Source organism: Tauraco erythrolophus, chromosome 6, assembly GCF_009769465.1.
Source record: "Tauraco erythrolophus isolate bTauEry1 chromosome 6, bTauEry1.pri, whole genome shotgun sequence".
In the NCBI taxonomy this organism is placed as follows: domain Eukaryota; kingdom Metazoa; phylum Chordata; class Aves; order Musophagiformes; family Musophagidae; genus Tauraco; species Tauraco erythrolophus.
Genome location: NC_141470.1, coordinates 26,446,511 through 26,590,238, shown reverse-complemented (window position 1 = coordinate 26,590,238; position 143,728 = coordinate 26,446,511). Strand labels below are relative to the sequence as shown.

The 143,728-nt window shown below is 40.2% G+C and overlaps 4 protein-coding genes and 1 non-coding gene across 7 annotated transcripts in view; 4 read left to right on the top strand and 1 right to left on the bottom strand.

Annotated features, from left to right (window-relative positions):
* The window catches only part of TMEM41B (transmembrane protein 41B), a 10,573-nt gene extending 1,773 nt beyond the window's left edge, over positions 1 to 8,800 (bottom strand). The window contains exons 1-7 of the mRNA XM_086613057.1: positions 8,719 to 8,800; positions 6,648 to 6,765; positions 5,431 to 5,559; positions 3,579 to 3,672; positions 2,583 to 2,687; positions 885 to 1,023; positions 1 to 13 (exon numbers count right to left, since the gene is read on the bottom strand). The exon at positions 1 to 13 is cut by the window's left edge and continues 1,773 nt beyond it. Coding sequence (XP_086469183.1) covers positions 1 to 13; positions 885 to 1,023; positions 2,583 to 2,687; positions 3,579 to 3,672; positions 5,431 to 5,559; positions 6,648 to 6,765; positions 8,719 to 8,800 — 680 coding nt within the window. The remainder of the gene's footprint in view (positions 14 to 884; positions 1,024 to 2,582; positions 2,688 to 3,578; positions 3,673 to 5,430; positions 5,560 to 6,647; positions 6,766 to 8,718) is intronic.
* A 21,786-nt stretch (positions 8,801 to 30,586) lies between these two features.
* On the top strand, positions 30,587 to 75,861 carry IPO7 (importin 7). The gene is made up of 25 exons (XM_086614157.1): positions 30,587 to 30,704; positions 39,760 to 39,841; positions 41,495 to 41,648; positions 41,990 to 42,148; positions 45,522 to 45,678; positions 46,318 to 46,407; positions 46,839 to 46,933; positions 47,033 to 47,117; positions 54,757 to 54,891; positions 55,431 to 55,530; positions 56,621 to 56,697; positions 57,078 to 57,194; positions 58,679 to 58,768; positions 59,299 to 59,464; positions 60,140 to 60,300; positions 61,188 to 61,316; positions 62,942 to 63,008; positions 63,087 to 63,212; positions 63,524 to 63,621; positions 64,984 to 65,079; positions 66,077 to 66,297; positions 66,407 to 66,612; positions 67,769 to 67,975; positions 68,339 to 68,455; positions 72,542 to 75,861. Exons 1-25 carry the CDS (start codon positions 30,621 to 30,623, stop codon positions 72,637 to 72,639), a joined length of 3,117 nt encoding a protein of 1,038 aa, XP_086470283.1. The 5' UTR covers positions 30,587 to 30,620; the 3' UTR covers positions 72,640 to 75,861.
* On the top strand, positions 58,968 to 59,149 carry LOC147528550 (small nucleolar RNA SNORA23). The gene has a single exon (XR_015222236.1). It is a non-coding gene; the product is annotated as a small nucleolar RNA SNORA23 (small nucleolar RNA).
* A 2,441-nt stretch (positions 75,862 to 78,302) lies between the features above and the next one.
* ZNF143 (zinc finger protein 143) lies at positions 78,303 to 125,028 on the top strand. Of its 3 annotated transcripts, XR_015222229.1 has the most exons (17): positions 78,303 to 78,395; positions 95,425 to 95,543; positions 96,205 to 96,297; positions 96,769 to 96,852; positions 97,065 to 97,145; positions 98,239 to 98,435; positions 102,497 to 102,571; positions 106,532 to 106,651; positions 107,696 to 107,771; positions 109,680 to 109,805; positions 112,843 to 113,022; positions 114,170 to 114,397; positions 115,662 to 115,810; positions 117,557 to 117,718; positions 119,608 to 119,754; positions 122,922 to 124,197; positions 124,977 to 125,028. XR_015222229.1 is itself a non-coding variant. In XM_086614203.1 (16 exons), exons 2-16 carry the CDS (start codon positions 95,432 to 95,434, stop codon positions 123,003 to 123,005), a joined length of 1,914 nt encoding a protein of 637 aa, XP_086470329.1. In that variant the 5' UTR covers positions 78,303 to 78,395; positions 95,425 to 95,431; the 3' UTR covers positions 123,006 to 124,913. The 3 variants fall into 3 exon arrangements, 2 of the variants coding, with proteins under 2 accessions (XP_086470329.1, XP_086470330.1); XM_086614203.1 differs by lacking the exon at positions 124,977 to 125,028 and having other exon boundaries at positions 122,922 to 124,913; XM_086614204.1 differs by lacking the exon at positions 124,977 to 125,028 and having other exon boundaries at positions 95,425 to 95,555; positions 122,922 to 124,913.
* Positions 125,029 to 133,303: 8,275 nt separating this feature from the next.
* Positions 133,304 to 143,354, top strand: WEE1 (WEE1 G2 checkpoint kinase). Its single transcript, XM_086613333.1, has 11 exons — positions 133,304 to 133,840; positions 136,110 to 136,318; positions 136,794 to 136,860; positions 136,944 to 137,116; positions 138,034 to 138,155; positions 138,815 to 138,961; positions 139,357 to 139,452; positions 139,534 to 139,619; positions 139,876 to 140,046; positions 140,138 to 140,283; positions 142,763 to 143,354. The coding sequence occupies exons 1-11, from the start codon at positions 133,304 to 133,306 to the stop codon at positions 142,911 to 142,913; spliced, it is 1,905 nt and encodes a 634-aa protein (XP_086469459.1). The 3' UTR covers positions 142,914 to 143,354.
* The last annotated feature ends 374 nt before the right edge of the window (positions 143,355 to 143,728 follow it).

The window sequence follows — 143,728 nt, the reverse complement described above, 5'->3', positions numbered from 1 at the left end:
GGCGGGGCCACACCTGGAGCACGGAATTAGCAAGGTAGGAGGATAAAGGAAGAAAAAAATCTTGTTAGGGTGAAAAAATTGAAAAAAAAAATCATAAACCAGTCATTCAGCTTTTAACACCAAAAATTTCGGACTTCGTTGCTTTGTATTTTTATTTTTTTAAAGAGGTGAGTAAATACAAAATTCAAAGACAAAAGAACCTTATCAGAAGAACTGTTTTAATGGCATTTTTAGTATTTTTAACAACTCAAACACAGAAGACTAAAAAAATAATCTCTGCTCTTTAGACTCTGCAGATTTCAAGTTATGTCTCTACAAACTGATTTTTTTTTTTAAAGTTCATAAAGGAAAAATATGGATTGTTTCCTAACCAGATTAAAAAGTATTTGCAAAAATATGCCAGTTGCAAACTAAAGCGTTCAGCACTACATTAGTTAAATTACTAATTCACTCCTAGGAAGATATATTATGATGAACAAAAGGGAGTGGGAAGGGGAGAAACAATCCTTCAAATCAAAGTCCCATACATCTTCACATAACTATGCTCAGCTCAAAATAGGAGCATATGGAAGTTCACAGAAGTATTACAGTCATGAAGTGGAACAAAAAGTTACCAACAGAGTGTTCACGTAACATATGTTTCCTTAAGCAAGTAATTAAGCCTGGGTTCATTACCTCTCATCCAGTACATCAGAATACTCCTGACTACTAAAATCTTTTGATGCTATAAGCGCCACACATCGAAAAGTAAAAAAAACATATTCTTGTGCAATCGTTCATCTGTCCACTAAGCGGCAATCTCTGCTGAACACACATACAGAGAGCAGCAAACAACAACCCTTCTGGCTACCCCCAAACTGCAGTTCACTACCCAGAATTCTTACCTAGAAAAGTACCAATGAAAAATACTTTCAATGGCACATTAATTACAGGAGATGCGATATTGATAAACCAATTGGGAAGAAAAGGTGTTATTCTCAAAAATATTATGTAGTTAATGAGGTGTTCTCTGTGTCGTTCAACCTGCCAAAAACAAAACCAGAAATAAATTCAGAAAAAAAAGAAAAATCACTGCCTTGAAAACACACAATTATTTTACTACTAGATGTTTGTTACGGTTTCCCTGTGTATCTTTTGTAGAAACTTACAAGTTCCAAGCATAAAAATTAGTTAAACAATGAGTGACTCAAGGAAGAGTCACCAGTGAATCACCTGTCAAACAGTACTGAAGTTAGTCTGGAAATACCAGTCTGTGGTAGAGCATGTGTTGATGTGTCTGAATCAACCAACTTAAACAGCAAACATGTAATTCAGAGCAGCAGCTCCCTAAACTTTAGCACAGCAACCTCTGCTTGTCTAACTGTAGTCCATTCAACACGGCCAGCTTATCCTATTCCTAAAGCTTTTGCAGGAACTAGCAATGAAGTTTGTTTCTCAACCCATTCTGTCCAACTCAGGATCAAACGTGAAATCACAGCTGTATTCCACACTTGGAAACTTACTCCAGTCACGGCTCTAAAGTTCATCAGGTGGCTGCTACCAACACAGTTGCAAAACCTATCTACCCATACATTAGAATGCCTAGCATTACCATTGACCCAGGAGCAGTAATACCACTATGGAGTTCTTTAATCTCCAGGACAAATACATAAACATTGATTAATCCTGCATATAAAATGTTTTAGCCCTCAAAATGCAAGCATGATATAGTCCAATTAACCTGTAAACAGTGAGACATGAGCTGCACGTGTTAATTACATAATTTTAAATCACACATCCAGTTCTACTAATGGCAATAGTAACCCTTGGCTACACAGAATAGCCTCAAGATTATACTGCAATATTAAGATCTACTTGGGTCAAGAGTTAAAATATTGCTATATTATTTAATAAGGTCAGTTGTGCTGGACACAAGTCCACATCTTATCTAATGAGGAACAAGTTTAAAATATTTTTACTTGATTCAAAAATCTTGGACAGAGTACAATAGTAAGTTGTGCTTCATACTTGCCAAAAAAACCCAAACTGTTTGAACATGTTTCAGAGTATCAAAGCAAGAGACATGAGGTCAAATAGTAATCACACTATGATTTTTGTACGGCAAAAGTCTTTACCTTCATCTGACAACTAACACTTGCTGAAACTAATGTTACCAGATATTGTTAAGAGAAAGTTTCTAAATGCTCCAACCACAATAACATCTTAAAATTGTTTTGCAATCAGACATACAGCTACAGGTTTTCTTCCTCTATAAAAACCACAAACCTGGCTTTCGTTAGTTCTGATGCTTAGAGAGCTATTACTTGAAATTGAAACTGGAGAGGTTTCCTATTGACATTAGCTAACCAGAGGGGTTATCAGTTGCACACTCTTCCTAGGTAGAAACAACTTCCTCACAGGAAACACCATAAAATCAGAAATACTGCCCACTGTTTAAAAACACTCGGAGAATGTAACAGTGCGAGAAAGGAATCAGGATCCTTTCTTTGTAACTAGATACATGGGCATGAGACCCTCTAGTTTTCCATGCCATTCCACCATATGCTTTTTATCATAAATTTTAGCATCTCTAGAAACTTTACCTGTTCTGACCATTTTACTGCTTTTTCTGTTAAATATCTGTATACAACAGGACGTCCCACTAGGTATGAAAGCATATAGCAGAATGAGGCTCCAAGTCCTGAGCACTGGGGAAAAAAACAAAACAAAACAACAACAACAAATGAACAAACAAGCAGAAACCATAATTAATCTTTGCCTCATATCCCTATCAATTACACTGGCTGGATAAAGCCTGCTTCTATGCAGCCCTCCACTGAGGCTGAAAGGCTCTCCTTCAGCAGTACGCACACACCTCCCCAAGAATGTGGCTGACCCAAGACAGCTTCTTTATTTCCAAGGTATTTAGGTCAATCTTAAGTAATCAACATTGTCTATTTTGAATGTTATCAGTTAACACTGAGTGCTTCGGCAGTTTCATTTTAAGGTGTTGAACAGTGAAAGCTTTGCAAGTAAGGGGCACGATGGCATTAAAGAGATTCAAACTTGAAAATCCATCAACTTGGTCCTCCATACCTACTCAATTATCTTATTCTTACATTCTAAGGATCACTGTGCATGTTTTGTATATGACATTTTTTGAAACTTGTCAGTAACATACATTTCATACCTTAAATTAAGCTTCTTGGGTATTTAAGCCATTTAAAAACATGTGTTTTACAGTTCAACAATAAAAATGCAGAAATCGTGTTCTGACGTTACAATCAGGTTCTGGTGGATGCTAGACAAATTTAAAGTACAGGAAACTCTGGCTGATTAACACTCAGGTGCCTCCATTATTGAGAAAACTTGGAGAAACATTTTAGTGTTTCGGATCATCACCTGATGCTACAGTGAATTTTGTAGGTAATTTGCCATTCTCACAACAGAGTTGAATGAGAACTCATTAATCCTCAGAAACTAAAGTATACCTCTACTTCACTCAGACCCTGATAATTTCAAAGAGGAAGCTGTCCAGATTCTTGGTTGCATTCCAACTAAATAGAAATATATGCCCTCAAACTATTTTCCATGCTTACCAGACAAACAAGAAATAAAGCCAGCGGAAAGGGATAAAGAAACCCTGACAGGATACTGAGAAATATAGACCCAGGAATAGCAAACGTTTGCAAGCTGGATGCATCTAAGTTAAGAAAATAAGCATTTTTTAAAAGCTACCCAATTCTTAATTTTGTAAACAATCAGGATACCTATTGCAATTAGAAAAAGCATAAATATAAATAAGCATCGCCTCTAAAGATTTTTACTTGAAAATACATTTGCAGAGTAGAACAAGAAGCCCAAGCACAGAGAAAACAAGGGGTAGATTGATCATTAACACATACAAAAATAAGTCACTAAAAAATAAAAGCTGTACTACATTTTTCTCTTTATCTGTTCTATAATTGACAATGGGGATTTATTGCGACATTACAGGAAAACATATACTTCTGATTTTACATTGTTGACTAGAGATACGCAGATTTCAGATATTCTCTCTGAAAAGTTCACAGAACTGTCCGAGCCATAACTACTATGAGTTTGGTGGAAGACTAACATGCATGAAGGCAACTACTACTTCTTTACAAACAGGCATGGTGCAATCACTAGATAACTATGAAATATTATCACCAATTTCAGTTAGAATTTTTCAAAAAGGCAAAAATTAAGTTTCTGCAGCAAAAGCTAACAGGCTGTTGAGCTTAAGGCTTGCTAGACATACTTGAGACTATGATATATTGCCCACTTTGGACAGAAATCTTACAAAGCAAAAAAAAATCTGCACACTATTTTATCTTCTAAGTTGAATTGACTGAAATATCAAAAAGCCAAATAATCTTCCTTAAGTCCATTTCAACCAGTACAGCTTTTTCTAAGCAAGCGTCAAAGTTCTGTAATAACTGTAACATTCTTGTCAGCTGATCACAGTCTGCTGCTGAGACAGTAATTGTCATCACATCAGGGGCTATAGAGCAGTTCAACAACCAGCCAACTCTGTTCTACATCTCGTTAATATATAAACTAACACTTTATTTTTCTTCATAAACCTATTATTTGTGAACTACAATTAAAAAGAAGGAGCTAGAGGATAATTACTAATGGCACATACAGCACTGATTTTTCTCCAAGTTACGAAAGCCTCCTGCATTAAACTATGAAACAGATCTCTCATACAGCTTTTAAAAGTTATTAACCTTTAGTTAAGTGTTCCAGTCAAGAGTGTGTTTAATGATTACTTAATATATTCAACACTCAGGAAAAAGAAATTAACACAGAACACAAGTAGCCTTTGTGTCTCCCTAGGCAGAAAGTACTTCAGAAATTTAGAGCTCCCTAAAAGGAAACAGAGATTTGGTTTTTGACTGTTGGCACAGCAGAGACAAAAGAAGGCTCGAAACGCTTTCCTTTAGAAATGCCGTTAAATATTCTGTAAATTACCCTTATACGGCACTTTTGAACGTCTCAGTGAAGAGCAGTACAGTAGTCTGTTTTCCTTTAGAATCAACACCAATTTCTAACCGGCAACTCAGTTTGCCAGTAAAAAAGTTGGCGCAACACTAAAACGAGAGCAAGTCTAGTATCAAAGCCAGAATATTGTCGGTAACAGACACAGTCGAGGTGAAGCTGCATGCAAACCCCCAACAGCAGTTACAACTATACGTGCATGCATCAGTTTCCTTCTACTCCTGTAATACAGCCCAAAAAGCATACTGAAACACAGATGAAATGTTTTTAAGTTGAAAGATTTTGGAATATTTGTGCCTATTTATAAACACATCTAGGTATGTTAGCCTTCTTCACCCATGATTAAGAATTTCTAAGTTTGTATTTTTCATTTTTCAGACAAACATGACTGCATCAAAACTGCTTTTTGTAACAGAAAAAGGATACAAAACATATGTGGCAAAATAAGCCACTAACACTTGAACGTAAAACGTGTCCTTGTATTTGGACAGGACTTTTCCCAAGGCCTTTGCATCATCCATATCTCTAGGAACTTTTATACATTCTCTTTCTTCTCTGGAGAGGGGAAAAAAAAAAAACAAACAGGAACAGTGGTAAATATCATCAGACAGTATAGTAAAATTACTTACTGAATAGCTAGATAGATACACTACATCACTAAACTACAAACTCAGCAAACAAACCACATAATTGTTGTGACGTTCTCAGATGAACACTTCAGATTTACAGTGCGTTTCGTATTAGAAAATCCTCAATTTTAGATATTAGCAAAACATTTTTTAACTGATTACAATAATCTGCTTCGTTACTAGGATATTATTTTTTTTCTTACCAAGTACCAATCAAAAAGAAATAATTACTCAAACCAAACCTTGGCAAATGAACAACAGCCAACGTTTCAGCCAAACCCAACTGTAGCTACCTCAACTCCAGGGTCATAACATTTGAAGTGCAGCAAAGAGTGGCAGAGCTTTACCTCACAAACAAACAAAGCTTTAAGAGCAAAATCTCATGTGACACCTTAATCTGGTGCAACCCTGGGCAGCACAGCTGAGTGTCCTCTCTTCCTCTGTATCAGACTTAGTGATTGGACTGTTGCAAACTGAACTTGTTGAGCAAGTTAATCAGACAGAAAATTAACTACTAAAAGAAAAAAAGAAAATTGTCAGACAAGCAGACTTCCATCTTGTCAAACTATCTACCTTCCCAAAAAGAGTACTAGATGCAACAAAAAGGAGAAAAGGAGAAGACGAAGCTAAGATATGAAGGAAGAAGGATGCACAAGGAATTTTAAAATAAACCTAGCATGTTTTGGCTCTCAACTGAAGCAGGTTAAGAAAGTAGTGAGCCACCATTGCTAATGTGACAGGAAGTAACTTCTCAAAACATGGTATCTCAACTGCACAACAGAAACCCTAGGTCAAGTACAACTCTGTTTACACAGATCTGACGAGTTAATATTTCAGTGTTAAGCTTTGTATCCTGACATTCTGGGTTATAAACTCAAATTCCCATTTAAAAAAATAAGGTTATGTCTATAATAAACTCATGGCAGTTTAAAGATCACTTAACCTCATGTAGGCTCCTCTACAACTCAATACTGAATGAAAAGCAAATAAATTAGTCTTTTCTGACATACTTACTCACTAAGTTGTGGGAAATTTTTATATACCAGGAACATAAGGAAAGCAGCTGATAAGAAGATGGACACTAAAATAAGTAGCGATGTCCGAGCTGATCCACCTTCTGTCTGAGCTTTCCCTGAAATGGAACAAAAACAAAGTTAAAAAGAAAACAAAACAACAACAAGAAAACAACATCTTACAACAGATTTCAAACTCGTATTTTCAGGAAACATTAAGGTAAGCTCTCTATGGACATGATCTTCCCATCAATGCTTTCATTAAGAACATATACAACAGATTGCTCACATTCCCTGAAAGTTTTCAAACAAATTTGAAGTTCTTACACTGGCAAACATCCCACAGAAGTCAACTTCTATTATCTGTAAAAATTTAAGCCTCAATGATTCTAATTAATAAATAAATTTGTAAAGAGAAAAACAGTGCAAAACAAAGTAAGCCAAACGTACTTTTTCCATTTGCAGAAACTTTCTGCCAGTCTAGTTAACTAGACATTTAATTTAAAGTTAAATCTTCAGTATGTACAATACAACTTTGAAACATGCTCATTAACAGATTTTTTTTTTTTCTTTTTTTTCTCCTGAGAAAGAACACCAGGCACAGCCACTAGCCAGTTAGGTGAGACACACTCATCAGGAGAAAACATACGTGCACACGCACACACATCAGCCTGGGATTAGTTCTCAGACTTCGGAATTATGCATATTTCACACTCACATAAAAAGGCTTCTCTTGAAATATGTCTATGTAAGTTTTTATTAGCTTTTAAATTCTTCTGTAAAGGAAGTAATGGGAGTACAATAAGTGAAGCAATTCCATTTTAAGCCTCTTCTGGAGAGGGACTTTTTCCAAGGGCATGTAGTGATAGGACAAAGGACAATGGATTTAAACTGAAAGAGGGGAGATTTAGATTAGATAGAAGGAAGAAATTTTTCACTCAGAGGGTGGTGAGGCACTGGAACAGGTTGCCCAGAGAAATTGTGGATGCCCCATCCCTGGAAGTGTTCAAGGCCAGGTTGGATGAGGCTTTGGGCAACCTGGTGTAGTGGAGGGTTTCCCCGCCCATGGCAGGGGGATTGGAACTAGATGATCTTTGAGGTCCCTTCCAACTCTAACCATTCTATGATTCTATACTTCGGATTTTTACCACCACCATATATATGCAACACACCGATTAGCACAGAGGCAGCTACACAGACGAAGAATTTTAAACAGAGAAACAAACAGCAAGAACTCTCTGCCTCCACGCTGGGGTCCGTACGTGCGCACGAATTAACACGCTCCCCTCCGACGCTGCGAGGCGAGCACGGCTCTGCATCGAGCGGCGCTCCCGGCCACCTGCAGAACACACGGACGCCGGGGCTGCACTTCCATTCGCAGGCGGCGGTGGCCTGACCGCAATGCCAAGGCGCGCCACTCCAGCGGGTCGCGCTGCCACCTCGCTGTTGTGAAACACAGCGAAAGGATGATGAAACCCACAGACGAAGCGGAGCCGGCCAGACCAGCTGGCAGTTTTACTCGCTTTCATGTTGTTTGGTTTTTTTTGGGTTTTTTTTTTGGTTTTTTTTTTTGCTTCGAGGTCAGCATGATCCCACAGGTGTGCACTGGCTCTGCTACGGCTGAAGGCGGCATCCACGCAGCAATTGCAAGCACGACTACCTCACCCGTGATTCTAACATCTTCCCCAAAAGGAAAACAGATAAACCAACACACAAAAACAATAAAACCCCGAAAAACGAAAACTGCGCTTTCTGCCACCGACACTTTTGGAATTACGGCTATGCCGGTAGTGGAATAACACACACACACGAACCCACGCGTGTTTCCTCACTAGCGCGTGTGCGGGGTGGGCTCCTGCCCCATTTCGGCCCCCGGCCCCCGCGACGGGAGTTCGCTCCCCCCCCCTCAGTCCCCCCCCCAACCACCCGCCCGCGCGCGCGCCCCGGGGACGTTGCCCGCTGCGCCCGGACGGGCGCAGCGGGCAACGTCCCCGGGGCACGCGCTCCCGACCGTTGGCAGGACGAGGTCGCGCGCTCCCACCGCCCCCAACCCCCCCCCTCCCCCCCGGCACCTTCTAGAAGCTGCCGCTGGTGCCTGGCGCTCTCCGCCGCCCCTTGGCAAGGCCCGCGCTCCGCCGCCCTCCGCTGCGCCATGGCTCCACGTTACCGGAAAGGCCCGCCGGCCGGCGAATCGGGCCCCGGGCAGGCCTCGCCGGCACCGAGAAGCCGCGGGGAAGAGGCGGGACCGACCGCTCCTCCTCACCCCCACCGGGTCGCGGTCACGCTCCCGCCCCCATGGCCGCACGGCGCATGCGCCGCTCCGAGGTGGCGCTTTTATGAGGGGCATTACGGCTTTGCGCTTCTGCGGCGTGCTATACGGGACCACGTTTGGACTTTCACCTCATCAAATGCGGCGGTGCGTTAGTGACGGCAAATACGGTAACACCTCCTCCCGGGCGGCTCTGGGACGGGGCGGCGCTGGAGCAATGGTGGGCTTTCAGGACAAGGAGAAACCTTATTTAATTTCTGCAGGTAGGGATTTAGGTTTTTCGAGACGGTTTGCCCTCTCTTTTGAAAGGAAAGCTTCAGTGCGCCGTTTCAAATGAGCCGGATTGCTCTTTCCCGGGAAGAAAGAGCACTCCAGCCGCCTCGAGGTTTTCTTCAGGTCTCGTCCTGTCAGTGAGAAGGTTTGGAATCCCTCAGGAAAGCTAGAGCGTCATGTCTCAGCGTTCACAAATTCCTTGGCATTCAAGCCGAGTCTGACCTCGAAGCACCTATTTCCTCATGCGATCTTTTGGCAATAGGGCATCTTTGAACCTTTCGGCTCTCCCCGCCAGCGAGAAGTGTTCGAGTGAAGTGTTCCCCGGGGAGAGCACTCGGAAACTGTGCGGGCAGCACACGTTGCATGAGCTCTGGGCAGACTTGTTGGCTCCGGAGATAGTGTGTGCCACCCTCTCCCCTTTTCCGGCTGTATCTGCTTGTAAATCTCTAGCCCTTCTTCGGGGACTCTGTCTAGAAAGGCAGCTTTCATGACAGAGCTGGACACCATTCTAAGATTGAACTTCAGCCTCATTTATCTGAATACTCTGGCTGCAAGTATATACCGTGGTTAAACATGTCTTTTAAAATTGCTTGTGCAGCATACAACAGATAAGTAATTTTATAGCAGTGGAATTTTACAGATTGTGTTTCCTGAGATCATAGATCTTTATAAAGCAGTGAGGAAGATGCAGTTCAGCACACAGCAGACCTCTTAAAAGTGCTGCTTTGTTGCTACACTGTGTTACACTTGTGTTACAGTGTAAGTGTCTACAGGAAGTTGATGATTCATGTAAGATCTAAATAGTCTAATATGCAATTACACAAGTACAGCTTCTACCAAATCCAGTGGGAGGAAATAATCCAAATTATAAATTGTGACCAGATTCCAAATAAAGCTTCAACTCATGAGCAAATTCCTCATGAAGCTTTAATTTACTCAGAATTTCTTACGTTTAGAGACAAATTATTTAAAAGTATTTCATTAAATCATGTAATTCACTGTTTTAATACTTTTAATTGATATTTCAGAAAGCCTAGTGCCCTGAGGAGCCAGTCAGGTCTATGAACTTGTTGCTCTGGGCATTGGTGCCAGATGACAGAGCCCTTTGTTTTTTTCAAGCCCTTTCACTAGAAAATTGTACATACTAGCAAGATGGGAATTGCTGACACAGTAGCAGATAGCATTTTTTCCCCTATTGTGAACGCACATCATGTTTGTCATCTCTCTTTGATATCTCATTGCTTCTGGTACTCCAGGTAAAATGATGCAAGCACTGAGGCTTCTTTCTTGTCTGGATGACTTCTGACAAACATCAAATAGATACTAAACTGAAGAATGTGGAAGTAAAATTGTCCATCAAATTATCATGCAAAATATGATGCAGAAAAGTGTTTACCAAGTCATCCTGAAACAGAGGAGAAAAAGCACATACTGAAAGATGTAAATAAAATACATACCACGATTAAAAGCTGCAGATTCTAATTGCTGCCAGGGCTCTCTTTTTACTTTAGTGTAGTGGTTTGTATGGTTTGGCATGTTTGTTGTTCAGTAATCACTCAGAGCAAAGGAGTCAGGCAGAGCCTGCTTCAGTGGGTGTCTGACTTGTCTCTCACCGGCTTTACGTTGCGTCGCCCTCTGTGCTACCCAAGTGCAGGTAACCTGACAGCACAGGTTAGGCTAACATCTGACGCTTGCTAAATTCTCTACCAGTCCCCACTGTCCAAGACACCACAGTAAGGCATACAACGAACAATTAGCGCAATACAAATTCGCTCCATGATTCCCCTTCTGTTCAGTACTATGTGGCCTGCGGATGGCTCCAGGACGCTGACTCTGCAGTAAGCTCCCAGTGTTAGTATATGTCTCATTAAAAATAGAAAAGATTAATCAACTCAGTGTTACAGAGCTCCAGCTTTCTGAATTGCAGCCAGAGTGAAATTTAAGGATTCATTAACTGGATCACTTTGAAGTTGAAATATACTGCATTAGTGATGTTTGTTAGACTAGATTATCAGAAGACTCAGACTCTGTGTTTTATGCTGTTCTTCATTACCCTTGGGGGAGGATACTGCTGTTGTGAATGTGTTGGCTATTTTACTAAACTTTGAAAGTGGTGTTTAGTGTCTGCTGACAATTTAAATAGTCACCTCCAAACACCTCCACACCTAACAAATATCAGCAGAACCTCTGCGTTTACTCAGGAAAAAAAAGAGACATGTCTGGGAATGTTCCTTAGGACTCACAGTGTAAATAAAATAACTCAGAACTCTATTTAAAACATTAAATTAGATTCATTTACTAGAAAGAAAGCAAAGAATGAAAAATTACCACCGTAAGCCACATCCCTTATGTGTTCAGAAGAGAAAGTTTTGTTAACTGCAACTCAGAATCACTCAGAGTGATCAAGGAAACTTTTGACACATGGTTGAGATCAGCACTGCCAGAAACAGCTTGACTCAACAGTGTACTGAGAACAATAGCTGTGGACTGAAAATAGATTTACTCTCTTCACGTATAAAGTATTCCTTATACATAATGTATAACTCTATAAACAACATAAAATCTCCTCTGTTTTTGGATTTTCTTTCTAAGCCCCTCCTGACACGGAACATCTGCTGCACAATACTTTCTTCAGCAGAGAAAGAATGATAGAAGTGCTCTGGTCTCCAGTTGGAGTTTGCTCAGTGGCTTTACCAGAGGGAGCAGCACTTTCTATATTCAGAGGCTACAGACTGAATGAGGCAATTACTCACGAGCTTATATGAATTTTTTTTTTGGAAAATATACCTTGAACCCAGAATATGAGTTCTTTCAAATTATATGTGAACCAAAAGGAAAAATGCTTTTTGACCTGCTGGAAAGAAACAAAGTATATTGACAATACTAGGGCGGCAGCTAAGTGGTCAGCTATAGGAAGTCACTTTCTTCTGTGGGTGGTTGGATGGAATGTTTTATTTTTATCAAATTGAAAGAGCTGCCTTCCCACAGTACGAAAACTTGTATTTGCGTCTTTTTTAAATCACACCGAGATGGTCTGATAGAGCACGAGTCACATGGCTGAGTCACTGACACTGCCGATGCTTTGTAGACTGAGTCATGCTAATTGTCAGCAAGAGGAAGAAGGAAGAGAGACTGAGAGTGATCCTACTCCTGAGAGCTTCTAGCTGAAAATACCAAAAATGGGAGCATTAATCAATAAGTAAATCATACATATAATCTCTTGAGGAGGGGAAGTGCAGATTTAGAACCCTTTTCTTCTGCTTTCCTCTATTACTGTCTTCTTTCTGACCACCATAAAGAAAAGTGCATTGTTTTAACGTTGTTATTATGTATAAATATGGCAGAAATTATTGTGTTCCAACTAACTGTTTAAACTTTAGAATAAGCAGCTCATTTTACTTTACACAGAACCGGAGAGAAGCAGTAGCTTGTGAAATGAAGTTGTAACAACCTGAAAGGCAGATGACAACAGAGCTCACCTCGCTGCCTGAGACCACTCCCAGGAAAGCAACGGAAGGCTCAGCAGTTACATTTAGCTGGACAACCTACCAGGTTCAGAGTGCCCACTATTGCCCATGCCCCCTCGTCAGCCGTGGCTGGGATCCCTGGTGGGATGGGGGAGAGAATCAGATGGGTAAAGGTAAGGAGACTCATGGGTCGAGATAAGAACAATTTAATAATTGAATAAAATTAAAATAATAATCATGATTGTAATAATAATCGAATATAAAAAAGAGAGATGCACAGTGCAATTGCTTACCACCAGCTGGCTGCTGCCCAACCTGTCACCAGCTAGCGATTGCAGAGGAGAGAAATCCCAAACTGCAATCCTGGAAGAGAGAGAGAGAACTTCCTGGCCAATCCACATTTATATGTTGAGCAGAACGTCATAGGATATGGAATATCCCCTTCACCAGTTTGGGTCCATTGCTCTGGCTATGCTCCCTCCCAGCTTCTTGTGCACTTGCACACAAGCAAAGCATGGGAAGTTGAAAAGTCCTTGATATCTCAGAAACAACTAAAATGTCAGTATGTTATCAACATTCTTCTCATACTAAATCCAAACGCAGCACTATTCTAGCTACTAAGAAGAAAATTAACTCTATCTCAGCTGAAACTAGGACAATAAGCATCTACGCAGAAGGCAAGTCAGGATGGAATGCACTGATTCAAATTAATAGAAAATGTCACCAACAAGTGAGATAATAGAAGTAAGCCCGTATCTGTAGCTGGATAGCTCTGTTTGTGCCAATGAATGATTAGAATATTTTGGTGCCAGAAGGAGAGTTAATGAAAGCTTTTATTTATAAAAGTCAGTGCTCAAGGACAGAAGCTGAAAAATGATTAAATGACAAGAGAAAGCAAAACTTGTAAGCATTAAAATCAGTTGAATCTGAACTCAGGAATCATAAATGTTCAGATTAGTTTCTCTCCTGGTATTTTTTTTTAATAGAAGGTATGTTTCTTAACTCCTGTTGTTCATTTTATGTAAAATAGTACATTTTATATACATACTGTACATATGTACATACTGTATGTACATATTGTACATATGTACCTACAATATATTGTACACAGATTTATGTGTGAATGTACAAAATGCAGATTTTTAATAGTGTGTACCTATTTTCATTAGTGCCTAATTAATTAGAAACACAGTAAAACAGATAGGTGTGTTTCTATCCTAAAGGTAAAAATAAAAGCCAGATTCTCAGTTCTGATGCAACTTTTGTTCATAATTAATAGTTCGTAGATAACCTTAAATAGCCAGCTACGTTTTTTTGTTCTATTGCTTGTGCCAATGGTGTGCATGAAATGGGGAAAGAAACTTTTCTGGTTAGTCTGCTCATATCCTATATTTGAATGCAAGAAGACAGAAATTAAAGGTTATTTTGTCTTGCTGCAAAGTAAGTGTGAAACGTACCCTATAATAATCTATGCCATCCCAACTAAGGGTCATGAAAGCTCCGTCAGGTTCCCTAAATGTAGTACCAATCTTTAGAGACCTTACTTCTGATTCTCTTTTTTTCCCTTGGACTCAGAAAACACTTTCTCTAAAAAGTCAAAGCTCTTATTAAAAAATACCAGGAAAAGAGGGAGTTCTCATCACAGTACAGGGAATCTCAAATGTCCTCCTGACAGAAATAACTAACTTGCTGTTTGTAACAGGAAGAGGGCTGAACAACTCCACCTCACTCTGTCAGTTACCTCATCCTAACTCGGTCTAGCCTACAGCATCTGAGTTCTGGGAACAAGCACAGGCAGAAAATATGTTAGAGTTCAGCCAACGTCAGCTCTTTAAGATAGGTAGCAAGGGAAATGAAAATATTTCCAAAGCAAGAAATCTTCCTGGCACCTTATGCTTGCTCAGTGTCTTCTTCTTCAAAGCTCTCTGCAGGCACCTGTGGAGCACAACACAACCCACCCGTAACGGAGCACGGCGCTGCGGGGGGAGGCCGACGTGAGCAGCCGTCCAGATCACGGGCAGGTAGGTAAAAGGCAGGCAGCGCAAGAGGAGAGAGAGCCTGAGGAGCTGCAAGGAGAGTCCTTGTTTGACTCCAAAACAGCTGCGCAAGGCTTCAGCCAGGCAGTGCTTGTCCGCAGGTGAGGTATTTACAACCCGGCATTTATGACTTGTGATAGCTATCGCATTGGTAAATTTCCATGGCGAGAATATATGTGCCCTTATTCTGGGATACACCCATTACTTGTGATTTATATTTAATACTAGGTTAGGATTAAAAGTAATGACCAAATTTAAACTCTGTCTACAGCTGAATTTATACTAACATAGCTGAAAATTCAAATATTCCTTCTAAGGAGGACTATGTTCCTTCAAGGATTCCTTCTAATTTATAACAATAAGGTAGCTGAACATACTTGTCTGCAGGGCAAAAGTTCCCAAATCTGTTATTCCATGCTGATAAAAACACTATATTGATCTGATCAAAGACTCATTTTAATTTCTCTTTAGGTGCCATTACATGCTTTTCAGACTGTTTTTGCAGATTCTGCCTCTACAAACGCGGAATTGGAGTTCCAGCTCAGTTAAACTGAGGCTTAGGATAAGGCTTGGGGTGTTGCAGAAGTTTCTGTCTTTTGATTCTTGTTCTTGGGCACACAAATTCAAGAGGAAGGGAGTGAATAGTGAACTTGAGCAGGGACCTTTGATCTTACTGATCTTACTCTGTGTTCTTTTTGCTGGTTTATCCTTTGTTGGACTAATTCCTGAACTGCCTCCCTGTATGGCATAGAGGTGTTCAAAAGTAAGAGTGGGAAGAGTGTACTGGCAGAAATAAACAGTCAGAAGTGGAGATTTCCGGTGCCCATTTAAACAGCCTGTGTCTGAGACTTTTCTATCCAGTTTTAACCCCATCATTTACTGTCCCCTTTTGTGGGCCAGGTCCTGTTCCTGATGTAACTGCATTGCACTGTCCAGCCATATGGGCCCGTAACATGCCTTATCTGGAAAGCTGGGGGTCAACATGAAGGTATCTCACAAAGATCATTGGTCTGGACAGCCAGCTTCAAGGCCACCTCCCACTATTGAACATCTACTGGGGTGTGTAGCCTTTGACAGTGTCTAATCTGCTGGAGTAATGACAGGAATTAATGCTGCAAAGTGCAATCAGGCGGTTTTAAGCTGCTTTTTCCACTATCCTCACAAAGTCCCAAGTGAGGGACCTGCTGGAACTCACTGAGACCTGAGTGACCTCCTTTTGCTGCCAGGTTCTTACAGAGTAGGCAAGGGGTCAGATCATTGTAACTGCCTATTGATGTTTCCTTTCCACATTTTGCGTTCTCACTGTAAGCAGGCTCAGCAGGTTATGCTGTCATCAAGAAAGCTTCCTTTTATCCTAGTTGCCCTGAATTGAAGTCCTAGCTCTGTCCCCTAATGCTAAGAAAGAAGCCAGAGCAGAAAATGTGTTTATAAAAAATAATTGAAACTAATAAGATACAAAGTGAAAGATAAAAAATGAGAACTTGTTGAGGTCTGAACAGAAACCAGTTCAGCTTCCTCGTTTACTCTACAGCTCTCTTGGAATGTGGTCTTTACACAACACACCACTTGGTTACCTGAACTGGGTTACCAGTCAATTGCCTAATGGTATTACAGAGTCAAGTGGTTAAATTATCAGCGATCATCTTTCATGTCGCGCTCTGAGTGCAGTTTTAATCATCTTTGGAGTTAAGTAGTAAATGCATTTGGCTGGAAAAGGAGGAGCAAATCAGCAGTATGGGCACATAGTTTTGAAAAACAGACCAATAAGCGTAAATTAACACTTGCTTGTTAATTGCATGTCTTCTCATTAATTACCTAAATAACAGAACGACCTTAAGCAGTGTGACCCAGATTATGGTAACCACGCCTGGCAAAGGAGAAATCATAAGTCGGAGCTTTTCAGAAATGCTGAGTATCTGACTTCTGACCTCAGCTTCTCTGAAATTTGGTCTTAGAATGTCTCAGTGTAGCACTATGTCATGTGACCTGTGTTCCTAGGGTTTTATGTTCCAGGAATACATTTCTCTCTTACCTACATAACTTGGTAAACAATGTTTTGTCACACAGAGGGAACATGGTTCTGGTCTGACGGCAGAAGCAGCCTGTTTTCTGTGACACAAGCCTTACACACCATACTGGGTAGTGCTATGAGTGACAGGGCTGCTAGTTTACTCATCCTTCTTCCAACTCCTATGAAATCATCAGCTTGAAGTTCTCCTGCTTTTAGTGTTTCTTTTGAACCTATTCTTATCACCAGTGTACCTGCAACTCATAGCAGGTTGGGTGATGAAAGCCATTCACTGCTCATGCTCTGAGAGCCAGGATCATTGCAGAGACATTACCTAGAAAGTACGCGCGTACCTGTGTGTGGGGAAGAATAGGTAGTTCATCACACAGTCATACAAATGCAGAGGCTCTTTCTCCTGCTCACAAGGGCCATTTCTCACAGCATTGATGCACAGCATACAGGGCCATCAAAAATAGCTGGCACTAGAGGCAGTGGCCCTGCTCAGGAGAGAAAGCGGGTGATGGCAGAGCCTGTCAGAAAGCGCCTGCTGTACAAAATACTGCAGGAGAACGGTATGCTCAGGTAGCGGAAGGTTTGTTTCTGCAGTTTTTCCCAATTTGCACTGGAAGCCTGAATGAGCATTTTCAAAATTAAATGCACCTTACTTTTCAGGATTAATAATTTTCAGATTTAAATCTGAAAGGGTTTCTGAGGGTGGAAGCGGAGACAGATAGCCTGGGAGGAATACAGAGAAGCTGTAAGAGTGACCAGGGATCAAGTGAGGAAGGCTAAAGCCCTGAAGGAATTGAATTGGCAAGGGATATAAAAAGCAACAAGAAATGCTTCTATAGGTATGTAGGGGACAAAAGGAAGTCCAAAGAGAATGTAGGCCCCCTCCGGAAGGATACTGGTGCTCTAGTTACCCGGGACATAGAGAAGGCTGAGGTACTTAATGAATTTTTTGCCTCAGTCTTCAATGGTAAAGCCTCTTGTCTTACCACCCAAGCTGTGGAAAGAACTAACAGGGACTGTGAGGATGAACCACCGCCCACTGTACTTGAAGACCAGGTTCGAGAACATCTGAGGAACTTGAGGTGCACAAGTCCATGGACTTGATGAGATCCATCCGCGGGTCCTGAAGGAACTGGCGGATGAAGTTGCCAAGCCACTGGCTATTGTATTCGAGAAGTCGTGGCGGTCTGGCGAGGTCCCCGATGACTGGAAGAGAGGGAACATAACCCCCATTTTTAAAAAGGGGAACAAGGAGGACCCGGGCAACTACAGACCGGTCAGCCTCACCTCTGTGCCTGGCAAGGTCATGGAGCAGATTCTCCTGGGAACCATGCTAAGGCACATGGAGAGCAAGGAGGTGGTGGGTGACAGCCAACATGGCTTCACCAAAGGCAGATCGTGCCTGACCAACTTGGTGGCCTTTTACGATGGGGTGACAGCATCGGTGGACAAGGGTCGACCAATGGATGTCATCTACCTGGACTTGTGCAAAGCTTTTGACACTGTCCCGCACGACATTCTTCTCTCTAAATTAGAGAGTCATGGGTTTGATGGATGGACCACTCGGTGGATAAGGAATTGGCTCAATGGCCGCACTCAGAGAGTAGTGGTCAACGGCTCAATGTCCAAGTGGAGACCGGTCACGAGTGGCGTCCCTCAGGGGTCCGTGTTGGGCCCGGCCCTCTTCAACATCTTTGTCGGTGACGTGGACAGTGGCATGGAGTGCACCCTCAGCAAGTTCGCCGATGACACCAAGCTGTGTGGTGCCGTTGACACACTGGAAGGGAGGGATGCCATCCAGAGGGACCTTGACAGGCTGGAGAGGTGGGCCCGTACCAACCTCATGAAGTTTAACCAGGCCAAATGCAAGGTCCTACATCTGGGTCGTGGCAATCCCAGGCATAAATACAGACTGGGTGGTGATTGGATCGAGAGCAGCCCTGAGGAGAAGGACTTGGGAGTACTGGTGGACGAGAAGCTCAATATGAGCCGGCAATGTGCTCTTGCGGCCCAGAAGGCCAACCGCGTCCTGGGCTGCATCAAGAGGAGTGTGGCCAGCAGGTCGAGGGAGGTGATTCTCCCCTCTACTCTGTCCCTTGTGAGACCTCACTTGGAGTACTGCGTCCAGTTCTGGAGCCCCCAACATAAGAAGGACATGGACCAGTTGGAGAGGGTCCAGAGGAGGGCCACGAAGATGATAAGAGGGCTGGAGCACCTTTCCTATGAGGACAGGCTGAAAGAGTTGGGGCTGTTCAGCCTGGAGAAGAGGAGGCTCCGGGGTGACCTTATAGCGGTCTTCCAGTACCTCAAGGGGGCCTACAGGAAAGATGGGGAGAGGCTGTTCAGGAGGGCCAGTTATGATAGGACAAGGGGTAATGGTTTTAAAATAGAGGGAGGTAGGTTCAGGTTGGATATTAGGAAAAAATTTTTACTATGAGAGTGGTAGAACACTGGAACAGGTTGCCCAGAGAGGTGGTGGATGCTCCATCCCTGGAGACGTTCAAGGCCAGGTTGGACAAGGCCCTGAGCAACCTGATCTAGTTGGAGATATCCCTGTTCCTTGCAGGGGGGTTGGACTAGATGACCTTCGAAGGTCCCTTCCAGCCCTAACCATTCTATGATTCTATGATTCTAAATAGCCTGACCAGCAGTTATTTACAATGTCGTCAATGAACCGTTGGTTGGGCCGCAGGCAAAAGACTTCAGGTTGGTTGATCCTTTGCTTTATTTCCAGGTGTCACTCAAGGTTTCAGAAGGTCTGAAGAGAGAGGTCAGAGTTTCTACTTTGGTTGAAAATTTCTTCTATCTTGGGGAGGAGGAAGAGAGGAAAAATCAAGGATCTTTGGAATAGAGACCAGAAAGAGAAAGATTGGAAAAAAATGACATAGTGTTAGACACATGATTGAGGAAGAAAATGTGTAACAATTCTGATGGGGAAAGGAAGATGGAGAACAGTGTTCAGGTATATGAGAGTGTAAACGAGACTGTAGAAGAAAGAAGGATAAGAAAAAAGGAAAAGTAGGAAACCTAGTATTACTTTTTCAAAAAAAGCGCAAAACTTTCAATGAAAAAGTTTAGAACATCTAAATATTTCCCATATTGTAAAGAGTCCCTGCAACTTGCAGATAAATTGCATGCATTACATTTGAGATTAGGAGGGGAAAAGTTAATAGGATGATTGTTTTTTTCCTGTTATGATGTGTTTCACAATTCACGAATGGTGGTCTAATCAGAGTGTGTGCAAATGTCATGCTATATTTTCTTCTGGTTGCTTTTCTGTGAAATACAAAATTTTCTGCAGTGAGAGTGACCAGTATTTCTCTTCATCTAAGGTCTAAATTCTTCCAGAACCTAAACGCTCATAACGAGTGAGCCAATAACCAATCCACAAAATACAAACCTTTCACCCTTGCTATATGAAACCACACACATAGTTTTTAAGAAATACATTCAGGTCATGATTAAACTAGTATTCTACAATGGAAAATAATTAAAATTCAGAGCAACATCAAAGGGGTCAGAATGTGTTTAATTGAAACATTTTAGAAAAGCTGCCAACATTATGAGAAATGAATTGCTGTACATGTATTCCTATGGGAAATTATTAAATTAATTGAAAAAGCTATAATATGACTGACAGCACTTACTATTCGTAGTAAATGAGCATCACAGAGTCAGTTGTTATCAGGATTAGAGATTAAATGAGGACAGTCTGATAAATATAGACTGTTTTCACCTAAGGCAGTTCTGTGAAGGGAACCATTTCCATCTTGAACATTATGCACTCAGTCCTAGACAAGTTTCCTGTCTAATAGCTTGGCTGAATGCAGAAATCCAGATCTACAAATATCTGTGATAAGGAAATTCACACATGTTTTTCTACTGCACACAATACTAGTTCCTTTTTGCCTGTGGACAGACTACGGATCAGCTTTTTGGCCCGCTTCCCACAACAAAATAAGCTAAAGCCAATGACTGCAGAAAAGACATGTCAGGTGCTTGGTAAGACATTATTATTTAATACAATGTAATAATTTCTGAATAGGCAGGCTAGTACAGAGAAATACAAGGAATCCACAGGAAGACTGATAAGTGGTTTTATAAGAACTAAAAAAAGCTGGGATGCTATTATTCTGTAGAAACCCTTGTTGTAGCTGAACCAGCATGTTTGCTTTTTTGTGTGGAATTACTTGCTATACTGGTGATACAATTTCATGCAAATACTTGAATAAACTTTCAGCTTGATTTAGCTGCAGCAATTCATTATTTTATCTTGTCAACACAGCAGAAACATGAATGAAAATTCATTTCACATTCTGAAGCAAGGAATCCTGCTCAGGAAAGGCCAGAAGTAGAGAACAGCAGAAAGCTGGCAAGCAAGAACCAAGGTGTTTGAGGAGCGCCGAGGAAGGAAGCTGACACAGCTCTTTGTTATCCTGAGAACATGATGTTGCCCTGCATGCATCGTTCACGTGCCTTCAAAAGGTGAATGAGGGCAAGTGTTTTCCACTTTGTTACTTCACAAAACACATGGAAAAGACACGGAGTCTTGTTCAGCCCAAAGACGGGGCATGTCAATATGGTTCTCAGTGTTTCCACACACAATCCCTGCCTTGCGGTTGCAGCTACTGGAATTAGCATGCAGCAATCATCAGGTGTGTTTGTCCCACAGGCCAGGCTAACTGAGCTAATTTTAATCTAGCTATTGGCTACCAAGAGCCTGGAAGCCACAGGATTATGAATTTCTGGGCCAGCTCTGTACTAACTGAGCTAGCCTCACTTGAAGATAATCCTAATACATCTGCGGCTGCTGCTCATGCCGGAGCTAACTAAGATAAAGCTGTGTCCTGTGTCTTTGTGTGTCAGGGGCAGATACCCAGCTGTAGCAACTTACACACCCCAGCTCACCCACCTATGATTCCACACAAACAGTTAGTGGTGCACCAACGGCCGTCAAGAAACACATGCATGCACCCACAGGTAAAGTTGAATAATATCAATTTCATCACTTGTTTTAATACCTATATTTCTTCAGCAGCTTACACACAGGTCACAAGGGGTCCTATGGTTTACCCTTCTCAGCATTCTAACCGCTTTGTTGAATAGGAAAATACGAATATTTACAACAATGTAACCCAATAGAAAACACATTCATCCCATTTGGACAGCCAATACAGATTTGTACAAGACTTGCCAAAGAATAAACAACTATGCATCACCTAATAAAAGTGCTAATCAAGTAACATCCAAATGCAAGTAAAAGAAGGAAATTAAAAGAATTTGGTCTCTATAACAAAAAATGTATTTTTAATACACTCAAATTCTAATAGTTATCTTTCCTCTATCTAGCAAACACACCATCTCCACACTTTCAACCCTAATTTTGTTATTTTTGTCTCTTTTAACATAAGCAGCTATCTAAGGCTTATGATCTATAGAGTACTTCTAATAGAAAAGTAATGTGGTGAAGGAGTCAAGGTACTTCTGTGAAATCCTGTTTATTTTAAAAATAGTATCAAAAGTTGTGCTGCACTTAGTTGTAGCAGCAATCAAACAGAAAGGGGTAATATGTTTGGGTTTTTTAGTACTTGTAAGTAAATTTTCCAGCTATTTGCCACTCACAAACTCTGTATCTAATCTAGTTTTTCTCCCAGTCAGCTACAGGCACTTCCCTGCCTGCCTCTGGTGTTTCTTTGATGCCTTTATTATGCTTCCTCTTAAGCAGACGGAATTCACCAAGCGACAGTCAGTCTCCTTTATTTGCAGTCAGACCCAAAGAAACGCACTTGGCCACGTAGCTCTGATTCTTCACCTGCCCTGTGTGGCACCTCTCCTCTTTAACACAGTTCTGACTATTTCAGCTATATATTCCATTAAAGGAACTGAACTGGTTTTACATTTTTCCTCCATAGAAGGGCTTCTTTCCTATCTACCTGCTTCCCCTGTATTATGCAGAAATCTGGTAACTATACCCTTTCCATATACTGTACTCTTCTGAAAGAAAAAATGTTTACATGTCAAATGGGGTTGGGAGTAGAGAGGATATGCCTAATTGCCTGGCCTAAATTTTTAGTCTTAAATTTGGCCATAGAATGGATTTTAAGGGTATCTGTTTGGCATTGGACAACTGTCATCTTGAACTTGCTATTTATGAAAATTGAACAGGAAAGTTTTAGAGGTTCAATTTTTTAATTTAAAGATGAACTGTTATTCATATATTGACTTAATAGTACTATATAACTGTCTCCTCAAATTTAGAAAGGACAGAGGGAAAGGTAGATCTGAAAAGCTGGAAAAGTAAGACAAAGAAATATTGTACCATGCCAGCAAAAACAAAACATGTTTTCTTTTTTATAATAAATTCCTAATAAATTCCAAATGTGCAATTAAGACTGTGGTCATCTCCAGAGGTCAATGTATTTATCTGATTTCTTAGCCTTGGATGAATGTTACCACAGCCATTTGATGTCATTCATATTGCATAAGTCATGATAGACTTCGTTGATCACTTCATCCCCTTACCTCTTTCTATACCTTCTTTTCCTCTATCACTTTCTTCTTTTTCCACCTCTGATATTCTTTCTCTCTCTTTTCTCCTTTTGCTGCCTCCAAATTCGTGCCTTCTCTCCTCTCATACAACATCCTCACTGCTACCGATGACATCAATGCTGCTAACCATCTGTGGAAAACTGCATAGTCTAAATACCTACTGGCAATTTAGGGAAACGGAACTTCCCAACGCACTAGCTTGTGGTGTCACCTCACAGTAGCATTGGAACTGGTGGCCAAGGGTGTGGGCAGCCCCGAGCACACCAGAGGCTCCTCACCATGGCCTTGACTCCCCTGGCTGCCTCACAGCTTCCCTGGCTGCCAGGACTCTAGAAATGCTTCATAGGCAATCACGTCTGCTGCTGAGGAGCCATGCTGGCACACTTTCTAAACACAGATGTGTTACGGAGGGAACCTGCCTAGAATTGTACAACTGGAATGCTATGTTACTAGATTACTAAAATTTTTAATGTATGTATGTAGTTCCTCACAAATGAAAAGCTTTTCCTCAGTGCTGAGAATTATTCTGAGTGGAATTTTAATATAATAAAATCCTAGTCCTGTTCTACTGTGCTCATTGTTATTTAATCAATTTAAATGGAACAGGATTATAAAGACTGAAATAATTCTAAACAGGACTAGCTTGAACTCTCTGTCTTACTAAATGGAAAGAAATACTATACTTTGATAAATGTACATATAGGTTGCATAAGGCCTCACTTGAACACATATTTAATAATACAGCTAAAGTTATAGCTTAAATGTACTTTTTTACTCTTAGGAAGTTTCAGAAATTTTTTGTCTGTTTGCCAGCTTGAATGTTTTCCACAGCTATTTCTGAACAATTTCAGTTACTGCTATGCCTTGGCTGTAAAAACCGCATTAGAAAGCTTGTGGGTTAAAAATCAGTATCCGCTTGAACACTACTAAATCATGGATGCACATCCCTTGCTTAGATTTTCTACAAATTTACTTCCTCAAAATTTCAAGTCCACATTTCATTTGGTCCACAGGTGTCTGTTTTAGGAACAATCATAAAAATGAGCTAGGGGTTCTTCTTAAGGAATGGTAAGGACATACTTGTTTTCTTGCGAAAATAAAACAAAACCATGCCCATGAGCCATAAAGAGAAAACATTCTTGGAGAACACAGTGATCACAGTCATTATTTTGAGGACATGTTGTATTCACTTGCAGCAATTCTGTGATCTTCAGCATGAGTTTTTGTTTCACAATAATACAACACATTCCATCCAAGGCGTTTCTAACTTCTGTGGTTGTGCAACTGAATTGAAAACATAAACTGCTAGTGCCATCTTAGTGCCACAAGTACTCTTACTACCTCCTGCTTATCTCTCCAGGGTGTCACAGATCCACCCATTCTGTAGCTTTGTAAGTTTGGCATTTCCCCTAAGGGCCATGAAATTCAATGTTTTTCTGCACGGAATTCACCACTTTCTAGTTTCTGACATTCATTGTTCATGTCTATGTGCCACTGAGGCTATTTGAAACTGCCTCTTTCTGTTTAATTTTCCCTGCATGAAGTGAAGAACGTTTTTTGCAGTTTGGCAGGGGGTAGAGTTACAGAGCTGGAGAGGACTCCGTATTGCAATAAGGAAAAGCTAAAAGCGTAGGTGCGTATAAAAATATAATATATAGGCTGGAAAAACAGTGCGCAAGGTAGGAGGAGACAAAACTGCTGTAGCTACAGACACTTGTTCTCCACTGCCTGTCGCACAGAGCCTGAAGCAGGTTCTGGGCTGCGTTAGCTGGACTTCCACATTGTGGAAACCGACCCTTCAGAAGCAGATCTAACTTGAAAGCGAACAGTAAAAACCAGACTGTCATGCAGTTTATGATCGCATCATCTAGTCCAACATCCTGTATAGAACTGACAATTCAAGTTTTATGCACGTATTTTTATTAAAGCCCTAATCTGGTCGGTTTGACTAAAGCACAGCTTGTGTTTTTTACTAAAACGTATCCTCCAGAACAGCATCCAGTCTCTATTAGAAGACATTAAGAGACAGACTACTGATTATTGCACTGGAAATTCGTTTTGGTGATTCCCTAGATTCATCTATTAGATATTTGATCCTATTACATCTTTCTTCGCTGAAGACCTGTTCAGTACCCAGTATTTTCTTCTCAAGGAGATACTGTCGCTCTTTTTCCCCAGCTTGCTGCCCAGAGTTAACTGTTAAAAGTAAGAGTTGATGAGGGAGTCTTTTATCTTTGAAGAGATGTTTATTTTTTAAAAAAGTCCAGTTTTCTGAACTCACAAGTATTGTACATCAGTTTTTTCTTTTTTTCCCCACTGCTCAAGCTTTTTTTTTTTTCTTTTTAAAGAAGCGTTTGGCCTAAAAGATCTATAAAAGCTCCATCTCCTTGGCACTTACTCAGGACCTTAATATCACTATTCTATTACAGTGACTGTTTCTTTGCTGCTTCGTCTCAGCATTTCTTCTCCTGCTGTTACTCTTGCATACACTTCCACCAGCTAATGACCAAATCATGGTTTCAGCCTCTGTCCCCTGGGAAAACTGTTTGAATATGGTTTCAGCACCTGCTCAAGCCTTGCCATCTGGCTGGAGGGGATGGGGGTGGCTTGTGCTTGTTTTTGGTGGGGTGGAACAACTATCAAGCTCATGGCTACGTAAAGGAGCTTAGTGGCTTCTTAATATCCATCCTGAACAAAATTTCAGCAAAGTTTACCTTAGGGGTGAAGACAACTCCCAACTGACTAAGGGGTGTTAAAGGGAGCTGTGCAACCACAGGATGGGCATGCTATGGCATCCTGCTCTCCTGGCTAGAGCCAACCTCAGAGCAGGGACTCTGTAAGGAACCTCCCTTACACTGCCCGCTAAATCTGTGCTTTATCTCATCCTTATAGTAGAGACATACAGTAATCAAGACTCCTCACAACTTTTGTCTTAAACCTAACTTGGACATTTCAAATAGGTCTCTTCATCCTCTTCAGCTCAAATAATTTTGCGGCTATTTTATACATCCCAGTTCATAAATACTTGAAGAACATAAATGCTAGAGATACTCTCTGGCAATGTAGCATCTGTCTCTCCAGCACCAGAGGAAAGGACAAATCACTTCCCCCGCTCCTGCTTTTCAGGCCTCTGCTTTCAGCTCGAAGATTGTGCTAAGTCTTTTGACACAATGTCCTGCTGGAAGCTCATGTCAACCTGCATGCCCACGGTGTCCCTGACAATCCTTTCAGTCTGCAGAAACCTGCATGCATTTTCTGTTCTTAAATGTATAACTTTACATTTGGCTGCATTAAAGTGCATTTCTGTTTGTTATTCACGTTACTGGCTTGTCCCATCCATATAGGATCATTTTGTTAATCTTAAATCATCCTCATACATGATCTGTGGTGATTGTATATTTATTTCAAAACTGCTTGAATTATCAAATAGCAAAGAGTCAGGCAGTGGTACCAGTAGAAATCCAATAGAAACTGGACCTTTAAATAATCGCTCTTCACTTACCATCTTTTTACCAAGAACTGTAATTTAGCCAGTTCTCAGTCCCTTCACTCTGTGCTCAGGGTTATAGCCTGCTATGATATTTTAAAGCAAAGAAGTCTATTTGTTCTGCACCATTTTCCCAGCCAAACTAGAGAACCCCTCAAACAATCACCTTTGTTTGACTATTTTACACCAAATCATGTTGACTATCCTCAGTTTTGTTCTATAGCTTCATATCTGAATCCTGTTTCAGCTTTTAAGACTAATATAAATAGTTATTTGCAAACTTTGCATATTGGCATGATATTTCTGTGCAGACTTTTTTCCTTCCTATTGCCATCTTTGATTTAGCAGAAGTAGCTCCAGGATAGCTTTGTGTGCTGGTGATTCATCTGCTCACTCCATGTCCAAGCTCTCTTTGGATTTGTAGGATTGATAGGTACCTTCACATACAAGTATTTTTTTTCCAGATTCTGGGTTGATATTTTGATTGCTGTTGATGCAGGAATACACTGTCTTTGCATAGCTGGAGTCAATTTGGGTGCTGTCAAATCTGTTCTGGCACGGAACAGCCAATAGCAGCGTTTATCAGTTACTACCTTTTGGAACATGTAGGTGGCATGAAAATTTCTGCAAAATGGTTTGGAAAGATCTGGTGAAAGCACCCAAACTTGCTGAGGCTCAAGAAAGACCTTTGATAGTTGTGCTTCCTTTATACACAATTTTTGGCTTCTAGCTTTCATTTACCATAAAGAGAATGGTCCCCCGGAAAGGCACACATGCTAAGCAGTGCACTGCAGTCAGCTCCAAGGGAGTATATTACTTTATTAAAGCTGAAAAATATTGGGTTTTTTATTGTTCCAACTTTCCAGGGAAATTATACATGGCTGCTACACCCAAGACAGTCTATGAGAGTGTGTTTATCTTCAGGAGTAATTGCGACTGATTGGTATCCGATGTTTGAGGCCTGTGCAATACCACATCTGCCTTTTATGAGATAATTTGAGAAGTTCAGTTCTCCCACAGTGGCCTGAGGTTGTCTACAAGTGTTCATATACAACAGAGAACGTTATCAGGCAGTTAATCTCTGCAGCATGTATACATTTTTTTCTGTTCTAAGACCAAGAATTTGATGAGGCTTGTCTGGCTAAGGATGCATTTCTCTCCAACTTTAACTCTAGTGACTTGAAATTTGATAAATTTGATTTAAAAAATAATTCGTATATTAGCTCATTTGCTCCATCTTGCAAGTTACTTATTTATGATTTGGTAGGACATTTTTTGCTTCCTTTGTTTGCTAAACAGCTTTGGCCAGAGCCCTCACTAATTGCTGTGCTGTGATGGCTATGCTTAAGTCTCTTTTGTCCTGCTAACACTACACAAATAAAGTATCTGACAGAAGTGGGTATTTCATCCTGATAAACTTTCATTGTTCCTTACACATTCTTCTGCATAATTTTTTTTTGTCCTCCTCACTTTCGTATAGAAATGTGAAGAGCTCTGGCAATAAGCTTCTCTAGCCACAGCACCTCTGCTGACAAAGGTTCGCATCCCATCGTGCTTTTCTTTACAGTATTTCGCGTCTGTATATCTGACAAAGAGTATTATGTACAACCAACACATCACGAGCCCTTTGTCCTTTGAAGTACTTATTTTTCTTTTTAGAAAAGATATATGCTGTTTCGTAAGTTGTTGGATCAGCTTAGCATCTACATTCTCTCTGGTTAGCGGCGTTATTACTTTGCTCCTTTGATACAAAGAGCATTGAAACTTGATCGTGTTATCTCTGCTGTGACACAAAAGCTACTTTGTTGCAGAATTTTTAAATGGTATTGACTCTGCAGTATTTCACCTTCTTTTATGTTTTGGGCAACATCTAGAATTGGAGTGTGACTGCAGATCTAAGCAACTTATCTAAGAACATCCTATGACATCATGTCCTGAAGTTATGCTACATTGCCACTTGTGTCTTCTGGGTCCATATGTCTCCTGGGCTTATTTAGAAAGCCAGCCATTCATTGCTGCTTTGCTGTTTAGTTTTATAAATGAGGCACTCATTTTCATACTTGCAATAGAAAAAAAACCACCACCTATGTAGTGTAAATCACAGGTTTTAGCGCTATGTAAAAAAATAACCGCCAACAAAACAGTAGCAAGAGAAACTGAGAAATGTGGGTTTTAGTCCAGCGACAATCATGGAAAAGTTACTCATTTGGAAAATTGATATACAAAAGCAAATCTGTTAAGCTGTTTCATGTATGAAAAGACACTCCAGATAAACCTGACCAGTGAAAATTTTGCCAGCTGAGATGGTACCGCTTAGCCTGCCTTAGGCCATTCTCTGGGACAGTGGCCAACTGAGAGAGGACAGCCTTCAAAACCAAGCTGGCTCCATCCAGGAGACGTGTTGGGAATGGCTTGTGGCCCACGCTAAACCCATGTATGGGAAATGTTTGCAAAACCAGTAACTAGCACAGCAGGGTGGTAAAGGCAATCAAGGTTGAATGTGGCAGTTGCTGAAACTGTTTGACTAAACAGGGTGTCCTTTACCAATTTTCTAAATTGTATCACTTTTAATTATAATTTTCTGTATGTATCTGCATTTCTGCTTTTGTATTGGGTACGCAGCTTCGTTGTTTAATGTGTCTTCATTTCAGAGCTGTTCCAGGATGGGCTGTTTGTGAAACTTTTTTTTCTTGATTGTATTATCTGACCGTTCAATAAACTCCTCTCACAAAAACAACTCTCAAAATGTCAAGTGTGTCGCTGCATATCATCCCCCAAAGAAAGAACGATAGTGACTGAGTGCATACTACCGATTAAATTTTACAAATCGCTGTGCACCTAACTTACAAATACCGTTGCTTATTTTATTGTGACTACTCATGTAAGCGAAATTATTTCCACGCCTAAATGCGCGTAGGGTAAAGCCCGCGGAAGCGACTTATGGAGGACCAACTTAGAGCAGCCTAATTCCAATCTTGTGACTTGAGTCAACCCTCCAGAAATGACGGCTTTACTTATATTCATTTTGTGACAAATTGCTGACACATCTTCATAACTTTTTGGTTTGTTGGTTTTTTTTTTTTTTTTTTCGCTAAATCTAGCAGAACAAAACTCTGGCTTTTCCCAAATGCTTCGGAACTGTTTGCATCCCGCGCCCGTTATAAGGCATCTTTAAAGGAAACCCATGCCTCCATGCACCTGTCCTCCTTCACCAACCATTCAAGTCGTTCCGAAAACGGGATGCGCACGCGGTAAAGGCAGGGACTTTGAAAAAAACAACGGATTCCACTCAGTCCTAACGCGGCCGAGGAGCTGGCCGCAGCGCGCTGCCCAACGCGGCAGCCGGCGGCGCCTCCCGCACGGCCGCGGCCGCCCTCAGGCCCTCCCCACCAGCCGGCGCCGCTCCCCGGGCGGCCCCGAACGCAGCGCACCCTCCGAAGCGGCGGGCCGAGCACACGGAAGGGCAACAGGACGGCGGGCCCCGCTCCGCTCCGTTCCGTTCCGTCCCGCCCCATCCCTCCCCTCCTCTTCCCTCAGCGTGCGGGGGCGGCGGCGCGGCCCCCCTACGAGTGCGCCCGCCGCTCCGCTCCACGCCGTTCCGGCTTGGCGTGCGGCGGCCGCTGTGGCGGCTCTTCGACTACAGGTCCCGTGGTGCCGCGCGGCGCGGGCGGCGGAAGGGGCGGTGGCAAGAAGAGGCGGCGGAAGGGGCTCCGCTCCCTGGTGGCGGCGGGGGGCAGCTCTATCCGGGCCTTTGGCGCTTTCCCTTCCTTTCGCGCCGGCGGCCGCTGCGAGGCGGCGGGTCCATGTGCGCGCGGCGCGGCGCGGCCCGGCCCCTGCCCTTCGCCTCCTCCTCTTCCCCCCGCCGCCGCCACCATGGACCCCGCGACCATCATCGAGGCCCTGCGGGGTACCATGGATCCGGCGCTGCGGGAAGCCGCCGAGAGGCAGCTTAACGAGGTGAGGGCGCCGGCGGGGCCTGGGCCGGAGCCGCGGCTGCCGCGGTACTGGAAAGCAGGGAGGGGGACGGCGCGGGCGGCGGGGTCGGGGAAGGCCTGCGGGAGGGGGAAGCGGGGCGAGGGCGGCGGGAAGGAGCCGAGGGCGCGGGGAGACGGGGCCGAAGGAGCGGAGGGGGCGCGCGGGACGTGTAATTTCCCCCCTCCGCTCCCTCGGCCCCCTCTCCCCGCGCCCTCGGCCCCTTCCCGCCGCCGGGCCCCGCCTGGTGTCACGGTGGCTGCAGGCCGGGCCCGGCCGCCCGACCCGCATTGTCCCCGGCACATGGCAGCGGGGCCTCCGGCCGGGGCCGGGCCGTGCCGTGCCGGGCGGGGCTGCTCAAGGCGGGGGGTTAGCGGCAGAAAGCGGTCGGCGTTGGGGAGGAGGCCCCCGTTGCCTTTCTGTCGGTAGCAAATTATCTCCATTGTCTTCCTGCTCAGCCGGGGAAAGGGTAATCTGTAGCGGGATGGTTAAAGTCGCCGGTGGCGCAGGCTCCCGGTGGCCCAGCGGCTGGACCCGGTCCCGCCTGGGACTATGGGCAGTCTTCGGATGTGGAAGGCGGTAATTCGTCAGCGGGAAAGGAGGGGGCGAGACCTCCACCACGTTGGAAGTAGTGCAGCCTGTTAGGGTAAGAGTGACCTAGGCCGAATTCAGAAATAAGTCGGATAGCCCGGCGTTATTTGGGCTTCGGGCAAATCCTCTGGACTCCGGGTTCCGCAGCGCCGTCGAGGTGGGTGTGCTTTCCGGGCGCAGTATCCACACGTGCCCGAGAGACGGGGGAAGACAGGGTTCCCAACCCAGACGTGTCATCCGCTTAGACTACGTTCGTGTGCCGGATCTTGATATAGCAAAACCAGCAGGTTCTAGTTCCACAGGTTTCAGTTTTGGAAGAAGGTTGTATTTTTGTTCCACTTAATTCCACCGGGTAGGTGAAAACTTTCTTTATCATGGAAACACAGCCATGGGACTTTTAGGCATTTTGAAAAAAAAAGTCTTATAGTGTTTGACTCAGAGAAAAGGTGATTGCTTGATGGAGGAGGTGAAGTCTAAGCATCTCTGGCAGTGCCTTTAGTTGGCCTTTTCCACAAATGTTTTTCTTTGTTGCTCTTAAGCAGACTTTAGGCCTGACAAATACATGTAATGCAACAGATGTTCAGCAGAGAATAGGTAAAGGAGGGACAAATGTTCTGCTGATGGTAGAGAAACTTTCAAAAACTTAGCTTCTCGTATTAGAAAAAAGTGTAATTAAGCTGAATTCCTGTGCGTCTTTTAATAAGTGAACGGCAAACAAGTATTAGGTACATTTGAAATAGCTGTAGAACTGCTGAATGTTTAATTGGGGTTTATATGAAGTAATTGACCGTCTTTTCCATATACTTTAGTAAAAGTACTTCAGTGTTTCTTATTTAAACCAAAAGTGAAAATAATGTAATTGCCTATAAAGACAATAATATATATGAAATCTTAAGGTGGCTCCAAAATGCATTTTTTTTTTTTGTGTTCTATGCATGTCAATATCTATGTCTATTAACTTACTTGGAATCTATTTTAGCTATTTTCTGCAGGTATTGAGTTGCTGAACATGCAGGAAATTACGTTCTCTGCCAGTCGGGGTCTTCAGCAAATGGCTAACTCTGTTGCATGAAGGATCGTGCTCACCAGCAACTGGCTTTTGTTCACACTTACGATTCAAAACATCATGGTCTATGATGTACTACACAAGTATTAAATTGGTATAAAATCCAAATATCTGTGCCCTTTTAAAAATACCAGACATTATTGAAGCAGTGCGTTGGAACTAACTGTATCTTCATTGATGTTTTGTGAGAAATCTGCAAGCACTTGTACGTATATGTAGTTTTAGTCATATGCATGGTCTTGATTTTTGATAGGTTTATTGAAGTCAAGATGTGCATTTGCTTGCAGGGTACTGGTCTAAATTTATTAACTGTTAGGGCAGTTGTGTTACCAGTTAATATTTTATTTCAGGTGTGGGGTCTCTTTGTCTCTAAAGATGAAATCTTACAGCAGTGAACACTATTCTTGCACATGGCTGGGCACACATAAGTGTTTTTATAATGTAATAGTTGTCCTTGGTTGACCTTTTTGTTTACCTTTAATTTGTCTGAAGTGCCTCCGTTGAGCTGATGAGACTGGCTTTCATTAGAATGGTCGTTTTACCTTATCAGAAAAGAACATGCTTCAGACAGTAATTGATATTCCTAGTTAATGGAAGAGTTAAGTATCTAGATCTGTCTTCATACCCTATCAATCAACAAAGTTTCCACTGACTGGAGAAGGGAGCTGGGGTGTATGATTCTTGATTTGTCCAAGTTTTGTTATTTTTCCTTTGACCTTGGCTAAGTCATGAATGACTCTATGCTTTATTTCTTTAACTAAGTTTTACCAGGTTATGTTGCCTGCACATAAAATGTTATGATAACTTTTTAGAGTTGAGATATGCTAAAAAAAAAAAAGCAGGTATTTCAGTCTCTCTGACTCTACTGTTCTCACTGTGAAAATAAGTTATAGGGAATGATACCACTAGCTCTTGTGTCTGACAGCTGCTCATGTAATTTCTAGATGGTGATGTACCCTGAGGTGTTTGCCCATCTCTGTCCCTGTCTTACAGGGGAAAGCTGTGTTTTACAGGGACTTAGAACCAGACTCTTCAAGTAAGCTAATGGAAAGCAGCAAGAAGACGTTGCCTTTTGAAACAGTCTTTGTACTGTGTGTATAAAGGGTTATCAGAAATGATGATGAAAATAGGTATTTTTAACTATGCAGCTATGGAATGACGCTCTGAAAATAATAGTGTTGTTTCATCTTTTAATATCAACATATTTATAAAGGCACAGTTGCTAGATAATAGTTTCCTTGCAGGTTTCTTTGTAATTCCAGGGAATTATGTATGTCTTGTAAGTATCTGAGATTAACCCCAGTGCATGTGAGACATCTTTTTGGACCAACAACTCAATTTTTGTGTCTGAGAATGTTTGGGGTTTTTTTTTAAAAGCAATCCCCAATAACTTGCAATTTTTTTAAGTCAAAGCTTAACAGAGTTTGTTTAGGAAAACGTTATCCTGTTGCTCTGCTGAAAAAGTGCCTTTCTAAAAGTTACATTTAAGGTTTTTCATGTTCTAATATAAGTGACAGGAGAAGGAAAAATGCTTTAGCTCATTAACTAGTCACCAAGCACACTATGGGTTTAACAGAATGCAGTAGGGCCTGGTTCAGTGTCTTTCATTGCCTGCTTAATAGATACAAATGTCAGAATGATGGCATGATTGAAAAAATGTTTGGACATTAACTACTGGGAGCTTTGGAGTGGAAGGTTGTCAAAGGGGAAGAAGCAAGCTGATTATTACGCGGTGCCTTTCACCCAGGAATTTCCAAATGCTATGTTTTAGATACTTTGAGGTAGGTATTTATAGTGTTGCCCTGATCTTTAATTTTTTTTTTTAACCTTTTATGACACGGTCTTCATGTTTAACACCTATGGCTATATATTGAAGTGTGAGTAAGAACAAGAACAGAGCGTGAGTTTCCTGGCTCTGGTTATCAGATCATGGGTTCTGTTTTAAAGTTGTTACTATGACATTTTACCGAAAGTACTTGAATTTTCACTTCCCTTATCTTCCGTCTATGTATTTTGATGTGTGCCAGATGAGAGATACTTCGGGAAGGGATGGTTTTAAGCTGTGTGTGTCAAGGCTGGTCCAACACCAGCAATCCCCTTGGGGGCAGCAGGGAACCAAGGGAGCTTTGTCTTCTTAGGAAGAAGTTACTTTCTTGATGCATGTTAGCCAGTACAAGGTAAAATCCTAGCAGACAGGGCGACTTGCCACTTTCTCATGACTTAGCAAATACTTACTGTGTGTGCTTAGCTAGTCTTTGCTAAGTGCACATTCCTTTTTCTGCTGCGAGCAGAAGAGCAAATAGACTTCAGAACTTGCGACAGTATTCTGATGAGATGAGCATCAAGGATGTTTGAAAGATCTGATAAGCATGTATGTATTTTTTGTGGACCTTAAACTGGATTTACATACACAATATAGCTGTATGAGAGGTGGCAGAACTAGCTTGCAAAAACCTGAGGTCAGAATGACTTCCACACCTGCTGAGTTCTTAAAAAAGAACTGAAAGAGTGCTACAGGGCAGTTTGCTGATTCAGCATGGCTTTACAGTTCCTGACCTTACCTTGCCATAAAAAAACAAACTGTTTCATCTCAGTGTAGTGGTTTTGTTCACCTAGTCTTGCTATGGTCTAGATCAAAAATTGCATGTAGATTTTTTTCAAAATCAGAATGGGGGAGATGCGTTAAATTAGGGTGGTTTTTTTTTTCCAGCTCCTTTCAAAATAAATTGTTACCTTTATTTGAGTGTGTGCTACTTTGAATAACTATGTAAATAACCTAGGGTTCTAGTTCAGCAACATATACTAAGTATTACCCTTCTGGTTTGCTTTTTTGTTAACTGTAAAGGAGGTACGTATAGTTGTGTGTCTGTTATAGTAAGTTAAATTTTTAACATCCAAGAAGAGGTCTTTTTAACTGAGATGAAGCTTTATCATTTAGTGGCATGTAGGCTTTATGTGAGATGTGGATAATTCTGTATTAAAGATGAATGTAACTGACTTAGTTGAGTATCGTTGCTGGGGAAAAAGTACTTTTCCGTGGCATAATTAACTGTTGATGGTTCCTATGCCATGGACTGGCCTCTTTAATGTTCGCTTCAAACGTCATTTGTATTTCAGATTATATAGCTGACATGACACTTTTCTCAAAAGTGTGTTTTAGCACATGGCTAATAAACCAACTCTGCCAGGGAAAACTGCCATGAAATATGCAAAAAGATTGTATGTTCTGGAACAGTGATTGATATTAACAGACAGTGGTGCAATGTTTGTGGTCTGATAGGACACATTCCTCAGCTAGTGAGGCTGCATAGCGAAGATTGCTCTCGGGAAAAGTCCCTGGATTCTTTGGCTCTTAGACAACAAAGTCATACCAGTGACACGACGTATCGGGGGATTTGTAAAGGGGAAGGACTTGAGATGAGTTTTGGTTTTGTTTTTCTAAAATGTTGAGTTATGTGTTCGGAAACGGACTTTGACTGTGACAGAACTTTTTTTTTTTTTTTTTCAGTTATCACTGTCGTTCTCTAAATTTAATGCTTATTTTGAAAGTATATTTGTGGACAAGGAGCAAGAAAATAAAAGACAATGTTTTACTGATGCCAAATCTTTATGAAGTCATAGAAATTGTTTCTATTCTCCATGCAGTTTAGAGTATGTGATAGTAGCCATTGTGAAACCTGGTTTTAATTCTCACATGCTGGAGCCATAGAACTTCCGTGTGGAATGACACTACTTGCCAGTGGCTTTCACTAAATGGCATCAGTGCATCCGATTCTTCTGGAGACTGGGATGAACACGGGCCAGCAGAATCTCATCTACATTCAGCTGGGTCCCTGATAGATCTTTAATGAATCTTCATTTGCAGCTCACCTTTTGTAGAGTGAAGTATTCCGGCTAATTGCATGCACTAAAAGCAAAAATCAGTATTTGTAGAGAATATGTACCTAAAATAGGTGTGTTTTGTATTTGGTTAGTTTTTTTTAGCAGTGCTGTCAGTGAAGAGGAACATGATGTCCTGAGAGGCAGCCATCTTTGAAAAGTAAAAATACTAACGATTAAAATAGCTCATATGGATGTGTGTTCAGTATTTTTTAATGCCACAGATACAAAATTGGCACCTATGTGATGTCTTGTTTTAAGTTCAGTTGTTTTTTTCCGGGTGCCAATAAACCATTGAATGTTCTTTTTAATAGTAAAGCAAAACAAGAGAGCAAGTGACAGGTTATTGTAGCACCTGGAGGTTTATTATGACCATTCATTACACACATGCCTTCATGTAGCTGTCCTTACTCCACCTCACGTTCCAGTTTCTCTGGAATCACCTTTCTTTCAGTGGCATGGGAAGGGAGTTGTTGTAAAGAGTTTGGAAGTCCTTTATATTCCATATAATACGCATAGAAGTGTTTATGTCGCTCTGAGAATTATGAACTGAGTGGATTGAGGGGAGGCTTGGTTTGGAAAGATACAAGGTATTTTGCTTATGCTGCCTTGTATCAAAAGCAGAATTTATTTCCAGTCTGAATCTCTGCTTCGAACCACTAAAGGTGATCAAGTAGCTCATCCTCATGGTTGATTGGTGTCTGATGCTTGAGATGTTAATAAGGATGATACTTGTAAGATTTTAAAAGACCAAGATAATGGTATAGATGTTGTGGTCCTATCCTTTAAAATTTGTTATAGTTCAAAGAATCCAGTGAAAATATTTTAATCCTACATACTAATATAATTTACACTTCTAGGGAGCTTTTGTAGTTTGCTACAGTCATGGGCTCAGTCCTGATTTTTTAATGAAGGAAAGACAGTTATTTTATTAAACTTCAGTGTGTGCCAGTTTTGTACACTGCTGTTTTTTGTTGCTTTTTGCCTTCAAGACACAACATTTTTGTGTTCAACCTGTTTTGTTATTCCCATTAGTTCCTTGATAGTTCTTAAGCAATTTCCATATTTTTTTTATTGAAACGTCCCTGTTAAAGCTGCTTCCCTTTAAAGGATAGTTACCATTTATCATGAGAAAGGGAAACTAATCCTTCATTTTTAAAATTTTAGGATTAAATGCTTTGCAGTTTCCAAACACGAAATACATTGCAAATATTCACTATCGAAAGGGTAGCTGTTAAGCTCATTATCGTAGTCATTGTGGAGAGACATCAGTTTGCACTTCCAAGTCCATTTTATGCAGACTGTAATATGACCTTATTTGTAGGTGAGTTAAAGGTTATTGAAACGGAAAGCTTTCTTCAGCACGTTCATAACACGTTTAAGTACAGGAGTACTTCCACTGACATTAATGTTAGGCATTATAAGTCAATACTGTGCTGAATTAGGGTCTAATGTCATTTGGTATGTGTTGCAGAAGTGTGTCTATTGATGTCACTTAAGAAAAGAAGGAGTTTAACAGACCTGGAGCTGTAGTAGAAATTAATACCAACAAATACATTTTATTTTAAATGTATTTATTCAACCGTTACTTGACAGTTGAAAAAAGAAACCCACATTTTTTTTATTTGAAAGTGTATTTGTCTCCTCGGGATTTCAGGGACATGGGTCAGAAAGATGCATGCTGATATTGCAGCGTCAGTTACTCCCAGTTCATCAAAACGCACTCCACAAACCTAACATTTCAGTTGGACCAGATGCGAGTGGTGCTTCTCTGGGTTTTCTGCACCCTGTAGGTTTTTCTTGCACCTGAAGTTAAGTCAAGTTTGTTGTTCATTTAAAGTCAAGAGCTAGAAAACAAGCTGCACTAATCAAATCTGTGTACAAATGCATGAACAAATGTCGTGTCCCAGGCTGTCCCTTTTACAGTTGTTTATACTGGAACGTACAGGAGATACTTACTAGGGAAAGTTTAAGGTTGGAGAGGAGAACCTGGTGCTGTAGGAGTGAGCTGGGCAGCATTGTGTGCTTAGATGGAATGTTGACTACACTTCATACCATCAAAAGAGCTCTTGGTCCTACTAAAAGAATAGAAAGATAATTTTAGATTGTTTCACTGGTACTAATTTGCTCTGCTGCAGTAACTGAGACAAATGTTTGGTTTTGATAAATGGATAGGGCATTTTCAATTGTTTTCAAAGAATTAATTTATTTGCTTTATGTAGGGAGTAATACACTGAGTACCAAGTAGGTAAGAAGTGTTTTCCTAAGAGTTTAACGGATTAAGTTATGTAGATCTATGCAGTTGTCTTTGATAGAAGTGCTGCAAAGAATGTATGAAGCAATATTGACATGCCAGTGAAGATAAAGCAGAAATGTATCTTGGCAATTTGAATAATGGAGTAATTGGGTTAGAAGGGACCTCCACAGATCACCTGGTCCAGCCCCATGAAGCAAAGCTCTTTCAAAGTTAGGCGAGGTAGATCGGGACTTGTCCAATTGAGTTCTGAGTATCTCCAAGGATGAGGTTCCACAGCCTCTGTGGACAAACTGTTCCAGACCTTGGCTGCCCTTGTGAATTTTTTTTTCCTGTTTGTAAAATAGGAATTTCCCTCATTGTAGCTCATGTCCATTGGCTTGACCTTGAGGAAAATTATGTTGTTTTCCCGTTATAAAAGGTAGAGTTAGTTTTTAAGGATTACAATTCACTTCTCCCTGGGAAATTAATTTGATGTCTGGAGTTTTCAATGCTTAGGAAAGGTGGGCAAAGGATCCTGTAATAATGTTAAGGTTAGTTTCCTCATATTGAAAATACAGTACAGCATTTAGTGTACCAATGACATTTCTCATTATTGTAAGAAAAAGCACGTTTTGTTTTCTTTCTAAGTGAACTCTTGCAAAGTTGTTACTCTGCGGATGTCACTCCATGTAGGGCTCCGTTCTGTTGGTTTGCTGTTGTATAGTTAATGCCGATAGTTGCTGCAGTAATGCATAAATGGTCACTTGAAGCTGTTTTTATCAGAAAGATAAACTGTGAGTTGGACGGGCTTACTTCAGGCTGGGTTTAGTTTTAAAACATAGTTGCCATCTGTTTCTTAGGTGATTGTAGAATGAATTGGTACCTGGTTAAAGGTCACTGTAAACTTGCTGTGCTTGGGTTTTTCTGACTATTTAGATATTCTTCTTTCAAGTAAGTAAGTGTTCTGAATGAAGAGCATGTTTGGTGACTGTAAATGGCTGATTCTTGAAGCCTGTTTAATGATTTCTTCGACTCTGTTGCCTTAAACAGTAGGGTTTTTCCTCCCCTGTGCTGTCTTCAGAATACGAAGAGCATGAAACTTTGGAATGCTTTGGTTGATTATCTGACTACTGTAAAACTGTCTGAATTGCTGGTATTCTACTGATTGCATTACATCATTATAAAGATATTGTAAAACCTAATGGGAGTATTCTAAAACTTAACAAACTATGACTAAATAATATCTTTTTTTTTCCTTCTCTCTACAGGCTCATAAATCAGTGAACTTTGTTTCAACTCTGCTTCAGATCACTATGTCTGAGCAACTGGATTTACCAGTGAGACAGGCAGGCAAGTTTTAAAATCTTTTTTCTTTGTGTCTACTTTAATGGTCCATTGTATCTACTTTAATAGTGGATGCACACAAGTACACGTGCAGATGCTGTTAAAGAATTCTAATGATTTTAGTCTCAAATACTCAAAAGCTGGGAGTCACTTGAATTAGTCATCATGAACTATTAACTGGCACCATACATTAAATAGGGAAGACAAAGAAAGGGTGGCTGGCTTTCAGTGATTGCTCCCCTTTATCTCTAGTGGATAATGGTCTTAGGGGAAACAGAATGGTTTGTGATGTTAGTGCACTCGGTCCAAGGAGGTAATTTAACTTTGTATTAGTAATGCTAATATTTCTAAACATTTTAAGTGGAAGAAAACAAATTATGTCTTCTGGAACCCTGCTGATTTGCAGATGAGCCATCAGTAAAACTGGATATTGAATATTAGCAGCACCAAACATCACCTTAAAGCTGCTATGATTACTTGATAGAGGTTTCTAATACGATACTTCAGTGTTTTTTCTACACAGGTCAGGAAGCGTTATCTTGATCACTTATTTGGATCTTCCATATAGTAGATTATTCGAAGTTGTAGCATAAGCCTTACTTGCATTTTTATTTTATTGCTTGGGGCTACCATTCAGATGATGACTCAAAAAAGTTACTGATTAACATGTATAACCTGAAAATAGGAGGTTTGAAAACACCTCTGAAAATTCACCCTTAGTGTAAGCCAATTAAAAACCAAAGCAGTCTGTAGAGAGTGGAGACGACTCATACAACATATAGCTTACAAACAGTGCATGTTTTGCAAAACAGTTAATAGCATGATAAATCCCACTGAGGACAGATTGAAGTCTGCATCACTTCAGTCTTGTAATAGCACATATCTGATGAGTGTTCCTTACATTTGCAGACCTTTTCAGAAACCCTTTGGTTTCTGAATCTTCAGAAGGTGCATATGAAATGGGAAGAGAATTTGCTTTATGGATTTGTTCATAGAATTAGATTAATAGTAACTTTGTTATTAGTTTTTAATTCAAGATTTCTTATTGCATTTTTCAAGTCCTTTTCTCTGCAAGTGCTGTAATCTGTATTCTGCCACATAAGCAGTTTGGATTTGGTTGTCAAATGGTAAATGCAGCCATTTGTGCCAGCAGCCTGATTGCTACAAAGTGCTGTGGCCCATAACCTTGATATAAGGGAGATCTGTTTCTCTTTAGCATTCATTCCTGTATCACAATCTTAATTAGATTTTTTTTGCTTACAAGGGATGTTTTAGATAGTCATTAGTATTGATTAACTTTGTTTTAATGAAAATACTGAGAAAATAATTATAAAGGATTTTCAGAAGTGTGTTGCTAAAATGTTCCACAACTATCTGTAGCACAGAAAAAAGCAATACGTTTAGTGTTTTTATATGAAAATGCATTCTTTACAGAGCTAAAAATACACACGTCACAGTAAAAGGGTAAAAGAGTATCAACCTATTAAATTATTAGGTTAAAAATTTGCATGGTTTATGTATTTTGATTCTCCTACTCAGAAAAACAGTCAACGAATTAGTCATTTTAATCAGTTTTGTTCTAAAATGGGTTTGTTTGCCAGACGTGTTTGTTTTGTACTTTGAATGGCTATCAGCTGATTTACCACTTTTGTCTCATAGGGGTTATCTACTTGAAAAATATGATAACCCAGTATTGGCCAGACCGTGAAACTGCTCCAGGAGAGATTCCACCTTACTCCATCCCAGAAGAAGATAGACATTGTATTCGTGAAAATATTGTAGAAGCCATTATTCACTCTCCTGAGCTGATTAGGTATGCAATTTTAACCTGTTTATGAGTTGGCTGTGGTTTCTGGCTGTTGGGGGCACTTTTTTTTTTTTTAACAGCTAAGATCACCTATGTTCTAAGCATCAGTTGTCATACACTGTGTATCCTAAGCATAGAATTAAAGTAGATGGGAAAACAGTTTTCAGCTTGTGCAGCATGTAGAAATTTAAAGTTTCTCAAATTGAGAATATTAAGCAGAAAGTACAGAACCTGAACCTTATAAACAAAACTTTATAAGTTTAAATTTGAGCATTATTGACAGTTTCAACGCCATTAGAATATTAAGATAAGAATAGTAACTTAATTATTGTGCATTTGATTTCTAGAGTACAGCTGACTACTTGCATTCACCATATTATCAAGCATGATTATCCTAGTCGCTGGACTGCAGTTGTGGAAAAAATTGGATTTTATCTTCAGTCTGACAACAGTGCTTGTTGGCTTGGAATTCTCCTTTGTCTTTATCAACTTGTGAAAAACTATGAGTAAGTTTTTTCTACCATATAAACCAGCAGAATTAATATATTTGAGTGTATTTTTTGTATTCTGTATGTATATTGTAACCGTGTAGAATTGTGTGTGGGATTGTGCAAAGGTGATAGAAATCCAATTTTAGAAAATATTCTTGAATACTCACTATGCAGATGTTGGCTCATGTATCTTTTCCAATAAGGAATTGCAGCAAAACTGCCTTTAGTGAAGGTTTGAGATCAGGAAAAAGACGATATTTTAAAGTCTTAATTTGGTAGTTGTTTTTTTATGGATTGATAGCAGTAAGAAAGTCTGTTTAAAATCAATACTTTTGCAGAAAATGATTATTTAAACCAAGTTTAGACTCTTAAACACGTACTCCAGGTATCAGTGACATTAAACATAGAAAGGTTTCAAAGTGTGAAATCTTGGATGTTAGGAAGTTCAGAATTAGTTGACTGGCTTTGGTATGACCCTTCTGAAAATTTTGATAGCCTCATCCAGCCCATCATGGAAAATCTTTATCAAAGCCCACCGTTCTCCTATATGCAAGGCATTGAGCTAGGATACAGGTGAATATTCTTTGCTCTGTGACTGGTATTATGCTCGGAGCTTTAGAGTTGAGGTTGCACTTTGAGAAGTTATGTGGAGCTTAGCTGCTGCTACTGAGTTGGATTAGAGAAAAGTGCAATCCTGGAGTCAGGGAATTGTAGTAGTGGAACTGAAGGAATCGACAACTTTTGCAAAGCACTGTCATGGATAACATTTTTGTTTCAGGTACTTGATTTAAAATGTTGCATTGAAAAATGTCATTGTCTAATTCCATGAATTTTATGTAAATTAATGTAAAACAGGTGAATATCAGTTTCTCAAAAAACTTTTACAGGAATACTATAAAGACCTTTGTAACCCTATGTTGGAGTTTTTTCTGTGGCTGAAAATTGCAAGTCCTTCTAGGAAAGGAAAATAAACTAATTTCTCGCTTGATTTTCAAATTAAACATCTTTAACCAAATATACACAGCGGAGATGGGTGAGATACAAAGCATGAAGTGTTTGCTGGTAGTGTATTATGATTATAGCGATCCTTGTTTAGGGAAGAATTTTGATACGAGCACAGTCATTGCGTGATTAACTAAGGTAACAGGTGTGTTCATAATCTCAGTTGATGAAACAGTTTAGCTGGGGCCAGCAACTGCTCATACTTGTTTAGTTTTCTGGGTGAAGTCAACAAGGGCTGGTTTCACAAATAGTGTAGGAATACACACATTTCATTGTGTAACAATATGAGTGCATGCAGGTCTCTGTAAAATTTGTTAAATTATTTACGTCAGTTTTGGCGGCTTTTTTTTTTTTCTTAATGTGGGAGGTAAATATCTTGGGACTTTTCAACGTTATTTCTTTTTCTCCAAATCCAGCCAGCAAGATCAAATGGCTGCTCTTTGCATAGTAATTTTTTCTGGTCTTTTTCAATTGTCTCTCTTGTGGAAATTAGAAACTGAATTTTCCTGAGCAACATTTGGTTCTTATGTTTAGGTTTCTATTTCAGAAAATACATGGAAACTATATTATTGAACAGGATTTTGGAGCTCAGTGTTCTGTAGTAGTTTTTACAGAACATGTCATCTGGTAGCAGATTGAGTTGACTTTGTCTTATATTTCTGCAAATTGACACTGTTTAAGAGGCTAAGCATTGATATTTAGTATTAGTGAAAAGTCTACCAAAAACGTATTTTGAAAAAAACCACAAAACCAAACCGAAACCCAATCTCCCAACCTGAAAATCTCCCACAGGAGTCCAGGAGTATTATGGTATTAATTACTTAATCTAAAAACCAAAGCTGTGAAGTCTTAAAGTGATATTTTACTCTGTTATTATTGTCATCACCAGTATAGACAAGATCCTATTCTGCTAACTCTTGAGTCAATAAGGACTTTCTTCTTTGTAAGTTAAAAGTTGGGGGCAATATTTCAAAATGCAGCTTCGCTTCCTTTCAGGAATTTTGAAATGTTTTGAGGGAAGGGAAATGGAGCTTTGTTTTCAGCACAGGCAAACTGGTGGACTGTCACCAGCATGGGAAGGTCTGAGGCACTATTTCAAGGAGGGTTGCAATTGAAGCCTACTCAGAGTTTGCCACATAGCGCCAAAGCCTACGTTCTCTATAAAATTGTTAGATGTGTTAACTAAAATAATTATACACAAAAAATATAAAAAATAAGTTAAATAGTAAGATGTGAGAGGCATCAGTAGTAAACTGTGAGAGATTCACAGTTTACTTTAATCGTAGAATCATAGAATGGTTAGAGTTGGAAGGGACCTCAAAGATCATCTAGTTCCAACCCCCCTGCCATGGGCAGGGAAATCCTCCACTACACCAGGTTGCCCAGAGCCTCATCCAACCTGACCTTGTACACTTGCAGGGATGGGGCATCCACAACTTCTCCGGGCAACCTGTTCCAGTGCCTCACCACCCTCTGAGTGAAAAATTTCTTCCTTAGATCTAATTTAAATCTCCCCTCTTTCAATTTAAAGCCGTTTCCCCTTGTCCTATCACTACACGCCCTTGTAAAAAGTCCCTCTCCAGCTTTCCTGTAGGCCCCCTTTAAGTACTGGAAGGCTGCAGTAAGATCACCGCGGAGCCTTCTCTTCTCCAGGCTGAACAGCCCCAACTCTCTCAGCCTGTCTTCATAGCAGAGATGCTCCAGCCCTTGGATCATCTTCGTGGCCCTCCTCTGGACCCGTTCCAGCAGCTCCATGCCCTTCTTGTGTTGGGGACTTCAGAGCTTAACGCAGTATTCCAGGTGGGGTCTCACGAGGGCAGAGTAGAGGGGCAGAATAACCTCCCTCGACCTGCTGGCCACGCTTCTTTTGATGCAGCCCAGAATACTTTCTTCAGTGTCAGTGAAGTAATTTAGGTTCTGGAAATATTTTGATAAATTTTGAACTCTGATAGATGTCTTTCTGGAATTTTACTGACTGGCCTAGCATCTGCCGTTCTTGGCAATAAATGTGTACCTTTTGCTTGCAGTTTTTGTAGTGCTCCGATTGCTTTTCACTATAGTAATGGTGTGGCTGAACATGATGTAGTATTCAAAGTGAGTAAGTTGGCAGGAGTGCATTACCAGCAGAAAACTAATGTGGGTATGTAGTGGATGCTACAGAGTAATGGATGCTCAGCGGTTTTCTCGCCTGCCTTTTAACTGTAATGTTTTCTGGCTATAGCTTTATTTCAAATTCTGTAACAAGAAATGGCTCGGGGTTTTTTTAAATCATATGTTGTTATGAACTGTAGTATAACCTACTTGTGTCTGCACTGGGGAATGGTGAACTTTTAAAATTCAAAAGCTACCTGAAAGATCTACAAAACTAGTTTGTTCTTATCTAAAGGTACAAGAAACCAGAGGAGCGGAGTCCTTTGATAGCTGCAATGCAACATTTTCTACCAGTTCTGAAGGAAAGTTTCATTCAGCTCTTGAGTGATCCATCTGATCAGTCTGTCCTCATTCAGAAACAGATCTTCAAAATATTTTATGCCCTTGTTCAGGTAAAAAATAAACTTTGTATGTACTTGATCAGTAATTTAATTTAAAGCATTATACTTTTCCTTAAAATAGTAAATGATAGAAATATTAACAATATTAGATTACATCTGAATAATTTTCCCTGCTACTGAACTGTGATATGAATCACAGGTTTTTGGTATGCATATTGTGCTGTACTTTTACTTTTGTACAGTGCTATTCCTGTTTGGCGTTAGATAGAACTTATGCATGCCATCCTCTAAGTTAGAGCATTTACTAGAAAACCGATTAGAAAATTTTCTAATGACAGACTGTAGAGACCAGCCTGCGTAGAATTACCAGTGTAAATGCAGTGGTTTGGAATGAAACAGTTAATATGCTGTTAATTGCCTCAGAAATTAGGGTAACATCATTTAAGTAGCATCTTAGCATTGCATAAGCAGAATGAATTGGAAAGACCTCTAGCACCTTTGAGGATATTGAGGATATAGGCTAGGTTGTGTTAAGTTCTTTAGCCTGGTTTTCTGAGTTATTTAATAGTCTTCATGGTAGCTAGGTGTAGACAAAGATTTGAAAGAGCTAAAATTCAAACTGTGAAAGTAATGTTATTTTCAAATTGCTTTATAATAAATGTATTTTGCCTTTTTCTTTTATTAAATAAGTACACATTACCTTTGGAGTTGATAAATCAGCAAAACCTGACTGAATGGATAGAAATCTTGAAGACTGTTGTCGATAGGGATGTACCAGCTGTAAGTGGCTTTTGGCTATTTGTCTTTAACCTTAAATATTTTTCATTCATGCAAACGTTAAAAAGTTTTAACTTTTTATTTCTGCTTTCTTTTATCTCAGTAGCTGCCAAGAAAATAAATTTGTAAGCTAAATAGGGTGTTTTAAACAGACTAGACAGGTTTTGAAAATATGTAGCTTGTATGAGAGTTCTGTTGCTTTCAAATTATAAATTATTTTGGCATCTTGTTTCAAGAATTTGTTGACTTTATGCAGCATATATCATGGTATTTATTTGTAGATATGCTGTACATTATACTTCTGTTAATCTAGAAGTGCAAACGGCAGGTTAAAAGCAAAATATGCTGTATAGTTCTTCAAAATACATATAATTTGAATTCTTTATGAATAGTTAGTAAATAATCTTCTTTTTTCTTCTTTTTCTTTTCTAAAGGAAACCCTTCAAGTTGATGAAGATGATAGACCTGAGTTGCCTTGGTGGAAATGCAAGAAGTGGGCTTTGCATATCTTAGCTAGACTTTTCGAGAGGTATTTTCTCTTCCAGCATTATTTTCAAAAAACAAAACAAATACTCAAGATAATAATATTGTTGCACCCTTGAATTTGCATGCCTGCTTCTAATTGTAGGTACGGAAGCCCTGGTAATGTTTCCAAGGAGTACAATGAGTTTGCTGAAGTGTTCCTGAAGGCATTCGCTGTTGGTGTTCAGCAAGTAAGAAACACTGAATGCGGGGCGGTATTAGGATAAATTTAGAGTTAGCAGTGATTTGTTGTTTCTGAAGAGGCTTCTTGATCTTCTTCACAATAATTTTTTTTTTAAGCACATTGATATGAAAAGCACTGACATCTGTGGGTTAAAAGAAAAGAATGATTAAAAAAGTTATTAATTTACCACATAAGACAATCCACTGAAAATAGCGTATGCAGCGTTGATAATCTGTAAAAATAGAGTAAATGCTTTCATATAACAAGACATCAGATGGACTTCAGATAAACGCTATCAGTTTTTCTAGAAGAGATAGGTATAATATAATTTTGTTGTTTCAGGTAGGCAGTGAGGAATTAGTAAGAACCACTCCAAGGACAGTGAAGAAGGACTTCAGAGCCTTGGGGCGCCTGGTCAAGGGACCAGGAGCACAGGTTGTGTTCTTTATCCTTCCAGCTGTGGGAAATGATGAGGGATTAGGCAGGAAGTACCAGCAGATTAATACCTGGCTCCGAGCCTGGTGTGTCCGGCAGGGGTTTGGGTTTTTTGACAGCGGCTGGATCTGCAAGAGGCCAGATCTGTTAGAAAGGCATGGTAATAGCCTGTCCCACAGAGGGAGAAGAGTTTTGGGAAGGGAATTGGCAGGGCTCATAGACAGAGCTTTAAACTAGGTATGAAAGGGGGTGGGGGTGAAATCAGGATCACTGGAAGGGAGCCGAAATGCAGTATGCCAGTGCTTGTGGGGGAGGAATGCACTAGCAAGATCGTGCGGTCTTGTGAATTAGCAAGGGATCAAGGTGTCATGCCAGGTTGCAGACAGAGCACAGGGGTTGTTGAGGGGTTAGTTACTGTGGAAACATCTGAGCATCATCAGGGGGCTCCAGGTACCTCATCAGGGACCCAACTCAAATGTCTCTATATGAATGCCTGCAGCTTGGGCAATAAACAAGAGGAGCTGGAGATGCTTGTGAGTCTGCAGTGCTATGACCTGATCGGCATCACAGAGACATGGTGGAATGACTCCTGCGATTGGTGTGTTGGACTAGAGGGGTATAAACTGTTCAGGAAGGACAGGCAGGGGAGACGAGGAGGGGGTGTTGCCCTCTATGTCAACGAACAGCTAGAATGCATGGAGCTCCACCTGGCAAGTGATGACGATAGAACCGAGTGCCTGTGGGCCAGGGTGAAAGGAAGGGTAGGAGACTTTACAGTGGGAGTGTGCTACAGACCACCCAATCAGGAGGACCAAATGGATGAGGCCCTACATAGGCAGATAGGAGTTGCCGCTTGTTCACAAGCCCTGGTCCTCATGGGGGATTTTAACCACCCTGATATCAGTTGGAAAAACAACACGGCGGGGAACAAGCAATCCAGGGGATTCCTGGAATGCATTAATGATAACTTCCTTATCCAAGTGATAGAGGAACCAACGAGGAGAGATGCCATGTTAGACCTCGTTTTTGTCAGTAGGTAATGTTGAACTCATGGGTAGCCTTGACTGCAGTGACCATGAGATGGTGGAGTTTGAGATCCTAAGGGCAGCTAAGAGGGGGAAACTCAGCAAGCTTGAAACCCTCGATTTCAGAAGAGCTGACTTTCGCCCCTTCAGGAACCTCCTTGGTAGTGTGCCATGGGATAAAGCCCTGGAAGGACTGGGAGCCCAAGATTGCTGGTTGACTTGCAAGGATCATCTCCTCCAAGCTCAAAGGCATTGCATCCCTAAAAGGAAGAAATCAGGCAAAAACACCAGGAGACCTATATGGATAAACAAAGAACTCCTGGCTAAATTCAAATACAAAAGGGGATTACACAAAGCATGGAAGCAGGGACTGGTAACCTGGGATGATTACGGGGAAGTTGCTCGTGTACTCAGAGACCAGGTTAGAAAAGCTAAGGCCCTGACAGAGTCAAATCTGGCCAGCGATATTAGAAATAACAGAAAAGGATTTTATAGGTATGTGAGAGAAAAAAGAAAAACGAGAGAGAATGTGGGGCCCCTCCGGAAAGATGCAGGTGACCTGGTTGTTGAGGACGTGGAGAAGGCTGAAATATTCAACAACTTTTTTGCCTCAGTCTTCACTGGCAACCACTCGAACCATACCACCCAAATCACAGAGGATGTTGGCTGGGTCTGGGAGAGTGAAGAACCACCCAGGGTAGGAGTAGATCAGGTCCCGGAACACCTGGAGAACCTGAAGGTGCACAAGTTCATGCGATCTGATGAGATACATCCATGGGTCCTGAAGGAACTGGCAGCTGAAGTTGCTAGGCCACTAGCCATCATATTTGAGAGGTCCTGGCAGTCTGGTGAGATTCCTACAGATTGGAAAAGGGCAAACATAACCCCCATCTTTAAAAAAGGGACCAAGGACAACCTGGGAAACTACAGACCAGTCAGCCTTACCTCTGTGCCAGGTAAAATCATGGAACAGATTCTCCTGGTAGCTGTACTAAGGCATATAAAAGATAACAAAGTGGTTGGTGACAGCCAACATGGCTTCACTAGGGGCAAGTTGTGCCTGACTAATTTAGTGGCCTTCTACGACAAAGCTACAGTGCTGGTTGACGTGGGTAAAGCAATGGATGTTGTTTTCCTGGACTTGTGCAAGGCGTTTGACACTGTCCCACATGACATCCTTGTCTCTAAAATGGTGAGACGCGGATTTGACAGATGGACCACTCGGTGGATAAAGAACTGGCTGGATGGTCGCACTCAGAGTTGTGGTCAATGGTGCGATGTCTACATGGAGACCAGTGTCAAGCGGTGTCCCTCAGGGGTCTGTTCTGGGTCCGGTGCTGTTCAACATGTTTGTCAGCGACATGGATGACAGCATTGAGTGTACCCTCAGCAAGTTTGCCGATGACACCAAGTTTTGTGGTGCCGTGGACTCACTTGAGGGAAGAGATGCCATCCAGAGGGACCTTGATAGGCTTGAGAATTGGGCCAGTGCAAACTGCATGAGCTTCAACAAGTCAAAATGCAAGGTCCTTCACCTAGGTCGGGCCAATCCTAGGCACAAATACAAACTGGGCACAGAGTGGGTTGAGAGTAGCCCTGAAGAGAAGGATTTGGGGGTGTTTATAGATGAGAAGCTCAACATGAGCCGGCAGTGCACTCATGTGGCCCAGAAGGCCAACCGCATCCTGGGATGTATCAAGAGAAGCGTGGTCAGCAGGTCAAGAGAGGTGATTCTCCCCCTCTATTCTGCTCTCGTGAGACCCCACCTCAAACTACTGTGTCCAGTTCTGGTGTCCCCACCATAAGAGCGACATAGATTTGTTGAAGCGTCTTCAGAGGAGGGCCACAAAGATGATCCAGGGGCTGGAGCACCTCTGCTACGAGGACAGGTTGCGGGAGCTGGGATTGTTCATCCTTGGAAAGAGAAGACTTCGGGGGGACCTAATAGCTGCCTTCCAATACCTGAAGGGAACCTACAGGAAGGCTGGGGAGGGACTTTTTACAAGAGTGTCCACTGATAGGACAAGGGGAAATGGGTTTAAGTTGAAGGAGAACAGATTTAGATTAGATCTTAGGAAGAAATTCTTCAGTACGAGGGTGGTAAGACTTTGGAATAAATTGCGCAGAGAAGTTGTGGATGCCCCCTCCCTGGAGGTGTTCAAGGCCAGGTTGGACGGAGCCTTGAGTAGCCTGATATAGTTGAGAGGTGTCCCTGCCCATGACAGGGAGGTTGGATTAGATGATCTCTGAGGTCCCTTCCAGCCTATGCCATTCTATGATTCTATGAATATTTATGTGATGTAGTTGATCATCTTACCCTTTTGACTCTGATGTAGTTCTTTTGACTCAAAGTTAGTAAATAGTAAGCTTTCTAGCCTTCTGCAAAAGCCTAATCAAGCAGAGGCTCACTTACAAACAGGTGAGTCTGATGATCACTTTCTACTCATCTCTCTGTCTGGGGCTTGGCACTTCTACAGGGTCTGTTAAGCATTGTCGTGGTTTTTTTTTGGACTGAGGGTCGAGACAAGAACCGAAAAGGGAGCACCCACCAACCATGGTCTCGGGCAAAACATGACTCAGGCTTTCTTCATAAAAAAAACAAAACAATTTATTAACAGTTACTAAACAAAAGACAAAAGGGAACAAAACCGGTTACTTGAGAGGAGAAAGAGAAAACAAGGCCCGATCTTAAAACAACACCTCCCCACCCCCTATTTTCCTTTCGTTCGTGGCTCTGCCTTCCCCCCAGCGGCGCAGGGAGACAGGGAATGGGGGAGTACAGGTCAGTTCATCCATGTTGTTCACTGCCGCTCCTTTCTTAAAGGAGGAGGAGTCTTTACACCATTTTTCCCTTGCTTCGGTGGATCCCCTACTCACAAAGAAAAAGTCCCCAAACTTTTCCAAAGTAAGTCCTGCCCGCAGGATTGCAATCCTCCCCATGGATCGCACCAGTTCGGGCTTTACCAGTCTCGGCCTCTTAGGGAGCTGCTGCCACTCGCGTCGGCGTGGGTCGTCCCACGGTCTCCAGATGCCTCCACGACCTCGTCGTGCATTCCATGCCCCATTATCAACAGTACCTGGTCGCGCATCCCCTGCTCCACGACCTCTCCTGGGCTCAGGCATCTCCTTCCCGACGTGGGTTTCTCCACAGGCCGCGAGTGGGTCGCTGCTCCGCCGAGTACACCCTGGCTGCAGGGGGGCCGCCTGCCATCTCACACCGATTTGCAAGGGAAGCCTCAGCTCCAGCACACCTCCTCCTGCTCCATCTTTGCTGACCCGGTCGTTGTGGTTGTCTTCTCTTAGATATTAATCCTCTCCCCACACATCAAACTATCACAAGCATCTTCTGGACTATAGCTGCTTCTGGCCTGATGTATTAATACTATGCCAAGCTATCCTTGATTTACCTGTAGTGGCGTAACTTCATGATTCAAATAGTCCTGCCATATGGCAGCAACCTACAGGTTTTCCTGAAGGGACAGAATGGATTGGTGGGGCAGTAATTGTCATCTGCCTCTCTTACAGTGTGTGTGTGTGTGTTTCAAGTCGGTAATTTGAATTTTTTGAACTAGGAAGAAAATTCCCATGAATATTGGGAAATTTTTTGATCTGATTCTCAGCTCCTGGCTGTACTGCTGACTTCTGTTCTTTTGAAACAAGTTTCTTTATAAAAAAGCTTAAAGTAGGTTTTGGTAAAATTTTGTTGTATTGGCTCATAAATCTGTTTATATTAAAGCAATTAGTTTGTAAACGTAAGTAGACTTCATTTATGAAAACGTCAGGGAGTGGAATGTTTTCTTCAAAGCCTTTATTTTCATCAGGAGAAAAACAGTTCATAAGTTCATATTTCAGTTTAAGTTTTCTTAGTTTTCATTTCTAATGAAAGTATAATGACTTACAGGACCCTAAAAGAGGAAAAGTAGGGAAGGTATCTCCTGAATATATGTTTTTTTGGAAGGTCATCCAAGGTATTGAAAGGGAAAAGAACATTTGTCACATAGAGTTTTAGGAAATATGTCCCAACGTTCTACTCAGACAAGTGGAGTCAGTGTCACCTTCTGAGGTGCTCATCTGTCATAGAATCATAGAATGGTTTGGGTTGGAAGGGACCTCAAAGATCATCTAGTTCCAACCCCCTGCCGTGGGCAGGGAAACGCTCCACTACACCAAGTTGCCCAAAGCCTCATCCAACCTGACCTTGAACACTTGCAGGGATGGGGCATCTACAACTTCTCTGAGCAACCTGTTCCAGTGCCTCACCACCCTCTGAGTGAAAAAATTCTTCCTTATATCCAATCTAAATCTGCCCTCTTTCAGTTTAAATCCATTTCCCCATGTCCTATCACTACATGCCCTTCAGACAGATAATTATTACATGTTCTTTAAGATGTTACTGGTTGCTTTGCACTTCAAAGATAAAATGAAGTTCTGACAAAAGACTGTATGGGCAAAATAAGTCTTTGAAAAGATAAATTTCAACAGTTCAGCAAAATACTTTGTGTTTTTTCTTTATATTTTCTTTGAATCAAATTTCATCCTTACTGACTTAGGTCATGGAGCCTATCTTATCTCAGATTCATGTATTATGAAAGTTCAGTATATAACGTTAATACAGTGATGGTCATTTCGTTGTTGCTTGTGTTGGAATTTATAAAGGAAGCCAATCTTAGAATGTCATGTAGTCTGTAAAACCGTGAGAAATCCCAGTCTTCATTAGTTTTCCAGTTACTTCTGGAAAGACTGTATTTAAGGCATACCGTCAAGGAAGTAAAATATGTTGCAGAATTGCTTACATGTTTAATCAATTTTGTTATCAGTTTGTTAGACTCTTTTTAATGACTAACAGTCGCCTTAATTGTTCTAACTTCAAAAAGCATGTTAGTCTTCCCATGCACTATGTTTTACTGATTTTGGAACTTACAAACATCTGTCACTCTTTTCGTTAGTTCAAAAGAGACTAAAAAGGAATTTTGACCGACGTGTTTTTTGATAATCCTCGAAACAGCTGCAAGTCTGAGCATTTGCTCTCTTTTTCCTTTCCTAAGTCAATATCTAATGCCACTAAAGCCTTGTACTCAAGCGAGGGGGGCAACCACTAATTTCTTTCTTGAGTCCAGGAGGCTTTTAAACATGAACAGTTAAACTTTGAGACTGATAATGTATCTAGAGCATAAAACCGTTTGTGAAGCTATGAATTTCCTGGTGAAGGAATGCATCCTCTTTAAACTCAAGTGCAACGCATCTCCCTTGGGAGAAATGCTTCAGTGGTTGTGTAGTAAATGTTATCAATGTAATTAATTTTCAAAATAACGAATCTCATTTTCCCACACTGTTTCCTTGGTGGTATTACATATTGATAGATATCTTTTCAGTTCCTTCAGTTTTAGGCTTTTTTCAACATTGTTTTATGTGAAGAATTAAATGAAACCCTGGAAATGGAATTTGTCATTTCTCTCCAATTGGTGCTGCTGCTCCTGAAGGTGTAGTGTTGCCACTGACCTGGATTGGGCTACAAGGAAACATCCCCTTGCATTACCAATACCAAATTTCCCAGTGAGCTGGAATTTAAGTACTAATAATGGTCCCATGACCATTTCATGTCCTTATTTGTGGAGAGCCATGGATAACAAACATAAATCTCTGTGAATAGTTCTGAATGCCACCTCAAGAGAAGAATTGAGGCCAGAATGCAAAGGGGAGAGAGGCTAGTTCATCCTTCTTCATACACATACATTCCTCATGCAGCATCATTGCTGTAAGGCTGCACATAGGCAAGAATCAGAAGACTTCCTGAGTGTAGAGCATTGTACCAATCCAGTGTTTAGGCATCAATTTCCACCTCCAAAAAGTGGCAAAATGGAATAATAAACCTAATAAATCACATAGGGAAAGGTCCCCTGGGCGATGTTTGTGATGAATTAGCATGCATGTTTTGTTTTTTTAAAGGATTGTGTGTTTAAAAGATGTGCAGCACCTGATATAAGTTGCAAATTGCCTTATAAAATTAACAATGACATTTAGTAGAAGGATTAGTCAGTACCCATTTTAATCTGAGTCAACAGATTTTTTTTTTTGTTGTGGAGTTTAGATGGGGGTTTTATGTAGGATTGTGAGAGAGGGTGGAATTCTTCAGGTTAAAATGATCTGTGCTCAATATAAGCTATTTACGAGATCTCGTTTTTCTAGGTGTTGCTGAAGGTGTTGTATCAATACAAGGAAAAGCAGTACATGGCTCCTAGAGTTCTTCAGCAAACACTGAATTACATCAATCAAGGAGTGTCACATGCAGTCACCTGGAAGAATCTGAAGCCTCATATTCAAGTAAACCATTTTCTGGGTTTGATACTTAGATGACTCAGTAATACGTTAGTCAATCTGTTACACAGAGTTTCTGGCCTTGCTAGAATTAAAGTTTTAGGGACCTCTGTTACAAATTGCTGCTGGAAAGAGTTTGGGCTTGTCTGGTGAAGCAAAACACCTTGATACAAGAGCAGAGCTAGCTAATTGCTTTTTTTGCTGTCAGTGGTTTGAGCTTTAATATATGAAGGACTACGGTGTAACACAGCAACGCAACAAATTCGGAGGTGATGAAAACTACTGAATTTACGGCATTGACTCATCTCCACATACCGTTATCCAAAGCAAATCTAATAGCTTGTGCTGTATCATAGCTCTACCTGAAGTTAAAAGATCCCTTTTATGTAAGGTAGCGCATAAAATCCACTGTGTCCAAATAGTTATAGAATGTTACCATTTTGTATGGGAAGTGACAGGATGGACAAAATCTGTGAAATACAGGACAGAATATAGAGATTGATTTAGTAATACTAGCCTGTTTTCAACTTTTTTTTTTATTACAGGGAATTATCCAAGATGTTATTTTTCCATTGATGTGCTATACAGATGCTGATGAAGAGCTTTGGCAAGAAGATCCATATGAATACATTCGCATGAAATTTGGTGAGAATTTGAAATCTACTCGTATTAAAATACGTCTTCACACAAAGATGGGATTTTTATATTTTGTTATGAAAATAGAGATGGCTTTAATCTTTGAAAGAAAAGAGAAAAACAGTTTGTATTTTTTAAATAATACAACGTCATATAGTTAACTTTTGGATATACTGGTGGAAATGACAGATAACATACAACAGTCAACAATGACACAGGTGTTTCTGCACTTGAAAGGATAGCTAATTTTGACAGTTACAAGATTTTTGTTAGAAAAGTCAAACAGTCCAGGTCTTGCCAACAATAATTGCGTAAGTTCAATGTTATTAAAAGTTTATGCTTTACAACAGCTAATATTTCAGGCCCTGGAGTTTTTATGATCTTAAGGAATTTCACGTATGGCACAGCTCAGAACAGATTTACCGTAATGGTAAATGAAACATTACGAATTAAGCCTAGCATTGCAGACTTGTCTAATTTCACCTCCTGTGGCTTGCTACTTTGCTGTTGGGGTTTACTATAAGTCTATGCAGTCCTTTCAGGCTGGAGAAGAAAGAAGATACTTCAGGCTTCTTGAACAAATTCTTCCTACCACTAGGGCTTTTATGCAGCTAGAACAAGGCATCTTGATGGGTTTGGGAATTCCTTATCCCTCAAGTCAGAGGCAGACCTGTAAACAGTACAGGTATTACACAAGGTTCTGATAATCCTCTTTAGCAGAGAAATAAGAAACGAAGCATTTTTAACTCAATGATATGTGCTTGCATGTACAGCAAATAACATGTCAGAAATTGACCACTGTGTCTGCTTCTACCCTTACAAAAGATTTACCTTAAAAATAAGAAAGACATACGATTTCAAATTAGTCATGTAGAGCTAGTGATCATGAAAAAGGCGAAACGTGTATCAAGAATCTCCAGCCATCTGTTACTGTTGTTTGGTCTTGCAATATCTGTAGTAAGAAATCATGATTAACCACCTGGAAAAAAAAAAGGAAAATTGTTGCTCTTTTGTTTCATATTAAATCATTAGGTTACATTACAATTGTGAACTATAGTAAAGGACCAAAATTTGTAGCTGTTACATGTTTATTTAATAGATGTATTTGAAGACTTCATTTCTCCAACAACTGCTGCTCAGACGTTATTGTTTACATCATGTAGTAAAAGGAAAGAGGTAAGCTATTTAAGGATTTAATTTGAATACTTTAGCTAAATTTAGCTTATAGTCTCTGTTTGCTGAAAGAACTACTAATAAAAGTTTTACTTTTATTAGTTCTCTGTGTTTATATGTTCTCGGTTATATCATAGTATACTAAAATTTATCATTTATCTCAAATTTATTTTTCAGTGATCTATTTGTGGGTTTTTTTGTATTTGCCAATTCCCCTAGGACCTAGCTATCAAAAATGTTGTGTGTTTATATCAAAGATAAAAAACACTGTCCAAATTCCAGACTCGAAGCAGGTTATTAGAGATTTAAGCATTTCAGAGCACTGATCATGGTATCTGAGACGATTGATTGAAATACTTTGACTAACCTTACATGTAATCTAGGTCTTGCAGAAGACGATGGGCTTTTGTTATCAGATCCTTACGGAGCCAAATGCTGACCCTCGTAAGAAAGATGGTGCTTTACATATGATCGGCTCTTTGGCTGAAATTCTTCTAAAAGTAAGCATAATAAATGTGGTGGTTCTTTTGATTTCTCCACCCCTCCCACCCTCCCCTCTTAGAAGACATGAGAATAGCTCTTTGAGTTTACAAATTTTGGAATCACTGCCGTTTTTTTTAAAGCTGTTGAACTTAATTGTTTTGGGGTTTTTTTTGTCTGCTTAATTGCACAAGTTGTATTAGGTCATGTTCAAGTTCAGATTATTGTTTTAAGTTCCTTTAAGTTCTCTGCTTCTAGTAAGAATTACTACACTATTTCCTGCGCTACACTTAACTACATTCCTTTTTTTTATGAAAGGAAGGAAAAAAAATCCATTCAGTGAGAAGCTGTTGATTTAATGAGGTCTTTTCTGTGTATAGAACAGAGGAAATAAAGTGAAATTAGCAACCTTCCTCAGTTAGAACGGTAGCAAAAAAGGTGCAGGGCATGAACTCATACTTACACCTTGGCTCTGTAAAGTTTCCCTGACTACTTTTGCTTTTGATATCAGAGTAATGTACTGCCAAGCAAAAGATGTCTCTAGGAGTCAAAAAATAACAGGAAAAAAGTGTCACTATTTTGACTGAAAATTATAAAAGTCCATGTAGGATTGTCATGGGTTAGGCCGCTCCGGCAACCAAACCCTACACAGTCGCTCGCTCACCCTTCCCCAGCCCCAGGGATGAGGGAGAGAATCAAAGAAGAAAAAGAAAAGAGACCCGTGGGTTGAGATAAGAACAATTTACTACTACCGCTACCAATATATATGTATACGGATATGTACAAGGATAAATATATACAGACGAGTGATGTACGGTGCAATTGCTCACCACCCCTTGACCAAGGCCCGTCTCTTCCCAAAGCTGCAATCCCGAAACAGATAAATCCCGATACCGCAATCCCGGATGAACGGGAGGCCCGAAATAGAGAGCGAGAGAGAGAGAGAGAGCACTCTGAGAGTCCAAAAGTGAGAGTCCCGGAAGGGCAAAAGGCCCTTCTTTCCGGCTGACCCTCACTTTTATACTGGGCGTGACGCTGCATGATATGGAATACTAATTGGCCAGTTTGGCCTCAATCCTAAATCCAAGTACAAATCGTAAGGAGAGTCATGGACTCCCCGTCCTGGCCATGCTCCCCCCTATCCTGTTGTGCTCCTGCACACTGGCAAGAACACGGCAGCTGAAAAGTCCTTGAGACCTCAGTGCCAACTACAAACATCAGCTTGCTATCAGCATTCTTCTCAGAGCGAGCCTCTGGGTAAAACCAAAACACGGAGCTCTTCTAGCTGCTAAAAAGAAGAGCTAACTCTGTCCCAGCTAAAACCAGGACAAGGATCTAAGTTGAATTACTAATATGGGATTTCATTGTTTCTTAACAGACTTTAATAGGGTAAAAGTCTGAGGGTTTTGTTATGCTATCCACACTTTCATATGTGACACTTTTTTACTGGATTAGAAATGCATTTTTATATAAATTTTAAACTGATGTGTTCATGTTCTGACAGAAGAAGATATATAAAGACCAGATGGAATATATGTTGCAGAATCACGTGTTCCCTCTTTTCAGCAGTGAGCTGGGTTACATGAGAGCACGGGTAAGAAAGTGTAACATTTACTGTTAAGATACACTGTCTGTTCCAACTGAAAAGTGCAGGAATATTCTTTAAGTTTTTCACTCTAACAAATCCGCTCCTTTCTGCACCTTTTCTGTAATCAGCTCTATGCTTATTTCAGAGATTGGTACCAGTCTTTGTGTGCGGTTATAGATAGGTGCTGTGTAGTTTTAAAATGGCTGCAGAATTGTGTGCATAGTTTTCCATCTGTGTCTGGTAGTATGGTCTATTTGTGTTTTGCATTTGGACTGTACTGCTCACACAAAACCTGTGGCCAAAGATGAACTTGAGATCATAGTACTGGTCTAGTGATGTCTGAAAGACAAGCCTCCCACTGGCCAGCCTCCACACTCTCAAACACCTTCATCTGTTAAGTTTCACAGCGCCTTTATTCAACAGTAGTTGTACTTCAGATTTAGTAAGTTGTGTAGGTTATAGGTATACAAGTAGTTGATAATCCTGTTTTGTTTCAGGCTTTGTAACTCTGAATTTGTTCAATGTCTTTTTTTCAGGCTTGTTGGGTTCTTCACTATTTTTGTGAAGTCAAATTTAAGAGTGACCAGAATCTCCAGACAGCCTTAGAACTCACAAGACGATGTCTGATAGATGATAGGGAAATGCCTGTGAAAGTGGAAGCTGCAATAGCCCTTCAAGTTCTGATCAGTAATCAAGAGAAAGGTAGCCCTCTTTTTTTCTTTAGTGCTACAGCAAGCTTTAATGGAATAGGCATTGATATTCAGGGAGACTTGTTCTCTTCTTTCCTGATGTTAATTTACTTCTTGCAATCATAATTTTTAATTGCTTATTCTAATTTTCCACCTGGAAAATTTTACTTTTTTTTTTTATAAATAACATTACCACAATTTCATGATACAATAAATAGAGTTTTACAGCACCTAATCATTGAATCAAATACGGTGGCAATATAAGTGTATCTGTCTTAGCATACGTTCATTTGTGTTCAAATTTATTTTTTAAAAAAAGTTGTCTTTATCCTGACAGGCTTAATGTTGCTTAGTATTTCTGAAGCTGGCATAAAACCCACAAAGCAAACAAATTCCATGTCAAATACTTTGGCTAATTTGACAAAAATGTGTTATGTACCCATTCCTGTTCAATTAAAGTTTGCATAAAGACTGAATTCTGATTTTCATACTTCAGTTGTGATCGTCTTGGTATACGTTTTTATTTTTAAAATTGTTCTGAATGTTAGTATCGTTGTAGTGATTTATACTACCCATGGTTTTGGCATATTAATGCCAAAGCACTAAATATTAATAAAGTATATGTTGATTTTTTTTATACTGTAGTTTTGTAAGAACGTCGATTCAAATATGTCCACTTAATTTACAGCTAAAGAATATATTACTCCGTTCATTAGACCTGTAATGCAAGCTTTACTTCATATTATAAGAGAGACTGAAAATGATGATCTTACTAATGTGATTCAGAAGATGATCTGTGAATATAGTGAAGAAGTTACCCCAATTGCAGTAGAAATGACACAGCACTTGGTAAGACTTTCTGGTGACTTAGGAAGATGTTTAATATGTGAAAGATTGGTATTTAAAATTAACATAGTGGTCCATCAGTCAATAGCTGTCATTATCCCAGTCTGCTTAAGTGTTATTGATAAAAGTAATTTTCTTCTATATTTAGACTGTTTTTTCTCAAAAGTGGCTTCAAAACTTGAACTAAATGGAAATTTCTAGGAACGATTGTAGAAATGTTTGAGAAATCTTTGTACGTATTTTCTACTGATACTGTTAATAATGAATTTTGGTAGCGCATTTCAGGTAGTCTTCACAATGTTACTTAGGTTTTCTGTTTTAAAACGGGAAATTAAAGAGAAGATTTTTAATGAAAGATGTGGTGTGAAAATAATGTTATGTTGTATGTAATGTGAAAATAAAATTGAATCTGCAGGGGAAATTCAGAGCTTGAATTGCTGTATCTAGCAAGTTGTACTAATAGTTTAAAAAGCAGAGGTCAGCTCAGCGCTTCCTTATTAATGGCCCTTGCCTTGGATTTAAAACTAAATTGTTTGCATGTCCTCTCTGGGAATGCCTGCAAAGTGGTCCAGTCTAGTTCAGCTACTAATTAAACCTCGTGTCAGGAAAAACTTACCCGTAGAAAATGTATTCTTTTGCATGGAAAGTAATGTCATTTATATCTTTTTATTCATGAATGGATAAAGGCTCAAATGGCTTAACATTCAAATTTTATCAATCTTGGAAAGAAACTCTGGAATGGAGCAGTCACCTTCTGATATTCATACACGTTTTCTTAGCAGAAGTCCTTCTTAAATCTGTAGAATACCAGACTTGCACAATTGTTCTTTGTCGCCAAGAGCATCTTCATTAAATGACATATTTGTGTGTTGTTTTGCTGTTTCGTGCAGGCAATGACATTTAACCAGGTGATCCAGACTGGACCAGATGAAGAGGGCAGTGATGACAAAGCAGTGACAGCAATGGGAATCTTGAATACTATAGATACACTTCTCAGTGTAGTTGAAGATCACAAGGAAGTAAGTAAAAATTACTTTAAAGCTAATATGTTTTGTCTAAGACACTGAAAGTCTTTTGTAGTTCCAGCGTTCCTGACATTGTTATCTGAAAAACTGTCATTTCAGCCAAAACCATCTTAAAACAGAAAACAGCGAAGCACTTACCATGCAACAATGTCATAACAGAGTGGGTCACGTTTCTATCACAATATGTGTAGTAATAGAGCATAAATGTTGCCACAGCATTTCCCATAAGAATCCAGGTTCTTGTTCAGATAGGTGGAAGCAACTTGTCTTTAACAGATGGAACTCTTGTCAGCTCAGCTGGAAAAACTCATCTGATTTGATGAGATCTGCCCTTCAGAGAAAACAGAAAACTTCAGTTAGCTTTGAACATTGACTCTGCTGACTTAGTTTGCTTTCTGCAACAAATCAATGTCTGAAAATACAGCTGTTGTGGCTGTGTTAAGTGATAGTTTTGTTTACCTGCCTAATCTGCACTGTAGAAAGTGTGATGAAAACTTTTTGTTATTTAGTTTTGTTTTACTGAATGGACTAACTTCTGTCCAGAGTACAGCTTGTTCAAAAGACGCTATTGGTGATTAAAAACCTTCTTGACAAAGTCAGCTACTGTTTTTTGATAAATACATTATAGTTTTTTAGTGACTAAGCACTTCAGTAATAATTTGTACTCTCAGAGCTCTGGAGACTTATACTGAGGAAGCAGCGTAATACAATTTCTGAATGCCCAAGGTTGGAATCCAGTGGTGCCATACAATAAACTAAGGACCAGTTTGGCTCATTTACTTGTTGCTAAAGCTGCTCAGTAAGCTTTTCATGTACTTGTGTTTGTCAGCAAATTCTTGCCATCTAAATAAAAAGTTTGTGTAACAATATGCTAGTCCTCAGAAACTAAATGATAAAAGGTTGATCAGTAAACATTTATATTTAGAGACATCTCACACAGGGTGACTAGTGTTTCAAGAGATAAAGTATTTAGCTGGTTAGTTTCAAATCCTGTTCTGCATAGCTAAGATCAGAAACTCAAACCTTATTTGTCCCTGTGCAAGGTAAGTGCCCTAAACAGGTTAATGACTGTTTTGTTAGCTGTTCCAAGGACTAATAAATACTAATTGGGAAGAGTATCTGAATCTATAGAGCAGCATTCAGACTGGTTGTCCATATGAACATCTTAAGCTAGGTTTAGGAGGCGGTTTGGTATTCGTTTTGTTTTTGCTTTGTTTTTTGAAATGTCACTTTTCCAGAAAAGCAAGTACTTCTGCAACTTGCATTGCTTACTGCTTTGATATATACATTTACTTACTGTATTTTAATGGGACTGAACTGCTGCATAGTGTTACTGTCAAGCTTTTCTTTTTAAAGGATACCCCATGATGAGATTCTTCCAATACTCAAAGAATATTCTAAAATCACCTTGTATTAAAAGCTATCTTACAAATCCTTAGCTGAGAGTGCTGCTTTTATACATTTAGTGCTATAAAACGTGGGAAATTTTGAGTTGTTTTTGGAAGACTGTATTGTCTAAATGGAAACTGCTTTGAGTGATTTTATTTAAAATGTGTTTAATTTCAACTCCAAAGTACTGAAAACAGACATAAATCCCTTTTTTTTTTTTTTTTTTTTAGATTACCCAGCAGCTGGAAGGGATCTGTTTGCAAGTGATTGGAACAGTTTTGCAGCAGCATGTATTAGGTATCTGTCCTTTTGTTGGCTTATTTTTTCAAGTGTATGAGATTGGTATTAAATTTACCTAGATTCTGTTTGTTTTAGAGTTCTATGAGGAGATCTTTTCCTTGGCTCATAGTCTGACCTGTCAACAAGTTTCTGCACAAATGTGGCAGCTTCTTCCTCTTGTTTTTGAAGTCTTTCAGCAGGATGGCTTTGATTATTTTACTGGTAAGTAATACAAAATAAATCAGCCAAGTGGTTTTGTATATGTGATTTCAACCATCCAATGAATTGCATCTTGATTGGAATGTTAGGAGAACACTGAAGTGAGGTTATGCTTGAAGTATTTTATTCTGGCGTTGCTGCAACCAAACTTGTTTTGCTAAGACATCTGTGACTAGATGCAAGCTTGTCTTGACAAACATTAAGCAAGATCTGTAATTAACTTATTAATATATAGATTTCAACCTGATTTTAACAGCTCGTCTAATAAAACATACAAACAATATCTAACTGTGATCGTTCTTCTTTTAATACAGACATGATGCCTCTCTTGCATAATTATGTTACTGTTGATACAGATACGCTTCTGTCAGACACAAAATATCTTGAAATGATCTACAGTATGTGCAAGAAGGTAAGTAGATTCCTTTGTGATAACAGAACCTGTGATCTCTGAAGTAATACACTGTTAAACTGGGTACTTTTTCCACAAGAACAGACAGTGAAACTGAAGACTGCTCTTAAAGCATTATGCTCTTTTAACATCCTCTGTGATTCCACGAATTAGTAAGTTATTGCAGAGAAATGTAAAGAGGTTGCATCAAATTTCAGATACATGCTTCTCCTAAAGGGGAAAAATAAATCCTACACAACAAAAGCAGATTAAACAACCCAGGTTTTTGTGCACGCGTGTTGCGTAATATGCTTTGTGCATACGGGCGTGGAAAACACATGTATGCATATTGCAGAAGGTAGATAGTTTCTTTTATCTGAGATTTGTAGCCTCACTATGGCTAGGATAACCACATACTATATACATGCTAAAATCCATTAGCTAAAACAAGCGGAATAGGGATGGATGGTAGAGGTATAGGAATAGGAAGCTATTTTCCCAAGTTCATGCCAAGTCAGCGGTGAAGGTTGGGAGCAGAATTAAGTTTTTCTGACTCAGTCTAGTAGCTTTCAGGTAGTGTTTCTGTATTTAACTTAGCTTCTCAGCTCCTGTGTATTATAGGTAGCTGCCAACAGGGCTTTCTTTATCCAATTAGTATGGAGAATACAAAGCTTTCCAGAATGTTAGCCCTATGTGAGGAAATGAATACTGCTTTATAAGATGGTGTTAATATTTTATAATCTCTAATAGCAATCTGTGGAGTTTTCAGTTTTCTACTTCTGGATATCATGTGTTCTGCCTATATAGAACTATGGTGAACTGTCAGCTGCCCTGCCCATGGTATTTCCTGAGAAATTATTTTGAATATGTTGAAATGTTTAGCAAGTTGGAGCCAGGCTGATTAGGCTGATTGTAAATATTCGAACATTTTACATATATAAAAAAGAAAATTAGCCTGTTGCAGTCTCTTAGTGATTAGTGTTTATTAGCTGAGCACAGTGAATCTTTAACACAGAAGTTTTAGATATTGCCTGGTCTCCCATTGGAAATCCTAAATTTGTAAATAAATTTTTTACAAAATTCAGTACCTGAATGTGTATGGAAGTAAACTTTTGCAAAGTGGCAGCTGTTACTGTTGTAAGTTCTGCACCCATAGAGTTATCGAATATTTGTACATGTAGATGAGTTTTACCCACATTCAGCAATGCTTCAGTCTCTAGTTGTGACACTCAACCATTGCTGTAGATCTCGCTGCTCCACTGATGGATTTTTATGCCAGCATTGTAATGAAGTAGGTGATTTTATATCAGTACTTCAAAGCAAAGCAGTATGTAGAAAATACTTCTTAAAGAGGTGTCATCAATAGGAACTGTTATTTTTCAGGTCCTTACAGGAGTTGCTGGAGAAGATGCAGAATGTCATGCAGCAAAACTGTTAGAAGTAATTATTCTTCAGTGTAAAGGGCGTGGCATTGATCAGGTTGGTAACAACTTTGGTTGCTGTAACTAATATTTTAAAAAAGATTGTATTCTCAAATATGAATTGATTATGTATTAACATAGTTCCATTCTGAGAATTTTGTGTGGTGTGACTAAGAATCCTGTCTTCTACTTCAATGTCACATGTTCAACTGCTCAGTTAACAGCACTGCAGAGACAGTTACTGTACGCTTTGTCTCTAGAGTTTAGGACACTGCAAAACTCCATGTAGTGTTTTTGTGAATCTGGAACAGTACTGGTTTAGGAGCATCTTGGTTCTACAAGTCCATTCATTATATTCTAAATTAATTCTTGTGAATACTTCATGAAAATTATGCTTGAAATAAATAAGAATGGAAACGAAGTTCCTAGAATCCAAATTAATGTCATAGAGGAACCAGGGACTTCATTACGCACATAGGGAAGTTGGAATTTGAGATGAATTTGTGTGTTTCCACTGTGAATGTGACAAGCACTGTATAATAGCTATTTAAACATTTTTTTACTTGCTTTTTAATACTTGTGGATATGGTCCCTGGAAACTTTTAATTTTTAATTTATTTGAAATCAAATCTATAGTGAATTTTTTTTCAGTTGGCATCTCTGAAGAGACTACACCTTTGAATAGCTGTTTTCTTGGAATGTTAATATATCCTGACTTTTTTGTGGATATTAAAAAAGACTAAGTTGATTTGTCTGGACTTCCTAGTGTGCACGTTTCCTTTATTTTTCATTTTTAAAACAAGATTATAGAACCAGGAATTACACCTACTGTGCATGATGTCACAAAATCCATGTGCTCGGAGTAGATTAACTGTTTTCACCTTTTCATTTAATCTTCATATATGAATTCTGCTGGCAATTGAAAAATTATTCACATTTTGTCTTCTGTGTTTGTGCCAGACTGGTTTTTATGCCATTTCTCAGCTTTAGTGTGAAATACAGAGCTACAAAATTTATTTTTGATCACTAAATTTCTAACGGTTCTCACTCTTCAGTGCATACCCTTATTTGTGGAAGCTGCGTTAGAGAGATTGACCAGAGAAGTGAAAACAAGTGAACTGCGAACAATGTGCCTCCAGGTTGCCATAGCTGCTTTGTATTACAATCCTCATCTACTATTAAATACATTGGAAAATCTTCGTTTTCCCAATAATGTGGAGCCTGTCACTAATCACTTCATAACACAGTGGCTTAATGATGTCGACTGTTTCTTGGGGTAAGTGTTTCTAATGTGGAAGATTATTCTCTGTGGTAGAATAACTTCTATATTACCTGCTTGGAAATCATAACAAAACTTAAAACTTTTTCTCTCTTTCGTTTTGTAGACTTCATGATAGAAAGATGTGCGTGCTTGGCTTGTGTGCTCTTATTGATCTGGAGCAAATACCACAGGTTTTAAATCAAGTTGCTGGCCAGATCCTGCCAGCTTTTATCCTTTTATTTAATGGATTGAAAAGAGCATATGCCTGTCATGCAGAGCATGAAAATGACAGCGACGATGATGATGAAGCTGAAGAAGATGAGGAAACAGGTATGGAAACTGAAACTGCTGTTACTTGGTGCTTTTCAATTTTTTGTGATGGAAATGGTGAGTTCCTTTGTGGAATTCTTTCAGGTTCCCTCATTCCAAAAATCAAAAGCTGCAGTAGAACTAGAAAACTGGACATATTTTAATGACTTTCAAGTATTCCTGACTTACTTTCCAGTCCCTCTTAAAAACTAACTTCCTGGGCTCAGACTCTTCAAAGTCACATCAAGGTCGCTTTTTGTGTGTGGATGCCATTACTCAAAGGAATTATTACTGGGGCATGTTTCCCATTAGAGTGAGGGGTAAGAGTCAGTAGAATGAGTTTCCAGAAATCCTTCTAATCTGTTGTACAGTTTGAACAAACAAATGAGCTGCTGCTGGTTTAGCTGTGTATTGAAAATGACAGTTCTTGCGATTCCCATCCCCTGGCTAATGTAATCTCAACTTCATCAGCTTTTATAGACTTTCTTCATACAGTCGTTTCACAAACTTTAACATCTTTTGCCATCATCTTTATGTGAAGTTCAAAATTATCTAAACTTCTTCCACCTTTCCCTCTACTCTGCTTAAGCTTTTAGTTCTTCTTCCCTATGTTTATCTTTCCATCATCAGCCTGATGTCTTTTGTGAGTGATTGTTTGGAACAGTTTTCCACACTCAAAGGAATATCTGTTGGTTTTCACCAGTCTACTCACAGCCCAGTTTGGTTTTGATCTCTGCTGAATTCTGGACTCTCCAGACTATTGTCATTATACATCATTCATACTATTAGAGTTTGTATTTCTCAAGCATTCTTTTCAACAGCCCTTTGAATGTGCCTTTAAAAGCGTTTTCATCAAATTATTTCAGACTTGCTTTGGAGCACGAATATTGCTTTGCTTAAAGTTCTGTCAAGTGCTGTTCCAAACTATCTGTATATACGTATTTCTATATACATTTTTATGACAATAACATTTTCCTTTCCCACTTACACACTTGGTGTAAGTGAGGGAACAGTGTCTGGGGGGAAGACCATGGCACTAGGAGAGGAGTTAACGAGCTTCTCCCTTTCTAGTCTGCACTATACTGTTACCAGTTCCTTTGCTATTTTTGCATAATCTGTCATGTCCCTAAAGAGTTGTTCTTGAGATAAACTTTTTTCTGTGTGATATTTAACTCAGAGGAATTGGGGAGTGATGAAGATGACATTGATGAAGATGGTCAAGAATACCTAGAAATTCTAGCAAAACAGGCAGGTGAAGATGGAGATGATGAAGACTGGGAAGAAGATGATGCTGAAGAGACTGCTTTGGAAGGGTATTCCACGATTATTGATGATGAAGACAACCCTATTGATGAATATCAGATATTTAAAACAATTTTTCAGAGTAAGTAACTATTTCCTTTCCTGGCCAACAAGTTATATTTTAACTTAACTTTAGTGTATACAGTTGTACACTGGAATCTGTTGAAAGCTTCTGAATAGGCTTTCCAATATGTACTTGGAACAAGTTCTTTCTTTGGAAAGAGGAAGCCAACATTAAACTTTCAGAGCAGGGGGAGACGCTTGAATGAATTTATAGTGGGAGGGAAAAGGTCAGAGGTTGTATTAATGTTTTTAAGTAAGCCTTGAATTATGTAACCCTAACAGAATATTATTCTGATTAAAATGGTAGTGAGTTAGTAAGCTTTGAGTTACAGAAAGCTTTAATGAACACTTGCCTTCTGCTTATGTTTTCTTTCTTTCACAGCAATTCAGAATCGTAATCCTGCGTGGTACCAAGCTTTGACACAGGGTCTTAATGAAGAACAAAGAAAACAATTGCAGGACATAGCAACTTTGGCAGATCAGAGGCGGGCAGCACATGGTATTTTTCCCCCTTTATACCATTAATTGCTTCTTTCACTGTTTGAATGCTGTTTACGTATTCAAGAAGAATAATACAGAAAATTCCTATAATTCAAGCCTGATAATGGCTTCACCAAGCAGGGTTGTTTTACACTCCAGACACATTTGGAACCTCTTTAAGATTGTGAGGTCACAAAGCTTCAATGCACAAAGTGTATGGCATACTACAGGTGTAAGGAGTGATAGAAATGAAGTGGCCAAGTAAATAAAAGCAAATTTGTCATAATTGCTGAGATTTGAAAACAATTGATTTGTTTTCCTGAACATGGATGAGCTCTTTATGGTATGGTGTGGTAACAAACACGTTAAGTGGCTGACAGATTATTTGCTGATTTGACCTAGTCCAGTTGCAATAGACAATGATTCTATGGGTGGGAAAATACCAAATTATGGTAGCAGTATCCATCTGTAAAGCTACATTATTAAGCCTATTAAATTTTTCAGATTGTTATTCTTCAATACAGATAATATGGGTTTAAAAATATAGGAAGTTGGCAGATCTTCAGGGTGGGGTTTTTTTTTTTGGCAAGTTTTCCCAGGTGTTTGAGAGTAAGCAAGTATGTATCACTACGTAAAGTCAAGGATGAATTTTGAATGATCAGCCCAGTCTCATATCCTGCATCTTATTAAGCAATTACTACAAGATATTTCAAAATAGAAGTTTAGAAATCGTTCAGTAAAAAGATTGGTAGTAAGAATGCACATTTTCTAAATAGTTTTTACCAGAAAACAGCCTAAATTACCTCATAAAGCTTCTAAGTGTCCAGAATGGTCCACTTTTAGTGGTTAAAAAATAGTTTAACTGTGACCTGTCAAGCACTAGACATCATACTGATGAGATTATATACTACTTTGCATTTTATGAAAAAGAATGGGTGCGGGGTTTTTTCGGCTCCTTATTCATAGAGCAAGTTAGGTTCAGATTTTGAAGTTTAACTTAAGCAACTAGATCACAGAATCATAGAATGGTTTGGATTGGAAGAGACCTTAAAAATCATCTAATTCCAACCTGTCCCTGCCATTGGCAAGGCCATCTTGTACTAGATCAGGTTGCTCAAAGCCCCATCCAGCCTGGTCTTGAATACTGCCAGTGATGGGGTATCCGCAACTTCACTGGGCAACCTGTTCCACTGCCTCACCACCCTCAGAGTAAAATATTTCTTCCTTAGATCTAATCTAAATCCACCCTCTTTCAGTTTAAAGCCATTGCCTCTTGTCCTGTCACTACATGCTCTTGTAAAAAGTCTTTTTCCAGCTTGCTTGTAGGCCCCCTTTAGGTACTGGAAGGCTGCTAGAAGGTCTCCCCAGAGCCTTCTTTTCTCCAGGCTGAACAATGCCAATTCTCTCAGCCTGTCTTCATAGCAGAGGTGCTCCAGCCCTCTGATCGTCTTTGTGGTCCTCCTCTGGACTTGTTCCAACCGGTCCATGTCCTTCTTTTGTTGGGGGCCCCAGAGCTGAATGCAGCACTGTAGGTGGGGTCTCATGAGAAGAGAGTAGAAGGGCAGAATCACCTCCCTTGACCTGCTGGCCATGCTTCTTTTGATGCAGCCCAGGATACGGTTGGCTTTCTGGGCTGCCAGCGCACGCTGGTTCACGTTGAGCTTCTCATCTGCCAGCACTCCCAAGTCCTTTTCCTCAGGGCTGCTCTCAATCCATTCTCTGTCCAGCCTGTACTTGTGCTTAAGATTACCCTGACCCATATGCAGGACTTTGTACTTGGCCTTGTTGAACTTCACGAGGCTCACATAGGCCCACCTCTCCAGCCTGCCAAGTTCCCTCTGGATGGTATCCCTTTCCTCCAGTGTGTCGATCACACCACACAGCTTGGTGTCATCAGCAAACTTGCTGAGGGTGCACTCGATCCCACTGTCCATGTCGCCGACAAAGGTGTTAAATAGCACTGGCCCCAGTACTGACCCCTGAGGAACACCACTCGTCACTGGTGTCCAGTTGGATGTTGAGCCTTTGACCACAACTGGTCAATGCACTCAGAGCAACTATTCAGCCAATTCTTCATCCACCAAGTGGTCCATTTGTCAAATCCATCTCTCTCCAATTTAGAGACAAGGATGTTGTGCAGGACAGTGTCAGATGCTTTGGACAACTCCAGGTAGACGATGTCAGTTGCTCTTCCCTTATCCACCAACGCTGTAACCCCGTCATAGAAATTTGTCAGGCACGATTTGCCCTTTGTGAAGCCGTGTCAGCTGTCACCAATCACCTCCTTTTTTCCCCCGTGTACCTTACCATAATTTCCAGGAGCATCTGATCCATGATCTTACTGGGTACAGAGGTGTGAGTGGCGCCGAGTCTTCCTTTTTCCCCTTTTTAAAAATGGGGGATGTGTTTCCCCATTTCCAGTTGGTGGGAACTTCACTGGACTGACGTGACATCTGAAACGTGATGGACAGTGGCGTCGCAACTTCATCTGCCAGTTCCCTCAGGATCATTGGATGCATCTCATCAGGTGCCATGGACTTGTATACCTTCAGGTTCCTTAGATTGCCTCAAACCTGATCTTCTCCTACAGTGGGTGGTTCTTCATTCTCCCAGTCCCTGCCTTTGCCTTCTGTGACGTGGGCAGTGCGGCTGGAGCACTTGCCAGTGAAGACTGAGGCAAAAAAGTCGTTGAGTACCTCAGCCTTCTCCATATCCCAGGTAACCAGGTCTCCCTTTTCCTTCCGGAGAGGGCCAGCGTTTTCCCTAGACCTCTTTTTATGACTGACATACCTGTAGAAGCTTTTCTTGTTGCCCTTGGTGTCCCTGGCCAGATGTAATTCTCTCAGGGCTTTAACTTTCCTAACCTGATCCCTAGTTGCTTGGACAATTTCTCTGTATTCTGCCCAGGCTACCTGTCCTTGCTTGCATCCTCTGTAGGCTTCCTTACAGAAAATTCTTGTGTTCTATTAGAGCATCCTGATACTCCATTTAGGCAACATACCACACATGGGGACATCATGTTTTAGGAGGATTTGGAACATAATTATCTCTCATAAATGTCGCCAAGAAGAATTTCCACAAGCTAAGAGATTGGTGGTCTTTGCACTATGGAGCCAGGTGGGAGCAAAGTGATGCTCCTTAGGTCATGTTCTCTTTCATCAGCTGTGACAACATTTTTTTTGGCCTGTTTCCAATGGAACAGAGACAAAATACAGATTATCTCGATAATACAAGTTGTTCTGTATTCCCAGAAACAGAGGAAGTGCAACTATTTTGAGGTAAGAAAAAGCTCCTTAGACTGGAAATAAGACATTATCTACTCTATACCAACTTAATTTTCAGTTGTCCAGGTATTAGAGCTTATAAAAAACAGTCTTAAGAGTAATCTTCAAAGGATGAAATAAGTAGATAGTAAAAACAGATGGCTTAATTATCACTGTTAGTTACAGTGATGGATCGGTGGACCTCAGGTGCCTAAAGATCTTAAGGTTTGATTGAAAATGAAAAGTGATAAACTTGGTAGTTTTCTCTCAGAATTATGTTACATGGTCCAGTAACCTAAACTCCAGATTACCTGCTTGGATATGAGGGGAAATGCATGTATACTAAAAAGTCTGTTTCTGGTGCTTCAGTGGCTGTTTCTGCTTCTATTCTTGAGTTGGGATAGGAACACTGAAAATTTAGCTGTTATCTGTGTACTGCTTTTTTGTACACGTACTGTTATTGATTTGACTAAGAAGTCTATTAATGGTAATCAGAAAGAATTGGGCACCTGTTGGCAAGTTCGGAAGTCCAGCATTCATGCAGGTCCCATTTCTGAAGTGTGAAAATTACATACTCATGTCCAAAAGCTAAAGTGCAGGCTTTTTAAAATCTAAATTCATTTAAACATAGCTATAACAATACTGAGAAATTAAATAAATCGGTGCATATGTCAGTTGTGGCCTGGCACACGTCCACTTGTGGGTGCTGATTACTTTCTTGGGGAACCCCAGATTAAACTTGTATCTTAGAGACTCAAATGGTCAGTCACAAAATCTTCATCTGTCTTCTCCCCTACACACGCACTAAAATATCTTCCTTCTGGTTTTTTGTTTTGTTTTAGAATCCAAAATGATTGAAAAGCATGGAGGATACAAATTCAATGCTCCAGTTGTGCCAACTTCATTTAATTTTGGAGGCCCTGCCCCAGGAATGAATTGAATTATCACTTTTCCTGCTACTGTGTGATTGTAGTGAAGAGCTTGTGTTCCTCCCAATAGTGGTTCCAGAACTGGTTCATGTTATCTACAACTCACTCTAAACTAATTGATGGATAGATTGGACAAAAGCCCCAGAAGTGGGACCTGATCATGCAACCTAATACTGGAAAGCAAACCAGAGGGTTTTTTGAAGATAGGAAGAATCCGAATTTAAAGCTTCAAATGACACACTTTGGAAATCGGAAAACAAGAGGGGATGTCATGAAGGCAGCTTTTCTTTTTCTGAGGAAAAAAAAAACAGGCATGGGCTGCAGGACTATTTAAAATGTCTCATTTACAGGACAAGCTAGAAGGCAGACTTAATTTTTACACCTGTGGCAGTATGAGTATTTGCCCAGTTTATTTCCCTTTTCTCCCCTCCTTATTGGGTGTCTATTCTTTTAATGTAAATAAGATAAGGTAATCAGATAGCCTTACTTAATCTTCATCATTTCCATTTATCAAGATTGTTCATATGTAGAATATTGGACACTTAATGTAGCACTACATAACTGATAAATCTGTAAATGAATTAGCACTTTCATATTGAAACAAGCCTGCTAGCCTATGTACAAAAATAGCAAAATGTTTGCTGTTTATAAAAAAATTAAAATAAAAAATAAGGGATGTATTGGGGGAAAATAATTTCAAGTTATTAATTTAAAATGAACTAGCAGTTTTGTACCTGGTGACTTTGTGGTGCAGTCACCTCTGGTTGTGACTTGAATTCGGTTATGTAAAAAGGGGTTAGTGATATTTCATTGCTGCTAAAAAAAACCAACCAAACAAAACAACACAAAACACCCTCCGTGTCTTTTGTTTTTCTTAAAGATCTCACTGTACAAGGTGAAATTTGGATACAAATGTGTACTGTAAGCACTGAGGAAAAAGTTACCTTCTCTAAAGCAGGTAAATACCATGTGAAGCATCTGCTTTTAAGAGTCAATTGAAGTGCATGGATCAAACATCTATATATGCAATCTGTTAAATGCACAACAATTTAATTTGGCTAATCTGGACTATAGTCTATTAATGAATTTTTTTCCCCCTAATTTTGCAAAATACTCTTTTTCCAGCATGTGGTAGTGCAGGTGCACTACTCTTGCTTTTCATTCCCCCTCTTTTTGCACTCCCAGCATTAGTGTGTACTGTTGTCTGCCTGATCCAGACAGTGTATTTGAAGTTTTGCCAATCTTTCCGTTTTGAAGCCACAATTTTCTTCCTTCAAAGTTGCTATAGTAACTAGTATTTTAGCTAGAGAGGCAAAATACAGTTCCCTCTGGGACCACTATCGAAACCACTGTATGAAGAAGCCAGCAGGGAGATGCTGTGAATGGGTTGGCTTAAATGCCCCCTTTTTCTTTCCTAAAAGCAAAAATCCATAGGTTTTTGATCTTGCCTTGAGATCATTGGTGTCAGGTCTTTTAAATCAAATGTTTGGGTTTTTTTTTTTCCTTTTGGCTGTTTTTATATAAAAATGTCACCTGCTGTTACAATTGATATTAAACAAGCTACCTTAATTTAATGTAAGCCTCCAAAACTTAAATACAGTTTAAAAATAAACTGAGTTTATATCTGTAAAAATGAAATGCACATATATATATTATGATACTCAAAATGCAGTCTTCAGAAAATTGGTTTGTGTGGTGTGTTTTCTTTTTTTGCATCAGCAGAGTAGCAGGAATTCGTGGTTTGGGGTTTCCTTGACAAGCTGACCAACACCATGCTCTGCCTTCCCTTTGCTACACGACCGCTAGCGCTTCTCTGAGCAGGTGTAATGGGTTTTTCCAGTCGCTCCTCTCTGGTCTGCCTTTCTTCGGCAAATACAATTCCCTGCAGACAGAGTGCTAATGTGAGAGGCTGAGCTAGGACTTTAATGCCACGTTGCCCTAGCCAAATACCAAAGGGATACTTTAAAAGCAAATTGTGGACTTAAAAGGATGGATATTGCACCAGATGTGAAAAAGCCTAAAAAATTAAGCCTTGAATCAGAGTATCCGTTACAGTAGTGGTGAGAACCACGGTAGTACTTTTGAATCTTTAGCTGACTGGCCAAGTATGGATGGCAGAACTGTTTTTCTTTGTAAATGCGTAACTCATGAGCACGTACAGGTGTACTCTGGCTGCAAGATAATCTCTAGACAAGGTTTTATTTTTGTAGAAAAAGGTGACAGACATAATTACAGCATGCCTTTTCCTGTGCATTCCTTGACCTTGAAAAACGCCCAGTTTGACATAAATAATTTCTGAACATCTGCTTGTTGGGTATCTGCCTATCTTGTTATGCGTCCCAGAAATTGTAAGACAGCCTTTTAGGACAGATGAGACACTTTTGCCTCATGGCAGAAGATAGGATAGAGCAGCAGTGAGAAGGCTCTATATACAAAGCAGATGAGAAAATGAGGGGGAAATCACCAATTTAGTGTCATTGTCATTTCTGGAACAGTTACATTTTTCAAATCACAAGTCAAGGGAAGAATTTTACCATGGTGTGAGGAATACAGTCGTACTTCAAGGGTGCTTTTATGTGTCACTAGACTGGTTAGCAAGGAGCATCTTTTTAAAGAATGGATCTAGAACTTTGCTTTCCTTTGTTCCAAAAAATGTATTTATATAAATTGCAAAACAATTTTGCATTGTTGTTGGTGGTGATAGTGCATTTTGTGATGCAATATATCAATTTCAGTGATACACTTATGTCAAATTTAAAATTGATCTTCCTCCTAGAACTTGCACTTATCTATTCCATTTTCAAGGATAATGCAGCTCTAAAGGAAGACTGGGAAATTTAAAGCCTCTGTTTTTTCTATTATGGAAGATCTCCTTGGATTAATAAACATCTAAAGCAAATCCTTATCTTCACTTATTTCAGTGTGGTGTTTTGAATGTAGCTGTATTCTGACAGTACTTGGGAGTCCTGTTCTAGTTACATAGCTCTTAGATTTGTATTTTCCTCTCTAAAATATTTCTTCAAGCAGAAATGTTAGGCACAATCACAGTTCTCTTAAATACAAAAGATTTACATCATACACTTTTTTTTAAAATGTTGACATACTGAGTAAATCTAATACCCTTTTTGCCTAAATCACTTGCCTTAAAAGAGTTATTAACAGGTGTCAGTGTAGTAGAGCAAAGCTCTGTTCAGATCTCTTGTAGCCTAGAATTACTACTGCAAGATTCAAGAAGTGTGCAGTGAATTAATTACAGAATACCCAACAATAAACATGCAGATGGTTTTAATGGTGCCTAATAATTAATACCTGATTAAGTTTTATGGGTTCAGTTGTGTTTCTCTAAAGGAAATTTCCTCCTATTGTGACCATCAGTTCTCAAAGACTAGAAACATCATGAAGCTTCTCAGCACATTTTTGCATGTTTGTCAAGTTCCCTTTCAGTTCTCCCTCGTACTTTCTCTTGCTAACCACTGTCACTTTCTGGGCCTGAATTTGTCCCCCTGTAACACACCTGACATGCTGCTCAGAAACTCTAAGCACTTTGTACTTCAGCAGTGCATACCGTAGGCAGTCGGCACACCCCTAGGTAGGCATAACCCTGCTGATACTTTCTGTGTGTGTATTCAGCACCAAGATACGCGGCTGCGTCCTTCTCTAGAGTTTCAGCAACGGGACTGATGCTCACAGATGGCTCTGCGCAGCACAGCCGAGAGCATGGCTCCTCTGGGTGCTGCAGGCTCCCAGGGGGAAGGACGTCCTTCCAAATTCAGGATTAGTGGTAGATTCAGTGTTACCTACATATGGGGTTTGATTTAACAGATGTGGCCCAGTTCAGGTGACGCTGGTCCAGACTGTGTTTTTGCCAGTCTTCCATGATTTGGGCTACTAATCAAGTTTTTGTCTTTGGTATACAATCAACAGTGGATGAACACTGCTTCTGAAAATCTATGCCGAAGTGGGTATTTGGTTTATTTTTAAAAATGTAGTTGGGAAGAGCTCTGCAGTTCTGCATTTCTGCTCAATCCACTATTCAAGTTTTAACCTGAATGCAATAGTGAAAAATAAAGTTTATCAAATTTTGAGAAAAGCTTGCAAGGTCTGAGGCTCTCTGTATTATGCTGTTATGTACTGTAAGAGCTGGAGTTGAGTCCTTTGAGGTGAGTTTTTCTCTTCCCTGTGCTCTGTGGGACCTTCCACATACCTAGAACCAGGAACACGGAAAAGCTTTGTTTGTTTGGTGTTGTGGCACCAACTATAAATTACTTTGCAACCAATTTGTGTAGCTTTTTTAACTTAAAATGGTGTGCCATCAGTTTGTGTATTTCTGCTTTTTATAACCAGACATTCTCAGATGCTTATGCTAGAAACGAAGCACTTCAGAATGGGAAATACTGAGTTGTCAGATATGACAGATTTATTAATTAATTTATGAGCTGGTAAACCCAAAACATGTAGTTTTATCTTTAGTATTTGTTACTGTACCTCAAATCAAACTGAGGGCCATAATTTCTATTTTGGGTGAAAGCTTCCAATCAAGAATCAAGGACGGAAAACTTAGAAAACTATGAAAGAAAAATTGCTCTGTATTAGGCCTATTCAGGAATAAGCTCTTTTTGGCTGTTTGTAGGACTGCAAGAATTTATAACTATTATTCTGGAGTTTCAGGCAAAAAAATCTTAAATGCTTTCCTATGTCATGTTTAGAAAGGTCAAGCAAGCCCTACAGAGCTGAGCATATTGTCCTGTCAATGGTGATGGCTCATGTTAATTGCACAGTTGGGTTTTCTTGAAAAATCGTCTACCAAAATAACTGCAATACCCTTTAATTGCCTGGAGAGCTGTCAGGCTATTATTTGTTTCCATAACAAAAAATCACGTCAGGATAAATATTCTCGAGCACAGCCTTAAGAACAGTCCTTATCCGCAACAACTGGGCTGAAATGGCAGAAGGTAACGACGCTGGATAAGGGCAAGGTGCTCGCTCCCCCCAAACCTGCCCCGAGCAGCCCCTCAGCAACGGCACCGCGCTCCGGCACCCTTCCAGGGCCCTCCCTTCGCCTCCCTCACCGACAAGGCGCGGAGCCCCCGCAGCGCCTCCGCGGGGGCAGCGGCACCGGGGCCAGCGGGATGCACCGGGGGCGTCTGTGGGCGCCGGAACCCGCGAGCGGGCCGCGGCCGATCCAGCGGTCCCTCCCCGCTGGCGCCCGGCGGTCCAGCTCCATCCGCCCGCCTCCCGAGGCCGCGCCGATCCGTCCCCGCCGCGGGGGGCCGGCCGCAGCGCCAGGGGCAGCCACCTCAGGGCACGCCCGGCCCCTCGTGCTCCCCTCCCTTGCTTCTTCCCTTCGCGCTTCCCCCGCCAAGAGACCCGTGGCATCCCCGAGCGCCACGGGCGCCCTCCGGGGGGAAGGAAATGGCGCCCGGCTCCCTCGCTCCCCCGCTGACGCACAAGCGCCTCAGTCTCGGCGGTACAAAATGGCGGCGGCGGCGGCCCCGAACCCAGCATAACAGAGACGCCATGAAGCCGCGGGGCGGGGCCCCGGGCGTCTAGCCAATGGGCATTGGCGCGGGGCCTGGAGGCGGCCAATAGCGAGCGGAGGCGGTGACGCAAGGCGCGGCGCGCCCAATGGGAGCGGCGGCAGCGCGGGGCGCGAGGCCCGCCCGCGCGGCTCAGGGCGGCGCTGAGGCGGGCGGGCGCTGAGGCGGCCGTTTCCTGTCCTGGTGCATGGTGGTCGGACGGAGGAATTGTTGGAAAATTTCTCGGCGAGGTTAGTATATAAATGTGTTTTTACCCAGTGTGCCTTATTCTAACCACCGCCATCTCGGCTGGGGCCGCTGCGCCGGGCCGCCGCGCCGGGCCTCGCCCGCCGCCCCCCGCGCAGGGAGGCGGCGAGGGGCAGCGAGCGGGGCCAGCCGGGCAGCGCCGGCACCGACCGACACGAATAAAGCCGCGGTTCCGCCGCCCGCCCGCCCTGCGCGGCGCCGCCCCTCCCCCTCCCGCCGGGCCTGCCCGCGCCTGCCCGCCGGCGTCCCGCACCGCGGGGCGCGCCGCGCTGGGCGCCGGCCGCGGCCCCCGCCGCCCCTTCCTCGCCGCCCTCGGGGGGCCCCGGCCGGTCCCCCCCCGCCCCCCCTCCCCGCCGGCCGCCCTTCCGCGGGCGCGGGCCCGGGGGCGCCCGTTCGCCGCTGCGTCACGGGCGGGGGTTGCCAGCGGGGGGCGGCGGGCGGGAGGGAGGGAGGGAGGGAGGGAGGGAGGGAGGGGAGCGCGGGGGCGGCGGTGGGCAGCGCTGCGGGCTGGGGAGGATCCCGGTGTGCTCCGTGCCTGCTCCCGCCCCGGGGCGCCCGGGGCTCGCTGCTGGTGCTAGCCGCGCATAAATTCGGGATTTAATGTATTTTTACGTTTTCTTTTTTTTTTTTTTCCTCCCCCGCACCCCCTCCCTGCCATCCGTGTTTCCGTTTTGGTGGATGGCAGGTCGCATAGGGGCACCAAAACAATTGCTTTCAGAGCTCTCTCGGCCTAACGCGCGTTTGAGGAGGAATAATTCACTGGGCTTGCACGGAGTTGCTTGGTTTTATCGTTGCCGTGTTGTAGTGCCAGGAGTGTGGCTGCTGCCGTGCTAACGCAGGAGACGGTCCTTGCACGGAGGTTGTGAAATCATCAGTTTTAGTTCATCTCTTTCACCTGACTGAAATACCGTGCAAAATCGTTTTGAGCGTTTCACAGCTGTCTCTCTCCTGTCATTTCCTTCAGCTTTTCTTGTCTAGAACTTTTAACAGCACAGGGTAATGAGAAGGTACTCCTCTAGAAAAACTACCTGCCGTAACGCAAAGATGGTGTGGGGTTTTTTTTTATTTCTGATAAGGTCTTATTTGTGGTGCATGTTCATCAGGAAAAAATGATGTGACTTTCGTGTAAGTTAAATTTTCAGTTAAAATAAGCTATGGTTGAGCAGCTCCAGTTACGTATAAAATTTTCTTAAACTGCTGGAGAATTACATTTGACATTATATGTGTAGTGATGCTGGTACTTCTAAGGAACATCATTCCTGCTTCCAGTGAATACATAAATGTTAACCTTACAGTCTTTTAAAGAAAACGTTTTGTCTCCTACAGTTTTCTCAGGATTCTGCTTCAGGTGTTGTAAATCAGGTGCTGTAAATGCCTTAGGGGACTGTATACCAGATACTTCTGTTGTAGCTTCAAGGTGATCATACCTGAAAAGTTAAATTTGTTTGTACTTAACTAGTAGCTTTTTAAGAGAAGTAGTATGTGTGTAGGATATTTCAGCTGCTTTGTGTAAGTGTACTTGCCATATAGCTTTAGAATGGCAGAGTGCAACATCACCATGTTCTCATGGCTCGTTTCTTTGTATTTCGTGCATTAACGTCTGGAGCTTTCAAGTTGCGTATATGTCAGAAGCTATTCATCCGAGTCACTGCAGAAAACGAAGTCAAGTGATGTATGATCGTTTTGGTAATAGATTGCAGCTTAAATGAGATGTAAAAATAAACATTTTAAATGTTTCAAATTGATTGCATAATTTATGTAAACTATCCTCCTTGTTGTCATGAAAGTGTTGCATTTCTAGTATCCTCTCTGAGGAAGAGTTATCTTGTCTTATGTTAGAGGCTCAAATAAAGCAAACGATTAAGCAAGTGTAAAAATTTCTTTAGCTAGAAGGTCACATGTGCTTCACTGTGTCTTTATGCCTGTGTAGCATTTGATGCTTAAACATTGAAATACTTCTGTCATGAGCTGGCAATCCCTTTTCTGAGAGGAGATGGGTGCAGTGATAATAGTGATGAATATTCCCTGGTAATGGGTGCCGAAATTGGGCTGTAAATTTGTTTTTTTGTCTCTAGAATATCTCCAAGTATGTACTGCTTCAGGTCAGCAGGCTGCTGCTGGCCCTCGTTTTGCTGTCCTGTACCATCCAGGAGAAGGGAATTGGTAGGAGTTTGAGCAGTGAAGAGGGTGCAAAGCAGCAGGCTGCTGCGGCTGTGCCTGCTCACAGCTGTGCTGCTGGTGTGCAGGCTGCCTTCTCGTCTACAGCTCTGCTGGATGTGCAGAGGGATTCCGCTGAGGGTTCCTGAGCTTAAGTTTGGTTGGTGGTGATAATGGTCTCTCCCTGGGCACCATCTTTTCTGGGCATTCCATAAAACATCCTATTTGTGTGCTCTTGCAGACTTGTGTATTGGCCTTAATAAAATGTGTGGGTTTTGTTTTAAAATAAAGCTGACAAGACAGCAGTTTTGAACTGGGTTGCTTCTCTTGCAGTGTAAGTGGGCTTCATTTAGAGTGTGGGATGTTGATCTTTCCTTGCTGTTGGATGTAAGTCTTGGCCTTAAAAGAGTTTTGGGTTAAACATGCTCAGCGTAAGTGGAGTCTTTGAGAAACACTGTTATTAAATTCTGAGGAATCTTTAGTTGGCACGTGTGAAACTCTTTGTTTTCCAAAGCATAGAGCCCAGCTGAACTTGGATGAGTTTCCACACACAAAGCGAACAGCACATACCTGGTAATAAGGGCGATTCTTCCGGCTTCAGGTATTTTAACAAACAGAATGCACATAGTCACGAGGAAGCCCTAACTTGTCTCAGTGCTCTTGTTGTCCGATTCCTTCATTTCTTCATGTCTGCATTTTGACTTACACTCTCTTCCTTCATTATCCCCATGATTTCTGCTTCCTGTGCTATCTTTTTTAACTCCTGCTGCCTTCGACATATGTGTACATACCACAGCGTCCCAGGCCAACTTTTGTTTGGCCTTTCTTGCTACTGTCTTTTTTTCCTGCGTTGTCCCATCTCGTCCACATTTCTACAGCTCAACTAGCATGCACTCTGCTCTTTCTGCGTTAATAGGTAGGCAGTTTGTTTTTTCATCTCTTATGTGCTGCAAGGAAATTAGTGCACCTGGTAAAAGAAAGCTTGAATTGGGTAGCCTGTTCTGTGCTGTGTGCCACAAAAGATCCCAAAAGACCGAAGGAAGGTTTCTGCTTAGCTTACGATTCCTAAGATGGATTGTTATTCTAACTGGTGGATCCTATTCTGGAATCTGAGATTTCAGCTCTGAAATGCAAGTTTTTGTCAACTGAGGTGTGCGTAGGTATGTCCTGAGGATGGAGTGAGGAATCTGAGGAAGGTATCTGTCCGTGGATGGACACCATGTTTCTGGGTGAGGAGGGGAAGGAAGCCTCATGACCCATCATGGCACAATGGGGCTTATGGGGTTCTGCCTGTACCTAAAGTCTGTAACTTGATCTGCTCTTAGTTCTTTTTACTTAAAGGAATGTAGTTTTGATTCTCTCACTCTGTGCACCAGGAACGGTTGATCAGCTACTAAAAAACAGAATTGGACTAGATTAATGAATGTGTCCAGTGACTTCATCTGCTAAAATCTTCTGTGTTATGCTGCTTTTTTTAATTGTATAGTGGGATCGAACTTTCTTCCACCAAGATAACACTTGTTAAATAAATGAAGTTCTCACTTTTGAAGGGAATTTATATTTCTAGCAAGTTCTGTGATATCCAAAGTTGACATCAAACTTACACTTACAACTACTTAGTGCTTCCCTCAGTCTGTATTTTATTGTCTGTTGAATGTTTTCCTCTGTATACACTTCTTCAGGTGAAAATCCTGTTACCTGCTTAATGTTCTTGGGCATCTCTAGAACTGGCAGATGGTCTGTGTTTGCAAGTTAGTTGATGAGAGTGTAAGGAGCAAGGAGACCTGGCTGCCCAGGATATGGAGAAGGCTGAGGTACTCCACGACTTTTTTGTCTCAGTCTTCACTGGCAAATGCTCTAGCCACACTGCCCAAGTCACAGAAGGCAACGGCAGGGACTGGGAGAATGCAGAACCACCCGCTGTAGGAGAAGATTGGATTCGAGACCATCTAAGGAACTTGAAGGTGCACAAGTCCATGGGACCTGATGAGGTGCATCTGCAGGTCCTGAGGGAACTGCTGGATGAAGTTGCTAAGCCACTATCCATCTTATTTGAGAAGTCATGACAGTCTGGTGAAGTTTCCACCAGCTGGAAAAGGGGGTAACATAGCTCCCATCTTTAAAAAGGGAAAAAAAGAAGAGCTGGGGAATTACAGGCCAGTCAGACTCACCTCTGTGCCTGGCAAGATCGTGGAGCAGATCCTCCTGGTGACTATGCTAAGGCACGTGGAAAATAAGGAGGTGACTGGTGACAGCTGACATGGCTTCACTAGGTGCAAATCCTGCCTGACTAATTTAGTGACCTTCTATGATGGGGTTACAGCGTTGGTGGATAAGGGAAGAGCAACTGACATTGTCTACCTGGACTTGTGCAAAGCATTTGACACTGTCCCCCACAACATCCGTGTCTCTAAATTGAAAAGAGATGGATTTGACGGATGGACCGCTCAGTGGATAAGGAATTGGCTGGATGGTCGCACTCAGAGTTGTGGTCAACAGTTCAATGTCCAAGTGGAGGCCAGTGACGAGTGGTGTTCCTCAGGGGTCAGTGAGCCAGTAATGTGCGCTGGCTGCCCAGAAAGCCAACTGTATCCTGGGCTGTATCAAAAGAAGTGTGGCCAGCAGATCGAGGGAAGTGATTCTGCCCCTCTACTCTGCTCTCATGAGACCCCCCTCTGGGAATACTGCATTCCGCTCTGAAGTCCCCAACACAAGAAGGACATGGAGCCGCTGAAGCGGGTCCAGAGGAGGGCCACGAAGATGATCTGAGGGCTGGAGCACCTCTGCTATGAAGACAGGCTGAGAGGGTTGGGGCTGTTCAGCCTGGAGAAGGCTCCACAGTGATCTTATTGCAGCCTTCCAGTACCTAAAGGGGGCCTACAGGAAAGCTGGAGAGGGACTTTTTACAAGGACGTGTAGTGATAGGACAAGGGGCAATGGATTTAAACTGAAAGAGGGGAGATTTCGATTGGATATAAAGAAGAAATTTTTTACATTGAGGCTGGTGAGGCACTGGAACAGGTTTCCCAGAGAAGCTGTGGCTGCCTCATTCCTGGAAGTGTCCAAGGCCAGGTTGGATGAGGCTTTGAGTAACCTGTTGTAGTGGATGGTGTCCCTGCCCACGGCAGGGAGGCTGGAAGTAAATCTTTGAGGTCCCTTCCAACCCAAACCATTCTATGATTCTATGTTGCCCATATTTTAAGTATATTCATACTCAGCTAACGTGGTGCTACACAGAGTTTCTTAGAATATATTTAGATGTACTGTTTTTCAGTTTACGTTTGCAGTTGCGTTTGTCGCAATTTAGGGTAAAGGTTAGCAGTTCAATAGACTGGCCATTTAGTTCCTAAGCTAGTAAAGCTTAGACAAGAACCCTACTGTTAACTGTAATGCCTCCTACTGATACATCTGTAATGTAGTTATCAGTCTACTAATTAACTCATAACCACACAATACAACCCACTCAAAATTCCCTGTTTTGTTGGCAGTCTCAGCAGATTTGCAGGATTTGAAATGGTACAGCCAGGATTAATTGTTTTGGTGATGTAAATTAGATACGTTTGTGATTTCTTGACAATCAAGACAGAAGTCTGTTTGACACAAAAGTAAAACATTGATAGAAATAGCTGGTTTCAATTTCTTTCAGATTTTTAGCCTTTTAAGTATTTGCCTATTCACCAAATGTTCCTTGTTTTGTTTAAAGCACCAATATAACCAGAGGTTTTATGATTTCAGGATTAGGTAGCCTCCTGAAGTGCTCCAGAAGTTAACTATGGTGTTGGGGTTTTTTCCTCCACTGCAGATAGGCCTTACTGCTCCTTTCTAAGAATAATTTGGATACAATTCTGACAAGCGTCATCTGGATACCTTCTTTATATAGCCAGTATTTTGTGTATATATACCTCATGGTAAAAAATCCCAAAAGCCAGTAGTTCTAAAAACATGTAGGTTCATTGGTTAAGTGCTTTAAATCTGTTTCTCATTTTGTGACTTCCAGGGGGAAAATCCACTTGGAATGAAGTCTAGTGCTTTATCTTACTAGCACATGTGCTGAAAAATTACTTGATTTTTTTTTGGTGTGTTTTTTTTTTTTCCAACTTTGTTAATCGTGTTCTATGTTTCTCAAGTGTAAAACAGAAAATCGGATGACCTACCATGCATTCAGCTTTTTTCTGATCTCAGGCCCAACATTCCGTTTCTGAGTGTGCACATAATAATTTATCTATACTTTTTGACTATTAAAACAAAAAATAATTTATTACCAGTCAGTCTGCAATAAAGAAACAGGTTGGGGTTTTTTAGAAAAGAAAAAAAAATGAGCATTGATAATACAAGTTTGTCTGGGAGCAGGGAAGACTGAGTTCAGAGAATCTCGCTGGCTTGTTCTGGTAGGTGAGTTTGCATTGTTCCTGTCATAGTATGCCTGCAAGCTGTTCTGGATGCACACACAAGCATTCCAAAGGATGCATAGGTGTCTGCAGTCATGTTTGAATTGATATTTTGGTACAGATTATATGGCTGTTTCTCATGCTAAATCTATATGCCAGTGTACTAAGAATAACTTTCTCTTTAGTACATTGATCATTGACGAGGTGCATTAGTTCACTTTTTTTTTTGTACTTTAATAAAGCTTTCAGAATCCTGGTCTCTGTACCTTTGCAATAGTGCTGTATGGATCTCAATTGCTTGTTACCTTCCATGCAGGATTTTTGGAATCGGATTTTTCAGAAAACTCCCAAATCTGTTCAAATCTCTGGCTCAGAAAGCTGTGCTGGTCATTGGGATAGTCGCTTGGAAGCAGTGCTGCTGTTGTAGTGCCACCCAAGGCAAATGGGATCATTAAACTAAGCATTTGCTAGTGAGGTGCTTGGCCCAGAGCTGCAGCATGAGTTTAATTAGCTTTCCGTCAGCACTGCTGATGGTTAATGTAATGATGGAACTACTCTGACCTCCATTGATTAACCAGTAATTTCTTCTCCAATATGTTCACAAAACTTGTGAAGTTAGCAGTCATATTTGGGATCAACCTGAGTCATCTCCACATGTGTAGGACTTCTTGGTGGGTGGCTTTTTGATCTGCCTGGATTTTATGTGCAGTACACTTGAAAATCGTGGCATCCTTAGCACTCCCACAGTGTGAAATTACACACATATTCATAATCCTGTAATATTAGTCAGAGTAAGGATTTGTAAACATTATTTGCGCTGGTTAGTCCAATTATTTTTTTTTAATAAAATGGAAGCATTGATCTCTGATGATACTTTTAACATTCACAATACCCAGATGTAAACTTGAATGTATGGTGATGCCTTTGGGGGAAGGCGACTGCTGGAACATAAATTAAGCACGTGAGACTAAATGCAGTTCTCACTGCACACGCTGAAGTCAAAAGAGTTGTTCCTGGTTATGACAGTGATAAATTTGGTCTTGCATTTATATGTTTTTTGTGAAGAAATATCAAAGTCTGGCAGTGAATTAGTCTTGAACTGTGTTGCAATCAGGATATATCTCTGGTGGAACAAAAAGGTTGGAATATTGCAAAAAGAGTAAAAAGGAGCCTTGAGTTTGACTACAGACCTCTGCTTTGGGCAACATGAGTCTCTGCAAGTTAGCTGTGCTGCCACTTGGAGTGTATGCATCATGCTTATCCAGTTGACAGTGCTGTCAGTCTTGATTAGGTTCTTCTCCAGGGCCAGGGTTAGAGCCCGTGGTTCATAATTTGCCACACGTTTTTTATTTAGAAAATAATTGTGTAATTTGCTATTAAATTACATGTCTTACCTCTCTATCTGAATCCAGCTATTATTACCAGATTCTTCAGTAGAGGTTTTTGTTCTATATTTCAGCCTTGTTTCCATTTTATAAAGTGGATTATTAATGTGGTGGAAATTGCTGTTTAATTATACTTTGCTTGCCTTTACAAAAGACTGGAAAAAATACAGTGAAAGAAGTTAAGATTATAGGAGAAAGCACGTAGAAATTTAGAAATGCCTAGCATTAAATAGTTTGTTGTGTTTATTCACTGGAAGTCCATCTGACCGCTTTCAGCGTGAAGTCAATGTTTCAGTGCAGTGGTAAATACTGAAAAAGGTAAGGGCTGTTGATGAAGAAAGAAATCCATGTCATCTCTTGAAGCATTTGATCAAAGCATCCACAGGTTCTGGATTTCATTTCTGACCCTGCTACAGACTTCCAGTGTAAAACTGGAAAAGATTGTCATACAGGTACATATGGGAACAGATTTGAGAGAGTCTTAGTTCTTTTATGCTTTTATTTTTGAGCTTGCAGCTGTCAAATGCCTTTATGTAATTAGTAATCTATATTCCTGGGTCTTCCAAAAAAACTGTCTGGACTAGTTCAGTTTTTCAGTCTATGTCAGTCATTTTTTGTACTAAGACCTGGGAGGCTGTAATGCGTATTAATTCAGTTGAAGTGTATTTAACCAAATATTAATTGTAGGTACTAATTTTGATTTTTCACAAATATTTGTTAATCAGACTAGTTTGGGGAAATTACTGGTAATTGCAATCATATCAGTTGCTTGAGGATCCTAATGCCGCCAGTGTTTAATTCAGAAAAACTTTAATTATGTTACTGTGCTGACACACTTGAACTGATTTTGGGGTCCAGCTTTGTCAAACATGGGAATACAGTTTCCTAAAATTCCTTAATGAAAAGTTTCAGTGTTATGGAGTTGTGTCATTTGCTGTTTCACTTTTCTGGTTTGTTTTTTATTTGTTGTTTTTGTAAGTTTAGAAAATTACAATGTTTTTGTACATTATTTAAAATTTCATTTAAAATAAAAGTAATCTTAATTTTCAAAAGAAATAATCGGATATTATTTCAAACTTCTCAGTGCTGTCTGTGCAAGGAGGGCCAACAATCATAAGGTTGCTGAATGTCTGGAGTAGCTTTTTTCTGTCTGTCTTTCAGTTCTTTCTTCCTGCACATTCTAGATTGCATTTCATAACTAACTTTTCTTCCATGACTGCTATTACAAACTTTATTCCATTTCCTGTTAATCATCCCGAGCATTTTTTTTTTCCTCTAAGGAGTTTCTGCTACTGTCATTGCAGGTTTTTTCCTCTGTCCAGCAATACAGTGGTATAGTTATTCCATAAATGGCAAATTCGTGCTATTTTCCAGCTGTCATTTGCCACGTTCTCCACTGCGTGAGGTCTCCTCATGCTGTCCTCTCAGCTGCCAGGGTTCCCAAGTGCCCCAGACCCGCTTTCTGCTCCGTGGCACCGTGCCCTTTACCAGCTCTTGCTTTTCTTTTCAGCTGCTTAAATGCCACCTGCTGTTTCTTAGTTGTTCGATTCCTAGTTTTCAGCGTACATTCCTGTTTCTAGCTACTAGATTGAATTTACATAAAAACTTCTCTTTTAACGTTTCTTTTAACAGCACTCAAAGATTCTATATGTTAGAGTTTAGTGGAGGGAAAAATACGGAAGGTGCTCTCTAGATAGGCAACTTCATGGAGTCTTCATGAAAAATCCTTTATTTTTAACCAACTTTTTCTCCCCCCCAACTCCATATCCCTCTGGTTTCTGAGTGTTGAGAATTTAATGCTTACTTGAGTTCACAGTTCTTTCTGTTCAGAGAATTGGGGGCGGGGGCTTGATATGCACCTATGTACCCTGCTGGATGGCATATTTTATCTATCAAAGTCATACTGGGGGTTTACATTGCTGGTGCAGCTTTTGTCAAAAAGCATAGTAGATAGAGTCAGCAGTGCACATCACTAACTCACTGCTTTTACTTTCTAACTAACAGTGGAGAGACTTATTTCAGCATCACTTCATGCGACTTGGCTGTTGCTTCCTTCTATCACATGCTGTTTTCAGTTTTCAGTTCAGAGATTTTTCAGCCTATAATAATTTTCTGTCTCAGGCTGATTTTTTTTTTTTTTTGTGGGAAGTATTTTAACTATCTAAAGAATAGTAAGATTTTTCCCTACATGAATACCATAGGAGTATTTCAGTGACTAATCATGTCAGGAATGTAACATGTCTTACTGTCCTTGTGAAAGTATTCCCAAGTAACATCATTAACGTGCCTTTGAAAATTGCAGCTTGCGTATGATCTGTGAAGATCTGCAAGAGTTCACAAAGTCAAGTCTGAAGTTCTCACTTCAGTGAGTACCTCATGACTAAGCCCATACTTGCATTTTTCCTGTAGGACAGCTCTTGAGATAAAGCACAACACACGTGCATCAACATGTCTTGTTGAGAAGCCATGCAGGCCCCACCGCAGGGTTCATGTATTTTGCTAAAAATGGGTGCTTTAGCTGCTTTTTAACTAATGAGATACGATTTTTGAAGTCGGTAAAGGAAATCTTTCTCTCCTAGGTTCTTGCTGACAAAATTCCTGGTAGACAGGAGGTTTAAAGAAAAAGCGTAGTGATGCAAATGCACAGAAAGAAAAGCGGTGAGGTGGATTAGAGGAAGAAGCTGGAGAGATTTGGATTGGAAGAAGGGTGAAGACAAATTTTCTGGAAGCTCAGGAGAAAGCAATGTATAAACCAGTTAGCAGAAGAGGAGGAAGAGAGTGATTAAAACTGAGGTAAGGGAAGAGACTTGAGTTGATGAAAACAGGCTGGTTTCAGAAAACAAAGGTAAATGAATAAAAATACATTAGGAGACTACATTTACAGAGTGGGTGGTGTACCAACAGCATGGCGATACTGTTTTAAATGTATGCAATATCAAAATTATTAGATATCATAGAGCAGTTTAAGTTGGAAGTGACCTCCAGAGGTTATCTAGTCCAGCCCTGATCAAAGTAGGTCCGATTAGACCAGGTTGCCCAGGGCTGTGTCAAACTGAGCCTTAAGACCTACAAGAATGGAGAGTCCATAACCTTTCTTGGCAATCTGTTCCTGTATTAGACTACTCCTACAGAAAAGAAAAAAAAAAAAGTAACACTATAGCAGCAATGTCTCTGTGATAGCCTGACCCATTTCTCTACAACACAGGCAAACTTTGTCGTCTTTAGTTCTTCCCATCCTCCTCCTCAGAGCTTGTAGAGCTGTCTAGTTAGCCTGTCTTCTCCACTGGGGAGGAAGAAGAGAGGCTGAAAGTGAGCAGCAAATCCACTTCCAGCTGAGGGTACTCCTCCCTGCACAGCAGAGTAACACAGCAAAGCTCCTGTATCACCAAAGAGTGAGTGAAAGCTGGGATTTTGGTGTTTGGGAGCGTCCCAGTGCTACAACCTCAACTACAGGGGATGTGCTTCTAAGATGAGTCTGAACATAAACCGTCTTGAGATGAAGAGGCAGGAAGGTGATGGACACAGAGCAGACCAGCAGTAAGAGAAGACTTGGGGACTAATTGCGGAAGGAGTTGGTGTGGACACGGGACTGTTGTAGATTATTTTGACAAGAAGGATGGGATTATATTTGGAGGAGAGACATGCTGGAAATTTGGTACCGTGATATAACTGGCTGAAGAAGGAAACTGGAACTTCAAAGAGAAGGGATGGAGCTGGAGATAAGAAGCTAGTGGAAGGACAGAGGATTGTGAAGAGGATATATTGGAAGGGATAATTTTAAAGGAGTTAGAATTGGAGGAGGACAGCAACACAGTCTGTGTAAGTTACAGTACCTGATCATCTAGATCATCTGGAATAGAGGAAAGTAGTGAACATTGTTCTGTGTGCAGCGGTTCACTGATTTTTTTTTTTCAGTGTGTGATAGCTGTTAATCAGTCACACTGTAGTAACACTGTAAAATAATTTAAATAAATTTAAATAGACTTTTACTTCTATGGCTCTTGAATTTATCTTGCATTAGATTAATTTTTCTTCCAAAGTAGCCATTGATTCTTTAAGCAATTAGTTCTGCTCTCTTTCGGGACTTTGCAGTTGTCCGCATTGAACTGGCTTCCTCTCCACTTCCCTGAAGTAGAGAGAACAGGCATAAGCTCTGGAGGAAGGACATTATTCTACTTTCAAGTCAGATAGCATAGTAAAGATGCTGGGGGCTTCTTAAAAGATACTTTGTCTAAAGAGAGGGAATACTTTAAAGTAGACCCTAGCCGAAAGGCCTTTGAGATGCAGTCCCGGCTGGAATTGTTTCAGAGTATAGTTCTAGTCAAAACCAATTGCTATGTAGCCCTTCTCCAGTATGTGAAATGGTCTAGCTGCTTTGCGTCCTGGTTCCATGAGGTGCGCTGAAAATTGAGTGAATGGAAAACTCTGACAATACAGAACACTGGTATCAGTTAAGAAGACAGACAACCTCTGTGCACCACTAGCATCTAATACCATAATTACTTAATTTAACTTGCTACAAGCTGACAGTATCTTCGGAGAAGCAGCCCTTGCAAACTAGTCTGGAATAAAACTTTTTTTGGTGCTAGTTTATTTTTCTAACTGCATCAGTTTTCTGATCTTATTTGCTGCACAGTACATGAACACCGAGGGTAGGGCCACTTCAGTGCTTGTTCAAGTGATCCTGCAGCTACAGCATGTCCCATCTTTGGTTTATGAGCAAAGTGCTTTCTAAGTGTTTTGTCCCTATTTTGAGATGAGGTGGATAAATGGGTAATAGGGAAAGAAGTTGCTGGTCCAGAGTCACTAATGTGGAGATGGCAGAGGAAGGAGTTGAACTCAGAATCTCTTGTGTCCTCATGCAATTCCTTGTCCCTTAGATTATAGTATCAAAAAAACCTTAGCTATTTCATTTTCTCCAGAAACATTTAGCATAAATGCAATGTATCTGGATGGCTTCTCTGCATTGGCTCTCTTTCTCTTGCATGACATCTTTTTTAGGGACCTCATTTTCTGTCAAAGCCTCTTTTTTTGAAAAGAATGCTGGGAATAAGAATTTCCCATCTTCCCTTGTATGTTAAAAAGCCTCTCACACCTCTTTTGAATTATATTTTGGTTTCTGTCTTAACTGTATCTTTTCAAGGTTCAGATTCTCTATTGCAAGCCTATATTTTAATCTTCTTAATGTTCCAGATAGATGTTATGTAGGACTTTAATCTTGGAAGGCATATTTCTTAGTAAATTGTGAACCAGTCATTCGTAGTGTATTTTTCTTAGGTAATTTTCAATGTAGTGCATGAAAATCTTGCTTTTTGTACAGGAAGCTTAAAATCCTAGAGCTACTCCTCCCACTTTCTTTATTAAACTGTATCTATTCCATTAAATGGACTCTTAACCAAACTGTCAATAATATTCTCATACATGCAAAAGTGATTTAGACTCCAGGTCCAATTTCAAGAGGAAATGTGGGTACTTGGTATAACATCACATTAAAAGTTAGTGGGGCCTGGACCGCAGCGACACACTGGCTTTATGCACAGCAGTTGGGTTAAAGCACTTCAGACAGCAAAAGCAGCAGAGCTGCGGCAGGTCAGCCTCTTCTCTGCTGGGACTGAGAAACTTCTGTAGCTGCCTGCTTCTCTAGGAAATACAGTCTGGTTCAAAGTCACTTGGATGTATTTGGAAAATATTACTCAGGTATAATTTTCAACTACTAAATTAGCGTTCCAAATTTTTTAAATACTGCAGACATGCGGGAATACTTATATGGTCTAATTTTGCTTTCATTATTCTTTAATTTTGACAGAAGCACAGGTTTCTCAGTGGTCTTGGAGGCCATTGATCAGTTGCTCATTCAAGGGCAGATTTCTGGATTGTAGAGATAAAAGTAGGTTAGTTATTTAGAAATGTAATCATAAGTAAATTAAACCCCCTAGATTATTCTTTTAAACCTTGAGTTACAAAACAGTAGACCATAGAACCATACTAAGATTAAAAGCTTTGATTGTTTATCTGTAACCTTTTTTTGAGATTATCTAACTGCTTCTCATTGTGAGAAAAACTCTTGACTATCAAGACATTGGGTTGGGAGGGAAAGTTGCTTTGATGCTATGTAGCCTAGATTGCAAATCTATGTGATTTTTTTTTTTTTTTTTTATTTCATCCACGTCTAAGTGTGTGTTACATTAAGAAAAAGACTTGCAGAACTCAGTGACTCATTTTTGGTTTGTTTTTTTTTTGTGGTTTTATTTCTGGTTTTTTCTTTCCCCATGGTGAAAGCCAACATCTGACTTAGTAGCATGCAATGTTATATATTTCCTATATAGCTTCTTAGTCTGGTAATACTGAAAATTAGTAATAGCATTTCAGATTCAGTAGACTCATTAATCTCCCATATTGAAACATGTCTGGGTAAAAAATTAGTATCCAAAGGGATGGTTATATCTGGTTCTATGAGATACATGCAGAGTTGTGACTGTCACTCACTAATTGCTATCCTGTTGTCTTATTAATACATTTTCATACAATCATAGAATAGTTTGGTTGGAAGCAACCTTAAAGATTATCTAGTTCCAACTTTCTCCTGCCATGGGCATGGCCACCTTCCACTAGATGAGGTTGCTCAAAGCCCCATCCAACTCAACCTTGAACACTTCCAGGGATGGTGTATTCACAACTTCTCTGGGAAACCTGTTCCAATGCCTCACCACCTTCAGACTTCAGAGTGAAGAATTTATTCCTTAGACCTAACCTAAATCTCCCCTCTTTCAGATTAAAGCCATTGCCCCTTGTTCTATCACTACACACCCTTGTAAGAAGTCTCTCTCCAGCTTTCTTGTAGGCTTTTAGGTACTGGAAGGCTGCTAGAAGGTCTCCCCAGAGCCTTCTTTTCTCCAGGCTGAACAACCCCAACTCTCTCAGCCCGTCTTCATAGGAGAGGTGCTCCAGCCCTCTGACTGTCTTTGTGACCCTCCTCTGACCCTCTCCAACAACTTCATTTCCTTCTTGTGTTGGGGACCCCAGAGCTGAACGCAGTATTGCAGTTGGGATGTCATAACAGCACATCAGAGGGGCAGAATCACCTCTCTCGACCTGCTGGCCATACTTCTTTGGATGCAGCCCAGGATACGGTTGGCTTTCAGGGCTGCCAGCGCACATTGCTGGCTCATGTTGAGCTTCCCATCAATCAACACCCCAAGTCCTTTTGCTCAGGGCTGCTCTCAATCTATTCTCCTCCCAACCTGTATTTGTGCTTGGGATTGCCCCGACACATGTGCAGGACCTTGCACTTGGCTTTGTTTAACTTCATGAGGCTCGCACGGGCCCACCTCTCAAGCCTGCCAAAGTCCCTCTGGATGGCATCCCTTCCCTCTAGTGTGTTGACCACACCACACAGGTTGGTGTCATCTGCAAACTTGCTGAGGGTGCGCTTGATCCCACTGTCCATGTCACCAACAAAGATGTTAAATAGCACTGGCCCCAGTACTGACCCCTGAGGAACGCCACTCGTCACTGGCCTCCACTTGGACATTGAGCTGTTGACCACAACTCTTGGAGTGCAACTATTCAGCCAATTCCTTATCCACTGAGTGGCCTATCCATGAAATCCATGTCTCCAGTTTAGAGACAAGGATGTTGTGCGAGACAGAGTCAAATGCTTTGGACAACTCCAGGTAGATGATGTCAGTTGCTCTTCCCCTATCCATCAATACTGTAACCCTGTTGTAGAAGGCCAACAAATTTGTCAGGCATGATTTGCCCTCAGTGAAGCTGTGTTGGCTGTCACCAGTCACCTCCTTTTTTCCCTTGTGCCTTAGCATAATTTCCTGGACAATCTCCTCTGTGATACTGCCTGGCACAGAGGTGAGATTGAGTGGCATGTAGTTCCCTGGGTCTTCCTTTTTTCCCTTTTTAAAAATGGGGACTATGTTTCCCCTTTTCCAGTTGGTGGGAACTTCACCAGTCTGCCACAAGCTTCTCAAATATGATGTATGGTGGCCTAGCAATTTCATCTGCCAGTTCTCTCAGGACCCGTGGATGCACCTCATCAGGTCCCATCAGCACCTTCAGGTTCCTTAGGTGGTCTCAAACCTGATCTTCTCCTACAGTGGGCGGTTCTTCATTCTCCCAGTCCCTGCCTTTGCCTTCTGTTACTTGGGCAGTGCGGCTGGAGCACTTGCCAGTGAAGACTGAGGCAAAAAAGTCGTTGAGTACCTCAGCCTTCTCCATATCCCGGGTAACCAGGTCTCCTGTTTCCTTCCGGAGAGGGCCCACATTGTCCCTAGTCCCCCTTTTATCACTGACATACTTGTAGAAGCTTTTCTTGTTGCCCTTGGTGTCCCTGGCCAGATGTAATTCTCTCAGGGCTTTAACTTTCCTAACCTGATCCCCAGTTGCTCGGACAATTTCTCTGAATTTCTCCGTATTCCTCTGTATTTTATAATGTGATCCTTCATTATTTTCAAGGAGGGATTTTTATTTTTATTTGTTTTTTAATAGAAACTGTCTGGGAAAGTTTAGGAAAATAGTTGGGTTGGTCAGTCAAACTTACTAATGAAGTGTGTATTTCTCAGTGTGTGATAGTTTCTAAACCTCGTACTGGCACGGGAGAGATTTTTAATTGATATATTTAAGGCCCTGCTGTTATCATGGGTGACCATGGGTGAATTCTTAGAATCACACAATGTTAGGGATTGGATTGTCAGCTTTATTTTAATTTCATGGACAAAAAGGTATCATTACTTATACTGTCATTACCACCATTATTCTTTACACATTGGCTGAATAATTCATATTTAACTGAAATCTAAATGTTGTTGATGCACGTCAATTTAGTAACTGCTACTTGAAGTTTTTAATAGCTCAGCTAATTGAGGTAATAATATTTACCTATGTTAATTAACTTTTCTTCTTGGAACTATTTTCCAGGTAAGTCAATCATTCATTGTATCTTCTTTATGCGGAAGGTAACAAAGTGTTTGTAGCAGCTGTATGAAAGTCTAATTGAACTCGGATTATCTTTAACTATTTCTGGTTCTGTATTTAAATTTTCTGTCTCTGTTTTGTGAATACTTTCTTTCTAGGTAGACAATGTTATTAGCTCAGATAAATCGAGATTCTCAGGGAATGACTGAGTTTTCTGGAGGAGGAATGGAGGCCCAGCATGTGACACTCTGTCTAACAGAAGCTGTAGCTGTGCAAGGTGAATCTTCAGGTTAAAATATCTCAACCTTGTTGTGTCTTTTCTGTCTGAAATTCAGATAAAACTCCAAAACTCACCTAGTATATTCTAAATGAAAAATCTAGCACAAAATATTCTTAGTTAACTGAGAATGATTAATGTCACTAATTAAATTATGAAATGAAATGATCTCTTAATTAAGGTAATAGGAGTATAAATGTGCCAAAATAGGAAATATAAAGCATGATTTTATGTGATTAGAAACTTTTTCCTAAATCTGTGGTTTACTCTAAAGAGATTTGTGTATATTAGTGGCAGGTTGTAGTGTACAAAACAAAATTATCAATACAAGTATATATCTATTTCCCTGTAGACACTCATGACCTAAATAATATTTCTCCTAAACCCTCACCTTTGTAGTTATTTATTCAGTGACATTGTAACTTTTTTAGTTAAGGAAAATAACATTCTAGCTGTCATGTTTACAGTGCAAAATCTTGAACATATGACCCTAGTATATGTTCAAAGTTCAAAAACCAGAAAGCAAGTAAGAACTATTTTGTATTATTATTTCTGAAATCATTATGCTTTAAGGGGATGTAATAATTTGTGGAGGTGGTTAAGTTGTGATTTTTAGGGTTTGATGCTGGTAATGCTGAATACAAACTTTTTTCCTTGCTAGATGGTGACAACTTAGAAAACATGGAAGGCGTAAGTTTGCAAGCAGTTACCCTTGCTGATGGCTCCACTGCCTACATACAGCACAATTCTAAAGGTAGGTAAATGAGTACAAGTTGATTGGTATTGAAATCGTATTCCCCATTTTAACCCTGTCTTTGGATTGTAAATCCCTTTGGATTGTAAAGTCAGGCAAAATCTGTACAATGTTTATGAAGTTCCAATTCCAAGTGGGAATTACAGGTATTACAGTAATATTATAAAATAAATGTTTATTTTTGCTACTAATAAGATGCAGGTATCAAATGCAGAACATAAGTCAAACAAAAGTGAGATGATCTTTACACTCAATCCCAAATATCAACATTCTGCTTACCTGATAGGACATCAGGCCTTTTCCATTTTTTTATCCCAGAATTTTAAAACCTCTGTATAGTCATACTGTGCTCACTCTTTAACAAACATTATTTCTCAGTGATATTTTATTGATGTAGAAAGTATCAACTATGGCTTTAAGTGTCATGTGTTATATAGAATATTTTTTAAGAATTCTAATTGTGTATTTCAGATGGTAAATTAATGGATGGCCAAGTGATTCAATTAGAAGATGGTTCTACTGCTTATGTTCAACATGTATCCATGCCTAAAAGCAGTAAGTGTAATCATACAAGAAATATATTCTAAAATAATGTATTACTGATAAATATTAAGTCATTAACAGTCATTATAATAGCTTGATTTCTTATTTTAATAGAAACAGTCATGAAGAGATCATAGTATTTTGTAATCCTAGGTATTTAGTGTTTAATCTTGCCAGCTAATGGATTTTTCAAATTATTGTTAAAGCATTGTAATTCTGAACAGGGGACAGCTTGCGTCTGGAAGATGGACAAGCAGTTCAGCTGGAAGATGGAACTACGGCATTTATTCATCACGCCTCAAAAGGTAATTTTTTTTTTTTAAGTGTGATTTATTACATTGGAGTTCAACAGAACTTCAGCAGTATAAAACATGGTACTCTTTGTAGACTGTGATGTCATTTGGTGTGATTCCCAAGGTAGATTACTTGTTGCTTTTACTTTGTGATGTGGAAATTTTTGAAATGAGACTGGTTCAGTTCCTTATTTGGACCTCATGTAACAGTTATAAACAGAATGAAAACCAGCTTTTTTCACCTTTTTTTTTAACCCAGGATCACATTGCAGTAAGTATGTCATGTTAGTAGAGAATGTAAGCCCTTACACTGATTTCAGCAATAACTGTGAAAATGAGAAGAGAAAGCAGGTAAGAATCAATCAGTGAATCCATCCCTCTTGAGCTAAAGAATGTAGAGATGGACTTGAATTTTAAAGTCATGCTATTCGTGATTTTGTCATTAGGTAGTAGAGCAGAAAATGTGACAGCTGACAGTCAAGAATGCAAATGTATTATTTTAAATTATAACTTAGATTTCTGCAGAAGATGGTTACACTAGTTTTGGAAATAATACTACTTCTCTTCAAAAAGTGATCAAGTAGGTCTAGTGTCACAAGAATTACATTCTGCAATCAGCAGTACTAAGAGGAGACAATGTAATAAAGAATTTCTTCCTTAAAAGTCATCCTATATTTTATGTGTTTCTTTTGCACCTTTGCATGATTCTGTTCTTAAAATGATCAGAATTGTGAATTCTAAAAGCTGAAGTATCGATTTCAGTGCATGAGTTAGATTATTTGCGTTTTATTATGAATGGATACAAAATGGAAAGCATATTGGTGTTCCTGATTTCCTTCGTAAATAAAACTAGACCAACATAAAATTGTAAGTGTGCAGAAATAAAGCTATGGGAGGTGTTGTCTTGAAAAAAATGTTTTTCAGTGTTATTCATAGTAATATTTGAAGGGTTTGTATTTCTCACATACTAGTGGCTGTATTTCTCATATATTCACACATATATATGACTTCAGGAGATGCTTCCTAAACAGCAGTAGCTTCTTGTGTAACATGCAGACATTACTGTTCCTTTTCTTTCTTAACACTATGTAAAACTATTTCTCAGACAGTTACGACCAGAGTGCATTACAAGCAGTCCAGCTGGAGGATGGAACTACTGCCTACATTCACCACACGGTGCAAATGCCACAGTCAGATACCATTTTGGCCATTCAAGCCGATGGCACAGTGGCAGGTCTTCATACAGGAGATGCTGCCATTGACCCAGACACCATCAGTGCTTTGGAGCAGTATGCAGCCAAGGTATACTGAACGATGCTTTCTCTATCCATAACGTTTTAATGTAGCATCACAAGATATCTGGCAGCAAAAGCCAATTGTGATCTAAGAATTGAAATGATAATTAAGGGAGTCTTCAGACTCCTAAAAGAGAGAACACCAAATTGTCGCGAGAGTGCTTCACTGTCATGAGCAGCTCCAGTGTGTAGTGTTGCATAAAAAGAACAAAAGATTGAACACTGAAATGATGTGGAGTCAGACTGATTTGGAAAGTGATTGAGACAACTAAATAATAATTTTCTCTAAAATATAGCACTGGAAAGGAGCCTCTAGAGAAGAAACTGTTTGGAAAGAAGGGCAAAGTTAAATTATTCTTGTTCAGGCACTATTGCTGGATTTTTTTTTATTTTTTTTTTTCTTGCATTGGGAGGAGTAAGACCTGGTGTGCTAGACAAGGACAACACATGGTATGAAGTGTAAAATAGACAATGAAACAGTTACTGAGTTTGGAAAAAACATCTTTGATCCATACTTTCAATAGTAACATGTAGTATCATGCTCCAAATTAATGTTTTCCTCTATACTGGATTTCTGTAAAGCATGATGTACATATAATAATGGATGGTGCAACTTTCATGATACTGTAGTTTAGCAGTGTCCCAGTTGCTGGATGAGGACTATCAGTGCTTGTATTGTTCTGGAAAAAAAGCAGAATAAATTTTAAAATCTGTTCTCTAGTGTCACTGAGAGTTGTCAAATTTGGGGAGAAGGCCAGTTAAGATAATTAAATGGCTTATACACTATTCTTTCCATTATGCTTTTGTCTGTTATAATTGAGGAGATCCTAAGAGAGCCAGTCAGACTGTGTTATGTTTGGCTATGCCTTAACATTTCATAAAATAAAAGCTAATTCAAGGTTAGTGGAGCTGTAGTGACAAGCTTTTACACATTCCCTAGCCACTATTTAATTTAGGTTTAAATCAATCGTAACTCTGTCCTTCTTAACAAGGAGCTATATTAATCATAATTTGTGTTAAGTTTCTGTTTTGAGAAGGTGAAGAAGAAACAGAAGAAATGCAAATAAATTTGCATTTTTGTCCTATTTATCTCAATATGTGTTTTTTTAATTCTATAATGTGAATTTGTTTTCTGTAGTGTACTTGTGTGTGTCTAGGAAAAATTCTATTTATTTTCTTTAAGCTTTCATGTCAGAATCTTATTCTGAAAGGTACTGCTAGAACCTCTCAGGAAAGGTCAGTAGAAGTGAGTTTCCACGTATTGCACCTGTTTTACGTACAAAAGCAAATAATAGCTCAATCATCCCAACCCTGTCTTTCTCTTAAAGGGACAAATGTGGTTTTGTCATTCTACTCCAAGTCAGTGTACGCTTCATAGTGAGGCAAGGTATACTTTTCATAGCAGCTGGTGTAGGAACATTGAAAAAGGTACAGGAAGGGGCAACAAAGATGACTAAACATATGAAATACATGAGGTAAGTATATGATAGAATTTTATGAAATTCGAAGTGGCTCAGGAAGGGGCAACAATGATGACTAAACATATGAAATACATGAGGTAAGTATATGATAGAATTTTATAAAATTCAAAGTGGCACAGAGAAGAGTAATGACTTGTCATTGTCTTTAACATTAAAGAAATGGGAAACATCAGATGAAACTCTTGGGTGACAGGTTCAGGAAAAACAAGGGAAGAATACTTTTTCAAACAGCACAACGTTAAGCCATGGCACTGCTTGTAGGATATTGTGAATGCTAATATGTTCCTGGATTCAAAGAGTAATTAGATAAATTCATAAAAGAAAAATGTATCCAGGGCTATTAGGTAGGAACATGTGACTCCTAGTTCAGGAAGTTCCTATGCCACAAATTGCTTGGAGGTTGGAAGAATATTTCTGGGAATGTATCACTATATGCTTGACCTGTTCCTTTAATCTTCTCTAGCATCTGCTACTGGCTGTTGCTGGAAACAAAATGGTGCACTGGACTGACCTTTAGTTTGACTCAGTATGAATGTTCTTATGTTCTTAATTGAAGGTGGACTACATCTTTCTTTAGAATCTAAGACAGTCTTTTTGGAGGAACTCAAAGATGTTCCTTGGAATCTTTCCAGATTTCTCCCAACACTGCAAAGAAGAGGTTTAAAATTGTCTTGCCTTTTTTAACTTTGAAGATTTTATCTTCAAAACTTAAAAGGGTGAAGAAAATTTTGAAGGCAGATTTGGACAGTGGTGGTTCTGTTCCCCTGTCCTACGTAACAGGCAGAAATAGCAAACATGAGTAGGCTGCCCAAGATCAGCGTCGAAACTCTGTATGAGAGTTCATACAAAGAGATCCAAGAAGACTACAGAGAAGCTCACTGGAGGTGGTGGAACATGTACATTTCTTTTATTGTCCCTTGCTTTTCCTGCAGGCATAGTACTGCTTTCCCATGTCTTGCAGAGCACATGCTCTTAACTTAACTAGAGGACTTTAGTTAAGTCCTCTTAATTTTAGACTAAGTGAATGCCACCTTCCTCCCAAAGCAACCAAGCAAAAAAGAGATCACTGCTCTCAGTGAACATAAAGTCAGAAGATATATAATGGAATTGTGAAGTGGTTACAACACATACTTTTCTTCCATAAACTGTTTTCTTGTGACATCCCAGCTGCTGGAAAGGTACAGTTCCTGAGATTTGTGTATGTCTACACACAAACACGCACATTCCGTTTGTTTCCAGTGGTGTTGATGAACTTTTAATTTAATGTCAGCAGTTCCTTTCTCAACTATCAGCACAATGTTCAGGATAAAGTGATTCACGTCTCCTCTTTGTGCAGATTCTCTCCCCTTCCTTCAAAAATTCTTCAGGAGAAGATCTCAAAATGGCTCTTATTTCCTTTAAAAAACAAAACAAAAACACCTGAGTGTTACCTGCTTGCAGACTCTCTTTGCGGTCTCTTCATAATGTAAACTTGCCTCTGCTTGGGCACATTCCTCTTCACTGTTGTAGCTCAAAGTTGCAAAAGTATTATTGCTCACAACTGTCTAATTTAGAAAGATACAACAGTCTGAAGACCTCTTATGGACAAGTTCATCTTCAGCCTCCAAGCGATATGTTGGTAGCTGATGCTTTGAGTGTGATACTTCACACAACCATTAATGTTCTCAGGAGCCTGCTATGACCTCCTTAGTGAAAGCGTATAAGCATCCCAGATGATGTAGAGTTCCTGCCAAACTATTTTAAAGAAGAATAAAATCACTTAGACTAGATTTAGGTGCATCAATCTCAGCCCTGAGTGTAATGGATGCAGAGAGTATTGTGAATGGCTGTGCTCAGAACAGAGGCAACTAAGGAATGAGGAAACTCTGTAAAGCGTAGTTTAGTTTTTTCTACAGTGACTAATGAGACACTGTTCATCGAGTTGATGTATGTGAGAGAGATTTTTGTGGGTTTTTTTTGAACGGGGCAATTATATCTTTATTTAAATAAAAAATTCAAATTAACATCTAATACTCCTGGAAAGCAAAAATACCTTTCTCTTCCTGTAGACTGTTTTTAAAAAAAAACCTGTGGAGCAATACATGAGTCCTTGTTTAGCTGTTGTAATTTTGACTATTTCGAATTGAGATATAATACATTGTCTTAGGTATTTTTATTCCAAATGAGTTGTGCTGTTTGAAACAAGTCAATTCTGCTTAACAGGGACTGAGAAATATATCTCTATTGTAAATGGAGTAAACGTGGTTTATGTTTGGTGGTGTTTTTTTTTCTGTTAGAACTCAGTATTGTTAAATTTATTAATTTATTTTAATACTTTTGTCAATCTATTATAGCATACTTGGTTCTTGCAGTCTTTCTTGTTTTAAGACGACTTTGAGATGCTCACTGTCTATTCTATAATACAGGTGCTATCAGTGGTGATTTTTATGTAATCTAATATACTATAGGATAACCATGTTTCAAGAGGGAGCTAGAGAGCTATGAAATAAGCCCTCAGGAACTTTGTAACTTTTGTTTCTAACTCTCTTTTTCAAATGAATAAAGATAACTTGTTAAATGTTTTTCCCATTTAAACTTCATTTTTCAGGTGTCTATTGATGGGAGTGACAGTGTTAGTGGCACAGGAATGATAGGTGAAAATGAACAAGACAAAAAAATGCAGGTATGTAGCCTAATGCAAAACAATTAAGAATATCTGGTTTTCTGTCTTTTCTTCCCAGCAATGTGTATGATAGGTAGTCCTGTGTAGCCATGAACTAGGGTCTCCTGCTACCCTTCAGGAATTTTAAATCTCAAACCTATACAGATAGTTCATATTTCTCACTTTGTACAAAGATCTTTTCACAAGATTTTAAAAAGATCTTCTAATATTTACTGTTTTCTGTAAGGGGTTTTGTGTTAACAGGTAATTAAAAATTATGTTGGATTTTTAAGGTTTTTCATGCTGACTGGAGTATTTCATTAGTAAGGGTGTAAGTATTTCAGAAGTTCTTTTCCAGAGAATGAACTGACTTTTTATAGTCCTTAAAGCAGAAGGAATGTGGACTCAATGAATTATTTTGTTCTCAAGAGAGACAATTCCAGGCATGTGCCTGGGACTGTTCACTCTTTGGTGACTTATTTTGATTCCACTTGCCCTGTTTGAGTCCCTCACTTTTATTGTGGGTTTTGCAAGTAATCAGTAGATAAGAGTATTGCTCCTTATGAATATTAACAAGCAGAAAAATACTTCCGTTTCTTTTTCTGTACATGTTGTTAGTATGTAGAAGTATAAAAACCTTTTCAATATGAAAATACTAACTTAAAAGTTCAGAGGGCAATGGAACATACAGGTGCAAGTTCTTAAGTCTCAAGATATTTTTACCTGGGATCTGTAAAATTTTGTAAGGAGAGTGGTATTTGTCATCATAGCATATTTTATTAAAGGAAAAGACAAAGCAAAATGTATTCTGGCTTTCAAGGAATTATGACCAACAACAAAAATAATAATAAAACCTCTATACCCTCACATGTTCAAACGACAAAATCAAAAACGGAAAAGTCATTGCATTGAGAAAGGTTTGTTCAGAGAAGCCCTGGTTTTCCTTTTTGTTTAACTTAAGAGGTAATGAACTAGACAAGGAGGAAAAATATCTTCCAAGGTATAGTACAGTACTTGTGGAAGGAAGAATTACAGGCTCACTTCTGACAGTGACCTCAAAATTCTCTATTCTTAACTTTTTTAAAAGCTAGGTCCCAAAATATTTAAAACTGCAGATGCTCCACTGTTGCCTGTGTGGCATGACTGTGAAAGGAGAGCATAGCTAATACCTGCATTATTTATGGAATTGGAATATATTCCATAAAATGAACTCAAGAAATCTAGAGGTTTTGCACGCTCATAGGTCGGAATAGGGATACAACTCCAACAAAAAGCAAAATTCAAGGAAGAGTAAGATAAGATCTTGGTTGGTTTTACCTAGCAATAAGAGGCTATTAAGCAAAATGACCTGTAACCAGTATCCGATTACATGTTGATTTCAGCCTCAGCCCCAAAACTAAAACGAATCGGGAGGTTGTTTTATCTTACATGTGTATGGCAACACATATGCCATATGGAAATGTGCCAATCTTATGGGGTGTTATATGTTCCAAACAAAAAAAGATCTGGTATTTCAAAAGGTATTTAGGTTTAGTCTCAAATTCTGACCCCTGTAAGGTGACTTCAGTTGGTCAACTGAAGGATCCCAAAGCTATCAATGATTTATGAAAATCTTAATCATGATTATATCTTGATGTAAGTAGATATAGATACCTACTTGTAACTCATTCTAAAATAATATATTACTTGGGATGAAACAGTCTCATATTTAGATATAATATTAAATAAGTGTATATTTATAAGCTTTTTAAGTCTACAGGTAACACAAGAACAGAACAGATGTCGTGCTGCTAAGCAGTAATTCAAACTTGCATGTGGTTAGGTTTTTCACCGAAGAAAAAAAAGCATAAAACCTCTTTGTGATTTCTGCATGTGAAAACAATAGACTATGTGTGACCAAATGGCTATCACGCACCATTTCCTTTCAAACCTGTCATACCCATCTGTTCATAACAAAAGCAGAATCATAGGACTGGAGTTTGTGTTTCCACAATACAAAAATCTTACTCAAGATCTTCATTACCTTTATTGTTCTCCTCCGTTACCTGCCTCAACTCAGGATGCATTTATGATTTCTTTTAAAATTAGAGAGTTGTTTTAATTTTGTCTATTTAAAAGCATTTTGAAGGACACAATTCCTCTCAAGAAGTTTCACAATATTATAAAGGTGCCTTATTTGCTATGGTCTTCTGATTTTGTGCCTCCTAACATCTGAATTTTTTAGTTTCTTTAGAGTGCATCATCTTATAAGAACAGTAATTTTAGTACTATATCTGTCCTTGTTCAATGATAATACTAACTGAATTCTTACTAATCCTCAAATCATACCAACTAATGCATTGTGAAGAAACATACTTCTGCAAACAGTCTTTTGAACAAACAAATGCTCATAATGTTCAACTGATGTTTTTTTTCACTAAGTGTTCTGTTTGTTTTATCCTCCCTCCACTTTGTATCCATCTTAATTTGGGTATAATTATGTCTAGTTATTTCTTTACAGATATTAGAAATAGCACATTGATTATAGAACTGTTTTAATTTTCTTTTAAACTTCAGCGTACTTAGGCTTTATAGTAGATCTTAGCAACTATATTCACGTTTTTATATGCTGAAACAACAAAGAAATACTAGCAGGTTTACTGATAGAAAAAAACAAATTAGAAAAATGCTTAAGTGCCAGTGCTCAACCAAGCATCTTCATGATTGTTAATGTATTAAAGTGGCTGGCAGACCAGTGTGGGTGGCATTGTGGTGGCTGTTTGCTACAGAGTGCCTAATCAGGAAGAAGTAGATGAGACCTTCTTCAGACAAGTGGAAGAAGCCTCATGTTCACAGGCCAAGGTCCTCATGGGGATTTTTAACCACTCTGGTATCTGCTGGAAGAGCATCACAACAGGGCACATGAAATCCAGGACGTTTCTGGAGTTCAGGGTTGGCAACTGGCAACCTAAAGCAGGTTACTGAGCAGCTGGTGAGGTGAGACACTTTGCTAGACCTCACACTTACAAAGAAGAATTAGTTGGGAATGTGAGGGCTCGGAGCAGCCTTCAGGAGTCTCCATCCTTAGAGATACTCAGAACCCATCTGGATACTGCTGTGAGAAAACCACTGCAGCTGACCCTGCTTTGAGCAGGGAGTGTTGGACTGAAAGATCTCCAGAGGTGCCTGCCCACCTCATCCGTTCTGTGAAGTGTTCTTTTGACGATTCAGAATTGGATCCATAAGAAAAGGAGGTGGTTTAAAAGAATGATAGACTTTTTTAAATAGTCTTGATTACTTTGCATACAGTTAGATAAAAATTTTTGCATTTGGGCTTCTGCTTCTTATTTCAGTCTGTAGTAATGTTTCTTGTGTATTAGTGTATGAAGAAGCCTTTAAGCTTTAAGTTGCATCACAAACCTATTCTGTGTATTTTTCTGTGTGTCATGCCACAAAGGAGAGTAGAACCTAGCTCAAATTGCTTCAATTAGTTTGATCAAAACACATGCATCACTGACAAAGTACAAAATGCGTTCCTTTGTTTTAAAAAAGTTCTCATTATAAGTGCATTTAATTATTGTTTGGTCTTTGCATGAACCTTTGAAGGTGGTCTGATTTATGGCTAATCTCCCTTAGGAACGGATCCAGTGCTTTAGGTGTCATCTAAGCCTTTTCTGTCTACTAATTTGGTCATTTTACCACGGGGCTTATATTTCAGATTATTGTGTCTTTGTTGTTATTTGACTAATTAATGCATGCATTTAAATTTGCTAGCTACAAGTAAATATATTTTACAGTTTCTCCCTTTCATCAGAACCTATTCCTTCTAGTTATTTATTTTTAATTTCTCGAAGACTAAGAAATACATGGCATAGCAAAGAGAGACAAAAGAAACCTGTCAGAATCAGCTCTGTGTTGATAGCAAAATAAAGTGTTACTTTTCTGATCCAGTGCGGGGTTTTTTTAATGTTTGTGTGTTTTGTGGTTTTTTTTCAACTTAAGATTGTCTTGCAAGGACATGGAACAAGAGTGACTGCAAAATCTCAGCAGAGTGGAGAGAAAGCCTTTCGCTGTGATTATGATGGCTGTGGAAAACTGTATACAACAGCTCACCATCTTAAGGTGATGAGATGTAAAATGAGCATTGTTACTTTGCAGGCAGTTGTGGGGTTTTTTACAGATTATGTGGTTAAAAGTAACAAAAATTAATAGAGAGCCAATCACAATGGCGCTGTTTTGTCAAATGTTTATTTCATTGATTTTACAATAATTGGTTGTCCCAGGTGCTCAGCTGATTTTACTTAATGTTCTGGACAGATGCAGGTGTGGAATAGTGTTAGGCTCCTATATTGCCAGCATGTAAGAAATCTCTTGTTGAGATAGTTTCTACCAGCAGTGTCACAGAAATGCTGTAATCCAGTGTTTGCTTTTTCTACTCTATGTGTATGCATGATCATGCAAAAATTATAATTTTTGAGATTTTACCATCATATCATAATACAAAATTTAACTCTTCAAAACAATCCAACATTCTAAGTGAAAAGCTGGAACATCTTTTCTTTACAGGTGGCAAGTCCTTAATTCTCTTCCTTTTTTTTGAATTAAGTAAAGGAATTACTGAAACAGTAAGAGTATAGAGCTGTTCACATTCCAGCTTAGGCTGACATAAACACTTGCCAATGAGGTAAACTCCTTACAGGGCTGCCTTGTCTCTGACTAATCACTCTGGAGTCAGTGAGTGTGACTCTATGGATCCTGTGTTAAAATGGTGTCCTTGCTGTAGAGGTTTCATGCAATGTAAGAGGATCATTAGAAATGCTCAGTGGAGTCAAAAATCAGATAGAGAGTGGGCTCTGAGGCATGTTTGCATCCTGTCTTTAATGTAGCTGCATGATGGCAACTCTGCTTGAATTTACAAAAATGTTTTTTGCAAAACTGACTGAAAGGATCAGGTTAGACCTTGAACACATACATCTTTAATTTTAGGGAAAACATCATTACCATATTTCTTTTTTTTGTTGTTGTTTTACAACTGATTTAAAAAGAAGACACTTGAATGTGGATGTTAGGAAGAGAAATAAAATAGATGTCTTTGAAAATGAACTGTTTCTGTGTTGAAGTAATCAGATACGTTTCGTTAAGTCAGTGTATTGGATGTCTTAACAGGTGCATGAAAGGTCACACACAGGAGACAGACCATATCAGTGTGAACATCCTGGATGTGGCAAAGCTTTTGCAACAGGTAATCTTTTGCAGACTAGCTCCTCCTGCTTGTTAGTGTTTATCTTTGTATAAAATAAGTTTTTAGTATTGCATTTTTTAAACTGCTAAGTAAAGGACTTGGTTGGGAGAACTACAGAAAAAACATCATCATTTCAGCTTGTGTAGCATATAGAAAGGACAGAGGATTTAACTCTTAGTTACTAAAGGAGGAATGAGGTGAAACACTTGGCACTTACTCTTCACCTCTCATGCTACAGTCAGATTTTACGTTGAAAAAATAGGCTTTTCTTAAGAAGCTAATAGTATAAGTTAAATGAGGTGATAATAAGCTGAGCCTGTTGGCCAGAGGTAAATTCTGATATTCTGTTTCAAATTTGAAAAGAACCTTGATTGATGATGCTGTTTTAAGTGTTCATTATTCAGTTTGTGCCAAAGAATGACATTTCTCATGAAGTGAACTTTATATTTCATACAAAGTACTCTGTTCATAAATGATGCTGTCCCTGAGATTTAACTTGATCGTGCAAAATGCAGTTGTAAAGAATGCAGCATGGAAGAAAGTGAAAGAGCAAAACTTCTTTCAAATTTATTCTTTTACTTTGAATGTAAATTAGTGTGATACTTAGAAAAGTTAGGCTTTATTTTTTTTAAAAAAAAAAGCATTTTTAAAATAACTTCATTGATCTAATACATTAAATACTGTTTCTTTGAACGAAACAAGCAAAAGAAATGCTGATGAGAAAGCTCAAAAGGGAAACAACCACACTTAAAGGGTTGCACCTAAGTTTAATTGCAGAGTGTTTGTAAAGGGATTTCAAAACTACATAATGAAATATTCTCTTCCATTGCAACAGACTGATGTATGGTTATAAACAGCTGTTTATCTATTAATACCATATTTTTAGTCAGAGCCATTGTACCACTGTAGTTCAGCAATCCTCACCTTTGATAAAGTTCATTTTAAGTACTGAATGTTCTCAGTTTAAATATTAAGAACTCTCCTGGGTTGTATCATGAAATTGAGTTTATTTTGAATGTAAGAATGAATTAATGCTCAGCTTGGTAGACATGCTTTGTGTTTTTAAAACCATCAAAAATAGGAATTTCAGCTGTTTTAAGGATGTAGCAAGAACACATTGTGAAACTAGAGCAGGTGCCATCTCCTTACAGACTGTTACTTTATTTTGTAGAAATATATACATCCTTTGAGGACATAAGTAAAATTCAAGTTCATTTTCTAAAATGGCTGTTTCAGGGTTCTTTAGCCATGATCTTTTCAGGGAAGTGCAGAAGGGAAAATCTTGGTAAAATGCTCTTTGCAAAATAATTTACAGAAGGCTTGATCCAAGTCTTGCTTTAGAGTAGTAGAATTTTTGATGAGGATGAGTTCCTAAAAGTAATCTTAAAGGGAATGAGTGTCCATGACTGCGATCAGTTGGCACCTATATGTGTTACGATGTTAATAATATGGTTTAAAATAATTAAAATAACTTAAGGCCTAGATAGCAGTAGAGCTTTTATTGTTGGCTTCGTTAATGGTACTGGGTTTTGTATGAGCTAGAAATTAAATGTCAGTTTGATGACAGTAGTGGTAAGAGATAAAAAGTAGATAGAGCATACAGCTTCCTCAGAAGCCAAAATAAATTTTTGTCTGTGTTCTAATCACTGCAGTTTATCCTTTTGAAGGGAAGGAAAAGCATTATGGAAGTGTACTTTCTTCATAAATGAAGGATGAAAGAATTTTTAAACTGTATCTAGTTCTGCTGCTCTGTAGGGTAGAATGAAGAGCTTGTGAAGAGGGAAAGAGCAAATTTTACTCATCAGGGAGCTTCCTGATTGGAATGGAGAGCACAGCTTTTGATGGTGATGGTTTATGAGTATCCTAATTTTGTGTTTATACTATTATAACATCGTTTCTGATCTTCAGGTTATGGGTTAAAAAGTCATGTCCGAACACACACTGGTGAAAAGCCTTATCGGTGCACAGAAGAAAATTGCACCAAATCATTCAAGACTTCAGGAGATCTGCAGAAACATATTCGAACCCACACAGGTACTATTATGTCTTTTGTTAATTCACTTAGGTGGATTTTTTATTTCTCTTTGATCATTCTGTGACTTTATACTTATGAAACCAGCCTGTGTATATTCTCTTTCTGAAGCCCAGTGAGCTCAACCGCATTTCAGCATGGTAAGCGTTTACTGCAAATCCAGCATGCTTTTCTCAGAAAAAGTGTTTAAGCATTCGCACTGCTATTGCAAATGCACTAACTTTTAGCAGTGCATCACTTAGATTGTCACTGAGTCACCCGGTGCCCTTACAGTTTCATCTGCAGCTGTAACAGAACAAGGAACTTTTCCTCAATAATATGACTCATCTTTTAGATATGGCATCAGCGTTCTTAAGTTTTGGTGCTTTAAGATAACTTGCATGCCAGCTTCATGAAGGTTGATAGTTCTGAGCCTGTTGTTGTCCTGATTTCCCTTCTCTTGCAGCAGAAAAATGAGCAAAAATGTCATAGAAAACCAACAGTTACTAGAACTTCCAAATGCATAAAAAATAAGGTCTTACATTTTGTCTAAAAAAAGATTCATTTGAAAGCCAAAACACAAGTAAATTTTTGAAAGCATACACTACACTCCATAAAACTCTATGCATGTGCACACATGTAAACAAGTTTGCACAGTGTCTCCTTTGCTCCTGAGATTGCCAAGAAGAAGAAAAAAGCAAACCCTTAAATGTAGGAAAAATAATCTATCACTTACTAACCTATTCCATTAAGTATATCTACTTGCCTGCTAGAATACCGACAAGTTTTTCCATTTAACTTTCTGAATCTTGGAGAGTAAAAAATAAAAATAGAACAGAAGAAATAGGTTTTTCTCAGGTTGAGAACAACAACACAGGGGAGGAAATAAAAGGCAATAAAAAAATTATCAAAACTCAAAGATTACATTGAGATAATTCTGCTTTCCTGGACTTACATGTTCAAAGACACAGTCTGTTGGGATTAATGCTATCTCGATGTTAAATTAGTCATCAATATGGAGGCAAAAGCGTTGTCTGTTTTCAGTTCTAGAAGAGAAACGTCTAGTTTGACGTTGTTAGGTGGTACATCAAGTACAGACTATGAACGGAAAGATTTCTGTAGTATGGACAACAACTTGATTAGCTGTAGACTGTTTTGTTTGCTTCTTTATGGCCGTAGAAGTTATATGGTAGTTTAATTGCTTTAATCTAATTTAGTAGTTGAGATAAAAGACTTAAGGCAGCCCTACGCAACCATTTACCTGTTTTAACAATATTAATAATAAAATCATAGACTCCCAGCAGTCCAAGGGCCAGAGTTCAGGGGTGTCTTTTTTTAGATTTATGAGTAGTTGCAGGAAGCCAAAGAATGAGAAGAAAATTGCACCAAGTCCTTTGTGCAGATGGATGGAGTATGGATGGTGTATGCTCATACACCATACTAGCTGCAACAGTGCACCTGATGGAGGAAGTCTGGGCTCTGCCCACCCTCCCCATGGCTCCAAAATCTTTTTGTTCCTTTATCATGTAGAGCATGATAGTGCTTTCTTTGTTTTCTGCCAGTTTTGGGCAAAAGCAATTTTCCTCTGTCTTCCAGTGGCAATCCAGTCTCACTTTCTGTTGCCATCAAATGCTTGCCTCGGTTTCCTCCGTGACTTCCCTAGGCGTACTATTCTGGTATCAGAAAAGCTGGTGTGGATGGTTCCTAGTAGGTGTTGTGGGGTAAAGCTTGAAAGCTTCTGATTTGCTTTGCATTTCTAGTGCTAGAAATCTCAGTCCCCTGGAAACAGGTCGCTTTTCTAACAAGTACATTAGAAACTTAAAGGTGGCTTCAGGAACTGGTAGGATGACATTCTTGCCAGCATTCTTCAAGAGCGGGCTGTTTTGGTTTCTAACGCAGGGTCTGTTGTTGGGCGGGGTTAACTCTGCAACCCTGCTCCTTTCAGGCGTGATCTGAGGTCCTGTGCTGAACGAAGGATTAGGGGAGCCATGGTAACACAACACCGAGGCGTGTACGCTTAATACACAAACGCTGCCTTGGCAGGAAGCTGAAAAACCTTCCCGAAACAGCTGCCCTAAGGAGTGAATTATAGTTTCCTCTGCCAAGGAGCTAACTACTTTGGAGTTCTGTGGTATTAATGTCTCTGTCAGGACTTGGTTTTTTATTTCTGTCTCCAAGAACTTAATGTTGTATCTGTAGTGGTAATCTGCCCTCTCTTGCTCTCAGATTCTTCTCTTTGGTAAGCAGTACAGTAGGCGGAATGTGCTTAGCTCTGGAAGTGTGAAATTGCAACAGGACCGCATGTCAGGTGGCTCACATTTCTCCAAACTTAACTCCCTTCACTCTTCCTGCTCTGTGTGCTTCGATAGATCTGAAGGGTCGGGGGTTTTGGGGCGTTAGACAGGGGCTGGCCTTACCTAATGTTCATGGTGAAATGTTTTGGTGCGATGATGGAAGTTGTTGTGCTTAAGTTTGTATTACATGAATAGAGTTATTTTAAAAAGAACCCGTGCTGTGCTTGCTTTGGTCTTGGGGTTTGCAACTGGAGTTTCAGGGCTGTCTCTCTTTAAAAAGTTGATTCTTCTCATGTAAGGTTAAGTGCTTTCTATAATGAGTTTTACTAATCCGTTTGTATCTTGGCTATATGCTAAATCATGAAGGTATTTTTTCATTTTATGAATTACAGTTGACAAATGTACAAATGGTATGACACACTTGTTTTGGACAATGTATGTATGAACTGGGGGGTGGTGTTAAATACATGTTAGAATATGGACAATGTGGAAGCTAATCCAAGCAACTGAGTCTGTTTTATACATCATAAAGTACTAATCTAAATGCTTCATAATTTAGCTTACAGACTGTATGATTTTCCTGAATTTTGCCGGTTTTGTCTGCACAGTAGAACACTTCACAGTGGCATGTTCATGGCACTTCTGACTGAAGGTCTCAAAGAGAATTAAGTAACTTTAGATTCCTACGTTCAGTCTAAGTGTAACTTAAGATTTTTGTTCTTTTTTAACTTTTGCATGTGTACCTTTTCTTTTCTTTTCTTTTCAGGTGAAAGGCCCTTTAAGTGTCCATTTGAAGGATGTGGCAGGTCATTCACAACGTCTAATATTAGAAAGGTTCACATCAGGACACATACAGGCGAAAGGCCTTATTACTGTACAGAGCCAGGATGTGGGAGAGCTTTTGCCAGTGCAACTAATTATAAGAATCATGTGAGAATACACACAGGTATATGAGTGACGCTTTGTATTTTGAAGTGGAATCTGTTTGGGAGAGGCTGTGTCATGCTCCTTGTGAACACTGTTTTGTAGTTGGGTATAGTCATGCTTGTATGACCTGACTTGGTACTTTCGTTTGGGCTTTTGTGTCCCCTCAGCTGAGGATAGTTAAGCAGTTATGTTTCCCACCTCGCTGTCTAGGCAGAATAATGTTGGTTTGGATACAGAGTTCTTTAAAATGAATGCAAAACCTTGTCTTCAGTGGACACTGGGCTAAATCCTTAATATGGTTCTGGGGCTTGCCTCTGTTTTGAGCTGTTGCTTAAATAAACAACAGTAAAGCACAAGTCTGAGCTTGACTTTGGCTCACCATTTTGAGTCACCCTTTCATCCCAGCTGTATTTTCCTTGCTGCTGGAGTGCTGGTGAAAACCTTCTTTTTACAAATGGAGATTAAAATACTTATCCAACTTGACTGGCAAGATTAGTCAGCAGAAGTAATCAACACAAATTCGGAAGTTCTAAAATGTAAAAGCCAGTCATAGCCGTATCATCTTGGTAGCCTTATATGTTTTATAGAAGCACAGACAAGTTTCATGGAGGTACATTTTGTATCTCAGATTATCTTTTTAGTTTATAATGTAATTTGGATAGTTGTTTAATTGATTTTTAAACAAAAGGTAGTTTTATATGAAACTGTAATTGTTTAAACAGATGCTTCCTATAGATTTATTCAGAACTTAAAGACTCAAAAGTAAGTGAAATTGTACTAGTGTATCAACATACCAGACCATTGAGAAAAAGTATGGGTCTTCCAGTAGTAAAAGAACAAAATTCTCAATATGGTGCCAAACTGACATCACAGCTTTCAGCCTGTATCCTTCTGTCTTCATCAGAAGGATGTTTTAAATGTAATGATAGGGAGAAAAAAGGGTCCAACTTTCACTGGCAGTAGTTTTTTTTTTAAAAAAACAACAAACAAACAACAAACAGTGAGAGACGCTACATTGATAAACTTTGTGAGCTTGAGCTTCACTGTTGCTTTTGAAATTGAAATATGGCTGGTAATGAAGGCGTGTCACTAAATACCATTGATTGACAAATTTTTCTGTGCATCTTGGAAAAAGTTCTCTTTATCCCTTTTGTTTTTCCATACAGGGGAGAAGCCCTATGTCTGTACAGTTCCTGGCTGTGATAAACGTTTTACAGAGTATTCCAGTTTATACAAACATCATGTTGTACATACTCATTCCAAACCATATAACTGTAATCACTGTGGGAAAACATACAAGCAGATTTCTACACTGGCTATGCACAAGCGGACAGCACACAATGACACAGAGCCCATTGAAGAAGAACAAGAGGCTTTTTTTGAGCCACCTCCAGGTTAGAGTTTCAGGTTTTTAACCTCTTGTAAAAGAGGACTGGATAATATTTGGCTGTTTTTTTATAACCAAGGAAATGAAAGCATAGATAAAAATCTGAAGTACTTAATAAAGTTATCTAACTTCTTTGTAAGACTTTTTATTGTGGTAGGCAACTTGTAAACAGAAACTGAGAGAGTAATTGACCAGATCATAACCTCATTTATAGCAGTCCTGGGGATAAGAGAGAAGTTTGAGTTGCAGTTGTAGCAAACCTGCTATAAACGTGACTGTGGGAGGGGACCTGTAAGAGTCTAAAATATTTACGTTTGCAACCTACTGGATTTTGCTTGGGGATTTTTGTAAGAGTATGTATAACGCCATGGTTGGTGACAGTCTTTTGTGCAGGAGTAAAGGCACTGCCTTGAGAAAAGGAAAAATCTGCCTTTGCAGCACCCTGATACTGTGCTGGTTTTGCTGTGGTTAATAGCAGTTTCTGTAAACTGTCCTAGAGGCAAAGATGAAAATAAGCTCATGTGCTGCAGTACTCCTTAGAATATGTTTTTCGTGGTATCATGAGTATTGAGTCCTGTGACTGTAAAAGATCAGACTGAAGGAAGTACTGTGGTAGAACAAATATCACTTTTCAAATTGTGATTTTTAGATGTGACTGAAGATGGGAAATACACATGCAAACTGTTTTGGTCAGAAAAGCTGCTACTACAAAGTAAAAAGTTTTTTACTACTTTTATGTGGGAAACTGGCACTGAACGCGCTTCAAGCAGATTTGCTATAGTGTAATTCCGTCTTTTACGGGCATGATAAGATTCATTTGCTGAGGTTAAACATTTCTTAAGATAATGAAATTACTTAAATCTTCACACAAAGGCATTACTGTGTTCTTCTATATGTTTGTTAATTAGTAACTCTTAAAAAGCTACCAGTTGTGTTTGCATGGAGCCTCTTGTATGGCGAGGTTAACATTTAATGAATGAATTAGAAATGTCTGTCACTATTTCAATACTTGCTTATAAACTAAATATATATTTTCTTTATGTGTAGTATTTATGTGTTTTAAAACTCACTGCTAAAAGATTATACCCCGTGTTCCCAAAACAATAGATTTTCTGACTTGCTTCTTTTATTTTTCTCATCTTTCCATTAAAATTTTTCCATTGGAGTGTTTAAAACCTTCAAACCAGGCTGGCACTTAATCCTTGTCATTTGCTTTCCTCACAGCATTTAGAGTATGTAAGCTACCCTCTTGCCTTCTTTCTATCAAATAGGTCAAGGTGAAGATGTTCTCAAAGGTTCCCAGATAACCTACGTGACAGGTGTAGAAGGAGAAGATGTAATTTCTGCACAGGTTGCTACAGTTACTCAGTCAGGATTAGGTCAACAAGTAGCACTAATATCCCAGGATGGAACCCAACATGTAAGTAACGACAGTGTTGAAGAGCTGGCAAAAATATGTTGAGAATTGAGGCAGGTGTTTGCAGATACATCATGTGCTTTCTAAAATCAGTTAGGATTCTTGATAAATAGTATGTGGGTTTCTTAAGGAACAAAGCTTCTTTGGAGCTGGGTCAGGATATCTTTAAGGTTGGGCCTCCTCTGGAATACCTAAACTAAACCGCATATGCTGACATCCGAAACTGTATTAATACAAAGCTAGGATTTTTTGCTCTCCTTGCTATCTTTGCAAGTAGGCACAGGCTATTTTAGCAATTGTTACATATACAGCCTAGTTTCTGAGGCTTCTCAGAATTCCCCGATTATTCTATTAATATCTGATGGTCATCTTCGCTGTTGTCTTGTGCACACACTTTTTTTTGGAGGGGGGCAAGGAAATCTTTCTGGTCTAGGTGCCTGCTTTACAAGCTGTTTGGTAGTGTGCAGTTCTTACCATTTCTAACATAAACAAGAGGATTGTTTATGCACACTTGTAAAGCAAGCACCTAGACCAGAAAGATTTCCTTGCCCCCTCCAAAAAAGAGGATAAGAAATGCTTTGATACTGCCTCCACTTGGAAATTCCTATAGTTATATTTTTTTAAGGATTTCATATGCAATTTTATTGGGAGGCGATTCCAATACAACTCTTTTGTTTAGTAATGGCAATATATTGAAGGCATAAGAGGAAAAGTTTCTATCTCAGCTGGAAAGGTAGCTGAAATGCCAGTAGCATATGAAAGATATCGTCTAAATTCAAATTGGAAATGAAATATTAAAGGGGGATGTTATATCGCCAGCCCTGAACATTGCAGCAATACTAACTGGCGTTTTTACCCTCTAAAAGGAAGGCCTGTAGAAGCCTTGACATGGAGTTCTCGCATTTATTTAAATGATCCTTCAGCTTGGCTTTAGATCTCAGATGCTTTATTACCTTGTAAGTCAGCCATCAAACCACGTATCTGATGCCCTAATGCATTTATACTGGAGACATCAGTAGTTTACATCATTAATTTTTTATGAATTGTTTATTCATGGTTTAAATTCTAAGCCCTTACAGGCTTCTTTAGTATTTCCATGAAGATAAAAGTATGTCAGGTGCCACTACCTTTAGTCACATTGTCTGTTACGTAAGACACATGCATAGATAATCTATCATACAGTTATTTGGGATATGATCCAATTAACATGGAGTTGTAGACTCTGGGAGCAAGTATGCATCCTTTTTCTTATTACTGAGAGCCATAATTTTATTTCTGCAAACAGATAAGTGTATCTGAAAGGTGATGGAATATTAGATCCCAGTCAGTAAGATAAATGTGATGAGGGCTCTTTGTCCAAGACAGGGACTTGGCCAAAGACTGATGGTGATTCTCAAGGAATGCATGAGCATGCTGATCAGGAAAGGGAATAATGGCCACTAGATCTTTTGGCTGGTATATTACTTGTGAACATGGCTTAAAATATTTTTTCCTGCTAATTTTGAACAAGTTGCCTTTTTGCTCTGTATTGCTACACATTTTGTTTCAAATTAAGAAACTGAATTAGCAGGAGTATTCCTGATGAACCAGGAATTTGTTTGATAAATGCTGTTACGCTTCAAACGCATATCATTTTTTTCAAACCTTACTTAAAAACTTATGGTATGTTGCCAAAAGTCAAGACTCAGGTATGACCTGAGCAGCAATCAAACCTTCTTTTTTTACTTCAGGACTTATTTTGTGTTTCAGGTCAACATATCCCAGGCAGATATGCAGGCCATTGGCAATACTATCACTATGGTAACACAAGATGGCACCACCATCACAGTCCCTGCCCACGACGCTGTCATCTCTTCTGCAGGAACACATTCCGTAGCGATGGTTACTGCAGAAGGCACCGAAGGACAGCAGGTAAAATATTATCCTGCTATGGTGGGTTGACCCTGGCTGGATGCCAGGTGCCCACCAAAGCCGCTTCATTGCTCCCTTCCTCAGATGGACAGGGGAGAGAAAATATAATGAAAGGCTCATGGGTGAAGGTAAGGACAGGGAGAGATCACCCACCAGTTTCTGTCAAAGACAAAACAGACTCGACTTGGGGAAATTAGTTTAATTTATTACCAATCAAATCAGAGTTGGATAATGAGAAATAAAACCAAATCTTAAAAACACCTTCCCCCCACCTTCCCCTTCTTCCTGGGCTCAACTTTAATTTGAAATTCTCTACCTCCTCCCCCCAAGTGGCACAGGGGTTGCCGTCAGTTCAGCACACGTTGTTTCTGCTTCTTCTTCCTCCTCAGAGGCAAGACTCCTCACACTCTTTCCCTGCTCATGGGTCCCTCCCATGGGAGACAGTCCTCCATGAACTTCTCCAACATAAGTCCTTTCCACAGACTGCAGTTCTTCATGAACTGCTCCAGCATGGGTCCTTTCCACAGGGTGCAGTCCTTCAGGAACTGACTGCTCCATTTTGGTTCCCCCGCAGGGTTACAAGTCCTGCCAGTAAACTCGCTTCAGCGTGGGCTTATCTCTCTCCATGGGTCCACCGGTCTTGCCAGGAGCCTGCTCCAGCACGGGCTTCCCACAGGGCCATAGCCTCCTTCGGGCATTCAGCTGCTCCAGCATGAGGTCCTGCATGGGCTGCAGGTGGATCTCTGCTCCAGTGCACCGCCTCCCCCTCCTTCTTCTCTGACCTTGGTGTCTGCAGTTTCTCTGTCACATCTTCTCACAGCTCTTTTCAGCTGCTGTTTTTGCTGTTGCAGTTGTGCAGTTTGTTTCCCCCCCCCCCCCCCCCCCCACTTCTTAAATTTTATCATAGAGGGACTACCACCACCACCTTGGCCAGTGGTAGATCTGTCTTGCAGCCAGCTGGCATTGGCTGTATTAGACACAGGGAAAACTTCTAGCAGCTTCTCACAGAAGCTACCCCTGTAGCCCCTCTGCTACCAAAACCTCGCCATGCAAACCCAATACACCTGCATACATGTTTAATGTTCCTTTATAAGATGATATAAAATAGGCACCTAAGCCATCACAGTTCTGTCATTCACCTAGATTTATCTAAGTAAAGCAGTAAAGGCTATAGCATTCCCCTCATAAAAGTATGATGTATTCTACTCTCATGGAATACATCAACATATGGTAGAACGTTTCATAAACAATAATTGGGCGTGAAGAAAAAAATTCTGAAGTCCTAGTCTGGCAATTCATTTAGGTATATGTAAAATAAGACCTAGAAATGCTAAGTGTTTTCCCTAAAGTCACATAGTAAATGAATGGCGGAGCTAAGAATAGAATCCAGTATGAACTGTAACTTTACAGCTTAATATTATGGGACTGAATTCATTTGGCAGAGAGGAAACATTTGTGTAAGTATATATTTGCAGTTTTGTTTTTAATATACAAATACTATAGCTAACTTTTTTAGTAGAAATATAGTGATATAATTGTTAATCCTTAAGGTAAAAAGCATTCCACTGTTATAAAGTGCACCACATGAAAATGAAGATACTTAGTAATCACTGCTCTCTGTATGTATAAATAATCACAGGCTTATAGGCACATTTATTGAACTTCCGTGCAGTTCTGAGGATACTTACATTTTGAGAGCTAATAGATAACTTGAAGAGCACAGTGATGGTGACCTTTCTCAAAAAAAAAAAAAAATTTCCATAATAAAATTATGATCATGAATAATCACAGCTTTAAATTTAACTTTAACTTTGAAGATAACCGTTGTATGAGATTAGTAATGGTAACAGATCTGTCATCCAGCTGATTCTCTTCCTTTGGTCTTGAAGGTTGCTATTGTGGCTCAAGACTTAGCAGCATTTCATAGTGCCTCATCAGAAATGGGACATCAGCAACATGGGCACCATTTAGTGACTACAGAAACTAGACCTGTTACATTGTTGGCTACATCCAATGGAACACAAATTGCAGTACAGGTAAGATGATGACAAATGGTTTTTTGGAGTGTTTCTCACTTCTACAGCTAGAAGCTCCTAGTCATGTAGCAACATGATTTGAATAAGCTTGGCTCCCCTGAAAAATTAGTCCATAACCATATGATATCATATTGTAAATAATATGTAGGATTAGGAAGAGGAATAATAAGCACTTGATTTTCCAAATCAACTTGTAGAGCTTCCAAAAGAGGGAGGGGTTAGCGGAGGGCCAAACTTCAGGTCAACTGAACCGTTCCTGGAGTCACAGATTTTAGTGGAAAAGTGCTTTCTTTCATCCTTCAGCATTACATACAGAGCTCATACATAGAAAGCCAAACTCTCAAGAGTAAATGGCTATGCACTTATACAGATAAAATTACTGAATTTATGTTATTCGAACCCTGGAATGCTGATAAGAAAAAAGTGTAAGCAGTTATATAGAAAGATTAATAATCAGAAATCTCTGGAAATAGTAACCTTGTGTTTGTGTGTCAAAGCAGCACAAGTACAAGCAGCCGTCTCTGTAACGAGTTCCTCACATTGTCCAGACTCTGCAATGAAACAGCAATTTCTAGGGATGAAAGAGTTTCTTTTCAATTGGCCTAATTTAAAAGAAGGTGGACACAAAGCATAAATTAAGCTTTTATCTAGCAAGTGACCAAAACCAAAATCCACACAAGTATTTTCCTGAACAGTTTATTTACAGGGAAGCTTGGCTTGACTGGAAGGTTGAAGGAAACTTCTAGCGCAAATGATGACCAGTACACTACCTTACTCAAACATTAAGTTAACTCTGTGTATGTTTTATTTTTGTTACATATGATATGATGGTAGGGTAATAGAAGCTTTAGGAATTTTTAACTGGAAGATTTAGTATTTTAAAAATTCATCTCTTTAAATGACATTGCAGTCAAGGGTCAAATAAATGACAGAAGTATCTTAGGGAAATTGCCACTCCAATGACAGAAGCCAATTTTAAACTCCAAGTAAAATAAAAGGAGTTGAATTAGTTTAAATTTCAGGTTGCACAGTAGCATCAGTCCTGGAAAGTGCCTGATACTTTTGGTCCACATCATAGCCCTCTTGATTCTGTGCTTAACTATGTGCATAAATAAGAAGTCCAGTGGGACTGTAATGAAGCTACTTTTGTATTTAAATTTACTGTGGAATTTGGGACTCAGCACTTTGTGGGTTTGATCCTCTTGTTGTCTGGGTATCACCACAGGCACACATTTTGTTCTAGAAAACATGGAAAATCACAGGAACCATACATCCTGAAACAGTATACAATTCGGAAGAGGATAATTTTCATGGATATAATACACCCTATGAATTTCAAAGGGAGTTGAGTATATGCAACTGTCTTGAGTATGGTTTGCACGATGGGCCTTAGCTCTGACAAATACCAACATAAGAGAACATCAGCGTGGCTATGCAGAGAGGAGATGCTCAAAGGAGTTTCTAAACAAATCAGTATTAAGCAGTGTAAGTTAATATGTGTTCTTCGAAGGTTATTTGAAATAGCTTCAAATAGAAAAACGCAGAAAATGCATTCAAGAATTTAATTTCCAGGGGCTAAAATACACTTTGCTTGTGGAAGTAACAGCAACTCAAGTCCGATTCCTTCAAACTGTTCATATTTGCTGAAACTAACATGAGATCCAAACCTTTGAGCACTTGAGTTGCAGGATTAGCGCAGCAGTTTAAGCAGTGTGTGTATGCACAGTACTCTCTTAAGAGCTCAGACTGAAAGGAATTGTGTTAATATCTTCAAACAGAAATGAGAGATTGTTATTTTCCCCTTTGTTAAATGGAAAATAGCAAGTCAGATGCCAATTGAAGAGCAATGGAAGTCGAGAAGCTCTTATTTCTGAACTGTCTTTTGAGCTAAGTTGGCAGTAATCACAACTGCACATAAGAGAAAGCTTATCAGAAGGCAATTGTTTGCATGAGAGGAAGAAAAAAAAGTAACTTGCACCCTCAGCAGTGTGTCCTTTGAATGAAAGGAAAACGTGGGCACTCTCTGCACATGCCTCTCTTTTGTTACCAGCAGTGAAGCTTGTGGTAAAGTACCTTTATATTGTTTAAACTTAAAATATACAATACAAGTAGAAGAGAGACAATAAAAATTAAAGTATTATTGATTATTCCTGAGTTACTGATTGTTTCTCTTTTCTACTTTGATACTAATAAATGAATCCATTTGGTTTCTAAATACTGATAAAGCCAGTAGCCTGAGAGCCAGATTGAAGTCCTAAGGAGATGGTAACAGAGCTGTTCTTGATTCGAGTGGCCCCAGAATGTGACATCCAGTGACTGTAAAAACAAGTTACAAGCGATATTCAGAACCATCCCGTTAGGTCTATCCCTCTCTCAAAATAATCTGGTTTTACTTTTCACACTTTCATACGTCTTTCTCCTGAGCCAATAGATAATGGCCAGCTTTACATTTTTGTTAGTTTGAGGTTGTCTTCAGTGTACTGGATGGTGTACATATTATAAAACTCCATGGATTCTTTCCCAAAATTGTGTCCAGTTGTCTTTATTCAGGGTTGGTTGATGTTGCTTCTGACAGTGCCAGATATATCGATGGTCTTGGTAGTTGCAACTACAAGATAATTTCCTCCCTAAACTGCTGTGGAATGGAACACTGTCATTGTGACTACCTTTTTTATACAGTCAGAATTGTGCAGTAAGCATACACTTTGTGTATATATATATTAATGTCATGTAGTGTTCCAAAGAGCTGACTTTCTGCAAGAGAGTAAAGAAAAATGAAGACATTTCTTTGCTTTACCAGCGTTAAAATGTTAATTCAACAGCCACCGTAACTTTTGAAAACGTTATCTTAGCTTTGTTGTATTTGTCAAGTGGAAATATCATCATGAAATGTGTTTGCCATGTAGCATTTCTTTGAAGAAAATTTATTTGGTAGATACATAGAAACTCAGTTTAATCTGCTATTGGAAGCTATCTTAATTGTCATGCTGATTAGATAGCTGCTAGTATATATTACCCAGAAGAGATGTGACAATACTGATCACACTTATTTGTGCTAAAGTATTGATCCATATGTAGATCTTTGGTTTCATCTTTATTTTTTTTTACACATTTATATACGTATGTAACGTTTTGGATTTATTTCTGTTTAAATGCATTTGTTTCAGCTTGGAGAACAGCAGTCTCTGGAAGAAGCCATTAGAATAGCTTCCAGAATACAACAGGGTGAAACACCAGGGATTGATGATTAACTTCTAAAACTGCTACCAGAACAATAGAGTGACAGGTATTTTATTTTCAATCAACAAAGGTCCATGCCAGCAGCAACCCCTAAAAACTTTGAAGTTCCCCGCTCATCGATACTGTGTACACACTTTATGCAAGAGCGAAGAACTTTTTGTAAGTTTTGTGTACATAACCCTTGGAATGGACTGACATCATCTACTTCCAACCGTTGTATATTCAGGAATATGGAATTAGAATTATATAGTAAATTTCCTTGTTATACTTTCATCAGATTTCAGACTGGTCTACAAGCAAGTGAAAAATTAAATAGAAGTATTGGAACTAATTTTTAATGTGATGTACAAATAATGAAGGCATTATTGAAGATTTCAAATGTTTAAAATACTATTAAAAATCATCATTTCAGGAACCCTTACAAGTAATAAAGATGACAAAACCTTTTAAATTGCATTCCATAAATGGAAAAGTCTTGGATTTTGAGCCTACTGTACATCTTTGTATTTTGATTTGTTTCCTACAGATTTGAATATTCTTTAGATTATGCACCCCACCTCTTTCATTGTAAATACAGACTGTTAATGCTGGAAGTGCTTATTATATTATCTTTAAATTGGATTATGTACAAAGGAGAAACTTTGGTTGTTCGATATTAAAGGAAGTAAATCTAATGATTTTGTTTCTTTACGTATTTTACTTAAGATGTTTCTCTCAAATTATTATGCAATAAAATATAGCAAGATTGTATTGTCTAGGTAGGATGACATTGTTGTGTGACGTACCGTTTTACTTTTTAATGAGACTGAAGTTGAAATTATTTATTTACGGCCTTGTATAAATTTTTCCAAAGTTTATTTATCATAAACTTAAATTTTTGACATGTTAATTTTGATCATAATCCACTATAGTATGCTAAGTAATTAGTGTTAATAGTTATTTTAAACATTCTAAAACACTACAAGAACTATTAAAATAGTAATTAGTGAGCTGATTTTTACTAAAAAGTAAACCACCTGTTTTCAAGAGGAATGTTTTCGAATGGTGCATTTGCAGCATAAGTACAAGTACTAATATGTTATTTTCAACAGTTCTGAGTGCCTGCTGCTACCATTCAGTACCTAGGATATGCTGATAATCAGTGCTTTTGAAAAACAGGACACAAGTTAGTACAAAAAAAGGGATGGATTAATTAATGATGATGTAAGTACAATGCTCCTCTCCACCTTTCTTTCTGTAAAGGAAAAAAATCCGTTGTAGATATGTCTAACACGTACAGTAAAACGTAACTTCAATTTTTTTTATATGAAAAAGTGTCTTTTGTCTTGTTAGTAAGCTTGTTAAGCAAGTTAAAATTTTTTGGCTTCAAGTAAGATTCAGTGCTTTTTTTAGATGAGTGTCAAGAGCACTTCTGAAACTGAAGCCTCACCTTTTACCTTCTTGAGGGAAGGATTAAACATCTTCTGGATGAAGTGTTAATCAAGTAATCATTTTATAAGTATTGTGAGGTGCACATTTTACATAAAAAATAAAGTCTGCGACTACGTACCTTGAGGTACTTGACCTCAAAAAGGCCAAGTTTGAATAGAATGAAGCAAATTTATTGTGAATTACTGTATCAGTGTGGGTTGCAGCCTTTTATGTTTTTCATACAGATAGCCAGCTGAAAAGAATACAGTACTGTGGGATAGCTGTGGACAAAGCAAAGACTATTCTCTGGATCCATTACAAAGTAAAACTTGGAAACATTGAGATTGTCTGTAACTTTTGTATAGGATTGAGGCTGCTTGCTCACTTAGGTGCCAGTTTTCCTGAAGTGTTGTAATGCTTGATATCCCATGGAGATACATGTACTATGCAAGGAGGATTAATTGCCTGTCAACTAGATCAGTTTCTTAGTACTTATCACCTTTTAGAAATTAAAGATGTATCATTTGACATGAACGTTCAAGGGTTTTTTTCTTAAATTTTATTGCTAATAGCTTCTGGAAATGGTGGCTGGAAGGGTGGCTTTCACTTCGGAAATAACTTCAGTTCTTACTTCTTGTTTCCCAGGACATTTTCTGACCACGGTGCAAATGTGAGTATTCATTCCTCTTTCATACTAATCGGTTTGCTGCAAGGCATGCAGAACTAGCTCAGGAAAAGCTGGAGTATTTTAAAAATTATTTATTTTACTGGTATCTTACCAGTTATTCTTGCAAAACTCCCAAGTCAAAGGTTGTGCTTCCATGTTGTGTCAGCAACCCCTACAAAGGAAAACATACTTACTGAATAAATAAGCCAGCCTGAGTTAGACTGCTTAGTGTTTAACAAGACACTGAGCTGATCCTGTGCGTCTTAGCTGTGAGGCCTATATTCCTCATAGACTTGTTTTCTGAGTGAGGAGACCTGTGTGATTTTCCACCCTGCTTCCATTCAGACCGATGTGGAAGGAGCTGTTTTGGTAAACTGATGCAGGAAGACTTGTGGTGGATATTAGACAGGATGAAATCGGGTTAGATAGGAATACAGGTGAACAGGATTTCAGAAGAATATGACAAAAAGGATTGGGCATTTGGCAGCAGAAATCGCTATCCTTTCCCCATAGGTTTTACTCTTCTTTTTGAAAGTTCTGTCTCAAAGGGAATGCTTTGGCACACTAGAATGAAATAATCCGTAAAGGAGGAATCCTATAAAGTAAAGCAACTCAGTATATCTCTTCCTCTTACAAATTGGCTCCCACGCTTCCAGCATTCCCAGTCAGAATTTTTCTTTCAGATTTGAATTCCAGGCCTGCACCAGCTCCTTTCTGAAAGGAATAAACCCCAAACCTCTCCAGCTTTGCGGTCAACTTTTCCCTTTTAAATGTTTCTACAGTTTTTCTCCACTGTGGGCTTGGCTTTGCTTTACTTTAGTTCAGTGCCTCTCCTGATCGTAACAAAAGAGGCAATTATTTTTGGTGCTCCAGGCTGATGACCTATTGTGCCAGATACACTACGCATAACAATAGGACAGTTTTTAACCTAAAGAGCTAATGCCAAAGCACACATGAATAGGCTGACACTGGAAGAGTGTGTTTTTATAAGAGTAAATCCTGAAGCCTGACAACAAAATTGTAAACAGCCATAATCCCAGATGGTATAATTAATCTCAGCAACCGATCAGCTGACCGATACCAGAGATACTCAGGCACAGTGTGGGAGAAAAGGCATGTGGTGTCTGCCCAGCACGCCGGAGAGGGACAGAGCTGAAAGTCCAGAGAAACAAAATAAGCTTGGAAGGCACTTCTTCCTAAACTTTACTCTAGTTCCTAACCCTCGTAACCTCTCAAATACTGCTAGGAGTAATTTGTTTGACTGGCTGTTCTGGTTTCTGTGATGATAGTGCCGTACTAGATGACGGAAAAATCACTCTGCCTGCTGTGTGCTTCTTGGAGTGCAGAGTCGGGGAGCCTTCCCCTGGCACAGGAAGCCATTTACTCGCTGTTTAGCCACCAGAAAAAGATGGTATGGAGTAAGGATGTGGTCAGGAGTGTTTCTAAATCTGGTAACTTCAGCACTACAGCTGTTGAGGTTGGTCAGATTGCACGCCTTAGGTTGACCATAGCTTCTCCTTACCAAGATGCAGAAATGCCCTGCAACAAATTTATTCCAGCTACTCTTAGTTTGTCATTGAATGAAAACAACTAAATGTTTCGTAAAATTTTCTGTGTAATTTTGAGATACAGCACAGATGAAGTTTCACTAGTAGTTGGGTGAGAAGCAAACTGATTTTCTTAAGCAATAAGATGTTAAGAGACTGGAAATGAAGGGTAACTTGTGTCCTATTCAGCTGTTACTTTAGAGTTTTTTGGAACTTGAACAATATATTTATTCAGCTTGCATCATTTTTGTCTTGAAAATGATAAAAATTGACGCATGCCTTGTTTTTGCAGATGCAGAAGTTCAAACTCCAGTTGGTTGTCGATAGTAAGGTACTCCTATTTTTTTGCAAAACAGTATATATTTGAACACCACATCCCCCTCATTGACAAAAACCTTCCAAAACTTGGACTCTTGTGACTAGAGACCAAAAACTCAAGAGCCACTTTTCAGTTCTTGTGTCGTAAATACTAAACTACACTCCAAATAAGGCACAGAAACAAGGATTTTTCCTTGTTGCTTTACGTATATTTTAAAATGTGGCTTAGGTGTTGCCAGCAGTTTGACATTCCTTTGATGCTATTTTTCATTCTGCTAGTAAAGTTCACTTGGCCAAAGGAAAATCTAACAATGTAATTAGACTATCACCATGAGCAGTAAAGTGGTTGACACCTTAGCCCTATGAGGAATGGGATACCAGACTTTTTCAACTGAGGGTTATAATCAAAGCAGATTTTAATTATCCCAATAAACATATACAAGCTTATATCAACAAGCAAGCATTTTGTCCTACACAGTCTGTGTATTTATCTCTAATGGAAAGGTGACCCCCTTAAATCCCATCCACCTCAGGTTGTGGAGCAGTAAGAGATTTTATTTGGATTATTTTTGTTCTGTTTAGATTATTTGAAATATTTTTCTGAAAGGAATGGCAAAACATTTGCACTTTCAGGGCACAAGTGATTGGGCAGAATTTTTTCTATAACAAAAAAGTGTCTTATGTTACTGTCAAAACCCCAGCATTTTACCCTTTCCTTTGTTTAAATCCCTCACCAGCCTATAAGTTGACCGGCTGCTGTATTTTACTTACTTTTCTGGGGAGTTTTACACTCTCCATCATGTTACTGTTTGATTTTGTAGTATTTGGCTGAGAGGCTTCTGTGCCAGGTATCTTACCTGGCACTTGTCTCACTATCTTAGTGAGACAAGACAAGGAAAAGAAGCTGGTCTGCTGGCGTATCAGAAACTACCACATGGCTGTAGAAAGCTCCTGGAGAAACGGCAATGCTCCAAAGCTACATCTCCAGTGGGGTTTTTGCTTTGGTGTAGAGTTAATTCAGATTTGAATATAGGTAATGTAATGACTGAAAAATCAGAAAGTACAAGAATGGTTTGTAGGACAGACAGGATTAGCTGTTTTCTGTTTTTAAACAGATATATTCAAGACAATAAGAGATTTTTGAACGTATGTAGGTTCCTGAGGATGGTGTTAGTGGGAAGAAAGTGGCTGAGTTTCTTGAAACTCTTACTGGGCTTTTATCTTTTTATCAGCATCTCTAAAAAATGTTTGCAAAATGTCTTACCTTAAGTGACAGGCATAAGAGATTATTAAAATGAATAGTAATAAATTTGAAAAAAGGCTGAGTACCTCTTTTATGGTTTTGTATGCTTCCTGAAGGAGGAAAAGGAAGGTGGTTAGTGCTATTGATAAATTAGTAGTAACCAGTACAGTAGTCTCTGTACATTAGACACTTTAAGGGTTTTAACTACAGATGCAAAATTTTGACTTCGGTTCTATTCTGCTCATTTTAACTTCACTTAAGCAGAGGAATGGGGCATTCTAACTGTACCTGTTTTCAGTCATGGCAATCATTCCGTCTCTTCAACTTTTAGGATGTTTTAGAGGAAATTTCTGATCTGAATACAACTCTGGGGAACAGATTCTTTTGCCATTTTCTTTGTAAGCTGAGATTTCAAGTGTTGAGAGGCAGATATACAAGGCAAAAAGGGAGTCACTAAAAACTGGTAAGACTGTGCGCTGTCATAGTCCCAGAGAAATATTGAATTATATGTGACTCCTTGGCAAAACCTCTGCTTTTTTTAAGGCACCTTATACATGTTAACTTCTGAATATCTTCAGATCTTCCCTTAAATTCCCAGATTTTGGGATCAGAAGCTGTTCTTTATTTTGGGAGGCATCCTAGGTGCTGTCAAATTCCTCATTCTATTCACCACCTTGTTCTCATGCTCTTATTATTTACACTTCCTGGGTGAATACATCCTTGAGAAATGCTCTATCTGCATGCAGACTGTAGGCTAGAAAGAGTAAAAGGACTGACAGCATCAACTACAGGCATGTCTTTGGACACAAAGTCCACCTTTGAAGAACCCATTCAACTCTGGACTTTGTAATGAAGAAAAACAGGTTGCCAGCTAACAGCAGTTGTTGGTAGCACAACCCCACATAAAATCATCTTTAAACTGTTCACTTTTAAGCTGTCAGTGGCCTGGAGACATTATCTCCCAGTTGGCATGCTACCACTGAGACTTGTTAGCCCTATATATGCCAAGTTTTGCATGAACACTGGAACGCCATCACTGGCACTGGTGACAAGCACACTGGTCCCCCTAAGCACCTGCTGAAATCCAAGAGAAAAGCTGGGAATAGCACAGATCTGTCCCTGCTCTCAGTTCTCCAGCAACAGCCTTGACACAGGTGGCTGTAGTGTTTCTGTTCTTCATATAAGCAACTTGACCTTTCTCTTCTGTTTTTTCACTTCATTTACCTTTCTCATAATAAGATGAACTCATCATAGTTCCACGACTATGCTGACTGATGTAGAACGGGTTTCATCCAGTTTTTGGCAGAACTCTTCCAATTTGATAAAGTGGTTTTGGGCGGCTGCAGATGAACTTGTAAGTGCAGGAAATCCTGACAAGATGGCAGCGTACCCACTTCTGTGGCAGTTTCCTCTGACTGCTAGACAAATTGGCCATTGTTCCATTTCTTTCTCATTCATCATTATTTGAGATCCCCTGCTACCCACAAAAGAGGGAACAACTTGAGCTTGAGCTCAGAAACTCCTAGTTAAAAGCAGCTGTTTTTAAGTGTGTGTTGCCCCAGATAAGTATTTCTGGTAGAAAACTCTTCAGTGCAGCAGAATGATATAATTATTTTTTAATTTAAAAGCAAGTATTTAAAAAAAATAAACCAACAGGAGCCAATTTTGCAAATACATTCTGAAAACTCTTAAAGCACTCAAATTCGTAGAAATATCAGTCAGGCACTGCCTGGACATCAGGTTACGTGCTGCTACATCTATTTGGAGGATCCGGACTTCAGTTTGCAAGATCTATAGAGGCTCAAAGGTGCAATTTAATCAGCTTCAGAGAATTTGGCTTGGAGGGTATGATGCAGTGGAAGCTTGCATCACCGCTTCCTCCTCTCATGATGTCCATTGCTAATGTGCTTTCCGTGTAAGGGAATTAGCTCTGCGGTGCTTTCTAGTTGGACTGTTTATAGGCCTCCTAATGCTAGTTATAGTGGTGTCATGGTGGAAAGGATGGCAGAGTTGCTACACTCAGTCTGGGGGAAAAGCATCTTGTCTTCAGCACAACTGTTTACGGTCCTGTCAAACTACAGCAAAAGAACAGCTGATGCATATTCAGAACAGCACATATGTAGAGCCTATGAATGCGGTCCTTATATAGCAACTATGCATTTTGTTGTAGTTACATATTTATTCAGTACTTCTCTGTCTTATTTGCTTTCCATCTGGAAATAAACTTTCTTTTAAAACAATTGTGTTACTGCTGTTCCTTTCTTTCTCTGTTCCTTTTTTCCTTTCGCATCTGTCGTCTCTTCAGAAAAACTTCCTGTCTGTCCAAACTCTGAATTGTTCCATTTGATTTTGTCCCATCTAACCTGTTCCAGTGATTAGCAATTCATTAGTTAAAATCTATACAATAGGGCTTCTTAACTTCACTTTGCCATCTACCCTCACTAAATACCTGTGTCTGTAGACTCCAGAATGCAGTGCAGCCACAGTTATATTTAGATTGAGTTTGGGAAGGAAAGTGCAGCTTTGACATTTCAGTGGGAGGGATTTATTGAAAGCTGAAATTCTTTAATCTTTTTTTTAAGAAAAGGAAACTTCATGTATGACTGAAGCAAGCCACAGCTAGTGGCTGGGATGTTTTGAGTCACTTACTAAGAGTTGCTTTGCATCTCCCTCTGTGGGCTATTAACTGAGAAAGAGATGGAGGTTGTATTTTTTTTTAACAGCCCTCTTTTACATCATCTGTTCTAAAACTCGAATGCTCCAGTTAGTATTTGCTATACAGTGCATTTCAGGTTTTAAAGTGAGTATTTTTAATGGCATGTTATTGTGGTTCTAAATTATTGCATGCCAAGCGTGTTTACAGCACTTGGCTGGATGTAGCCGTATCTCTGTAAATGCTGCTCAATCCCATTTTCGTAAGTTCCGTTGGCTACTTTCAGTTTTCTGAAACTAGTTTTCAGGAGGTTTCCATAATTTCAAGAATTGTGTTCTTGTGGCTCACCACTGCTTCAAACAAAAACTGCCCTAAGCTTTCAGGCCATTGAAAATGTGAGAAATATGCAGAGAAGTGATATTTAAGCAGAATCATTTCTGTGTAGGCCTTACAAAAGAAAAGGGTACTGACCCACATGTCTTGAGGCGACAGAGTTCTGAGCAAAACCATTTCTCTGCGCAGGCACAGGGAGCGTGTGGGAATGCAGCTGTATTGATGACTGGTCTGCTTGGCCAATTTAACTTAAAACGCTCTTATGTTCGTGCAGTGTTGGTGGCACAGGCAGTCGCCCTCGCACACGTTACTGGTTCAATCCCTGCAGGGTACCGGCAAGAGCCATTATGGAAGGTTGTGCCACCCTGAGCAGCAGCTCTTCACAAAGAAATGGGTATTTTCAGGCAGAAGAGGTTAAAAAAGGAGGAATCACTAGAAGTGGCGTATGAGACACCAGCATCCCATGTGTTTCTTGTGTCCCAGAAGCATGTGGGCTTGGAGAGCAGCAGTCGTGTGAACAGCACCAGTGTGAAGAGGGGGAGAAAAAAAGTATCTGAGTATTTTTCATTTGTGCCTCAATAGAAAATCTGCCTAAAAATAATTACCTGTTGGAGGTACAGGCGCCCTGTACCAGCAGGCAGCAGAACCGAGCCCCACTGTTGACCATGGCCCTTCTTTCAGCAGTGGGAATGCCTGTGCCCCAGTTGCGGCCACTGGAGCTGGAACCGCTTCTGAAATTGCTTCTGAGGCTTCTGCCCACGGATATCGCGGCCCAGCGACAGGAGATCAGCAAACAACAGAAACATGGTGAAGTACAAACTTCTGTTTTCTATTGACTGGGCCTTAAGTGTTTTAGTCCATTATCTTTGAAGCTTTCAGACTCCCAGTCAGACCGTGCTGCTTTCTGTGGAACTGTGCCATTGGCAGCAGAGATTTTTGTCCTCCAAGAAAGGAGGGGAGGCTTTGTGGAGGAGGCTGGCTGGTGGCACCGGGTCTGAGCGTCCCATGTGCCCACAGCTCCCAAGGAAGTGAACCCCTGGTGCTACCTGCATGTCCAGAGGATGTTGCGGCTGCCTGGAGAGCCTGAGGAAGTGGATGAACTTGACAGGGATACAAACCTACTTTCTTGAGGTTGTTTGGGGCTCCTGTGGCTGGAAAAAACTTATTTTTCAGGACCTTTGTTACGTAAGGGATTCATTTTACGTACAGGAGAGAGATTGGCAGGTTTACTTGTTGGGTTACATTTAATCAAGGTGGTGCGAGATGGAACATGAAGCCGAGAGGCAAAGTCGTGGCAACTGTAGGGATGTGGCGCGTCGGATAAACGGCATCCGCTGCAAATCAGAGACTCTTTGGTTGAAGTGTTTTGTAGGAGTTCTCGTTAACAGCAGGGGATGCTGTATTTGAGGCTCGCGTGTTTCTGGCTGCATTTCAAATCACGTGAACAAGAGTTATTTGGAATGTATTAATTTTTCGGTTTTGTTAAAAAAGGCTGTCTTTTACTGGCCTAAAGGGAGGTGTTACGGTTTTCAGACACAAGAAGCGGAGCTTTTTGCGCACTCTTCTAGCAACCAAACAGAAGCAAAACAACCTGGCTGCGGAGCGGGGAGCTACACCCTCGGGAGGGCTCTCGGGCGGTCCCCGCCCGTCCCACGCCCGCACCCCGGGCGGTACCGGCCCGGCCCCACCGTCTCCCGGGCTCCGCCGCCGCTGCGGGGCGGGGCCGCACCCCCGGGCTAAGATGGCGCCGCGCCCCGCACTCCGCCCGGCAGACGCGTACGTGTGGCCGCCTCAGGGCTGCTCTCGGGTGGCGGACCCGGCCCCCGCCCCGCCCCCTCCGCCCGCGGAGTTCGCGCCAAAGCGCCCCGTGACGCGGCCGTGTGTAGGTTCGCCCCCGCCCTCCGTGTTTTCAAACGGAGTGGGCGGGCGTGATTGGCTGGGGCGCGCGCCACGTGACTAACGGTCGCGGGAAAGCCGCGGAGTCCGAACAGCGCGAGGCGAGCCGTGCCCAGGGGCAGCGCCGCACGGAGCCGCCGCCGCCGCACCCAGGGGCGTAGCGCGCCGGCGGGGCGCGGGGCAGCGCAGCCACAGCGCGCACGGCCAGTTTCGGCCGTGAGCGGGGCTCGCAGCGAGCCGCCATGAGCTTTCTCAGCTTGCAGCAGGCGGCGCCGCCTCGCCGGGTCTCGGCCCGACGGGCGGCCGCCCCGATCCGGCAGAAGCTGCTGTTCCTGAGCGGCCACAGCGACTGCGAGGAGGAGGAGGAGGACGAGGAGGAGGAAGGCGGCAGCAGCGGCGACACTACCGGTGAGGACTCGGCATTCCAGGAGGCAGACTCGCCGCTCTCGGCGGCTCGCACCCCGGCACGGAGCGACCCGCCCCTGCTGGAAGAGGAGGAGGAGGAGATGGAGCCGGCGGCGGCGCCGCTGCCGGACGAGGGGGACTCGTGGGAGGAGGAGGGGTTCGGCTCCTCTCCGGTGAAATCGCCCGGAGCCTATTTCATGGCCGGCTCGCCCTCGCCGCCGCCGCCCAACAAGGGCCGCCGCTACTGCGGGCGCTCCCCGCCGCACCCGGCAGGGAGCGAAGAGCCCAGCTCGCCGCTGCCAGACTACCCCGGCACCCCGCCTCACAAGACCTTCCGCAAGCTGCGCCTTTTCGACACGCCGCACACCCCCAAGGTGAGGCACCCGCCCCGGCGTCGGAGCGCTCCGCCGCGCCGCGGGGCCCCCAGCCCCCGCCTCAGCGGGCCGCGCGGCCGCGGAAGGCACCGTCGCGCCGGCGGTTGAAGCCCTGGCGGGAGTTGGGGCGCCCGGGGGCGGGTGGTGCCGGCGGGGTCGCTGCCCGCCCCGCGAGCCGCTTGCACCACCCCGCCTGCCCGCAACGGCGAGTTGGCGCCGGCCCCGGGGCCTGCCCACAGCCCGTCCGTTACGGTTATGTAACGCGCGGGGGGCGACGCTCCGCCCGCGCCGCGGCCCGGCCGCCCGCCTGCTCGCTCCCTCCGCGCGCCGGTGGGCCCGGCGGGCGGGGGGGGAGGGGGGGGCGGGTACGGGCGCCGCTTTAAAGGCCGCGGAGGCGCCGCCCCTTCGCGTGGCTCCCGCGGCCCGGCGGGAGCCGCCCGCCCGGCCGCGGGGTCGCCCGGTTCGCTCCCCGGCCCGGGCTGCCGCGTGTCTGCCGGCGGGCCGTGGCCCAGGCGGAGGGGTGTGAAAATGCTTTTATAAATAAAAACACAAGTACCCTGCTTTTGCTGTGCTTTGTGGGAAAGACTTTTAAAAAGGTGGAAGTAGAATATTCAACTTTTACAATAAATGTTTTTGTGTTGCGTGGGCGTTTGTGCCTTTAGAACCTGAAAGCTAAAGCTTGAATTAGAAATTGCTCCTCCGTGTCTGTTAGTAAACTGGTACGTCTGGTGTTGAGTGCTGCTGTTGGACCTTATCTCGGCGCAAACTCGGTGCCTGCGCTCCTCTGTGTCAGACGTAAAAGGCTGTTGGAGTAGCCGACACTGTTAAACTGATGGATTTGAAAGCTTAAAGGGATAGGTAGCTCTTAAGCCCGTCGATAACAGACTTTTGGGAGGCGTTTCAACTTTTGAACTCGACGGTCATGTAAAACACCATATAGCGAATTTAAATCTATTGATAATAGGCTTGCTTTCTTCATTACTTTTCTTATAGCCCTTTAGAAGTAATCCAGGCATAATCCCCGGGGATAATCTCCTAGAGGTCTATAGACTGGATTGAAAACAACTGGTTTAAGGTGCGAGGAAGGCAGCCTTGTTAATTGGTTTTCTACAGCTTCCATCTCAAGTGAAGTTTCACTGATAGAAATTAGTGGTACATGTTTGGAAACGGTAAAATTGGTGATGATCTTGTCCCCAGTCAGGAGCAGACACTTCAGAGTTGCAAGTGTCTTGTGGACTGTGACACTAAGAACAAAGTCTTAGTGCTGAGGTTTAATGGGATTCTTAAATTAGGGGCCCGAATTCCGCATGGGTTATTTGGGAGAGGTTGTCTTTGGAAGAATCGTTTGGTTAAATTATCCAGTGGAGATACTGAAATGTGTGTTGAGACACAGTGATTTAAAGGTCTTCATCTAGTCTGGATTTGGGGAGCGCAGTTGAGATTCCCAAGCATTAGCCCTCTTCCCTGAGGTGGTCTAGGCTTTAGGCATGTAAATTCTTTATTTCGTAAGGTGTTGCCAGGATAAGGCAATGCTCCTGGTTGTGATCCAATAGGTCAGTGGTTGGCATCCTCACGAGGGTGTGGGACAGTCGTTTGCAGACTTCTCTACCTGACTGGGAGATGTTTGATCGTGTGCCTAGAAATGCCTGATCTGATAAATTACCACCTAAAGATCTGTTTTGGATGTTGAATTGACAGTGCAACAATGCTGTCAGTTCTTGAGCAGTTCTTCGCAGGCTCATGAAAAGGCATCTGTGCATCAGTATTAAATCTTTTATTTTCTTAATTTTTTTAGTTTGCCACTGAAATTTGTAGGCAGCAAAGATTGTTTCCTATGTCTGATCTAACTTCCATATTTTGTATGTGAAAATCATGGTGATATGGCACAGGATGGTCCGTGAGTTTTATCTGTGTTTGTTTTATGGATGAAGAATTGTCTGAGAAGTTTAGGTGATGACATGATCGAAGACAGAAAAACACTAGTCTCATAATCTTTCCTGTCTCCTGAAAATTATTTTAACATTTAGTGTTTCCTTTAGCTGTTTTTTTTTTGTGGATTGTAAAGCCTAATAGTTTATTTAGATTTCATTTGATGGAAATGCAGGTATTTAAACAACTTGTGCTAACTTTAATAAATATTGTAATGATGGCCTTCAAGCATGACCTGACTGTGACTAAAGCAATATTGAGGGTATAAATGTCTCTTTAAATGTCTCTTTTTTCTTTTTTTTCCCTTCTGTCTCTTTTAAAAAAAAAAATAAAAACACAGAGTCTGCTTTCTAGAGCACAAGGAATAGGCTCCAGCTCAGTCAAACTTCGAGGAGGCTCTCTATTTATGAATGTGGGGAAATCAGAGAAGCAAGAAGAAGATATTAGACAAACACCTCATGTGAACATTAATCCGTTCACTCCTGATTCCATGTTTCTTCACAACTCTGAAGGAAAATGTCGTAGGAGGAAGAGAACGCACTGGAATGAGTGAGTAATTTTTATCTTCCATTGTTAAGCTTAGCTTTAGAACTACTTTTAGCTGCAAGAATTTTCCTTGCAAATCTGTTAGTGATGCATAGTATAGCTCTTAAAGTATCTGCTTTGAGATGCACGATATGAAATAACCATTTAGCACTAGATCTTTTGATTAGTATACCGGGAGGATAGACTAGGCTATGTCCTGCAGTCTTTTTACCTGACTGAATGAGCTGTGCACACTACCTTTTCCTAAGGAGGCAAAACCACAGTAAAGAGTAGTATGAAACATGAAGAAAAACATTGCAAAGATACCAGTGTGGTACCTTTATTTTGTGAGTTACAGATGTGTAGCGTTCAATTAGTTAAACTAAACTTAGGTAGAATGGAAGAATTAGATCTCAGAAAAGTCAACAGCTGCGAGACTTCAGTTTTAAGTTTACTTAAGCCAAATGACTTCTGCAAAAGTAACTGGTGTGAATTTCAGCTCTTATGGAGAGGACATGGAAGCAAGTGATGGAGAGCCTGAAGATGAAACTATCAGACCTGCTAAGGTAACTAATCATGAGAACTTGATACTAAGTTTGGCAGTTTGCATATCTGCAGATGTAAGTGTTTTCCTTTCTAATCTTTGTAGAGGATAACAATAACAGAAAGCAATATGAAGTCACGGTATGCAACTGAATTTCACGAGTTGGAGAAGATTGGATCTGGTGAATTTGGTTCTGTGTTTAAATGTGTGAAGAGGCTTGATGGCTGTATTTATGCAATAAAGCGATCCAAAAAACCCTTAGCTGGCTCAGTGGATGAGTGAGTATTTCCTGCTATTCAAAGTCACCTCTTGGTGCTTTTTCCTCGCATGTCTCTTTGTATCGGTGTCTACAGAAGACGTTTAAGAGAAAAGTATAAATGTACATTAATTAAATGTAAAACAGATACTTTGAAGTCACTTCAGATTTTTTTTTTCTTTTTCTGAATACTGTTCAATACTAGGGAGGAAAGTCTACTTGGCCTTTCTCCCAGCAGACGTTTGTCCCAATATTCTCTGTGGAAACAGATTGTTCTCGTCTGGAAAGTAAGAATAATGCTTGGGTGCATTAATGGCAAGAGGGATTATATGAATAAACTGTGCAGTGATGATCCTTTGAAATAAGAAAGGAAAGCAGTATTCCCAACTAGATCCTCATCCCTGGCAACTCGAGTGACATACAGGTTAATTAAGTCAGTTTGGGGGTATTTTTTGGCCTTTATGAATGAGCCTGCGATTCATTGACTTTCCCCCCTGCACTGTTTTAATAGTTATAAAACTCCACAAGTTTGAGTTGCAAAAAACTTACACACAAAAAGTTACGAATGTTGAGTTCAGTCATTCTCCTGGCTTACGATCGTCATTAGTTTTTTTTCTAAAACTTTAGTGATGCTTCTCTAAGCTTTCTGTTGGTTGGAAAGTATGTAATGGAGGTGGCAGCTCCCTCAAGAATTATCTGCAACAAAACGGTTTCTTTGATGTTCGTATACTTTGTCTTTTAATACAATGTAAATTATTTGAGCTGTTTGGATATAAATACAAATCCATCTTGAGGTGCCACAGAACCAAATATGAAGGTTTAAATTAGAAACCTGAGGTGGCGGAGGGGCATGATACTAAGTGTTTCTATGAAGCTGAAATTGGACTAATTTCACCTCATAATATGCTTGTGTGTTGTTATTTTTTGTGACCGTAACAGGCAAAATGCTTTAAGAGAGGTCTATGCACATGCAGTTCTGGGACAACATTCCCATGTAGTAAGATACTACTCTGCATGGGCAGAAGATGATCATATGCTTATACAGAATGAATATTGCAATGGTAAGTAAAGTTTATCGCTTGTTCTGAACTTGCTTTCAAAAAAATCTGTTTTTCGAAGAAACAAAGGTATCTCTACAAATCCCTAGCACTAGTTAGGAATTGATTGCCATACACATAGCTCATACTGTTGTTGTCTCAAATGTGTCTGATGTTCCTTTCTGTTGGAAAAGACATACCAGATACATGAAGCAAAAACTATACAAAATTGCAGTCAAAGTCTTAAGTGTTCAAGAATATTGGAAGTACTGTGAGGCATTTGCAAGCAGCAAAACTGTTCTTTCTTCTGTACAATAGTACAAGCCAGAATAGAGAAAATTATCAGAAAGTTTCCTTTAACAAGTGAGGTGAACCTGATCTCTGAAGCTTTTTGCTATGGTTGAACCCTTCCAGACATCTGGAAGAGGGAGAGGTGTCCTTTCGCTTGTGTTAATTTGCATGGCAACTACAGCAGAAAAATAAATTTTGTTATATTACGTGGCTGTAAAAGATGAGATACAGCACAAGATTTTGCGCTTCCTATGTATCATGGGCAAGTTCTTGGTGATATATTCACTGCTAATTTTGGAAGCCAGTTGTACTTACTTTTGGAAGCAAGTTGTCGTTACTTTGTCAGTTGTTTGATGTAAAATAATTAGTTATTTTCTTTAAATGTGTTGTAGGTGGCAGTTTAGCAGATGCCATAAGTGAAAATTACAGGAATATGCATTATTTTACTGAACCAGAACTGAAGGACTTGCTACTTCAGGTGGCTCGAGGCTTAAAGTACATTCATTCAATGTCACTGGTACACATGGATATCAAACCTAGTAAGTTTGTAAACTGCTTTACTCTGTATTAACAACTTCCTCAGTTAATTTAATCTGCTGTAGAAAAATGAGCAGTTAGCCACACCTTAATAACTGTAAATTCTTCGCTGAAGTTCTAAACAGCAGTACAAAGATTCAGTTATAAAATTGGCTAGCAAACTTAAACTGTTGTAGAGTTTATCTTGGGTCCTTTTCATGCAGTCGACTCTACTTGCATAACGCTTGGCTCTCCTCCCAGCAGAGGGGCCAGAGTGAGTACATTAAAGTTTCTCACTCTAGGAACCGGATATGTATACACCTAAAACTTCTGTGTGGCTAAAGCAAACTGTAGTAAAACTAAATTAAGTAGAAATTGGACAGAAGTGGGTTTTTTAACAATTCTGCTCTTTTTTCAGGTAATATTTTCATATCTAGAACATCAGTCCCAAGTACAACTTCAGAAGAGGGTGATGATGATGACTGGTTGTCTGATAGAGTAATATTTAAAATAGGTGAGAAACAGCACGCTTGTGCTCAGAAGAATTGCATTATCTATTTGGCTTCTGAAAAATAACATTCTTTTCTTTTGGCAGGTGACCTTGGTCATGTAACTCGAGTATCTAGTCCCCAAGTGGAGGAAGGTGATAGCCGTTTTCTTGCAAATGAAGTCCTACAAGAGGTAAATGTTCTGTTTGTGGAAAATAGTGATGTTTGGTCTGCATGCTGTTTTCCTTAGAGTAATGAGTTGCTGTCTGCTGCCTCCTTGCTGGAGGAGAAACTTCCTGAATGGAATCCCCTTGAACACTAATAGTACTTGAAAGAAGGGGAATGTAATATTGTGGATATGTTCAGTGCTGAATAGTTTAGCTGTTTGTTAGATTTCTTCTTACCCTGGCTGGTATGTGTAGTAAACTTATTTTTCTTTACTTTTCAAGAACTACACTCATTTGCCGAAAGCAGATATTTTTGCTCTTGCTCTGACTGTTGTCTGTGCTGCTGGGGCTGAACCACTTCCAACTAATGGGGATCAATGGCATGAAATTCGACAAGGAAAACTACCTAGAATACCACAAGTGCTTTCTCAAGAATTACTAGACTTACTAAAAGTAAGAACTCTTCCACCAGTGGCTCACTGATTAGTGTAATTTACTGTGTTACTGACCTTAACTGGAATGCCTTGTTTTCTTTTTTTCCAAGGTTATGATTAATCCTGATCCAGAGAAGAGGCCTTCAGCTGTGGCACTAGTCAAGCATTCAGTGCTTCTCTCTGCTGCAAAAAAGAGTGCGGAGCAGCTCCGCATAGAACTGAATGCTGAAAAATTCAAAAACTCGCTCTTGCAGAAGTAAGTAGTTTATTGGGATCCTTAAATATAACTTAATTTCTACTGGGTTTTCATATCATCGTAGAGTGATAATAAAACAGGACCATCCTTGTTTCTGCATGATGTCCACAAATCTGTATGCATGTACGTTCCTGAGAGTACAAAGTGGATTATGTAACTTTTAAAGAAACTTTTTCCATAGAAGGAACTTCTTGAAAACACTAAGGGAATCTTAAACTACACTATTAGTATTCAAGGCATACAAAACATTACAGTTTCTAAAAAATGTTTCGAGCATAATGCATGGTTTTGTGACAGTTTTAGCGTAACTTAGATCTAATGTCGTCTGTGCATAGAAACAAGTTGAAAAGCATGACTTACATGAGCTGTTTTTAACTTAATAGAAATGGCACATCAGGAATGTTTTTGGACTAATTTGACTTGTACACAGCAGCGTTATTAGGTTACCAGAGAGTCATTTGTATCGGGCAGTCATCTTGTCCTACCCCTTGCTCAAACACTCAACTTGGAATCAAAGCTTTGAAGAAGAGATTCCCTTTAGGAAAGTCTGATTTTTGCTTAAGTTTCAGGGAAAGAGCTAGTAAGTTAAGAAGCAGTCATCTGAATCTTTCACTGCAGTTAACTTTGCACGTATTATGCATAATAGATAGGCTTTTATGAGGGAATATAGAACGCCGATTACTTTCTGACTGGCTCATTTTGAATTAATGTTAACTTCGTGTTTGGATTCTCTCCAGTGCTATCTGCTTATCTTGCCATTGCTACAGTCTGAATGTAGCCAGGCTTGCCGTTTCAGATGGTTATCTTTATAATCTTCTTACGAATTGCACTGACTGCAAAAAGAATAATTTGACAGTTTGTGCAGGTTATTCAAGGACAGATTTGCTGAGGTAACTTGCTTGCTTGTATAAAGATAACGTATTTTTGTATCATGTGAAAGGGGAAGTTGGCAAAGCTGATATTTTGTGAAGACTACTTCTGGCCTGGCAGCAAGTAGGGTACATCCTTATAAAATAACTATAAATCCAAGAATGATTTAAAAAGAACATTTATCCGCAGTAATTTTTAATATTGTGTGGGATAATGTTCCATAAAATAGTTCAGTTAGGTATTTTTGGGTTATTTTGTTTTATTTTGTTTTCTTTAATGCTCCTGCATTTGACACATTTAAGATACCATTTGTGTAATTTATCATCAATGAAAGGAATTCTTGTAAGGAAACTCAACTTTTCTACTCTGTTCTTCAGAGGAAGGAAGAATTGAGGTTTAGACATCTAGAGAAGGCTGGAATTGTATTGTAAAACTTAGTTTCCTGGTAATGGTGTGGTGGGTGGGTGTGCACCTGTGTGTGCATTTGTGACTGATGTTCCACCTTTAGGAAAGATAACTAGAATTTGATTGCATTCTCTTGCAGTGAACTGGCACTGATAACGTGGGGAGGATTAGATGGGGCACGAGTGTTAATAATACTTTGGCTTACAAGAATGGGAGTAGCTTATTAAACTAAAACATGTGACTTTAAAACTAAATACACCTGCATCAATATGCAGCAAGCTTGTAAAATTTGATCTTGCTTTGGGGTCTGGATGTGAAGTCAGATTACAAATACTAATTCTTACAGTAGAGAAAATTCTTTGAGGGATAGTTTGCGATAGGAGAAGGAAAAGAGTATGGGGACAGTCCTTGTGCTTAGCTATATGTGTCAGCGTTTAAGGAAAGGATAAAAGGGTTGTGTGGGGAAATCCTTGATGAAGATAACTTTGCTCTTTAGTCAGACTATTTCATAGCTTTATCCTGAGTTTTACTTAACTTTGTCCTCAGACTGAGTATTGGTAGTTCTCTGAAAGAGAATAGTTGACAGAAATGTCACACGGAGACAGTGCCCTGTGCTAACCTTCAGTGACTCGGCCTTGCAGTTTTGGGCTCACATTTGTATGTCAGGCAAAAAAGATTTAGGTGGTGATAAGCTTTTGATGTGGGTATGCAAAAGGAAAAGGATGCTTCCTGAGTTGTCCGTTGCCAGTTACGTTCATCTAAGTGTGTGTCTGTTTGTCTGAATCTTCCACAGAAGTTCAGTTATGGCTGAATGTTTCATTTGAGCAAACCTCAATAATTAACTTTTCAGTGATTTATCATGTGGCTTGTACTAGAAAAGTAAACAGCATCCTGCTGTGTTCTGATAATTGAAGTGTTGAGCAGCTTATAAAAGGCTGGATTTCAAAATCTGAGTTGCGTGAATTTGTTCTTTCTTTTGCGCAACAATGGAAGAAAATAACATGTAGACAAGTAATGAGCATTCCGCTTTTGTCCTCTGGGTTGTAAACAGGTGGATGTGAATGGTAGTGGTCTTAGTATGACCTAAATTGATGGCAAGTCTTAATTTCTGAACTACTGTAATTCATTTGAAATGCTTTTGCCGTGATACACCTGTAGTCCTTACTGATACCGTTGCGTAAGTGTGACGCTCTGTGTCTTGCAGAGAGCTGAAGAAGGCACAGATGGCAAAGGCTGCAGCTGAGGAGCGAGCACTGTTCACTGACAGAATGACAACTAGATCTACGACACAAAATAGACCATCTCGACTTGTTGGAAAGAAAATGAACCGCTCAGTTAGTCTTACTATATACTAACTACGAAGTCTAAGAGATCTACTGAGGATGGCTATAGCATCTCTGCCGGACTGAAGCCTAAGGAATTGAAGGAAGCATTCAGTTCCTGGTTTCTTGTCCTGTCTTTGATTAGTGTCACTTACTAGTTTTACAGGAATTGCTTCTGGGTTTTTACTTGTACAATATGGCTGATTTAGCTGTATTAACCATTTGAGTTAATGGACTCAGTTACTATCCTGTCTATAGAGGATCCTGGATGTTAATCCATAAGCCTTTCAGTTACACTGTTAGATGTTACATCGTCCCAGGGTTAACCACTATAGTGGTGTGCTGCTTTGTAGTGACGGCATTGTAATAAGAAGTAATATCCCTAATGATCTTTAAGAGGGAGGGAGGGGGCCTTGCTTTGATAGTTACTGGTTTTTTAAATTTATTTTTTTTTTTTGGAGCAGAGGGGAATAAATTTTGAAAGACAGGCTTTAAGGCCACCTACACTCAATGTACCTGTTGTCAGGTAGACTTTTATTGTGAATTTTATTTGTATATTCAACTGGGAGCACTTTGTAGGCATTGCATAAACCACAGCTTAGAAACCTGTGGAATTAAGTGCCATGTGGAACTGCTGCTATTTTTAGTTTGTTGTCCTTGCTGTAAACTGTAGCATTAAAACAATCATTATTGTATTAGCAGGCTTCTTGTTAAAACAATTCCGTGAAACAAATCTAAGCTGCATTTTAGTGAAGGCAGCATTTTTCTCTCAAAGCTAGTGCATTGTGAAATAATGCACCAATTTAATATTTGGATTCTGTATTAGTGTAGTGCAATTGTTAATGTGT

Excerpts from the sequence above, each read along its gene's own strand:
- IPO7 (XM_086614157.1), top strand. The coding sequence starts at position 30,621 with ATGGACCCCGCGACCATCATCGAGGCCCTGCGGGGTACCATGGATCCG. Across the intron at positions 54,892-55,430 it reads ATCTGAAGCCTCATATTCAA|GGAATTATCCAAGATGTTAT; the intron begins GTAAACCATTTT and ends TTTTTATTACAG. Across the intron at positions 57,195-58,678 it reads TGGCTGAAATTCTTCTAAAA|AAGAAGATATATAAAGACCA; the intron begins GTAAGCATAATA and ends ATGTTCTGACAG.
- ZNF143 (XM_086614204.1), top strand. The coding sequence starts at position 95,432 with ATGTTATTAGCTCAGATAAATCGAGATTCTCAGGGAATGACTGAGTTT. Across the intron at positions 96,853-97,064 it reads TGTATCCATGCCTAAAAGCA|GGGACAGCTTGCGTCTGGAA; the intron begins GTAAGTGTAATC and ends AATTCTGAACAG. Across the intron at positions 115,811-117,556 it reads CCCAGGATGGAACCCAACAT|GTCAACATATCCCAGGCAGA; the intron begins GTAAGTAACGAC and ends TTTGTGTTTCAG.
- WEE1 (XM_086613333.1), top strand. The coding sequence starts at position 133,304 with ATGAGCTTTCTCAGCTTGCAGCAGGCGGCGCCGCCTCGCCGGGTCTCG. Across the intron at positions 133,841-136,109 it reads ACACGCCGCACACCCCCAAG|AGTCTGCTTTCTAGAGCACA; the intron begins GTGAGGCACCCG and ends ATAAAAACACAG. Across the intron at positions 140,284-142,762 it reads AAAAACTCGCTCTTGCAGAA|AGAGCTGAAGAAGGCACAGA; the intron begins GTAAGTAGTTTA and ends TGTGTCTTGCAG.